The sequence below is a fragment of the Schistocerca serialis genome, chromosome 1 (assembly GCF_023864345.2).
Source record: "Schistocerca serialis cubense isolate TAMUIC-IGC-003099 chromosome 1, iqSchSeri2.2, whole genome shotgun sequence".
Classification (NCBI taxonomy): domain Eukaryota; kingdom Metazoa; phylum Arthropoda; class Insecta; order Orthoptera; family Acrididae; genus Schistocerca; species Schistocerca serialis.
Window position 1 is genome coordinate 893,234,782 of NC_064638.1, and position 144,179 is coordinate 893,378,960.

A 144,179-nucleotide genomic window follows, 5' to 3' on the forward strand; every position below is an offset into this window, starting at 1 on the left:
CACCTTTCTTGACAATAGCGCACCACATGTTCCGGTCGTCTGCAGTGGAAACATACTGGTTGGTTATCCTGGGTACCCCAGATGTCTGTCTTCCTTGGTGCCCAAACAGGTTCCTCATGTGTCATTGTAAATATGTTACTTCACCTGGGTCTTGGCTTTTTCAATATTTTAAAGGGAAATGAAGGATAAGAGATTGGGTTCAATGTCTTTTCCATTTCCTCCCTTATAGCCTCTTGAAGCGTCTTGGGTTCTTGCTCATCGTGCAATCTAAGTGCCTTCTGAGCTTCCTCTCTCACTATCTGATGAAGAACACTTGTGAAATCAGTTCCTTCCTCCATCACAGACATAGATACAATGTTTGGAAGCCGTTCAAACTTCTTGCACGTAATTCATTTTTGATGCATTGTCTTGATATACTGGCACCATTTTATGAAGTCATCTGCTGTCAAAACCTCCTTCAGGAGTAGGGCTTGATACATGTCCTCAGCAATACCCTTCAAGAGATGTGCAACCCTATCCTCCTCCTTCATTCTAGGTTCCACTATTTTACACAGCTTCAAGACATCTTGAATGCAGGATGCTGTAGTTTCTCCTGGATGCTGTGCCCTGCACTTTAATTTATCTTCAGCCTTGCACTTCTGTTGTTGTGTGTCACCGAAATACTTGAGCAGTTCCACCTGGAGTACTTCCAGCTTGTGAACTTCTCCTCATTCTTCTCATACCATTGCTTGGCAGTGCCCTGCAAGTAGAAAAATACGTTAGCCAAACACACGGTGTCATCCCATTTGTTAAATTTGCTATATGCTCATATTCCTTGAGCCAATTGTTTGGATCTTGGCTGTCATCACCAGAGAACCTGGAAGAATGTCTCATGTGGTGGCACACAGTTGCTGTCATTGCACTGTCCTCTTCTTCTTCTGTCTTCAATAGATTGCAATCTGTTGAATATGGCCCGAACTTGGGTTCCTCACCACGTAAACGGCGGCTCTGCCATGGCCTGATAGGAGCCACCGTGTCGTCGATAATGTGCGCTATCACAAGATCCAATACCCAGCGTCTCCACCAGAATAATGTCATGTAGAAGAAGGTGTAATTAGATGCATTACAAACACTAACTTCTCTTAACGAAGGTTTATTCAGCACTTGCATATACAAGATCACAGAGCAAAATGCCTCCGGCCAGAACACGCACGGTATACATACAGTTACAGAAGATTCCAGTACAATGATTCTTGACATTTGTGGATACTTCTAGAATGTACTTGAACCGAATAAAGAAATTAAAATTTTACAGTTCAGGTGAGTTCTGAAGCCATGACCCTCCATGCAACAGTCTAGTATCGTAACCACTACACCACGGTGACTGTGCTACTCAACTTCTTCTGCGACAATATTTAATAATCAGTAAGCTGAAACTGCAGTGGCATGGTCATATTTTGGATTAATATTCATAATTAAGTTGGAAGAATATGGACATTCCAAAGCATACTAATGTCCACTCATCCATCCCTAATGATAAAAAAAAAATTTACGAAGATGTTATTACTGCAGCTGTGGCATTATCTAATATGCATTGTTTAAGAAAGATAATGAATTTTTGAAATTTCACAATAGTACTTCAGTTCAGCCCAATTAAGCAAGCCTTGTAACATTTAGTACAGAACTGAAAGCAAAGGTAAACATTAAAAGCATGGACCAAAAGTTCACAAAATTTTAACATTAATATAATTTTATATGATGTTAACTTTAGTTACACAGTATTGCATGGAACTGAATATTTATTGTATGCTAAGACATTAGTCTGTTGCTTCAAAGGCAGTCTTACGTAGTGTTACAGGCTGTAAATTGATTAAACATGTGTGGGATGAACAACAATCTAAATATCAGACAATCAGTCTGCTGAAAATGAAAAAGGGAAAAGAAAAAAACACAATAATATTGTGCATTCTATAGATCACTTTCCCTGCACTGGGAAGATTTATTGCGACAAGGATATAGCACTGTTTAGTATAGGGATTTCTTTATAAAGGTACAGCACGATGATCCGTCCGTGCAGTACATTTCTCCCTTCACAACTGCAAACATTTGCAATTTGGGCTGTTGTTCTTGGTTTTCTTTAACTTGTTTTCGCCTCCTTAAATATTTTCTCCATTCTTATTGTTTGTGCTTCAGTATCATTCTGCTCTTAGTTCTGATACCAAATACATGTATCAATTTTCTTTTCTAACCTGTTGAATATTTTTACCATTTGCTTCTCATACCTAGCAATAGCAAATCATTTTCCACATTTTGTATGACAATTTTAACCCTTCAATTGGCAGATTAAGTTCTATTGTCATTTTTATAATTTAATTTATTTCATCTCCTTTAATTCAGCATCCTTAACCTTGCTGTCATTATTTTCTTTCCTCTGTGTTTTCCTGCCTTAGCATTTGGCGTGTGGTTATATTTCCCACACTTTCATCCATTGTGCTTTCAGCCACAAATATCTCTGGCTTGAATTTCTTATTCATTAATTTATCCAAAATATAACACAATTTTGAACAGCATTGTGGTATGTATTATTGAGTACCATGGTTATAATAGAGGGAAACATTCCACGTAGGAAAAATATATCTAAAAACAAAGATGATGTGACTTACCAAATGAAAGTGCTGGCAGGTCGACAGACACACAAATGAACACAAACATACACACAAAATTCAAGCTTTCGCAACAAACTGTTGCCTCATCAGGAAAGAGGGAAGGAGAGGGAAAGACGGAAGGATGTGGGTTTTAAGGGAGAGGGTAAGGATTCATTACAATCCCGGGAGCGAAAGACTTACCTTAGGGGGCAAAAAGGACGGGTATACACTCGCACACACACACATATCCATCCACGTGGATGGATATGTGTCTGTGTGCGAGTGTATACCCGTCCTTTTTTACGTGGATGGATATGTGTGTGTGTGCGAGTGTATACCCGTCCTTTTTTCCCCCTAAGGTAAGTCTTTCCGGGTGGATGGATATGTGTGTGTGTGCGAGTGTATACCCGTTCTTTTTTCCCCCTAAGGTAAGTCTTTCCGGGTGGATGGATATGTGTGTGTGTGCGAGTGTATACCCGTCCTTTTTTCCCCCTAAAGTAAGTCTTTCCGCTCCCGGGATTGGAATGACTCCTTACCCTCTCCCTTAAAACCCATATCCTTCCGTCTTTCCCTCTCCTTCCCTCTTTCCTGATGAGGCAACAGTTTGTTGCGAAAGCTTGAATTTTGTGTGTATGTTTGTGTTCGTTTGTGTGTCTGTCGACCTGCCAGCACTTTCATTTGGTAAGTCACATCATCTTTGTTTTTAGATATATTATTGAGTACCATTGTAGAGACAGTGAAATACAGCATACAGTGCTATCATCATATGAATGTGCAAGTCACTACTGCAGAACTACCTTAAAGGGTGATGAATCATGTGTTTATATCAGAGGTGGCACACATTTTAAACCTAGAGAAGATTTAATCACAAGTAGTGTAATTAAAATTTTTGAATTTGCAGCAGTTGAAATTGCAGAGCTAGACATCCATAAGAAGTTAATAATTCTATGCATGTTCACTCACCTTGTGGTAATATGGTCACTTTGTTCAACAAATGAACTAAATCCCTGAAAAAGAGCCCCAGTCCTCCCCCCCCCCCCCCCCCCACTCCACCACCCATCCCCAAATAATGTAATAATATATGTAGGCATGAATATTTAACACAAAGGTTGAGGATGAAATATGTGATAACTTCCTAACAATGGAAAGTACAGGCTGGAATATCAACAACATTATGAAAAGGATAGTCACTACTCACCATAGAGATGACACACTGAGTTGCAGACAGGCACAATGAAGGGACTGTTACATATTAGCTTACAGCCAAAGCCTTTATAAGAAACGAGAAACACGCACATTCACACAAGCAAGCACACCTCATACACATATGATTGCTGCCTCTGGCTACTCCAGCAAGGCTGCAACAGAAACACATAGAACACAAGCAACCGTCTGGAGGGGGAGGGATAGCAGGGAGCCGGTGGGAGAAGAGGAACTGACACTGCCTCATGAAGCATGCAGGGACTAGAGGTGGCAGGAAAGGACTGACAGTTGCAGCATCAGGAGGCTGTGGGTGGGGGCGAAGAGGGGGAGAAACAGGGTGTAGAAAGGAGAGGAGCAGAGAAGGGGAAAATACTGGTGGATGCACGAGCAGAGAGCAGCACACAATGACGGCGAGGCATATGAATTGTGAGGAGGTGACAGGATGGGGAAGGGGGCCGGAAGCAGTTTGGTATAGGGTGTGGGACCTAGGTTATGGAGGATCCAACAGCCTGGGTTGTGCATCAGCCATTAAAATCAAGTATATTATGTACAGATGCCTGTTGTGGCACAGGATGGTCTACTTTGCTCTTGATCACAGTTTGGTAGTGGCCATTCCTTCTCATAGGTGGCTGGTTGGTAGTCATACCAATATGAAAAGCTGAACAATGATTGCAGCAGAGCTGACAGATAACATGACTGCTTTCACAGATGGCCCTGCCTGTGATGTGGTAGGGTAAGACAGTGACAGTACTGGAATAGGAAGTGCAGGGTTGGTGGATTTGGCAGGTCTTGCACCTGAGTCTTCCACACGGCAAGAGGCTAGAATTGAGAGTGCATAGGGACAAATTAGGATGTTGTGGAGGTTGGGTGGGTGACACGTCACCAGTTTAGGAGGGGTGGGAAGAATGTTGGGTAGGATGTCCTAATTTCAGTGCATGGTGTCTGATAATCAAAGTGCTGACAAAGGATGTGGTTCAGTGATTCAAGTCTGGGGTGATACTGAGTGATGAAGCAGGCACTCCTTTGAAGCTGGTTCTTGTGGGTGGTGGGAGGGTGGGAGGATTGGGGGTGTGTGGAGATATGGCTTGGGCAAACTGTTTGCAGACTTGGTCTAGGGAATAGTGTCTGTAGGTGCCTGCTTGTGTGAATGTGCATGCATTTCTCTTTTCTAAAGAAGGAATTGGCCGAAAGTTAACATGTAACAGTCTTTTTATTGTGCCTGTCTGTAACTCAATGTGTCATCTTTATGGTGAGTAGAAGTCTGTCCTTTTCATAATATTGGTAGTGACTACCTAGCCATTTTGAGCACCTCTGTCAGTGCACAAATGTAAACATTGATCCTAGAGCATAAAAAAGTTCATTATCAGTTTTTTATGAAATTATTTAATTGGATAGATAAAAAAGTCTCACCAAGTGTGTGTTCTTCTGTTGCTTGATGAGTAGATTTTTTTGTCTATTCAGTTAAATAATTTTATCATTACCAGTTTTGGATCATGTATTACAGATTTTGACAGGGAAAGTTGTAAAACATATATAAGAGATCTAGGCCTTTGTAATCTTTACTGTCAGATAATAAACCTAAAGACAGGCTTGCTGAAACCCCCCAAAATGGCTGGCCTACAAAGTTATCTAGTCAGAACATAAAAGTACATGCTTTTTTTAGGGCACTGCCAAATCAAACTTGGGCTGAAGTATATGTGGAAAACAATGTAGACACTGAGTTCTCTAAATTCTGTACATTATTTAAATTAATTTTTGAGGAGACATTTCCAGAAGTAGGTATTTTAACAACAGTAGCTAAGGAAGAAATATGGATAATTGCGGGTATCAAACAGCCCTTCCAGACGCTCAAATTTATCAGTTCTTTACTAAAGCAATGCACTAATCCACAGTTCCTAGGTTCATGGGCACCAACAGAAATATTTCCAAGTGGCGTAAGATTCTAAAATTGCCATCTTTTTACATAACTGATTTGAATAGGTTGGGAAGCATGTCCTGCCCTAAGAACTACTATAGAGAGAATGTGTACAAAACTTATTTCATCTGTAATGGTTGGTTGTTACCCAGTTAGTAGCTTTAAGGCAGATTACACTCATGCCCAAATGATCAGCATATTTCACCAGCATATGCAAAACAGACCTTTTATGTTATTAATATGAACGTGAATGCCACATTTTTGAAACAACATCCATAAATTCTCATATGGTTACATTCACAATACCAAATAAATTGAAAATATTCACAAAAAGTTATGATTGAGAAAATACTGTAGATTATCAACAAAAATAGCCAATAACTACTGCCACATTAATGTTCCTCAAAGTGGGGAAACAGAATAAATAAAAAAAAAACCTTGTTCAACTCTGATGAACTGTCTCCAAACACCATTTTATACCTGGTCATGTTAATGGATGTGTTGCATTACTTTTGTGTTTTGTATTTTCCAATGTTGACTGTAATAACCAAAGTTGAAAGAAAAGAGTGTGTGAGCTACATGCTTAGCATTGACTGAGTGAAGTGTAAGTCAGGGCTCTATGTGACTGGATGAATGCCGGAAATCTCCCAAAACTGACCTCAAACTAGACTGCAGAATCCATAGTTCTGTGAGTGCATGTGCTGCTGTGCTGCACACCATGGAGTTTGAGAAGGCCTCAGTTCCAGGAGGGAGCAAATTTTTGACATTTCACATTTCACTTGAACTGTGAGACAACTGAAAAAAACTCAAATATATAGTGATTGCTAAAGTCACAGTATTTCCTGTTGCACTCAGCACTGTAAAACAGCAGTCCACTAGAGCTGCAGGCAATGATTGCTAGAAATTTGTGACAATCCTGTTATGCAGATTTGCTGTTATCCGTATTTCAGGAGGGGGCTAGAGCCTCTTCTTGCCCCCGCCCGTTCCCCCCCCCCCTCCCCCACTTCCCCCTTTGTGGATACCTATGCCTAAATTACTATCACAGATATAAAAAAAATATACAGGAGGGCATTGCTTGTGCTTACACAGATTTTTCTGGCGTAATAAATGTTGATACTCTTCACTGGCATGCAGCCAGATTTCATCATCCTGGCAACACAATATTTAAATCGTTCAACTGGCCGTCATCTTCAGGTGAGAATGCAAGTGCACAATCATGGCGGAACTGAGGTAATATCAGATACAGCGGGTTCTTTATAGCCCAAGAACAGGCCACTGCACAAGCATGAGAAGTGAAAGGCTCCCCTCTGTTAAGTGAAGAGCTGCAGCACTGCTGACAGTAGAAACTAACAAAAATGATGAATCACAAATTAATATGCACGCAGTCAGAAATCAAACCATTGTTGTTCTATATCTGATTACCTGATAAAATAGGACTCCACACCTTGCTTAAGGAAAAACCTTTATATCTCTTAATAATGTCATTGGATAACTGTATTTTGATGGACTCCTTAAGTACACAATCCTAGTAATGGGAAGAATGGTGAGATCCAGTTGCATGCTCATGAAGAACATCAACAGGGCACTGCCTGCTGCAGAAAAGGATTCAGTCACAAAATATAATAAAATAAAAGCCGAAGAAAATAAAAGACAAGTACTGTGGGGCATCATAAGACAAGAACTGGAAAAGGCAGAAAGAAGTATAATAACATACAAATCAACAAGGAGGAAAGAATAATAGAAAATCCTCAGGAACTGGCAGACTTTTTAAATGACTATTTCCCTGGTATTGCAGAGAAGTTGCAGCAAAATCTTCCTAAAACTCATGTTGCACCCACAATGACACACAACAAGCACAGTGATGATGTTTCCCATAAAACTACCAGAAGCCAGAAAGGCAACACAGAAATGAAAAAATAAGTAGTCAGCAGACATAGGGGAGGTTTCATTCTCTGTCCCGTATGCACACAAGACAGCAAACAACTCTCATTAGCATACTTTATAATTGACTCATTTAGTTAAGGTACATATTGTTCCAGAGTATCCAAAGCATGCACAAGTTGTGCTCTTACTGAAGAAAAGTAATGCAATGAGTTTTGAAAACTACAAGCCAGTTTTGTTGCTGTCTGCATTCTCAAGAATAACTGAATCAATCAAAAAAAGTAGACTAATGAGTTACATGAATAAATACACCCCTCTTAATGAAACACAGTTTGGTTTCTGAAGTGGGAGAACTAAAATATTGGCTGTTACAGATTTCACGAAAGTGGTACTTGAAGCTCTTGACAAGGCTGATTGGGTTACAGGCATATTCGGCATATTGTCCAAGGCTTTTGATGCTGTTGACTATAAAATACTACTGTACTAAACAAGCTACAAGCACCAAGTCAAAGAGGAATAGTAAACAAGTGGTTCCAATCATACCTGAAAAACAGGATGCAAAAGGTAGAGATAGTTCACACACCTACTGATGATAAATTTTAGGTAAAGCAACTGTCAGCCAAAAAACATATAAACATAAGAGTTCCTCGGGGTAGTGTCTTGGGTACAATTCTGTTCGTAATAATGAATCAATGATGTTCCATACGGTACAATACATGGAGAAAAAGTTCTCTTCACTGATGACATCAACATCATAGTCACTGATAAAAGATGGGAACTCCTTTTGGAGGAAGTAAATGAAATGCTAAGAGATGTTTACTATTGGACAGTATGCAATAACTGAACGCTTATATAAAGGAAACAAACAGCATGCTCTTCAGCATAAAGATGGAAAACAACTCTGTCACATTAAGCACATATGATGTATTGATTGTGTAACAAACACAAAGTTTTTTGGTATGAATATTGTTTGTCAATTAACATGAAATGAACACAAAAAGAATGTTATCAGCAAGCTTGCTCTTTGGCTTTTATCATCAGTTTGTAACAGTCAATACCTCGTAGTGACATACTGTTCCCAAATACACTCAATTCATGACTATAGGATTCTTTTCTGGAGATTGAAGGCATAAAACATGGACTCAGTTTTTAAACTGCAGAAAAAGCATCATAAGAATAATAACTAGAAGTAGGAGTCAGGCTCATTGTAAAGAACTGTTTAAAAAAGTGAGGACATCTATCAATCTGTTGTGCGTATCATGGAAAAAATTACTAAGAACTTTATTAATAGTTCTATACAAAATCCTGGAAAAAGAGTTAGTTTGGACTTACATTTACCAAGGAAAAACCAATAAGAAACTTAAGACATAATTTTCTACCACAGAAGAAAAGTGTATACTATGCTGTGCAATGAAATGAAACAGATTAAAAAATATATCTATTTAAATTGACAGCTACAACATTCTTCACGTGTAATGCATACTAGACAATTAAAGATTAGAGGACTAAGAATAATGGTTAATATTGAAAGGGGATAGCTACAGCACCCCATTAAATTACAATATATGATCACAATTTAATGCTTTTACGAGTAAAGCTTGTGCTAAAATCTAAAGTGCATAATAATAATATCTTGTCATCTCCTGAGTTCGACACCTCACTCATGGGAAAATGCTGACTCAGTTTTTAAGGTGGACTGAGGGGAGAACTTGATGATGTGCATGGGGCACAGTTGCATGTTTATGAACCTGGAGTCAGTTTTCCGAAAGGACTGGAGTTAGTGCAAGGGGAATCATAGTATTTTCACGGATCAGCAGCCAGCAGTAGATAGATATCTTTAATGTTTGCAGTGATGAAGAGCAAAACTCTGCTTTATATTTTAAGTTATGTGGAGCAAATTGTGTGTAAATCAAAGAAAATTGAACAATAGGGACCAGTCAAATGAGGCAATGCGGTTGTTAACACATTGACTTCATATTCAGGAAGAAGTAGTTTGCTCTGTCCAGCCATCCTGATTTAGGTTTTCCTAAATCATTTCAGGCAAATGCCGGGATGGTTCGTTCATAAAAGCCACAGCCAGTCACCTGCCCTATACTTATAAAAGTTTACTGCTGACTTGTACATTCTCTCTCTCTCTCTCTCTCTCTCTCTCTCTCTCTCTCTCTCTCTCTCTTTCTCTCTCTCTGTGTGTGTGTGTGTGTGTGTGTGTGTGTGTGTGTGTGTGTGTGTGTGTTGAGCTAGTTATTTTCATTGTATTACCATGACAAATCCTATATCATGTATGCCTTCACTGTTTTGCATAAATAATCTCACACCAAAACTGTGCACTGTGGACTAAACAAAGCTTGCAGGCTGGTTGCAGAGTATTTAAAACCTAACTGTAGTATATGCAGGGCTGGGCTCCTGCATATTAAGCCACAACAATCCCAGATATACTTTTCTGGCCAGGTATGGCCCCTGCCTTACCTCACAAGAGTCAGAACTGTTTACTGCCAAGCCTCCTGTAGCAGCCACATTGCTTGGGGATACAAGCCACACTAATACGTGATGTGCAGGTCATGGTAAACAGTACTGCAGTCACAGCTACCTATTTGTGTCTGCACAGTCACATGTCTACTTGACACTACCCCTGTATTCCTCCACTGGCGTGTACTCTCATTGCTGCTTAGCCTCTCGATGGCCAGTTCAGCTCTGGGCTCCAGACTGATCTCAAGCTGCCCTCAATGCTACACTTCAGACCACAATGCCTGCACTGCTGCTGTCCATCAAACAGTGCCTCCTTACACCTATCAGAGCTGCTGGATGCCTGTCATCTGCTCAACAAGATAATGTTTTGCCTCACCAGGACTATCTATCCATCAACCACTCTGGAATTCCACACTTCACTGTACCTGTTCCTTGACTGCCCATCAGTTCACAGCCTTGTGGGACCATGTTGCAACATACCCACAGTATCTCACTGTTTATTGCCACTACTGATTGTGGATTTTGTTGTAGTGGGTAATTGCTAAGCATAATCACAAAGGGAGATTTTAGTTGCACTCATATGTAGACTTTCATCCTCTAAAACTGTACACATTTATTTCATGGCTAATAAACAAACATGCATTATTCCAACATGTGCATATCAATCACTACCTTGGTACACCACTTTGCCAAGGATATGTCAACTGGCCATGAGGGTATTGGTTTTGTGCTACAGTGCTCATCCCTTGTCCACCATAGACTTCAGTGCCAGTGAGGATATTGGCTTTATGATGTGTATGACACTCACAGTTTGTGTAGATTCTCAGATTTGCCCACTCCAGTGCCTGCTCATGGTTTACTGTCTGCTGCACCAGCTCCTGGTCTCATCCATCACCATGCCAAACCTCCACCACACCAAGCCAGGTGCTGACATGCCATGTCACATTCCACCCAGACAATGCTACTGTGGCCGACCTCCTTCCCGAGGCTGGCAGCACCTGGCAGGACAAGGAGGATGAGGCTGCTTCTTTGTGTGTCTTTGTTCATTTTTTCTGGAGCAAGACTTTTTTTCTTTTTCCACTGTTTGATTTTGCTTGTGTGTTCATTTGTCCTTAAGGGGCAGCATAATCGTGTTACTGAATTGAATCAGTCTGTCTTTCAGTCCTATTACAGAGTGAATGTCTCCAACAGGACTGTTCATCTTTTACGACAGTACGAGTGTCCACATGTGTAGTGGATATGGATTGTCCAGTTCTTGGATTGAGTACCCGTGTTCAGTTGTTTGGCTGTCTTGATTCTGGTAGATAGTCGTTTGCAATTCATGTTCACATTTATCAGCAGACCTAAGTTCTTGGCAATGCTATCTCTACTGTGGAGTTCTGGGGGAGGGGGGGGGCAGGTCCATTCATGTGTTGTTCCAATGTGCATTCTCTTGCTTGCTGTTGCTGGTCTGAAAATTCCTCAAGCTCATGTATTTGTTCAGTCTGTAGTTCCCTTATAGTGTGTTCTGTCACTGGAGCTATTGTTGCCTCCAGCCCTCCAATTCAGGCCTTCAGTAATTTATCTTTACCTCCAGCCCTTCCAGTCAGGCGTCGGACAATTTAGGACCTACTGCAGAGTATCATTCGGCTCCCTCACATTCTCCAGTTTTTCTTTTGCAGCATTAGGAGGTGGTATGCAGCAGTTTTATGTGTGGAAAGCTGAGCCTCCTGCCATCAAGCTTGTTTGACATGTTGTCATGCCACGTGGCACTCCACTCTTGTTCACAGAATTCAACGCCAGACATCCCTCTGGCATTGATCCAGACCCTGCCCAAGACATCATTGGACTCCATCTCATTCATCGTCAGCCACACAGGCATCTGTCTGGCCATTGCCAGCAGTCACAGCCCACCTACTATCTGCTCTCTTGCGCCAGCCCTTCAGTCATTGTTGGCCCTGTTGCAGCTAGCCCTCTTGATGCTGTTCCCAGCCATTGTCACTTCTGTCACCAAAGTCACAGCTGCCTTTGTGGCCATCCGTGCAGTCTCCTCTACAGTCATCACCAGTCCCTATTACAGTTGGACCTCTTCATGCCATTTCTGGCAGTCACCACCACTGCTACCTCCTCCCTGGCCATACCAGTGTCATGTCAGCCATCCCCACTGGCGCCTCAGATCCCGTCATTTATTCTTCTGAGGCTGGATTGTGCCTTCTTTGACACTTCACCACCAATCCTGCATACACCATGCCTTTTTGCCACCTACAGTGGCTAGTTGCCTTCTGCTGCATGGACATGTTGTATTTCTTTCCTTGGGATCAATTTTTTTGTATTAATTGACTGACTGTCATGTTGTTTCGTTCCAGTCAGTTCTGGTGGGTGCTCAGGACTTTCTCCCCTGGGTGCTATGTTTCTCTGAGATGGTTGTGCACTCTCCATTAAGAGGGCAGGAGTGCAGTACACACAAAGCTGGGCCCCTGCGTATTCGGCCACCATACTCACTGTTATGCTTCACGGGCCATATATGGCCCCTGTTTTGCCTTGGGAGGTCGTTTGTCAACAAAAGAGTTGCTGAGCTATTTACCACCTAGTATCCTGCATCTGGGGACACAAACAGTGCCAATATATGACGTGCAGGCTGTGGTACACAGTGCTGCAGTGGCAGGCACCTATTCTCATCTGTACGAATATTTGTCCACGTGAAACTGCAACTGTATTCCTCCACTGATGGGTACTAAGGTCGCTGCTCAGCTCCTCAATAGCCAGTTCAGCTGCAGACCGATTGCCAGCGGCCTGTAGCCTTTGCTTTAATCACAATGCATGCCACTGCTGCTACTTATCATAGAGCACCTCCTCATGCCTTCGCCGGAATCACAGTCGCTGGACGCCTACAGAGGCTCCAGAAGGCCCTGCTTTGCCTTTGCCTGGATCACTGCCACCGTCCATCGCCACTCTGGAAGGTTCCACTTCACGGAACTTGCACCTTGAGTGCCCACGAGCTCACAGCCTTATTGTAGGACCGTGTTGCTACACACCCACAGCATCTCCCTGTTCATCGCCAGAACCAACAATCGTGGACTTCATCATAGTGGGCACTAACTATGCATCGTCACAAAAGACCATTTTGGATAAATGTTGTCTATATTTTGTTTGATGATATTTTGGAGTTTTCCATTAAATATGTATACACTGTTTACTCTTAAGGCAGGCTTCTGAAACAGGCAAATAAAAATAGTGAGAGGATCTCTGGATAAATAAATAGATGGACTATCTATAAGTATACAATAGCCAACGAAAACACAACAGGTTACCTGTAAATTGCTTTGGCACATCAACTTGACCTAATCATTAGTTCTGTGTTAGCTTGCACTTAAAAAGTTCACATCCTATCAGGGAATGGGTGAACGACTATCCAGTAAACTTTTGTCGATTGTAGTTGGCAACAACCTCAAGCTACAAAACAGCGTAAGAATACTCAGCTCAATTTGTCACTTATCACAAGCTATATTGCATCTAATGCTGTATGAATGACACTTCCAGATCTTTCTGTGCATTATGACCTTAAGCTACAAGCAAGCACAAGCACAAGCTACAAGCAAGTATCTATGTTTTAATGGTGTATTGTACTATACTCTTAACCACAGTCCATAATGTTGGCTTTTTCCGCCTTTGAATAAGCCAATGTCCTTCCTTGGCCTCGACGGTTCAAATCCCTGTCCGAATATAAAAATTTATGTACCCGTCATTTTCCTAACTCGGTCAAAGCAAATGGCATGATGGTTCATTGAAAGGACACGGACGATTTTCCTCCCCCTTCTTTCCTAATCTGAGCTTGTGCTCTGTCTCTGATGACCTCGTTCTCGACAATATGTTAAAACTAAAGTCGTCCATCCTCATTACTCGCTGATTCACCCATCAACTTTGAATGGTTTTGTGTTACGTGTCCACGTCTCCCTGCCACAAGTCAAAACTGTAATATAGGTCTGCAGCTCGTGGTCGTGCGGTAGCGTTCTCGCTTCCCACGCCCGGGTTCCCGGGTTTGATTCCCGGCGGGGTCAGGGATTTTCTCTGCCTCGAGATGACTGGGTGTTGTGTGATGTCCTTAGGTTAGTTAGGTTTAAGTAGTTCTAAGTTCTAGGGGACTGATGACCATAGATGTTAAGTCCCATAGTGCTCAGAGCCATTTGAACCATTTTTCTGTAATATAGACTGGCGGTAAACTTTCCATTTCCGAAACATTCGGAAAGTTAAGTTTGAAAACCCGATGTACCACAGTCATTTTTATTCTTATTTTTTCTTTCCTTGTCGTTCATCCAGCGTGCTATTCATCTCCCTTAGATGAAAATCCCTCATTTCATTATGTTACTTCATTGTTTACGAACATATGATTGCTCTGCTCATATGGGGGGGTGATGTACAACTTGCGTACTCTTCGCATTTACGGAAACTCCTTCACCCTCATTTATAATCAGTCTTTTGACAAGAAAAACTTCGCCTCGTAGTCCTAGACCATTATTTTGTACATATTTGCACGTGCTGCTGTAATGTTCCCCCTCTGAACATTAGCAGTCGTAAAAGCAGGAAACAAATTGTTAATATTTCTACGAAACAACAAAAAATACTAGACGTACGTGAACGTCAAATTACTACACGTTTGTCTGTTAGCTCTCGATGTAACTCCACATTGACCACAGAGTTAACTTTGACATATCACAGTGGATCATCTTTCATTTCAAGTCCTTAGAATTGTGGGTGTGTTGCGGATTATCTTTGCAAACTTTTATTTGCTCATGTTTATAAATAGCAAGAGAAAGTTTACATTGATGTAGAGGCGTCAGCAAAGAGCGTCGCGTCTGTTGAACGTTACGCACAGTGAGATGGTAGCATCGGTTGAAATAATTTTTATAATGGAATTAATTATTTGTTAATGACATCACGACATCGTCACGCATTGAAAGTGAACAGCTATATTACCGTGAGGGCGCACTATTTATTTCCGAAAGAGACATGGGCTCGACGTTTGCAAAATTGTTGAGAGACAATTGCCGCCCCGACATTTTAGCAGATAATGTACGGCAGCTTGTTGGAAAGAAAAGAAAACGAAGCGAAGAACCCGAACCTGAATTGAACGACCGAATGCGGGCGCCCAAAAAGTAAGTTTCAATAACTCAGCACGAATCGTATATGCGACGGAGTTTATTTCGTAATTCTTCCCATTTACTTAAAATTCAACTTTCTTCTTACCAGTATAATACCGTTGTGTGAGTTGTAAATACTTATATATGTATCTTAATTTTTCCTTGATTTTTCTTTTGCATCTGGAACCAGAAGCCAATCGGTAATGACAACTGTCATCTCTTACACCCTCCCCCCCCCCCCTCCCCCGCCACGGTCACGATGTGGAAAATTATTGTATAGTTTTCCGATAAAGGCTCGCAGCAGTGCGTCACCTGGGGGATGTTATGAGACAATACAAAGTAACATAGCAAAAACAGAGCAGTTATATTAATGATGGATTTAGAAAACTTAATGGTTAGGAACGTACTTGGAGGTGATTCAACAGTTTTATGAGTGTGATAGCAGACTTTTCAACATTGGACGGTAACTTTAACTATGTTTAAGCTTTAAATCGGCTGCAACTGAGTTAACAAGATTTCTCCATATTCTGTAATGTTTCTGTGTATATTAGCACTGTTCCTTACCGAAAGGCGGCCAGTTTAAATGTAAGAGAAGAAATCCACCAGATCCACAATGTATCTTGTGTTCAGACTTTCGTTACGAACAGGGTGCAGTTTCTCTGCTAACTTTGCAACATAATGCCGAAAAATGCCACCTACCCAATATTTTTGAGAGTAGACTGTTGGAATATTGCGAATTTTCCTCAGATTGGAACCACTATCCCAGTTTCATTGAATGTTTATGTAGTATAGTTTATTTTTGTACTTAGATTATATTTCGCAGTGATATACCAAAATTGCGTACAAATTTATGTTTGATGCAAAAAATTAAGTAACAATAGGCCAAGGGAAGTGACTGATTCCAGAGGATAAACCCAACAGCAACTGTCGATACCACATTATAAAACCCCAAAACATTCACCACAATTATTGCCATCCACAAAAAAAAACACCACCAAGAGAAACCAAATTGGAATCTTGACCTATATAGGTCAGCAGTAACTCGCGATACCAAACCACCCGTAGCTACAACCACACATTGGAATCAAACACTTCCCTTGACCTATATAGGTCAACAGCAACTCACAATACCAAATCACCAATAACAACAACCAAACAACTCACTCTAGGTGCGACACTACAATCTCTCTCTCTCTCTCTCTCTCTCTCTCTCTCTCTCTCTCACACACACACACACACACACACACACACACACACACACACACACAGATATATATATAAACAAAAACACACCCACCAACAAAGAAAAACCACAACCCACCCTGCCCTCCCCTCAAAATCAAAAACCCGTAAACAAAAAAAAATCTCAATCACACACTACAAATCAACAAAAACTGCAACAAATGATATCCTCCACAACAAAATCATAAAACAACCACCACCACCCACCCACCTACCTCCAAAAAGCCTTCCCAACAACTAACCCCCCCCCTAGCTGCAGCCACGCATACCCCCTCCACCCCACATGACACCTCCCTAACCAACAACCTTCGGGCTATACATTGTACTAACTGCCCTTAAAAAACCCTAAAAATACCATAGCTCTCAGGGACACTCTTCCGCCAACAGTACTCATCTAAATGAGACTGAAGTTTAGAAGAGCACCTCATCCCCCTCCCAATAACTTACTTAATGGCCCCCCAAAACCTCTCTATGATATTCGTACAGGCCCCGGTCTCATAATTTTTAAACTCTAACACTATGATTAACTACTGAATCATTGTACTCCCGCACACCCAACCCCCTATAAGATGAAAATGCGTCTGAAACTATGGTACTCCCCTCTGCTATGAAATCCTCAATTAATCCCACTAATTCCCTTTTCGTCTACCCTTCCAAAACCATAATTACACATTCTGAAACCCCCCACCCCCCCTCCGACACAACAGCCACCCACACCCATACACCAACCAAAGATTTACCCCTCCCATACTACTTCCTCCCAAACTGCAACTCGTCAACCTCCACCACTACCCCAGGCCCACCCAACTTACCCCTGTACTTAATATACTCTGGACACACTTCACAACAAAATGAAAACCAATTCAGCACAGTCCTCTCACTCACACCAGTCTCGTGCACAGAAACTGTGAGAAGATCTATAACAAAAATGATAAGTCATTAACACAATTTCTCGCATGCCCAACTTAGGTTTCTCGAACCAGGAACCTTGCCTTATGGAGTGCCATCGGTTATCCCTACGGCACCTCCACATATAGCCGTCCCTGGTCCGAGACGCCAGAACTTTCATGAATTGCATTTCCTCCCAACAGACAGCACTTCACCCCTTCGGGCAACAGCCCAAAAAGCTGAAGAAACTTGATGAAGGACAATGCACTGTCCCCCATCTGCGTACACAAATGCATACTGTTCAGTGTGTCATTCATATCCATACCTAACAAAGGCATAAACAAAGTAATTTGGAAAAATTCACACACAACGAACAGCAAACAACACTACAATAACTTACACAACAAAAATCTAAATCGTTAACTCACTGAAAACTATTCCTGTAAACGCACAGTCAACAGCAAAACCAAATGTGTCGAGGACTGATACGCAACTGAACCCAATACACCACATAACACGCAACCCATAAACACGCCACCAGAGAGCACCAATGACCACATCAAGGCTATCAGTAGGTCTGATGGAATGCCATCTGCTCCTGAGGCCTTGTTTTGACTTAGGGCTTTTACTGGTGTGTCAAATTCTGCTCCCAGAATCATGTTTCCCATCTTATCTTCAACTAAGTCCTATTCCATTTCTACAATGGTGCGTGCAAGTTCGTCTCCCTTGTATAGACCCTCTATATACCATTTAACTTATACAAAACCTCAGGCTCCTTCAATTTATCCAGGCCCCATACCCTAAATTTCCAACCTTTTTTGCAATTTCTTCAGTATTATTCGGCAGGTCATAACCAATAAACTATGGTCAGAGTCCACAGGCTCCTAGAAACATCTTAAAGTTTAAAATCTGGTTCTGAAATCTCTGTCTTAAAAATATATGATAAATTACCTCTATTTGAATTTGTATTTTTAACCCTTTATTCACCTCATCAGAAGTCCTATTTCTCATGAACCAAACTTCATTAATTCCCAGTATATCTAACTTCAACTTATCTATTTCCCTTTTCAAATTTTCTAACCTACCTCCCCGGTTAAGGGATATAAGGTTCTGCTCTGATCCCTAGGATGGCGGTTCTGGTTCTCCTGATGATGACATCCTCTTTTATTTTTATATTTATATAAACTAAAAAACATTTTTTAAACTGTATTTGCACTAATACACAGAATTAGAAACACGATTTTCCACTTCTTCTGTATTTTCGGCACGATGCCGGACTTTTCTTTTCTCTCTCTTCAGGAAGTTGGTTTCCACTTGATGAAGAAGTGTTTTGCACTGTTTCCAACTTTGAATTTACCTTTTTTCTTAGAATTTGCCTTTGCTTTATACCAACATCCACAGATAAGATGTTCCTTCAGTTTTCGTTTGAAAGTGCGCAGTCCATTTATGCCCATTGGCAGTCAGTTATAAATCAAGCTTCCTGCATTTCCGGGGTTCCTATCTGTTACTTTCAGCCCTCTGCTGCAGATATAAGTTTCTCTAGCTCTTGTGTTGTCAAGAAAACCTCTGTTTAGACGTGGTGTTCCATTTACCGTTAAAAGAAGTCTTTACAGGTGTTTGTACCATTTACGGTTAAAAGAAGTACTGTCTCATATATGCGCATAATTGGTACAGTTTGTTTTTCAGATTCTGTAAATTGATTTTGCATGATTCCAATGGTGTTAGTTTTGCTATGAATCTGTGGTTTTCTTTTCAAGTACTAAAGTTCTCTGAATATATGTATATATCTGTTGCTCCTCTCCATATTAGTATAGCCTCATTCCCAAAACCCACTTCTTCTAGGCCTTTGTCTGCACTGCTCAGTATAAAATCATCTTAAGCTGTAATTTCTGTTTGTTTGAAATTTTGTATGTAGGGCCTATATATTTTGGAATAGATTATTTACTTGAAAGTACCTGACTCACTACACACTAGTAAAACTGCGTTGTTGGCGTACGTCACTAGTTTCTCATTTATATACAAAATGAAGAGTAGAAGTCTTATTACTTAACCCTGTGCTACTTTGTATTTCACTTCCAGAAAATCAAAATAAACATTTTTCTCTGTGTTTCTGGATTTATGTTTTATTGTAGTGCACTCTGTTTTCAGTGAAGGTTTCTATAATATCTGCAGCTTTTCATATAATGCCATAGCAGTGCAGTTTCTCTGAAAGGATTCTGTGACAGACACAGTCAAAAGAGTTGGAAACTTCCAAGTACACAGAGATACTGTCTTCATATCATCCAGCACCTCAACTGTGCATGTTACGAACTTTGCCACTGCATTTTTTTGTAGATCTTTCCTTTGCGGACCCATCTTGTGCTTCAAGGAAGATATGTTGCCTCTATATGAACTTTACCATTCTATCTTTAATCACTGTTTGTACTATTTAAGTTACGGCTCTATAATTTCTGTATCTCGTTTACACCTGCTTCAAACACTGGCACTACCTTATGGCTTTCCTTTATCAGTGACTTTAATTAGTGGCACTACCTTCCTAATTTTTATGCTTTTTGGAAAAACTACTTTGATATTTAGCACAGCATTTTCCCATATTTGCTGATATGCCATCCAGACCCTTTGTATTTTTATGTTTTAGTGCTCTAATTGTTTTTGAAACTTCCAATTAATCTGTAAGGAACAGTTATATACTCTTCAGTAACCTCTTTGCTGCTTTCTATGCTTTTTAATACTGCTATGTTTTGTTTTAAAAGTTGTTGATTGAAACTATTACACACTTGTTGTGGATCTGTCAATTCTTTCCACCCCCTTGTCAATGTTGTGTTTGTATCTTTTCTGTTTTCCTTTATATAGGTCCAAAATGTTTTACAGGTGTTAGAGGAAGTTTGTATTATAAGTTTTTGATGACTAACTTATACTTCTGTTGTCATTCTATGGTGTGCTTTCTTCTTGTTCCTGTAAGCTTTCAGGTCACTTCTTGTTTTTTTAACTTCTATGATGATCCATTTCTTGTTTGGCTTGCCGCTAATGGTTCTGCATACTTTAGTACAAGCTACATTTATGTGACATCCTTAATATATCACAGAAGGTTTCCCAGCTATTTTCTACACTGCTTTCTTTATAAACATGATCTCATTTTTCTGCTGTTATAAGATTACCAATTTTAGTTTATTTAAATTCAGCCACTATGCTATCCTAGTCTTTTATACTGTCTTGCAGTTGAGTTATTTGTCCAAAATGGTCTGCAACAACAGTATATACAACCTGAATTGTATGTCTGTCAGAAGGTATATTTGAAAGATATGCTCTCATAATGTGCAAGGTGTTTCTATCCATTGTGTCTGATTTTTTTACATGACACTGGAGATAGAGTATATAACCTATTTTCCCATCATCCAAGAAAGTGAAAAGATGCTGTGTCAAATTAATGACAGTCTTGGCATCTGGATCCATATAATTTATAAAATACCTTTTCAGTGGAAGATCACCTATATCAGTCAATTCATATAGTTTCTGACCACTTAACAGAATACAAATGGCATGTTAAAAATCAAGCTTTGGAAAAATCCAGCTCAAAAAGTTATGTTAAATGAAGTAGACATCTTGTCTCATGCATCGACTTACTAAGACCCTGTCGTCAAAGAGACTGTAGAAATTGGAATTTGCAGTAGCAATGTTAACTGGAACAGTGGCTATAATCTTAGTCATCCATGGAAAAGGGCTCGTGATGTTGAGGGACTATAGAGAAGTGGTGGTACTGCTAGTGTCCCCCAATCGCCAACATTGGCATAATTTATGGCAGTGTGATGTCACAAAGATGTGGGTCAACCAATCACATTCTGTTTACTCATTACTAAAAGGCCATCACAGAAGCAATTAAAACAATTAGTTGTCCTACTGAAGGTAATAAAGGTAATTGTTGGAACCAAGAGTTTTTATTTTAGTTTGACATAGAAAGAGGAATGGAATGGCACATTTCATACATATTAGTTATATTCCATTAATGACATTCGATTATGATCGCAACCTACTCCCCATGTGATAAAATCTTGCTTCACAGTGTCACTAATTCAGTTATGAGACTCTTGTAACTGGCTTTTAATGTAAGCCGTTTTTTATAAAAAGACTCAAGTTTTAATAAAGAAGTTGACTGCCAGCTAGAGCACTAGGACGTTTAAGGAACCAAAATGTGCATTTTTGTTGTTAGTTCAAAGACACTGAAGTAAAACAAAAGAGGAAGTGTAGTTCCTGACAACTGTGACAGTACTCCCATTTATTACATCATGGAAAGTTTTCTTTTTTGTCTCCTGCTCCATGACCCGTCGAGAGCTGCTCTGACTTTCATTACCAACTATAGCAGCCTTGACTATCAATTGAATTAATGGTAACATCTTTTACATTTCCAGGAAAAAGCTAATGTGTACCCCAAAATACATTCACAAGACCTTGTTCACTGAGGGAAAGGGGAGTGATGTGACTGTGAATGCATTGGACAAACAGTGGAAACTGCACAAAATATATCTTTCTCAAGTAAGTATATCATGACCTCGTGTTGTTTATAGTTTTTCGACACCTGCCAATAAATTAAATCAAAGAGTACCTTGACCCAAGGTTTAAATTCAAGTATGCTTTTAGGTAATTACTTACTCTGTTAAAAACTGTTGTGTGCAGAAGAATCTATTTCTTACACTCTAATGGGCTAAAGACAATAGCAACACAGAAACAGAAAATTCATATCAGATGCTATAACTGTACAGCGTAGCCACAGCTTTTGGTCAGTACTGAGCTCACAAATGAGATGCTAAGTCTGAAATCCATGAAAACTTCCTGGGAAACTTAAAACTCTTGTGAATGCAATTAAAAAAGAAATGTTTGTCATCAAATGTGGTTTTCCTTAAAAAGATAGTAGAACACCTACTCATCAGTATCCGTTATGTGTATAAGTGGACATGTAAAAGGCCAAAATTGTGTAAGCTTGAATTTTTTACTTGACGAAGAGCATGCGAAGTAAACCGTGGACAAGCGAGACAAATGGGGGGGGGAGTAGGGATTTATACTTAGTCTTAGGAAGGACTAGTAAGGTTCCTGTTGCTTGAGGCAGATTGTCAACATGGGGACTGGCCGCCTAGCCTTGCCTATTCACCCTGTGAATGGGCAAGTGGCCACTCCTTCGGCAGGGTCTGAGCAGGCTCATTGGGGCAAGGGATTTACTAGTTATCAGGAGCTCCAGTATTAGGTGTGTTATGAAGTCCCTTAGGAAAATAGCATCTAGTGCTGGAAAGAACGCCAGTGTTTGCTTGATACATCTGACAGGGACCTCAACCAAGATGTAGAGGAGGTCTCGCATGTGGCTATCGAGGGTGCAGGATGCAGTCATTTGCAAATTGTGTCTCTTTTCTGCAACAAGATGCCTGTCTCTTGGGTTGTGAGGCCATTGTCCATTCATACGAGTGGCTGGTGGAAGTGGTGAAGACTGCTGGCCCTGCCTATATGGTGCAAGCAGAGCTTGCAAATTATTTGCAGAATCCAGTTCTGAGTGGAGCAGAAAAGAGAATATTTAGTAGTGGTATGAGGTATCTGTTGAGAGGCCAGACAAACGCGTGGTTCCTGAAGAGGGGCAGCAGCCTTTTCAGTAGTTGCAAGGGCAACAGTCTGGATGATTGACTGATCTGGCCTTGTAACAATAGTCAAAACGGCCTTGCTGTGCTGGTACTGCGAACGGCTGAAAGCAAGTGGAAACTACAGCCGTAATTTTTCCCGAGGGCATGCAGCTTTACTGTATGATTAAATGATGATGGCGTCCTCTTGGGTAAAATATTCCGGAGGTAAAATAGTCCCCCATTCGGATATCCGGGCGGGGACTACTCAGCAGGATGTCGTTATCAGGAGAAAGAAAACTGGCGTTCTACGGATCGGAGCGTGGAATGTCAGATCCCTTAATTGGGCATGTAAGTTAGAAAATTTAAAAAGGGAAATGGATAGGTTGAAATTAGATATAGTGGGAATTAGTGAAGTTCGGTGGCAGGAGGAACAAGACTTCTGCTCAGGTGACTACAGGGTTATAAACACAAAATCAAATAGGGGTAATGCAGGAGTAGGTTTAATAATGAATAGGAAAATAGGAATGCGGGTAAGCTACTACAAACAGCATAGTGAACGCATTATTGTGGCCAAGATAGATACGAACTCCACACCTACTACAGTAGTACAAGTTTATATGCCAACTAGCTCTGCAGATGACGAAGAAATTGAAGAAATGTATGATGAAATAAAAGAAATTATTGAGGTAGTGAAGGGAGACGAAAATTTAATAGTCATGGGTGACTGGAATTCGAGTGTAGGAAAAGGGAGAGAAGGAAACATAGTCGGTGAATATGGATTGGGGCTAAGAAATGAAAGAGGAAGCCGCCTGGTAGAATTTTGCACAGAGCACAACATAATCATAGCTAACACTTGGTTTAAGAATCATGAAAGAAGGTTGTATACATGGAAGAACCCTGGAGATACTAAAAGGTATCAGATAGATTATATAATGGTAAGACAGAGATTTAGGAACCAGGTTTTAAATTGTAAGACATTTCCAGGGGCAGATGTGGACTCTGACCGCAATCTATTGATTATGACCTGTGGATTAAAACTGAAGAAACTGCAAAAAGGTGGGAATTTAAGGAGATGGGACCTGGATAAACTGAAAGAACCAGAGGTTGTACAGAGTTTCAGGGAGAGCATAAGGGAGCAATTGACAGGAATGGGGGAAAGAAATACAGTAGAAGAATGGGTAGCTCTGAGGGATGAAGTAGTGAAGGCAGCAGAGGGTCAAGTAGGTAAAAAGACGAGGGCTAATAGAAATCCTTGGGTAACAGAAGAAATATTGAATTTAATTGATGAAAGGAGAAAATATAAAAATGCAGTAAATGAAGCAGGCAAAAAGGAATACAAACTTCTCAAAAATGAGATCGACAGGAAGTGCAAAATGGCTAAGCAGGGACGGTTAGAGGACAAATGTAAGGATGTAGAGGCTTATCTCACTAGGGGTAAGATAGATACTGCCTGCAGGAAAATTAAAGAGACCTTTGGAGATAAGAGAACGACTTGTATGAATATCAAGAGCTCAGAAGGAAACCCAGTTCTAAGCAAAGAAGGGAAAGCAGAAAGGTGGAAGGAGTATATAGAGGGTCTATACAAGGGCGATGTGCTTGAGGACAATATTATGGAAATGGAAGAGGATGTAGATGAAGATGAAATGGGAGATACGATACTGCGTGAAGAGTTTGACAGAGCACTGAAAGACCTGAGTCGAAACAAGGCCCCTGGAGTAGACAACATTCCATTGGAACTACTGACGGCCTTGGGAGAGCCAGTCCTGACAAAACTCTACCATCTGGTGAGCAAGATGTATGAAACAGGCGAAATACCCTCAGACTTCAAGAAGAATATAATAATTCCAATCCCAAAGAAAGCAGGTGTTGACAGATGTGAAAATTACCGAACTATCTGTTTAATAAGTCACAGCTGCAAAATACTAACACAAATTCTTTACAGACGAATGGAAAAACTAGTAGAAGCCAACCTCGGGGAAGATCAGTTTGGATTCCGTAGAAACACTGGAACACGTGATGCAATACTGACCTTACGACTTATCTTAGAAGAAAGATTAAGAAAAGGCAAACCTACGTTTCTAGTATTTGTAGACTTAGAGAAAGCTTTTGACAATGTTGACTGGAATACTCTTTTTCAAATTCTGAAGGTGGCAGGGGTAAAATACGGGGAGCGAAAGGCTATTTACAATTTGTACAGAAACCAGATGGCAGTTATAATAGTCGAGGGACATGAAAGGGAAGCAGTGGTTGGGAAGGGAGTAAGACAGGGTTGTAGCCTCCCCCGATGTTGTTCAATCTGTATATTGAGCAAGCAGTAAAGGAAACAAAAGAAAAATTCGGAGTAGGTATTAAAATCCATGGAGAAGAAATAAAAACTTTGAGGTTCGCCGATGACATTATAATTCTGTCAGAGACAGCAAAGGACTTGGAAGAGCAGTTGAATGGAATGGACAGTGTCTTGAAAGGAGGATATAAGATGAACATCAACAAAAGTCGGGTGATGCTGAGGGAATTAGATTAGGATTGAGAGACACTTAAAGTAGTAAAGGAGTTTTGCTATTTGGGGAGCAAAATAACTGACAATGGTCGAAGTAGAGAGGATATAAAATGTAGACTGGCAATGGCAAGAAAAGCGTTTCTGAAGAAGAGAAATTTGTTAACATCGAGTATAGATTTAAGTGTCAGGAAGTCATTTCTGAAAGTATTTGTATGGAGTGTAGCCATGTATGGAAGTGAAACATGGACGATAAATAGTTTGGACAAGAAGAGAATAGAAGCATTCGAAATGTGGTGCTACAGAAGAATGCTGAAGATTAGATGGGTAGATCACATAACTAATGAGGAAGTATTGAACAGGATTGGGGAGAAGAGAAGTTAGTGGCACAACTTGACCAGAAGACGGGATCGGTTGGTAGGACATGTTCTGAGGCATCAAGGGATCACCAATTTAGTATTGGAGGGCAGCGTGGAGGGTAAAAATCATAGAGGGAGACCAAGAGATGAATACACTAAGCAGATTCAGAAGGATGTAGATTGCAGTAGGTACTGGGAGATGAAGCAGCTTGCACAGGATAGAGTAGCATGGAGAGCTGCATCAAACCAGTCTCAGGACTGAAGACCACAACAACAACATCATGAGGTATCCTCCATCATACACCATCCTGTGTCTTGCATAGCATATTTAGCAGAATTTAATTGGATAGATAAGAATTCTATTCACCATGTGGCGGGAGAACACATGCATAAAAGAAGGTTGTAATTAAGCAAGCTTTTGGAGCCAGTGGCTCCTTCTGGCAGAAGGGTTGAAGGGGAAGGAAGAAGGGTGAAGGAGGATGACTGGAGAGGTCTAGGAAATGGGGTAGATTTTGGGAAAGTCACCCAGAATGGCGAGTCAGGGGAGGCTTACTGCCCGGGACAAGAAGGAAAGACTGATTGTTGGGGACTGGATAAGATGGGATTTGAAGACCTGAGAGGTTATAGGTGGAAGACAGTGTAATATGCAAGACAGAGATGACTGCCTCAACATCATGCATGAGTTAATAAGAGTGAAAAGCTGCGTGCATGATATGTAACAGAGGTGGGAGGTGCTGGTTAAAATTAAACGCCTAAGACAATGAAAGATATAGAAAATGAAAACGGAGTGAAGGAAAGAGTAGTTACTGTGAAGAAATGCGGAGATGCAAGAAATAACATAAATTAAGACCAGGTGGGTGGCAAGAACCAAGCACATGTTGTAGCGCTAGTTCCATCTGCAGAGTTGTGAGAAACTGGTGACTGGGGGAAGAATCCAGATGGCGTGTGTGGTGAACCTGGCGCCGAGGTCACGAATGTCATGTTGTGGTGCATGTTCTGCAACGGGATATTGCATGTTGCCAGTATACACCCTCTGCCTTTACCTATTCACCGTAATTGATAATTTGACAGTAGTCATGCCAATGTAAAAGGCTGAACAGTGTTTTCACGACAGTTGGTACATGACATGTTTCACAGGTGGCTCTTCCTTTGATAGTATATGTTTTGCCAGGTACAGGGCTGCTATAGGTAGTGGTAGGAGGGTGCACATGGCAGGTCTTGCAGTGGGGCAGTTACAGGGGTTCTCATTTCAGGGCACGATTTTAGGAAGTCATGGCCATGTCGAATTAACTGATTAATACATTCCAGACCAGGTTAATACTGAGTGACTAGTGGTGTGCTCCAAAGTTGTTTTTTGGAGGGATCAGCAGTACCAGGATTGGATGTGATGGTCGGGGAAGTCTGCTTTTGAATGAGGTTGGTGGGGTAATTCTTACCAACAGCTTCAACTTTGAGGGGCAGACATACCCTTATATCAGGGGTATGACCATGGGAGCCAGGATGGTTCCTTCCTATGCCAACTTTTTCATGGGTCGCTTGGAGGGTCTTTCGTGGGATCCATAAGTCTTCAGCCCCTGGTTTGGTTTAGGTACATTGATGACCCATGGTGAGGCCAACTTTTTAAAACTCCTGTCATCTCTGAATACCTTCTCCCAATTAAGTTTCACATGGTCCTATTCTGAATCCCATGCCACTTTCCTCGATGTTGATCTCATCCTCACTAAAGGCCAGCTACACACTTCTGTCCACATTAAACCTACCAACAAACAACAGTACTTACATTTTGACAGTTGCCTTGGCATTTGAGACAAACGTATTTGTTTGGTTGCAGACCCTTTGCAGTATTACACCACCTTCTCAACTCAGCCTTCACTGTGCATACTTACCCCACCAGGTTACTTCAAAAGCAGATTTACTGGGCCATCACATCCAATCCTGGTACTGTTGATCCCTCCAAAAACCAACTTCAGAGCACACCACTAGTCACTCAGTATTATCCTGGTCTGGAATGTGTTAATCAGCTACTTCGACATGGCCATGACTTCCTAAAATCGTGCCCTGGTGAGATTTTGCCACACTACCCCAAGAATAGCTTTTCATTGCCCTCCCAATCTCCATAATATTCTTGTCAGACCCTATATGCTTTCTGCACCCATCTCCCTGCCTTATGGCTCCTACCCCTGTAATCATTCCCGCTGCAAGTCTTGCCCTACCACCACCTATAACAGCCATGTAACTGGCAAAATGTATAGTATCAAAGGGAGAGCCACCTGTGAAATGACACGACATGTACCAGCTGTTTTGTAAACACTGTTCAGCCTTTTACGTCGGCATGACTACCACCAAATTATCAATTGGGGTGAATAGGTAAAGGCAGGGGGTGTACACTGGCAACATGCAATATCCTGTTGCAGAGCATGCTCTACAACATGACATTAGTGGCCTTGGCTCCATGTTCACCATACATGCCATCTGGATTCGTCCCCCAGACCCCAGTTTCTCACAACTCTGCAAGTTGCTACAACGTGTGCTTGGTTCTTGCCATCTGCCTGGCCTGTGTCTCAGCATTTCTTCATAGTAACTACTCTTTTCTTCACTCTGTTTTCATTTTCTACATCTTTCATTGTCTTACCCATCTGTTTTTAACGGCCCCTCCCATCTCTATTACATATAATGCACATAGCTTTACACTCTTATTAACTCATGGCCGTGATCTCTGTCTTCATATTACACTGTCTTCCACCTATAAGCTCTCAGGTCTTCAAATTCCATCTATGCAGTCCCCAACAATCAGTCTTTCCTTCTCATCCCGTGCATTAAGCCCCCTCTGACCAGCAGTTCAAGATGAGTTTCCTGAAATCTACCCTTTTTCCTAGACCTCTCCAGTCCTTTTACTTCACCCTCCTTCCTTCCCCATCAACCCCTCTGCCTGAAGAAGGAGCCACTGGCTTTGAAAGCTTGCCCAATTCCAACCTTCTTTTATGTGTGTGTTCTGCTGCAGCTTGGAGAGTAGATTTGTTATCTATCCAATTAAATTATTTTGTTAAAAACAGAGTATACATGTAGGTGTAATACACCTTGTTGACATAGAGATTACTAGAATTACAGCTCACTCTGAGTGGACAACTAAAGTGCAGAAAGTTGAATTTGTCAGTTTCAAAGTAACCAACCTATTATTCACCTTAAGTGATTAAGGGAAACCATTAGAGAGTCCTGATAGGGATTTAATCCTCCTCTTCCTCCTCCTCTTCCTCTTCCTCTTCTTGCTCCCCCTGCTACCCCCATTCACATTTGCCTCCCAACTATGAGTTCTGTGTTTTAACCATAGCACATCCTTTTTTGGCAATTGCCTTTTGTAACAGCTTTGAGTGAAGAAAAATACAGAGCACAATTATTTTACTACCCATTCAGTAAGTCAGCCAAAAGAGCCAAGCAACTTGTGTTGGGAATATAGGCAGGGAAAGTAAAAACTAAACAGAAGCATAAAATGAAAGGAAAGGAGGAAGGGGTTAATTCTAGCTAAATAATGTCATTTGATAGGGGACAGATGGTAGCAGCAGATTTGATGCCTCAATTTGAATTCCAGTGTGCATTACTTCACTGAAGTGGGCTTGTATTCTGGGGACTTCGCAGTTTTTTTAGGTTTGATGGTCTAGGGAAACTACAGAAGGGTGCAAGGCTAACACAGAACAAGGGTAGACCTAACAACAATCAGTGTTGTAGTTGTACATTGTTGTAACTGTATAACTGTCTTGGGGAAGAACCAGAGTTCCAAGTGTTAAAAGAAAGCACTGAAGCTCAAATTGTTATAGGTGCTGTAAGGTGGCTAATGCCAGAGATAAGTTCATCTGAAATTTTTACAAAAGGCCTTACAGTGTTCAGAAAGCACACATTCTATACAGTTGGTAGTGGGAGTGTTTATTGCTGTTGGAATTAGTTTACTTAAATGTAGTAAAACTGAAGTAGATGGTTCCTATGTGTTAGTATGAGTAGAGGTTATACTTCATAACCGGAATAAATTATTAGTTGGTTCCTTTTACCCTCCCCCCACTCATATGATACAGTTGCTGAACACTGAACAGTTCAAAGAAAATTTGAGTCTCATCACAAATAGGTACCCCACTAATACAATTATAGCTGGTGGTGACTTCAGTCTATCCTCGATATGTTGACAAAAATACATGTTTTAAGTCCATGGTAGGCATAAAATGTTATCCAAAATCATAATGAATGCTTTCTCAGAAAATCATTTTATACAATTAGTTGAGGGGCCCACTTGAAGTGTAAATGGTTGCAAAAACATGCTTGACCTCTTAGCAACAAATGATCCCGAACAGATGGGAGCATCATGACGGATATAGGGATTAGTGACCACAAGGCTGTTGTAGCAAAACTGAATACCATAATATCCAAATCCACCAAAAATTACACAAAACAGATCTACTAAAAAAAAGAAAGGCCCTTCTAAGAGATGTCTCCACACCTTCAAATCTGTGTAAGCATAGACCAGTTGTGGTTTAAATTCAAAGAAATAGTATTGATGACAATTGAGAGAGAGATATATGGAATACATTAATAAGAGGTGCTAATGGTCTCTTATGGCACACAAAACAGGTCAGAACACTGTTGCAGAAGCAATGAAAGAAGTATGCCAAATTTTAAAGAATGAAAAATCTCAAGATTGGTGAAGTTTTACTGAAGCTTGAAACTTAGCATGAACTTCAATGTGAGTTGCGTTTAACAGTTTCCATAATGAAACTCTTTCTTAGACACTGGCAGAAAATCTGACGGGGTTCTGGTAGTATGGAGAGTACACCAGTGCCAACACGTAATCAATACCATCACTGTAGGATAGCAATGGTAATGTCACTGATGACAGTGTCACTAAGCAGAGTTACTAAACAAGGTTTTCCAAAATTCATTCACTAAAGAAGGCGAAGCAATATTCCAAAAGTCGGATCAAGAACAACTGCTAACATGAGCAACTTGGAAGTAGATATCATTGGTGTAGCACAACAGGCTAAATCATTTAATGAAGGCAAGCCCTCCAGTCCAGAAAGTACACCAGTCAGGGTCTTTTCATAACATGCTGAAATACTAGTTCCATACCTATCAATATGTACAAACTGCTCTTCCTTCCCCTTCAACCCTTCTGCCTGAAGGAGGAGCCACTGGCTCCGAAAGCTTGCCTAATTGCAAGGCTGGAAAGCTGCACAGATCACACCAGTACCGTAGAAAGGAAATAGGAGTAATCCACTGAATTACAGAGCCATATCACTAATGTCTGTGTGCAGTAGGATTTTGGAACATATACTGTGTTTGAACCTTATGAATTACCTCAAAGATAATGATTTATTGACAGATATCCAATGGAGATTCAGAAAATATCATTCTTGCCAAACACAACTACTCTTTATTTACTTGAAGTAATGAGTGCCATCAACATGGGATTTCAGATTGATTCCATACTACTAAATTTCCAGTTGTGCAACTGGATTCATAATTTTGTGTCAGAAAGGTCACAGTTCGTAGTAACTGACAGAAAGTCATCGAGTAAAATAAAATTGATATCTGGTGTTCCTCAAGGAAGTGTTATAGGCCCTCTGCTGTTCCTGATCTACATAAATGATCTAGGAGATAGTCTGAGCAGCCCTCTTAGATTGTTTACAGATGATACTGTCATTTACTGTCACATAAAGTCTCAAATGTTCAAAGTCATTTATACAAGATATCTGTGTGGTGTGAAAGGTGGCAATTGACTCTAAATAATGAAAAGTGTTAAGTTAGCCATATAAGTACTAAAAGGAATCTGCTAAATTTTGGTTACACGATAAATCACACATATCTAAAGGCCTTGAATTCAACTAAATTCTTAGGGATTGCAATTATGAATAACTTAAATTGGAATGATCACATAGATAATGTTGTGAGAAAGGCGGGCCAAAGAATACATTTTATTGGCAGAACACTTAGAAGGTGTGGCAGGTCTATTAAAGAGACTTCTTTCTCTATGCTTGACCATCCTTTTCTAGAGTATTACTATATAGTGTGGGAGTCACATCAGATAAGGAGGACATAGAAAAAGTTCAGAGATGGGCTGCTCATTGTGTATTGTCATGAAACAGGGAAGAGGGTGCCATGGATATGATAGTTGAATTTGGGTGGCAGCCATTGAAGCAGAGGCAGACAGGATCTTGTCATGCAAGTCCAGTCACAAATTTTCTGCTCTGAGTGTGAAAATATATTGTTGTCACCCATCTACATAGGAAGAATTGATCATTGTAATAAAATAAGGGAAATTGGAGCTCACACAGAAAGATTTAAGTGTTTGTTTTTTCTGCACACTTTTTGAGAGTGGAACTGTACAGTAATAGTGTGAAGGTAGTTTGATGAGCCCCTGCCAGGCATGTAATTGTGAATTGCAGAGTAGTGATGCAGATGATGGTGAATGCCTACTCCTTGTATGGATATATACCTGCAAAGTGCTCTTCAGGAAGTGAGTTTGATCAGATGGTAATTTCATTGTATCCATGGTGGGTCGTGTGAACTCCACGGCCATTAATGATAGTTGGTGAATAAAGTAACCGGCCACAAATATTTTTAAAATGTTTTATTTCATTGGCATAATTAATTTTGTGCTACCATGCTCATTTTCAGATTGCTAATACTTCCATTTACATTGATGTTTTGGTCAGCAGCACTCCGTCTGATCATACAGTATGTTCCAGTGGATGGCAATTTGTTTTATTATGGTCCTTATTGCTTTCCAGGGTGATGTATAAGCAGTTGCACTGCAAACAACACACATGGTGTAAATAAGTAACAGTGCCACATTTCATAATATTCTTAATGTTTGTGTGAGCTTTGCAGATGTGCTTTCCAATTAAAACTGGCTATGGCTTTGAAATGAGGCATTTTAAAAGTCTTTGTGACTGGTTGCATTATTCACCAACAAATGGTAATTATTGAATGTCTGATTACATTTACCAGTTTAGCCTCTGGGTATAATTTACAGGTGTCCATGGCTATTGTCAGCTTGAATAAAGTCTTTTAGGGCCAGAAGCCATATCATAATGTAAAATGAAATACATTAAGAATTGGCATCATGAGAGTCATTCAGAGATTCTTTATAGCACTGAAATTGCTTGTTAAGGAAGTTGGGGTCATCTTTTTTCTATAATTCTCCAATTTTATTGTCATATGGCAGCCAAAGTCACAGTTTTAAATGGTGAGGTTTTTTATATAAAGAATGCTTATACTGGAAGTCTTTTCATGATAATAAGCCACTGACTTATTGTTGCATGCTGAACTTCCGCATGCATAGTACAGCTAGTAAATTTCCATATAGCTGTTCCTTCCTCCTCCTGGCTGGTGATATTTTAGAATTAATTTGAAAAGCCTGTTCTTTACTTTTTTATGGTATAATGCTGTCATACTAAAACTGCGATCAAGTCCAAACCCTAAAGCAGAGTCAAAAAGCATGTTTATTATGGACATCAGCCTACTGTCAGATCAGAATTGAACTTCTGGATGGAATGTGCTGTTATTTACACAGAGATTGAATATTCCAGAATATAGAACAGTAGCAAAACTGACAATGCTTCCCAACTACTAAATATGTATGGGAATTGTATATTCATCCTAACCTCCTGCATCCTAAAAGCATCCAAAAATTGATGCAGAATGGTTCTTGATCACTGTTATTGTCCCTTGGTCAGGTGAGATCCTGTTGGCAGTTCCATAGTAGCTCCTTCCCCAGTGTTGGCTTAATGGTGGCAGAGAATGATTTTTCATCGATGACACTAAACTGTGTTTTCCGGACAGGTTCTGCTCTCGCATACCTTTAGGACCAGTCATGTCTGCTTGTTACAGTTAGTGATCCAAAACTCTCCTTGATCACTTAACAATGCTGATGGTCACCTCTGGTATGTAGATTTCTTTTGTGAACCTGAGTAGCTTTCATTTGATGAAAGCTTCGCAGTGTAACATTGCTTCTCGGATGTCAACTGGAGCATGTCTTGTTGATGAAGACGCGATAACAGTTTCTTCAATGGCAAACAACTGCCTAGAGCAGTCTCTGTTAAGCAAACTTGCTGAAATAGCTTCATTAGCCTGGAGCACTGATCTTCCACAGTCTATGGCTGCTTGTGACTTCTTTCACCCAACACTTTTCTGTTGTATTTCTTCCATGCGCTGGCAGCTCTTCATGATTTCCTTGGTTGTTGTGAGAGTCTTGGCCAGAAGAGCTTGGTACATCTCTTCTCCGCTCTTTTCCTCAAGTGTGATATTTTATCAGTGTCTGTCATGTTTGGACTCACAATCTGACATAGGGTCAAAACCTTCTGTGGGTAACACTGCATCCTTTCCCATGATGGGCTCTGTTCTTCAGTTGTTCTTCTGTGAAGTAGAGTTGCTGTTAGTCGTCACCAAATGGCGTCTTCAGTTTGGCTGGAATTTGTCCTATATATTGAGCTTCTCTTTGTTGTTCGTGAACCACTTCTGGACTGTGCCAGCCAATGAAAAGTACACATTTGCCAAAAACATCAAGTAATCCCAACTATTGAATTTGATGACTCAGTTGAATCCTTTGTCATTTCACTTTGTCCTGATCATTGTATCCTGAAAACATTAATGGATGCCTGATATGCAGCTGAATTTTTTGCTGTGTTGGAATGCACTGGTTTCCTGAATATACGAACTTTGGGAATGCTGTGCTGCTTGTGTTCCTGTTTCTGTTTATCTAGGCGATGGGTTTTACATTGTAATTGGAGCCCCAGTGAGATAGATATACTGACGTACCTGGCACCTCAAAGTAGTGTCGTGTCGAAACCACATTCAACTCCAAATCCGAATGCAAGGTCTTCAGTCAAGCACAACACTTGGTATTGAAAGCACTTCTACTACAAATGCCAGTGTACAATCAGAAGTTACGTGAACTCCTGCATGGAGAGTGCTGCTGTTTACATACACAAATGGAGATTATTCAGAATTACAGACATTAGAAGCATAAGAAATTTAGAGAACCTTCACTTCACATGTAATGCAGAGAGAAAGAGAAGAGTTAAAAAAATCATTTGACGATGCTGTAGTAAAAGGCTCAAAACTACCACGAGTAGTTCCAAAATTTTCAGGACTGGTGCTGCCATCTGGAAAGTAGTAGTAGTAGTAGATCTTTGCACAGCTAGGTGGCGAGAGCTGCATATCTGATGAGTCAGTGTGCGGAGTGACATTCAGTTGGGAGGACATGTTGCGTGTCCACAGTGATTCCCATCATACTATGTGTTTGGTGTATGGCGATTTTACAATGGCTCCACGAACAGATCAGTGCGTGTGTATCAAATTCGTCAGACCGCATCTGATGATCCAACCTTCATGTCACGGGTTATCACCGGCGACAAGAGCTGGATTTACGGTTTTGACCCATAGACAAAGCAACAATCGCCCCAGTGGAAGAGCCCGGGTTCTCCAAGACCTGAAAAAGCGAGATGGATGAAGAGCAAAGTGAAGAGCATGTTCATCGTTTTCTTTGATACCAGGGGAATTGTGCACAAAGAATTTGTCCCACCCAACCAAACAGTGAATTCCGCGTACTACTGTGACGTTTTGCGACGGCTCCATGAAAACGTGCAGTGACAATGGCCCAAACCTTGGCATCAAGGGAACTGGCTGCTGCATCATGACAATGCGTCCTGTCACACATCCTTGCTCACCAGGACATTTTGGGCAAAAAAACAACATGGCAGCTGTACCCCACCCGCCGTACTTGCCAGATTTGGCACATTGTGTCTTCGCACTGTTCCCAAAACCAAAACTCAAGTTGGAAGGCAATTGGTTCAACACTCTAGAGAGGGTTCAAGAAGCATCGCTGGCGGTGATAAACACCCTCAAAGAACAGGACTTCCAGAAAACTTTTGACCAGTGGCAGAAGCGCTGGGACCGGTGTGTACGTGTGGATGGGAACTACCTCAAGGGTGATGGTGACCATTAGTCCAAAGGTAAGGTTTTCAACAGATGGCAGCACCAGTCCCGAAAATTTTGGATAGCACCTCGTAGTATTCTTAATCACTCCTTATGTTCAAAATTAAAGATTTGTTATTTAGATACATTGTCATGTCCAAGATGACATTGCTACCACCTTGTAGCTGAAGGGCTGGTGATTTGTCTGTGATGAAGCAGGTTGATCCATTTTATTCATTTCAACTGAATGTATGTGATATCTACTTTAGAGCAATAATAATGTGACTGAGGATATGTTTTCAAGTATCCAGCCAAGTCGATGATTCCATTTGTACACAAAAAATGGAATGATCCAACTAGGTTCGAAATCCAAAATTATACTGTTTGTTGGCTTTGCTGAGGAAAATTAAAAGTTAAAACAGTCTTGATCGCAATCTTGTTAAAATATTTTTTTTATTGGAGTCCAGGTTACCTTATCAACAAGGTTGAGGTTACAGATATGAAAGTAGCTAGGATGATTGCAGGTACTAGTAGATGGGAACAATGGCAGGAGGGTGTCCACAATGAGGAAATCAAAGAAAAACTGGGAATGAACTCTATAGATGTAGCAGTCAGGGCGAACAGGCTTAGATGGTGGGGTCATGTTACACGCATGGGAGAAGCAAGGTTACCCAAGAGGCTCATGGGTTCAACAGTAGAGGGTAGGAGGAGTCGGGGCAGACCAAGGAGAAGGTACCTGGATTCAGTTAAGAATGGTTTTGAAGTAATAGGTTTAACATCAGAAGAGGCACCAATGTTAGCACTGAATAGGGGATCGTGGAGGAATTTTATAAGGGGGCTATGCTCCAGACTGAATGCTGAAAGGCATAATCAGTCTTAGATGATGATGATGATGATGGAGTGAGTGACTGGTTTCGACTCTATGAAAGAGTCCTCTTCAGACTCTGTAAATATATATTGCCAGGCACCAAAGATTGTCGTTGCCCCAGCATTTATGTGGATAATCAAGGGTTACCATGGAATTGGCATCCTGTTCCACTGTGGATGTTAGTGGTGCTGAAAAAGATTGTACTAGGGGGAGATACGTCGTATGTTACGGTTATGTGATGCCATAGAAATACGGTTAATTTTGCTCTCTTATGATGTCAGTGCCATGGAAAATAGCTGTCCTATGGCAGAATCACACCGACATTTCTGTAATAACAGTGTTACTAAAGTGCATCGATAGTTGCTGTGGAAACAGCGTCCTAGCCCGGTTAGGCAGGCATCAGATGATCAGAGATTATTGTGTAGTGCGAAAGATATCTCGAGGGTTGACAATTCGAACATGAAAACAGTATTTGTGTAGATATGTCAGAGGTTGCAAGGGAAAAGCGTCTCGGTAACTATGTTGGAGTGTGCCATTTTTTTGATTGAGGAATAAACTGGAACAAAAGTAAATGTGATTTATGGTTTGCTACTATAATTAATGATTCGTGTTATGAATGCTTAACTTGTCACACATTATTTCTCTTGGTTTGTTAAATTTTAATGCTTGTTACTGTGTGATTTATTTCCCTGAAAAATTAGGTTTTTGTTATCTTAACAAACATTTAATCATTTCTTCTTCAATGCAAAACTTATTTATAAGAATCAGATATATAATAAGGCTAAATAAAATGTGCTATAATTACAGCTTGGTGTTAATGAAGCAATAGTTATCTGCTCTGTAGATAATACATTAATGTCATGTTATTCTGGATTGATTACCATTAATGAAATGCAACAGCCATCAGTGGCATCTTGACTGAGTTGTTTTTCCAAATGTACACCAAATAGAGTGTAATGCCACACTCTGCATGGTACAGTGTGTTCATGCCTACACCTGCATATTGTGTGCGTGCGGGAGGGTGTGCGCAAGCGCAAGAGAAATAAAAATGATCTTGAGGAGTATATAGTAACAGAAATAATTAGTGTAATATTGGGATGTGGTAGAAACACAGTGCATAGTGTAGAGACAGAGACACACAGAGAGAGAGAGAGAGAGAGAGAGAGAGAGAGAGAATCAAGATCACCTCCCAGGTGCAGAAATGGTTGTTGTGTTCCAGAACTTGTTCCATAATAGTGTCTTGTGTGCCCTTAATATAGTATCTCGTGTGTCCTTAAAATAGCCTCTATTAGTTTTCATTGCTGTGCGGAGTGGTCATGCAGTTAGAGGTGCCATGTCATTAATTGCGCGGCCCCTCCCTCCATAGGTTCGAGTCCTCCCTCAGGCATGGGTGTGTGTGCTGTCTTTAGCGTAAGTTAGTTTAAGTTGTGTGTAAGTCTAGGAACTGATGACCTTTCCAGTTTGGTCCCTTACAAATTCACACACATTTGAACATTTGATTTAGTTTTCATTCGTCCCCACCGCCAACTTGATGAGTGCCATGCTGATGTGGAAAGGACAGGGGCTGCATTAGCCAATATGTCATCACTCATGTCTCATATGACTCTTTCGTGGGATGGTTAGTTAGTATTGATAGTAGGACGGTGGTTAGGAGTGGAGTGTGGGTAATAGTATGGTGCATGGTACCTTGTACCCTGCATGACTTCTCTATTTAGTCTTTGAGTAATCTAATTTACTTCATCACTTCTTTCTTAGATCCAAGAGCTAGCTTGTTAGATGTCTTTCATATATGCCTCTGTCTGATTGTTGTTTTCCTTTTGCAAACCATTTTTTGTATAGAAATAAGTGCTTTACAGAACTCAGTGTTTGCCTCATTCTTAAGTTCATAAATCGCTATCGAATCAGGATTAAAAGCCTCTTTTTAAATTAATGATGTTTGTGGACTTTCTGTTTTCGTCAATTTTTATTAAAGTCTTCGTTGGACTGACTGCTTGGGGTTAGCATTATTTGCTTTCCAGCAGTTTGGGATTGTGTGTTTTCAAACTGTAATAAACAGAATGAGATTAAAAGAAACATAACTAAAAGCCCTGTCACATTACTCACAATCAATCAGTAAGAAAACTGAGACCAGTTTGAGATAGCTTAGTAGAAGTAACACCATGTTGCAGCTTATCTCCTCTTGCTAATTGTCTTTTCTGTAAATTTGAAACCTTCTACGTGTACTTTTTTAAACTAAATTTTAGAAGTCAGTTAAATAAACACAAGGAAAAACTTTCAGGAATTTTTATGTTGGTGTCATTAATTTGAGGGGTTTGCACTCCTCAGAACGAGCTTCAATCCTAACACACATAGTTGTGCATGTATGACTGCAGATTCTATAGATTTTCACCTACTGATGGTGGCATTTGATTAGATCATATCAAATCTTGCCTTTTTGTGTAGGAGCTGCGGCTGGTCTGTAGGAATCAGTGGTGGTGCAGGTAAGTCCGCACCTTTTTAAGGCTGTAGTCAGTTAAAATAAAATATCTTTGGACAGTCTGGTAACTGAGTGTATACATTTGCTTCTAAACTGAGCCATAAATTAGAGAAGACTTATCTGAGTATGGAGTGCTAGTTTTTAGTTTTTCTGTACTTTAATTGACATTTCTGAAGTAAAAGGCCACGTGTACTGGCTTACAGGTAAGCATCTTTAGTGTTTTAATTACTGTGGTCTCATTCCTTCACTACTTTAACTGTATTAGTTGTGGAACACATCTCCAACCATTTTATGGCATTAATCAGGTTGTTCCATTGCCTAGAAATCAATATTGTTTAGCTGCTGACTTTACTCAAACTGTAACTATTTCCTAAATGTATGTTGGCTGTGAATTGTCATAAAATGAAGCTATGCACAGAAAAAAAAAATCCTGAGTTAATGTTGGTTCCTGAAGAGGGGCAGCAGCCTTTTCAGTAGTTGCAGGGGCAACAGTCTCGATGATTGACTGATCTGGCCTTGTAACATTAACCAAAACGACCTTGCTGTGCTGGCACTGTGAACGGCTGAAAGCAAGGGGAAACTACAGCTGTATTTTTCCCGAGGGAATGCAGCTTCTTTGCTGTATGATTAAATGATGATGGCGTCCTCTTGGGTAAAATATTCCGCAGGTAAAATAGTCCCCCATTCGGATATCCGGGCGGGGACTGCTTAAGAGGACGTCGTTATCAGGAGAAAGAAAACTGGAGTTCTGCGGATCGGAGCGTGGAATGTCAGATCCCTTCATCGGGCAGGTAGGTTAGAAAATTTAAAAAGGGGAAATGGATAGGTTAAAGTTAGATATAGTAGGAATTAGTGAAGTTCGGTGGCAGGAGGAACAAGACTTTTGGTCAGGTGAATACAGGGTTATAAATACAAAATCAAATATGGGTAATGCAGGAGTAGGTTTAATAATGAATAAAAAAGTAGGAGTGCGGGTAAGCTACTACAAACAGCATAGTGAATGCATTATTGTGGCCAAGATAGACACAAAGCCCATGCCTACTACAGTAGTACATGTTTATATGCCAACTAGCTCTGCAGATGATGAAGAAATTGATGAAATGTATGATGAGATAAAAGAAATTATTCAGGTAGTGAAGGGAGACGAAAATTTAATAGTCATGGGTGACTGGAATTTGAGAGTAGGAAAAGGGAGAGAAGGAAACATAGTAGGTGAACATGGATTGGGGGGAAGAAAAGGAGGAGGAAGCCGTCTGGTAGAATTTTGCACAGAGCATAAGTTAATCATAGCTAACACTTGGTTCAAGAATCATAAAAGAAGGTTGTATACTTGGAAGAATCCTGGAGATACTAAAAGGTATCAGATAGATTATATAATGGTAAGACAGAGATTTAGGAACCAGGTTTTAAGTTGTAAGACATTTCCAGGGGCAGATGTGGACTCTGACCACAATCTATTGGTTATGAGCTGTAGATTAAAACTGAAGAAACTACAAAAGGGTGATAATTTAAGGAGATGGGACCTGGATAAACTGACTAAACCAGAGGTTGTACAGAGTTTCAGGGAGAGCATAAGGGAACAATTGATAGGAATGGGGGAAAGAAATACAATAGAAGATGAATGGGTAGCTCTGAGGGATGAAGTAGTGAAGGCAGCAGAGGATCAACTAGGTAAAAAGACGAGGGCTAATAGAAATCCTTGGGTAACAGAAGAAATATTGAATTTAATTGATGAAAGGAGAAATTATAAAAATGCAGTAAATGAGGCAGGCAAAAAGGAATACAAACGTCTCAAAAATGAGATCGACAGGAAGTGCAAAATGGCTAAGCAGGGATGGCTAGAGGACAAATGTAGGGATGTAGAGGCTTATCTCACTAGGGGTAAGATAGATACTGCCTACAGGAAAATTAGAGAGACCTTTGGAGAGAAGAGAACTACTTGTATGAGCATCAAGAGCTCAGATGGAAACCCAGTTCTAAGCAAAGAAGGGAAGGCAGAAAGGTGGAAGGAGTATATAGAGGGTTTATACAAGGGTGATGTACTTGAGGACAATGTTATGGAAATGGAAGAGGATGTAGATGAAGATGAAAAGGGAGATATGATACTGCGTAAAGAGTTTGACACAGCACTGAAAGACCTGAGTAGACAACATTTCATTAGAACTACTGACAGCCTTGGGAGAGCCAGTCCTGACAAAACTCTACCATCTGGTGAGCAAGATGTATGAGACAGGCGAAATACCCTCAGACTTCAAGAAGAATATAATAATTCCAATCCCAAAGAAAGCAGGTGTTGACAGATGTGAAAATTACCGAACTATCTGTTTAATAAGTCACAGCTGCAAAATACTAACACGAGTTCTTTACAGACGAATGGAAAAACTGGTAGAAGCAGACCTAGGGGAAGATCAGTTTGGATTCCGTAGAAATGTTGGAACACGTGAGGCAATACTAACCTTACGACTTATCTTAGAAGAAAGATTAAGAAAAGGCAAACCTACATTTCTAGCATTTGTAGACTTAGAGAAAGCTTTTGACAATGTTAACTGGAATACTCTCTTTCAAATTCTGAAGGTGGCAGGGGTAAAATACAGGGAGCGAAAGGCTATTTACAATTTGTACAGAAACCAGATGGCAGTTATAATAGTCGAGGGGCATGAAAGGGAAGCAGTGGTTGGGAAGGGAGTGAGACAGGGTTGTAGCCTCTCCCCGATGTTATTCAATCTGTATATTGAGCAAGCAGTAAAGGAAACAAAAGAAAAATTCGGAGTAGGTATAAAAATTCATGGAGAAGAAATAAAAACTTTGAAGTTCGGCGATGACATTGTAATTCTGTCAGAGACAGCAAAGGACTATAAGATGAAAATCAACAAAAGCAAAACGAGGATAATGGAATGTAGTCGAATTAAATCGGTTGATGCTGAGGGAATTAGATTAGGAAATGAGACACTTAAAGTAGTAAAGGAGTTTTGCTATTTGGGGAGCAAAATAACTGATAATGGTCGAAGTAGAGAGGATATAAAATGTAGACTGGCAATGGCAAGGAAAGCGTTTCTGAAGAAGAGAAATTTGTTAACATCGAGTATAGATTTAAGTGTCAGGAAGTCGTTTCTGAAAGCATTTGTATGGAGTGTAGCCATGTATGGAAGTGAAACATGGCCGATAAATAGGTTGGACAAGAAGAGAATAGAAGCTTTCGAAATGTGGTGCTAGAGAAGAGTGCTGAAGATTAGATGGGTAGATCACATAACTAATGAGGAGGTACTGAATAGAATTGGGGAGAAGAGGAGTTTGTGGCACAACTTGACAAAAAGAAGGGATCGGTTGGTAGGACATTTTCTGAGGCATCAAGGGATCACAAATTTAGCATTGGAGGGCAGCGTGGAGGGTAAAAATCATAGAGGGAGACCAAGAGATGAATACACTAAGCAGATTCAGAAGGATGTAGGTTGCAGTAGGTACTGGGAGATGAAGCAGCTTGCACAGGATAGAGTAGCATGGAGAGCTGCGTCAAACCAGTCTCAGGACTGAAGACCACAACAACAACAACAACAACAACAACAATGTTTTATATGTTGTACCCAATGAGTTTATGAACAAGAAGGAAATATTGTATATACTACAAACTTTATGTAGGTGTTAAGATAAAATCGTGTTTGTAGAATTCATTTTGAGAAACAATGATGCAACACTACTGTGTACGCATGAATATTAATGTGTTCAAAATCATTGCAGGGTGATATTTGGATATTGAAAGCAGGTCAAAGATCATTTGAAATAAAATGGTCAATTTTTGATCTTTCAGTGTTCTTTGTGCTGTGCCAATGGTCTTGTTCATTGCAAAAATCCTTTTGGAGTTTCATTGGGGCTTAAGAGACCATTGAAGCCTCATACATTGACTTGAATCTTCGCAGACAAGTAGTAGGCCATACCAGACCAGTTTCATTTGGAAACCTTTATCTTAATGTTTCATTCACATAAATATTTGAGGACGCATGGGTGCATGAAGTATAGACAACTGAACATTTATTTAAGTAATTCATGTTCAGAACATTTATGTAAGTAATACGTGTTCAGTGGTCTATATTTCATGCATCATGGAGGTAGGTTTACAGTGAGCTAGAAAACACCTGAGCAGTAAAATTGATTGTGTTTGCAAATGAGTCTCCATTTTCTCTAGAAAATGCTTCTTGATGTGAACCAATTGTGTGAAAATTAAAGACATATTATTATCTATCTAATGTTGTTTGTAAGGATGGAAGAGGTGCCAAAGTGATCATTGGGATGTGTTCTGTTTTGAAGAAAGCACAGAGATCTGTGTGCTCCCGGATGAAGTCATGATGGTTTGGAAATATAGGGGTGATATTTAAGATCATTGTCGTAAGAGATTCTTGTATGACTAATGAGTATAACTCATTCTCAGTCAGAGAAAGGGGAGTGCGTATAGTAGCATAGTACACGAATACTAGTGAAAGAACGGAATCAGTGCTCCCACCTGACTGCTATGGTCCACATCTACATAAAAATATAAAAAGTTCTGGGAAAATAAGTACCAAATTATTAGAAGACCAAATTAATTGTTTAAATCCTCTAAAACAGATAACTGCATTATTGTGGCACCTGTATTAGTGTTTGGAGCAATAATCTTCAATATTAAACCTGCAATATGTAATTTTACTGTCTGTCTTTGTATGTGTTTTGTTCAATGTTACTTATTGAAGAGCTCATCAAAGCAATATGTACCTGTAACATTCTTTACATTGTAGGTACACAGTATCCTGTAGACACTTATTACATGGTTCCCCATGGTTTGTTTTTAAATTCATAATGTGTTCCTGTTTGTTGTGTGCAAATTGTTTTTATTAAGTAATAGTTAAAAGCATACAGCATGGTTTCATAACACCAGATAAAATTATTTTGTATTAGACTTAAATTGCTTCCGATTGTCTAGAGGTCAAAATCCAGCATCTGATGAAAGCTTAGAAACGTCACTACCATATGTCTGGTAAATAATTTAGGAGTAAAGGAGACCACACGGGAATTATAGTTTGGCAGGTGGATTGGGGTGATCGGTTGTACTGAATAGAGTGGGCAGAGGGAAAAAGGAGCAGTGAGTGGGAGGAGGGGTTGGGTAGAGGTAGCTAGTGGCTCCGATGAAGGTAGCTGGTTTGCAGGATAGGAATGCGGCAGTGAGAGGCTGCAGATGTATGGAATAGAAATGCAGTCAGTGCAATGGCACTGGATGAGGTGAGTTGCGTGGTGCACAGTGATGGTGACACAAAGGCGTTGGTAGGAAAGGGGTGAAGGGACAGAAGAGGGGAAGGCTATTTGATAGAGTGTGTGGGTGCAGTGGCTTACTGGAGATTGAGGCCAGGAGGATTATAGGAGTGAAGGATGTGTTGCAATGATAACTCCCGTCTGTGTAGTTCAGAAAACCGGTTATACAAAGACCAAATTTTTCCATTTAGAGGAAATTATCAGTAATGTCCAGCTGAAAGACTGGATAAGTACTGTGGCTTTCCATAAACCTAACTTGGGGATATACAGTATGTGCCCAATTGGATATATTATGCATTTGTTGCACTTATAGACCTTATTTCCAAACCACTTTAGTTGTGGTCCAATAGAACTCTTCTATGGGACAGTACTTAAGGGACTGTAAAATATTGATTCTGATATTTAATGGCTCCCTCATTTTTTGTTATTTTTATTAGTTTTTACGAGCATGTCCAAACTGTATTATAGATTTGAAACATTTATTCATGTAATTTCTAGTGTTACAATTTATTCCTTCACTGTGGCTGTTTCTTTCCAAGCTAGTGAAATACTGACGTTTTGTTTTGTTGTATCTGTCAAGATATCAGACACATTGAACTTCCTTAATCTGGAACCAGTTATTTGAAATGTAGTATAAAGGGTTGTTGCTTCATGAAAATGTGGACAAACGGTTCTCTGCTGGAGATAGGTGGAGGAGCTGATGATGTAACCAGACAATTTGTTGTTGAAACTCTTTATTAACTATCGTAATTGAATGTAGATCTGGAGTAGGCAGACAGTAGACAGCAGACAGCAATGAGCCAGGTAGTAGCCGTGTCTCGGCAGGTGAGCGTAGCAGGATTATCTGCATGATGAATGCAGAGCTGCAGGCTGGAGAGTGGTGGCAGGCAGCAGGCAGCACTTTTGACTGTGTGGAACTTACAGCTTAGCCTATACCATTAGGTGGTAGCAGGTGCTGGTGGCCCAGGCTCAGGCAGCCAGACAGCAGTCACTGTTCCATGGCCTGGAGTTGGCAAACGTTGCTGCATCATAAATATGGCGATGACTGCCACGGGCTGTACAGCGTAGCAGGGCCCAACTGTGCTGATGACGACATGCTGGATCTGGGGTTTAAATACCGCAGCCGTACTGAGTTTGCAGAAGAGTCATGTTTCTGTATCATCTGGAAACTTGTGGAACAGTGGACTGTGACCATAGTCTTGACTATTGTTGATGGGGGAGCCAGTCAAACTGCTGGAGCTTTCTGAAGGCTGTTCCACTCCCACATCATTGGCACGCTCGTGCAGCTGTGTGGAAGTGTCAGCGTCTGCCGGATTGCAGTATAGGCAGGGTTCTGAGCTGCTTGAGCTTTAGGCCATTACATTTGCTCCCTCCAGAGGTTAATCCGGTCCACAAGATTATTGCTTAAGACTCTGTCTGTGACAGAGACCCTGATTTTTCACTGTTTCTATACTTCACGTTCAGCTGCAGGAAGTCAGAGTGAAACACTTTTCTACAAATTTTCTCCTTTGCATGTCCTCCTTGCCTTTTCATATTACATTATGTACACTGTCTCACTCCTAAATAGAGTGTAGATACTGAGATGTTGCATTGTGTACTATTTAACAACCACCCTTCCCCTTCCAGTTCTGTTCGCTACGCATCGCTGAAATTACCGTGTTCGTAGCAGATGTAGATGATGACAACCACTTGTGGTACTGAGAATAGCCAGTGTGGCCCTATCTTTTGGAAGAATGTGGTATCTGTTGTAATACACTCCCTAGTGCACTTGGTTTTGTAGGCTTCTCAGAGCGAAACTCTGTGTCCTCACATGACTCGGGAACTGTGTGTATTTGATTTTTGGAACAGATAGCGACTTGCCCATTTCTGTACTGCAGTAATTCTGTGTTGCAGAGTAGGACTTCCTCAAATCCCTCATCTTAAATTACTGAATTGACCTAGAAAACATATATTTTTAAATAAACTTCAACCTTAAAGTTTAATGCCAAAGTGTGTCTCACATACTCACACATGATCATTCCCATTTACTGTCAACATACTTCGTGATAAAAGTCCGCACAAGCACTACCACATTCTTAAAAAGCAACAAATGTACTGTGTCCTGCAGCATCTCTGTTTTCCTTCTAGACTAAATCAGGTATGCTAATGTTTCACTAACATTGCAAATACAATTTCACCTTAACATTCTTTTAACCTGTTATCTAAACAAGACTGCTTCACTTGATTATCTCTCATAAAAGCAACACAAACATGGATATAACCTTACTGTATGCTCAAAGATATCCTTAACAGCTAATAAGAAAACCCAAAAATTAGCTTGCAAAGCCATCTCGTGGTCTTCAGGCATATGGACGCATTGGAACAATAGTAGATGTATCCTACTTTGCTCGCCTAGCTGTACCTTTCTTCTCTAGTTTTCTCCAATCACCTCCCTTCCCTTTTTAGAAGGGGCTGCTAGTAATGTAGGTAGTGCTTCATGTTCACTCTGAAATGGACAAATTCTTCCTACATGCACAACTGTGCTTTGGATTGGAAATTATCTTGAAAACCTGGTAAGGTCCTTGATTATGAGAAAACCTGGTAAGGTCCTTGATAATGCATGTAAGGGTTAGATAACATTACCCACTGCCCGACGTGATACTGAGACAGTGTTGCCTTTTTGTAGTGGGTGCCTTGTCTTTCTAGAGCCTTTGTATTCATCTTTGTAACCTGACACCAGATATGTTTTAACTTTTAGCAAAGCCTCAAATGGAAGGTCTATCTCCTCCTGGGGTAGGCGACATAATGTGAAAGGGAAGGTTTTTTTTTTGTTTAAAGCAACTTCGTAGGAAGATAGGCCCATGTTTTCATGGATTTTTGTGTCGTTCAAGGCCATAACGAATGCTAGGAGGCTGTCCCAATTATGATGGCTACTATTTATACTATTTACATAATGACTTGTCTTTTCTGTACTGTCTTGTTAACTGTTTCAGTTCTGTTGTTCACTTGTGGACGCAGTGCACTAATTCGTACCCTCTTTATGCGTAATTGTCAGAATAATTGCATCAATAACTTAGGCATAAAGTTAGTGGCTTGGTCAATTTTTGTAGTCTCTGGTGTGCTGAATTTTGACAACCATTGATTAAGTATAGTGCATGCCACCATCTCTGCTGTTGATTTGGCCAGCAAATAGGAAACACCATGACAGATATTGGTATTAATGAGCACAAGATTGATGTAGTGAGATAAACTACCATAACACCCAAACCAGAAGGCTTTTGATACTATTCCTCACAAGCGACTTCTAAGCAAATTGCATGTTTGTGGAGTGCCATCTTAATTGGGCGATTGGATATGTGGTTTCTGGTCAGACAGGTCACAGTTTGAGGTAATTGATGGAAACTCATTGAGTAAAACAGAAGTGAAATCAGATGTTCCCCAAGGAAGTGTTACAGGCCCTCTGCTGTTCCTTATCTGCATAATGGTTTAGATGACAATTTGAGCAGCCCTCTTAGATTTTTTGCAGATGGTGTTGTTATTTATATCTTGTAAAGTCATGAGATGATCAAAACCAGTTGCAAAATGATTTAGACAAGATATCTGTAGTGTGTGAAAAGTGGCAGTTGTGGCTCAAAATAATGAAAAGTGTGAAATTATCCATATTAATACTAAAAGGAATCTGCTAAATTTTGGTTACACAATAAATCACATAAATCTAGAAGCTATGAACTCAACTAAATACTCAGGGATTACAATTACAAATAAATTAAATTGGAATGTTGACAAAGATAATGTTGTTGGGAAAGCAAACTAAAGACTTTGATTTATTTGCAGAACGCTTAGAAAATCCAACAGGTGTACTAAAGCGACTGTTTACACTACACTTGCCTGCCCTGTTCTTGAGTATTGCTGTGTGGTGTGGGATCCACATCAGAAAGGCTTGACAGAGGATATAGAAAAACTACAAAAAGGGGCAGCTCATTTTGTATTATTACAAAATGGGGAGAATGTGCCAGGGAAATGACATGCAAATTTGGGTGGCAATCATTAAAACAAAGGCATTTTTTGTTGTGGAAGAATCTTCTCATGAAATTTTGATCACCGGCTTTCTTGTCAGAGTGTGAAAATATGTTGTTGGTGCCCACCAACATAGGGAGAAATGATCATCATAAAAAAAGAGAAATCAGAGCTTGTGCAGAAAGATTTGAGTGTTAATTTTTTTCTGTGCACTGTTTGAGAGTGGAACACTAGAGAAATAACTTGAAGCTGATTGAATGAACTCTCACTGGGCACTTAACCGTGAATTGCAGAGTAATCGTGTAGATGTAGATGTATAGTTTTCATGTACAAATAATGTGAGAAATGATCAATTATAGTTAAGACATGCTGGTGTTTGTGCAAGGGGGCCGTAGACGTCCAGTCCCCGAGCTCTTTGAATGCAAGAAATGTAGTTCTTTATGTAACACTCTACATCTTGTTTCCTTTTTGCCTACCAGAAATTTTCCACAATTCAGCACTCTGTGGGCTGTTTCCAATATGTCGTGCTAATATGGAATGGTGAGCCTGCCTCAATACATCACTTTGCCAGCTTGCAGACATGACTGTGTTGACCTTAGTGAGTCTGCTTGTAAAGAACACTGTCATCAGAGCTGAATTGTGCTTGCCTCACAAACTGCTGTCAGGACTGGATCAGTGGCCTCACTGTATTACTCATCCAAATTTACTCCAACACATTCTATGACTCGTACTTTGCAACTCAGTCCATGTGCAATCCCTTGAGATTTTCCTGGTTGACGTACAACCTCAGTATCAAATTTGATCAGCCATAAAGCCCAGCGGGTCAAGCAGATAGTTGGATCTCTTAGGCCCAAAAGCCATTTTAGCACTGGTGATCTGTTATGACCTTATACCACCACTCATCCAGATAAGTATAGAAATAAGTGTTGGTAAAGATTAGCGTGATCATTTCTTTTCAGTAGTTTAATAGTTCTCTGCTATATTGTGCTTTATAGAAGTGTATATTATTTGGTATTCTTTGCAATCCATCTTTTGACTTGAAACACAGCCTAGAGCATGGCTGCTTGAGTCATACAACAATATACACTGTTTTTGATAGTCAGGAAAAGCAAATTTTGGAATGCATCTTCTATAAAAATTATCAACCCTGAGATGTAACTGTAACTTTTTTACTGTGCTTGGTGTCGGGAAATCCTTTATGGCTTGTACCTGTCTTGTCTCAGTTTGTAAACCATCTTGCTCCTTAATATGGCCTAAAGAGTTGATGTCCCGTAATAGAAAGTGGCACTTTTCTAAACTTCGGGTCAGTTGTTCCGCATAGAACAGTATATCACTTGTACCTTGATATCTTTGGAGAAAACAGTGATATCGTCCAGGTAGACTATGCATTGGTTTGGTTTCAGCCCCCACAGCAGCCCGTCTAACAAGTGTTGGAAAGCTACCAGTGCGTTTTTCAAACCATATGGCATTCGGCGATACTGCTACTAACTAAATGGAACTGAAAGCACTGTTTGAGGTTGATCTTTTGTGCTACTTCTAATAGTTCCCACTTCATAAATCAGTGGTGGTAAAATAACGCAATGCCCCAGAGTGTCTAAGGTCTCCGTAATGTTCAGCACGCCATATGCATCAGTTGTGTCTGCTAGTTCAAATACCTACAATCGTAGCAGAATAAGCAATCTTACCATCTGAAGTGACCAGGTATTGGTGCTTTCTTCTCAATTCCATCCTGGAGCTCCTCCGTCGTTTGTAGATGATGGGAAACTGATACTTCTTTTTACAGATGACTTGTTCTAGTGCGAAATGTGTGCTGCAGTAGGTGGCAATGATGCAGATGGATTAAATAATTCCATGTATTCCTCCAATAATCTCTCCCTGTCCAATTCATCATGTCCATATGGAAGCGACACCTTTCTCGTTAGTATGGTTAAATTGACTGGCTGTCCTGGAGTGTTGTGTATTATACACTGAAATCCCTGTTCAGTTCATCTTCCTCCAACATATTTCAGGTGAGACGGCTGATGATCTCTTCAGTGAAGATACACACAAGGCTCGAACTCTTACAAGGATCAGTGAAATATCATGAGTCACAAGGATAATTGGCAAGGGGCACTAAAGAGAAAGTATTAATCAGATCAGCTCCTATGCTCATCCATAACAGTCTTCCTGCACCTTTTGGTATTGTATCCAATGAGTCAAATCTAAGAGACTGTATGCAGTTTAGTTGGCTTACCTGGCGTATCAGGTGTTTCTTGTGACAGTTCAGTTCTTTCAGCAGTAACATCCAGCTCCACTATGCACTGTTGGATATAGACTTTGGAATGATGTTTAACTATGAAAACTAACCAAAGAATGACACCTAGCTTATGCCTGTGCTAGGGAGAACTTCCACACACACCTGGAAGTCTGTCCTCCCAACTCGGAAACCCATCAAGCCGAACCAGTTCAGTGAACACTTATTACCATCGACACCACTTTGTCTGCAGTGTAGTAGGTTCAGATTCATGGCACCAAATACAGTCTGGCTATCCATGGATAACTGTGATCCTGTATCCAACAACAAATGATACAGTCAGTTCTTTACATTGCCAGATAGACAAACATCTGATTTTGCACAGAGATGTCCTGTGGTCACACTTACTGGAAGTGCTGTGCGCTGGTCACACTGCCCTGTCCTTTTTAACAGAGGTGTGAGTGTGTTACCTTGATTCCATTTTCCAAGTGACTGTGGACATTTTTGAATGGAGTGTCCCACCTGTTTGCACTTTTGACATTGTGGCTTCTACAAAACATCTGAATGCGGCCCAGAAAGCCACGTCTATAACATATGACCTCTGTATTAAAAAACTACTCACTGCTCCCTCAACATAGATGCTCAGTTAATTTTAGACAAAGTTGCTGCACCTGCTGCTCCTTTGTACAAGGTTTTTGAAAGTTAGGTGCACAGTTTTCACAACATCTCAGACAGTAGATGGCATAGAAATGTATGAAGCACCTGTTGTTCTGCTTTCTGTAGAATAGCCTTATTGGTATGATCGTCATCTGTCGATTCATATGTTTTAATGTTGACTTTTTCTGATATAGTCTCCAAAGCTCTCTATCAATTCTCCTTGTTTTTGCACTGTACCATTAAATTCTTCACAATAATGAATGGAAATATTCTTTCTTCTGTGACACTCTTTGAACCCTTCCTGAAAGTTCGCAAAAGACTGAACATCCCTCAACTTCTCATTGGACATTACGTTTGTTGTAGTACCTCCTAGAAATTTTAAATCAACCAAACTTAACCAACTACTCCTCCAATGCCCTCACCTCTTGGCTGTATATAAACTATCAAAAAATACAAAAACATCATCTCCAGACTTAACCAAAAATGGAGCTACCAATGAAGCAATATGTGCATCAAGAATTGGTGGAGACATGCTAGAAGTTGACCATTCCCTTCTTTCACCCTTTAAATGATCTTTTTCCTTAAGCAAAGTCTTATTATTACCTCAAACTTTTAGGTACCTCAACAAGCAAATAATGAGTCACCTCTTGTGCTGCTACTTTCTCACCAATAGACATTTTTGCTTACCACTACTACCATTACAGTTGTACAACAAACCCAGACTGAAAAGGAATGAAAGGAAAGGAAAAAAATACAACCTGACATGAGGAAAAAAAACCTTAGCCAGCACTTGTTGTTACCACTGCTGGCTGCATCCTCTTCGATTCTGCCCTCCGTTGGTCTATCATTACACCTTCCGACAGTTGTTCTGACACAAAGTTAATGGGGTGTTGTTTTGGGAAGGTGTGGGCAAGCATTTCTTTGCTGGAGGTGTGGGTAAATAGGCTGCCAAACTGTTGTCAAAACTCTTTATTAACGGTCATACACGGTTATAGATCAGTACATCTGCAATAGGCAGTCAGTAAATGGTGGGGAGTGACGAGCCAAGTGGTAGCCAGGGCTAAGCAGGTGAGCCTAATGGAACTACCAACATGATGGAACACAGAACTGCCAGCTGGAGAGCAGCAGTGACCAGTGGCCAGCACTGGGCTGTCCAGAATGCACAGTTCAGTCAGGATCATGGAGGCAACTGCAGCAGGTAGTGGCAGCCCTGGGCCCAGTCAGTCAGGTGGCAGTCACTGCGTCATGGCCTGGAGATGGCAAACATAGTTGTGTCATGAAACTTCCTGGCAGATTAAAACTGTGTGCCCGACCGAGACTCGAACTCGGGACCTTTGCCTTTCGCGGGCAAGTGCTCTAGAGCACTTGCCCGCGAAAGGCAAAGGTCCCGAGTTCGAGTCTCGGTCGGGCACACAGTTTTAATCTGCCAGGAAGTTTCATATCAGCGCACACTCCGCTGCAGAGTGAAAATCTCATTCTGGAAACATCCCCCAGGCTGTGGCTAAGCCATGTCTCCGCTATATCCTTTCTTTCAGGAGTGCTAGTTCTGCAAGGTTCGCAGGAGAGCTTCTGTAAAGTTTGGAAGGTAGGAGACGAGATACTGGCAGAAGTAAAGCTGTGAGTACCGGGCGTGAGTCGTGCTTCGGTAGCTCAGATGGTAGAGCACTTGCCCGCGAAAGGCAAAGGTCCCGAGTTCGAGTCTCGGTCGGGCACACAGTTTTAATCTGCCAGGAAGTTTCATATCAGCGCACACTCCGCTGCAGAGTGAAAATCTCATTCTGGAAACATCCCCCAGGCTGTGGCTAAGCCATGTCTCCGCTATATCCTTTCTTTCAGGAGTGCTAGTTCTGCAAGGTTCGCAGGAGAGCTTCTGTAAAGTTTGGAAGGTAGGAGACGAGATACTGGCAGAAGTAAAGCTGTGAGTACCGGGCGTGAGTCGTGCTTCGGTAGCTCAGATGGTAGAGCACTTGCCCGCGAAAGGCAAAGGTCCCGAGTTCGAGTCTCGGTCGGGCACACAGTTTTAATCTGCCAGGAAGTTTCATATCAGCGCACACTCCGCTGCAGAGTGAAAATCTCATTCTGGATAGTTGTGTCATAATTATGGCAATGACTGGCATAGGCTGCACATTGTAGTAGGACCCAGATGTGTTGATGACAATGGGCTGGCTATAGGGTTTAAAATTCTGTAGCCCAGAGCTGTGTTTACAGACATGACATGTTCCTGTCTCACCTGGAAACCGCTGAATTAGAGGACAATGGCCAGAACCCGGATGCTCTTAATGTGCCACTCAGTTAAACTGCTGAAGTTTGCTGAAGACTGTTTCACTTCCAGATCATTGGCGCGCAGGTATGACAGTATGGAAGTTTCAGTGTCTGTTGAATTGCAGTATTGGCATGGCCGTTGTCCTTGGTGGACAGTCTGTGTCTGTGACCTGATTATGGTTCTGGGCTGCTTTCCACACTGCTAGAGCTTTAGGCCACTACAGTAGTATCTTAGTATCTCGTCTCTGGAAAATATTATGTATAGAGTTTTCTCTAAACACAAAGTCTCTCTTTGCAATTGCAACTTCGTCCTGATTTGAAACAAATTATGTATATATTAAATTAAATGTCTGTGGTGATGTAAAAATTTGTCTGACTCAGCTATGCAAAACAGCACTCTTGCTTTTTGCCTGAGTTTTAAAACCTTCTCAGGTTTTCGCTTCTGAGGAACTACATTGGAATACTTTAATGTAAAATGTTGATGTTTACCATTTTTCACTCTGTGATGTGTGGATGTGATTATCTGAGGAATTTGAAAGCATAAAATATTTGACAAAATTGTAAATTGTTTGTGTTTGATGAATTATTCCATGCTTTTGACTTTTAACAGACAGATTGCATAGAATATTTCCTTTTCTATAACATCCCAACGTAAATATCAGTGCTTGCTAACAGAAATGAAAGTCGCTACATACTTAAATTTGTACGTTGAGCGCAAAAATCCACAATTTGAATGATAACTGCTTTAACATATGAAGCACATGTAATGTTGTCATAGACAGAGAAATTGATGCAAAGAGTAACTAATTGTCTTCAGTGTAGTTTTTAAATTGTTATTTTTTAGGAAGAACATTATTATTTTATTGTTGTTGCTATTATTAAGTAATATTAATCTGTATGTATTGTTGTGGCAAAGGAACTTATGTGTCATTATGCCCTCTGCGTGTAATAAAAAAATTGGACTACAGTCAGCAAAACTTGGAGTGCCACTAATGTGAAGGTTGTGTCACCACATGGGCACATCAGTCATGCACTGAACATGAGAGACAGCAATCACAATTGGAACAGTTATATTAAATATAATAGCATTGATGGTCTGTTCCATTGGCTCTTGGTAGAATATTTTATACACTATAAATGAAACAAACAAAACACTTGTGTAATATTCTACAGTGTCATGAAGAGAAGTATCTTTGTACCAGACGATGACGTAGCAGCTGAAAACTGGTTCATGTAACATATAATAAATATTGTAAAATATTGTGCCACTGTTGTGTTCATTTCATTCATAATTAAGTATAAAACATCATTAATAAAATTTATTTGTGTGCTTTGTAGTTAATTTCTAGTAACATCTGATTAACATTTTAGCTGTTGTTGCTCAGGTGGAAGTCTGGTGCAGTTATTTGTCTCACTACAAAAGCTCTTGTTATGTCAGTGACTTTTGTGTATACGTTCATAATTTTTAAATCAGTTTTCCAGACAACATAACAAATTTCCAAAATTTGTTTGATTTTTATATGCACTCTTTCAGTTACCAAGGCTCATTGTGTGAGAGGATTCCTGGAATCTTCAACCCCCCTAAACATTTAAAACATAGTCTTATGAAAATGAAGTTCATTCATTTTCTAGCATTTATATGTTTATTTTTATTTATTTATTGTAATATGTATCCCGTAGATCCATTTTTGCATGGATATGGAACAAGTCAAAACATTTAAGTCATTATTACACTTGTTTCCACCAGGACAATAAACAAAGATAGTACACAAATTGAAAATAATAATAATAATAATAAAGTAACACAATCAGTAAGTTCTAATTACACTCACAAACAGAGGTTAAGATACAGTTTTCACATTTTATCTAAACAATTTTTTTACGGAGTAAATGTGAACAACTTGTTGACTTACAGATTACCAATTAATCTAATTAAAGCAACAAGATATGTTGAATCAGGAATACACAATAATACATGATAAATAACCTTAGCTATCTCTGCTGTAGAATTCTTCTAGAGAATAGAAACTTTTTTCAAGCAAGAACTCCTGTCTCTTACTTTTAAATAGTACATTATTACCTCATAGACACTTAATATTATTTGAAAGTGCATTGAAGATTTTTGTACCTGTGTATGTCACATTTCCTTCTTGTGTTCCAATGATGGTATTTTCATTCTTTCCATACTGAGAAGGATTGTGAAGCATGAATGCCATGATTGAAAAGTGAAATTGTGAAGTAGTGGTTAGTATTCCTATTTGCTTAAAAAGGTTGCGACATGAGGTTGATGGAGGCACTCCACACAAAACTTGGACAACGTTTTTCAGACTGGTAAAGACTTTTTTTGACAGTGGTGAATTGCCCCAGAAGATAATTCCACAACACGCAAGTGAATGGAAGTAACCAGAGTAAGCAGATTTTAAGACATTGATGTCTCCAATTTTGGCGATTGTCTGGATATCAAATGTTGCTGAACTAAGCCTTTGTAGGGTTTGGTGGATGTGTTCCCAGTTTAGCCTGTTATCTATATTTTAGTGTTGTTCATGCCTGAGGTACCAAATGTGTAACATAGCATGTATAGCCATTTTTGCTAATACTACCAGGTATGCTTTCCACTAAGTGTCACTACGAGTGACGTCATGTCTTCACTCTTCTTGTCACAAAATTCTGAGCAGCAGCACAACCATGAATATGGAGTCCTTTCACTTCTTGATGAATCATACTGTCCTGACCAGGTTTCTGGTCTATGACAGAAGTAGTCTACAGAAGCTGACAAAAATGTGTGGTGCTTGTTTCAAATAGAGGGCTTTACTTTTCAGCAGTCCCTATCAGTTCATTTTTAGGGCATATTGAAACAGTGTTTGGTGTTTGTGCCATTTAACCTTTCAGTTTCACAATAACATAACTGTAACGTAGTGGACTTGAGTATATGTAACTCGTAAGGTACTCAAACGTTTGGGCTGCTACAGTCATGCACTTTCTGATCATATTCGTGCCTGTAATGGCACAGGGTCCCTGCATTTGTGTATCCACAGATACATGGTGTAGTGTTGGCATGACATTGCATACATTCAGTGGAGGGGAGACATTTGGTCCCATAGTGTTTGGCAGCACCATTAATTTGGTCATAATTATGAAAAAGCAGCAATGTTACCTCCACATACACACACTGTAACATTTCAGTTCTGACTTTTCTGCATAAGCTTCTGTATAATATTCTTATCTTAAGAAACTGTGTATTAACTATAATCCAAACATTGGAATCAAATTCATAGTGGGTGCAGCAGGCTTGCTTACAGTTATTATTTTGTTAATAGTTACTCATTGATGAAAACTTGTGTGAGATTGTACATATCTAGTAAAAGAAAAATGTGGGATACGGGTGCAGCAAAATAAGCACTCTCACATAATGCTGGAATAGTAATCCATGTTGGATAATTATGAGATGTTTTGCTAATGAAGTACCTCAGACAATGCCCCCATGTAATTCACTAAATTATATTTTTTTGCAGTAACTGTTATTACAGTGTTGTGAAATAGTTATTGGGAGCACAGTAGGTAGAATCCTCACTTGTGCTGCCGTTTTCTCCATGTACTTCTGTAAAATTTTGACATGCTAAGTGAATTACCTACATTACACATGATGAGATAATCCAAACACCATTTTGAGGATAGACTTCAAGCTGATGTGATATAAGCTCACCAAACAAAATATTAGTCACCCCATTAAAAGGGTAGTTTAGGGACCTAACAATTTTATGGTCATGAAAATAAAAGAAATTTATATTACCCTTTTTTTCTGTGTTTTCATGATGAGTACGCTGTGGTTATTCCCATTTTCCAAAATGACAACATCCACATTCATAGGGCTGCACACACATTGTCCTGGTTTGAAGAACACTCGGGCACCCCGTCGCAACTCGACTATCCCTCTAAATAATCCAATCTTAATGCCATAGGAAATGTCGGAGACCATTTGGGACAGCAGGTAAAACATAGCAGTCAAGATCCCCTCAGTTTGGTATCTCTATGCAGTGTAATCATCAATGAGTGGCTTCAGGTGGATACGACACAGCTGAAGGAACTTATGCACTCTTACTTGCTGAACAGATTCCATTATAAAGATCAGAGGCAGTGTTGCACAGTATTAATTGATGTCCTCTGGGGGTCGCTAATTTTTTATCTAGTGTGTGTATATTGTTTGCTGCTAAAGAAAAGTAGAAAATAGCTATTTCTTTCAAGATGTCTCAAATTTCTCATTTGTCTTTGGGGTTTTTCTATTTATTGTTGAAGGGTGAGTGCCAATTTGTCTCAAAATATACTCCAATTTTCAGTGACATTTATAGTGTTACTGCCTCAGCACATATTTAACCTGATAGGCAACAGTGTTTGTTACTGGTTCACTATATTTCCTTAATAGACATAATAGTGGTATTGTTACTCAGTATTACTGTAGACTTTTGTTTCATAGTAATTTTCATTTCAACAAGTGGTCTCATAGCTGCTGCTGCATATATACAGCATTTCTCACTATTAATGTTACCATTCTCAAAGCTGAGCTTATCTTCACCGTAGACTTCAAAATCACCATCATTTAACTTGGTCACAAAATTTTTTTTATGTAGTTTCTGATTAAAAATATATTTTTTTTCAGAGTCCATACTTTGCAAGTATGTTTTCGGGGGCATGGAGAGAAGCTGATGAAGATACTGTGAACATAAAAATTGTTGATCCAAAAATAACAGTCAGTGGTTTGTATTATCTCCTTTTTCCATGAAAAATGAGATCTTCTAACCTTATGTGTCATCCAAATAGAACACAGTTCTACTACTCTTGATCTTCAGCTTTACAGACGGTATTTGGATCTTTGTATATGGATGAAACTACTTTGGAGCCTTCTGACATTGTTTCCGTAGTAGCGGCAGCAACACTTTTCCAGTTAGAGGGCATTATTGAGAAGTGTGGTGAAGTTATGCTGGAAACCATGTGTGCTCAGGTAAGACAATGAGGTTTTTTCTTAATTTATTTGTTTCACATGACAAAGTACATTATGTTGCAGTATTATTTGTAGAGAAATTTAATTTAAATGTGATATAACTAGTTCTCTGATTTTTATACAGTTTTGTTTAATGGCACACTATGTTTTTATTGTAATTATAAAACCTTTTCATCTCTGTCTATACTAAAGCTGGCATTGAAATAGTTTATTAAAGGAGGAATCATATTTTTTATTCACTTCTTATTTAACATATATGCTCTGTATGTATCTTTCCTTCTTGGAAATTCTGTCAAGAACAGTCAATTTTTGACAGAATAATTTAATTGGATAGATAAAAAAGTCTACTTATCAAGCAGCGGCAGAACACATACATAAAAGTAGGTTGTAATTAGGCAAGCTTTCCAAGTCATTGGCTCCTCCTTCAGGCAGAAGGGTTGAAGGGGAAGGAAGAGGGATGAAGGAAAAGGACTGGAGAGATATAGGAATAGGTGTACATTTTGGGAAAGTCGCGCAGAACCATGGGTCAGAGGAGACTTACGACATGGGGTGAGAAGGAAACACTGATTGTTGGGGACTACATCAGACAAGATTTGAAAACCTGAGCGCATAAAGGTGGAAGACAGTATAATATGTGGGACAGAGATTACTGCTTAAACATCATGCATGAGTTAGTAGGACTCAAAAGCTATGTGCATTGTACATAACAGAGGTGGGAGGGGGCAGTGAAAAATAGACAGGTAAAAACAATGAAAAATGTAGTAAACTAAAACGGACTGAAGAAAGGAGTAGTTACTGTGAAGAAATGCTGAGACGCAAGAAATTAACATAAATTAAGACCAGGTGGGTGGTGAAACCAAGGACATGTTGTAGTGCTAGTTCTAACCTATGGAGTCCTGAGAAACTGGTGTCTAGGGGAAGAATCTAGATGGCGCATGTGGTGAAACAGGCACTGAGATCATGATTGTCATGTTGTAGAGCATGCTTTGCAACAAGATATACGTGTTGTCAGTATACAGCTGCCTATGCCCATTCACCCTAATTGATAATTTGGTGGCAGTCATGCCAATGTAAAAGGCTGAACAGTGTGTAAGTAACATCCGGTACATGACATGGGTCATTTCAGAGTTGTTGCTTTGATAGTATATGTTTTGCCAGTTATAGGGTTGGTATAGTTGGTAGTAGGAGGGCAGGTCTTACAGTGGGGCTGGTGATAGGGGTAGAAGCCATAGGGTAGAGAAATGGGTGCAGAAGGAGTATAGGATCTGACAAGGATGTTGCAGAGATTGGGAGGGCAATAAAAAACTATTCTAGATGTGCTGGGCAAAATGTCAGACAGAATAGGCCTCAAAGGGTATGATTTTAGGAGGTCATAGCTTTGTCAGAGTAGCTGATTAATACATTCAAGACCAGAATAATATCGAGTGACAAGAGTTGAGCACCTAAGTTGTTTTTTGGAGGGATCAGCAGTACATTGATTGGATAGGATGTGTTGGGAAATCTGTTTTTGAACTAGACTGGTGGAGTAATTACATCCAGTGAAGGCTGGGGTGAGAATGGTGGTGTATTGCTGTAAAGAATGTACATCTGAACAAATACATTTGTGTTGAATGTATGGGAGGGAACATCTTAATGGAAAGGATAGCATCTGTTGAATGTAGGTACTGTTGTTTGTTAGTAGGTATAAAGTGAATGGAACAGCTGACCCATGGTGAGGATGAGGTCAACAGCAAGGAAGGTTGTATGGGTTTCAGAATAGGACCATGTGAAATTTAATTGGGAGAATGTATTTTGAGAATCTAAAAACTGCCATTACGACATGTCTTTAGTTCTCACCATCACCTGGCCTTAATTTACATTAACTTCTTCAGACTCAGTATTTCTTCTCAGTAACTACTCTTTCCTTCACCTTGTTTAAATTTTCAACAATATTCATTTTCTGACCTGTCTATTTTTCACCCCCCCCCCCTCCCACCTGTATTACATACTATGCATTTAGCTTTTAACTTTAAGTAACACATGCTAGCTGTTTCAGCAGTAATCTCTGTCTTGTATATTACCCTGGCCCCCAACTTTTAGCTCTGAAATTTTCAAATCTCGTCTGGTGCAGACCCCAACAATAAGTCTTTCCTTCTCGTCCTGTCCGGTAAGTCTCCCCTGGCCTGGGGTTCTGGGCATCTTTTCCAAACTCTTCCCATTTCTTAAACCTTATCAGTTCTTTTCCTTCACTCCTCTTCTTTCCCCTTCAATGCTTCTGACAAAGGAGGGGCCAGTGGCTCCTAAAGCTTGCAAGTTTACATATCTTTTATGTGTGTTGTTCTCTCACCACTTTGTGAGTAGATTTCATTTCTGTCCAATTACATTATATGTAAATGTTCTGGATGAAGTCACAATTTATGATTCTTTCATACAACATTTTTTCCTTGTTGGATAAGCTTTTTGCTATCGCTGAACAATCATATCAATCTGCTTCTTATAGATTCAGTACCTGAATCAGTGAAGACTATTTGACTTAGTAGTAATTAAATCAGTGTTATTGTCAGAGCTTCCTCTTTTGGTCAACTATTGAACAGAATGCACAGGAAGAATATAGTAGAAAATCATGTTTATAGAATTGAAATTATATTTGCTTTTGATAATTTTGAGAATGAAGATCTTTGATACCTTAAGTTACACTTACACTCCTTCCCACTGCTCATTTGTATTAAATGTCTATTCAGTTTGCAAAGTTATGTTTGTATAGCTGAAAGGGCTAATTCATTTCTCATCACATAGGTGACTCTCTCAAAAATATTTAGCAGTCATCTATAGAGTTTTAAAGCCATATGAAGCTCAGCATTGTGTATTTACTCAATAAACTCTCTTTCAGGTGTCTTTTCTCCTCCCTCTCCTTTCTGCCTATTCCTTTTATCATTTATTTCCCCACACCCATGGTCTTTCACCACTTTCTCCATCTCTCCCAATTCAGTTCTCCTTCCCAAACCATCTTCGTACAGTATCTCTCTCACTGTTACAGATCACTTCTTCTGTAGCATCTTTCCACTCTGTTTTGACTTCCTTGTCATCCATGGCCCCTTCCCTTTTCCCCCCTCTCCTCTCCTCTTCTCTCCTGTCCTTTCTTCTCCTCTCTGTCATTAATCTCCTCCATCACCTATATCTCTCCCATTACTTTCTCTGCCTCTCCTTGATCACTCTATTCTCCCTGCCACTTAAGAAAATGAGCTTACAAGGTAAGGGTAAAATGTTCTGATTAACTTGTATAGCAGAGAGAAATGATGAAAGAGGGAGGAAATGGTGTTAAGAGACAGAGAAAATGAATTTGATAGACCGTAGATAAAGTAGAAAAACAGGCAATAAGGTATAAATAATAGTTAATTTGACTTTGTATTAGCAGTTTTTAAATTTAGAATTTCATCTATGTGTGCTCAATATTTTAGTAGTTAATGTGTTCATTTATCTTGTATATTGGCAGACTTACAGTTTTGTTATCTTTTAGACGGCTGTTGTTTACTATGAGGCTGCTTGTGAGTATGGCCTCAATGTAGTGAAGGAGAATGCATTTAAATTCATCCTAATTAGCCTCCTGTCACGTCTCAATGAGTTCCCTGATCAGATAAAGGCAATCAGGTAATACTCTCTTCATCAAACATTTTGTTATTCCTTAGTTTAGGATGCTATGTAAATGAAAGTGCTATGTGGCACTCATTATCCAGCTGTTACCTGCAACTGATGCAGAAACACTTTATTTCGTCTTACTCAAAAGCCTTGAAAAGTATTAAGTGTTGAGTCAAACCAAACATAACTAATATCTTTAAAGTTCAATGCTGCATGTCAGAAATAAAACTATATTATTTTGACACATTCTAGCTCATACACTCTCATGCAAAATGCCTCAAAAGAATTTTTTAAATATTATTTTAAGATGGACTGTTCATGTAACTCTTTGAATGTCCAGTGTAAACCAAAACAAAAACAAAATAACTTTCTTTGCTTAGAAAAAAAATATTATCTTGATCTATGCCAGATGTTCTTCGAAACTAATTGTTCTACAATCATAAACTTGAAAGATGTTTATTTTGTGAAATCATGTATATTGCTGATGTTAATTTTGTCCAGTGTTCTTTTTGGTATATTATCAGTTCATTGCCTGTTTTTGGCACAATAGTGTAAATGATCATCAAGAGGTACTTTCTGACATACTGACTCTCCCAAGGAACTGCTCCTCACTTTATAAGTGATAATTACTTTCTCTTCATCATTCTTTGATCCTGGCACCATTCTTCCATTCTTAAATGCTGTTAGTCCATCTAAGGTGCCGCGCAGTTAATCCTCTGCCATGGATGGTACCTGGTGTCCAGGTGGACTGTCAGAATTTGGTACTTCTACTTAGGGGCTTATGTGAGGTTGCTGCCACCTTTTCATTGTTTTTAAGTCGGAGTATTTTCCTTGCTATGCTTCTAATGTGTGTTCGTGTGTGTGTGTGTGTGTGTGTGTGTGTGTGTGTGTGTGTGTGTGTGTTTTCATGAAGTTCAGAACACTTCAGTTAAACCAGAAGTACTTCGAAATAAACAATGTTACGGCGTCATTACCAGAATAGTAGAAAAGCAAAATGAAGGGGTACAAATAAAGAGAGAAGCAGCTCTCTGGATGATTCATTATGCTGAGGAGCAGGTGATGGAGATGCTGAGTTTTGTTATCAAGATTTTTTTTTTCCTAAGAAAACTAGACAAACCATCAGCATTCTTAAGAAGAAATCATGTAAATGTATATTTTTGTTAACGTATCTGTGGTGTTTTTCTTGGGAATCACTTGAAATCAGTTTTATTAATTGTGACGCATCCAGCAGTCATAGGGTATATCACAAAACAAAGTAAATATTTTATAAATTTTCACTATGCAGCAGAGCATATAATGTTGTTGCAGTTCTTTAAGACTGTTTGCCATACTGTCTTGAATTGTGTCCCTTGCCTTTGAAAAACTCTGCATTTGAGTACCAATATATCACACAGTTTTAATATATCAGGGACTTTGAAGGGAAATATTCTAATTCAGTGCTAAAAAATAGAGTTTGAGCAGAAAGAAAGAATGAAAAGAACACCCTAACACTCACTTTAGAATCTGTTGATATAATGAATGGCAGTATGGAAAGTATATCATGAACTTGAAGAAAAAAAAAGGGCAGGTGAATGCAAACGAAGCTCAAGTTATAGGATTCTAATGATTTCTTCTACATGTGTCAGAAGGTTAAGAAAAAAGATAAGCAAAAGGAAAGCAGGGGGAGGAGGGATGGGCAAAAATACAGGGTTTAATGTCCTGTTGATGATGAAGTTGGTAGAGATGAAGCATATGCACAAGTAGGTCAAAGATGACGAAGGAAAGTGACCAGTTGCTTTACAGAGGCATCATCTTGGTGTTCACCGTAATCATTGTGGGGGAAACCATGCAAAATCTAAATCAAGCTGCTTAGAGGGATGCGAACCACTCCTGAATATCAATCTCTTGCATTAAACACTGTGACACAGCACTTGGTTGGATCAAAGAAAGGTAATGTGAAAGATACGGATGAAAATAGTATTTAGTTTGGAAAAAAGGAGGAAATCATCAAGAGATGATGGGTAAACTGGCAGTTACAAGAAGAAAGAGGTTATGATGGAAGATGGAATAATTTGTACATGTTTTATATGGTCAGGGACAGTATTTACTAGAGAACGAGTACTCATCTACAGCTGATGGAACACTCATCTTGGAAGATGGAATTCAAATAACTTGAAAACATGAGACATGCTTTTATTTGGCTCACATGTTGCAGGTTATCTTAAATAATTAAGTGACATTGTGCTGTGTGTTACAGGTAATATTTCTCTCTCTTCTGTCACTGATGTTTGCTGAAAATTTTATGGTGACAGTTCCAGTGCAAAGTGTTTGCAAATGAGCAAGTAATGTATGATTTCAGTATCAGTTCTCCATAACATAACACTGAGTAACTCTTATTATATGGGTTGATGTATCATTAAAAAAACACACAAATTTTCCAGACATTCCTGATGGAGCCACGATTGTGTGTATCTATAGAGATGGTATTCTTTGGACTTATGTATGCCTATATACCAATGCAACAAGTGATGTGACAATTCCTCAAGGTGACAATGCTTAACAGCACCAAAAAAAAAAAAAAAAAAAAAAATACTTAAAACTGACCAAGACCAGCGATCTTGAAAATATTATTTACTGCCTGTGACATAATGAGTACCCTTTCAGTGGCCGGTGTCTTACCAGGCTGTCCAGTAGATACGTGATTACGGATGTAAAATTATAATGTATATGATATCAAAATTCTCAGCCACACATTGATCTCACAATTTAATTTCAATAAATTATAGTATTTGGGCAATGTTGAGAGAAGAAGGAAATAGAAGTTTTGTTCAGAATTAGGAAGAAGGCTTCTCTGTGGTTTACCGTGTACAAGTATGAGATGCGGATTTCGGACACCAGATGTTACACCAATGCAGTTTGTGCTCTAAAGATTTGATGCTGTGCCATTTTGTTGTGTCATCAACAAGTGACAGATGTGCACGAGTGATAAATAAGTGTAATAAATAAAAATGATAAATAAATGTGTGCTTAGTGTTGTTGTTGTTGTTGTTGTTGTTGAGCATGTCAAAATTTATACCAAACAAAGAGCATTTACGGACAGCATTAGTTTTTTGTTTTCATTTGACGAAAACTTGTGTGATTGTACATATCTAGTAAAAGAAAAATGTGGGATACGGGTGCAGCAAAATAAGCACTCTCACATAATGCTGGAATAGTAATCCATGTGGAATTGGAAGCACCATTGAATGAAGATGATTTGAAAACATAAAAACAACTCTCCGAGCAATTGGGCGTTAATCAACAAGCTCGTTTGCAATCAGCTATGAGAGATGGGAAAGATCCAGAAGACTGGTAGCTGGTTATCATACGACTTGAATGACAGGCAAATGGAAAAGCACATAAGAGATTTTGCTCTCTCAGTACAAATGGAAGTCATTTTTGCATCATATAGTTACAGGGGGGTGAAAAGTGGATTTATTTTGAGATTTCCAAGTGCAAAAAATCATGGATAGACCCAGGCACACCATCCAATCGACCACAAGACCAAATCACTTTGGCAGAAAGATGATGCTTCTTTATTTGGTGGGACCAGAGGGGGGTGGTCTATTATGACCTGCTAATACCTAGGGAAATGGTTAATACTAAAGGTTACCAACAACAATTGACCGACTTAAACCATTCACTACTTGGAAAAAGGCCACAATACTGAAAGAGGCAACACGAAGTTATTTTTCTTCATGACAGTGTTCCTTAACGTACGGCAAGACCAGTGTGCGACACATTGGAAGCACTCGGTTGGGAATTTCTACCCCGTGTGGCTTACTCACCAGATTTGGAACCTTCTGATTACCAAGTGTTTGCATCAATGGGTCAAGCACTTGCTGACCAGCACTTTGGTTCGTACGGAGATGTGAAAAAATGGTCCAATGAATGGTTCGCAGCAAAAGAGGAAAATTTTTACTGCCATGGTATTCATAAATTGCCTGAAATATGGGAAAAACGTATAACAAATGCTGGAGCACTCTGTGAATGAAGCAGTATTTATCATTCTTCTGAATTTAACATGGAGGGGTTTTTTTTTTTTTTTTTTAAGGACAAAAAAAAATCCCCAATTTATATTTGTACACCTGGTAGTGACACAAGAGTGCAAGAACTATGTGCTTTGTCATAATTGCTTTCAACAGAATCCCACCACTGCCCCTATTCCCTCCCTGTACAGCTGTTTGTTCAGGTAATGGCCAAGTTACATTGTGTGCATTCTGCAACATGTACCTCGGTAGTCCATGTTTAGAGCAACCAACAGCATTGTTCCTGCTAGCTATGTATTTCTCTGCCAACTGAAACATGTGTCACTAGAATCATAGTTGTAACCATCTAACAATAATAGCTATGTAGGATAAGATAGATTACTATTTACTATAAGGAAGGTACGTTAAGTTGCAGACAGGCGCAGTTAAGAGACACTTACATAAAGCTTTCAGCCACAGCCTTCATCAGTAAAAGAGAAACACACACGAGTAAAAGGGAAACACATACCATTCATACACACAAGCAAGCACAACTCGTGCACACATGACCGCCAACCCCGGCAGCTCAGGTCGGAATGTCCAAGTTGCCGGAGCTGGTGATCATGCTTACTTGTGTGTAGGAATGGCGTGTGTTTCTCTTTTGCTGATGAAGACTGTGGCTGAAAGCTTTGTGTAAGTGTCTTTTAATTGTGACTGTCTGCAACTTAACGCGTCTTCTTTACGGTAAGTAGCAACCTATCTTTTCCTACATTGTTGATATTCCTACCTGGAGTTTCCATTGTTTAACAGTAACAACTTGCAGATAAAAACTATGTAGTGGACCAGGACTTGAACCTGAAACTTTTTTCCATTCATGGGCAAGTGCTATACTGATTGAGCTATCCAAGCATGACTCTCAACCCATCCAGAAAGCTTTCGTTTCACTATTACTTCTCTTCTGCATTTCAAACTTTACAGTTCTCTCGCATGCATTCCTGGACTAGTACTCCTGGAAGGAATGATATTGTGGATGGTGTGTAACTGCAACACTGAGGATAAAGGAATGTTGTCCCAAAAACAAAATAAACAGAAGATTAATTGTCTATTGGTAGCATTAGTGGTAGCTGTAAACAAAGTTCTTGTAATTTGGTGGGTGTAACTCAGCATCTTTAGAATAATGATTAATGTCATCAACTTACCTTGCACTTGAGGCTTTGCTGCAGATAATGTTTCCTGGAAATTTCTTAAGTGAAAATGTGCCGGAGAAGTGCGTGGTTCTCAATAATCATGTAAAGACATTTGTTTCAGCTGTACTACTTATTATGTCACAAAGCAGTCATCAGAATCTTCCCTCATACTGCTCACCTCTACTCCTCCTCTTACATTCTTTGTATACCTTTTACAACAATCAATGCGTCGTTACATACAGCAAACTCGCCAATAACAAGTACAAAAGTTATCAGCGGTTACAAAAAGTAACATCATTCAATAATTACAAACAAAATGCATAGACTGTGATACAAAGTCAACCACACTTCTCCTGTTTTTGAGGAAATATTGTGGAAATGCTTTAAATAAGCAATGGTGACTATATTTTTGTTAATTACATAGAAGCTTCTCCATCTCAAATCTTCCTAACATGTCTCTGGTTTCTTATACAGTACATTACTTTTTGATGTGAATAGAATTTCAATACATATTACAGTAATCCTAGTGGTCACTTTGTTTACATGGTCAGTAAAATTTTGTTTTATGAGTTTCAGTAATAACTAAGTGATTAAGTGTTGTTATGATTACCAATTGCATAACAAGCTGATGGTATGTTAATCAGAGCTGTTACAGGTTTCAGACATTGTAAAAACAGTATTTTTGGTGTCTCTTTCATTATTTGATTGTTCGTAACTGAATGGTTCTAATTGTAACAAAACAAATTGTTACACATTTTCCTAGCCGTGAATGGATGCAATATTGACGAATACCTTGACATGACTGTATTCAAAATTACATTACAGTGTTCAGAAGGTAAAATTACCTACATGGATCCTACCTAATGATAGAGGGTGGGGCAAATAATAGTGGCCCAGACAACAGAATTCCATGGTACAAAGAAACACAGCAGAGGAAAGGGAATACAGTACTAACCTTACTATAGCAGCTGTTGAAAGTGACCTCCATTCATCTTCTGACACTTTTGGGCCCTGGTCAGCAAGTTGCTGAAGGGGGATTGAAGCTGGACTGTTGGATCTGATGCAATCTCATCCAAAATGTTCTGCTGCAGTTCTTGGGGACTATGAGGACTGTTGTGATACATTTTAGATTTGAGGGTTCCCCACATGAAATAACTGCATACTGACTGACGTGGGTAGTCAGCTAGGGTTGTCACCAGACTGACCTCTGCACTTCTCCTCTCACACTGACACAGCCCTCGCTACACTCAGTACTGGTGTGGATCACGTGGCAGGTGTACACATGGTGTGCAAGTCATGGGGCATAGTTATAAGCATACATTCACATCAAATCATATCCACTCATCTGGGCCACTTTCATTTGACCCACCCTGTATAACAGATAATTAAGCAACCTGAATTGACTTTAGTGTCAGGTGAAAGATAAGCTAAAGTAATTCTTGTAAATGGATATATATATCTATATGTTACAGTCAAAACCTGTTTTTAGTTAGAACACGTACTTACTAGTTAAAACTAGTTTTTACTGAGCCACTTCATCAAAACGCATTTTGCCCAGTTAAAACTAGTTTTAACTGGCTTTCGCTTTTGACCAGCAGTAAATTGTAGTTGTAACTAAGGCTATCAGTATCAACTAGTTTCAACTAGTAGGAACATGTTCTAACTAAACTAGACAGAACTAGTTTTCACTAAATTTATTTAGGGGCAAATATTAAAATTAAGAGTAACACTACATCTAAGTCATTAATATTAACTACAGCAATACAAAAATAACTATACACTGAAAAAACATTTTAAGGAACATTACAGAGTCATATTAACAGTATTAGTTACGAAAGCAGAAACAAAATAATCATACAGTAAAAAGTATATTAATTACTCATACATATGACAAAAGTTGCTACAGTCTTAATAAAAGAGAATGTACCAAAAAAATTTATCAATTAAATTTTAATTATTTGTTATTGCAAGGCAAACTGTCATGACATTTTGAGTTACAAAGGTTTCCTTTTTTCCTACAAAAGCACCTTTTTGAAGTACATGCCTTCTTACACACACAGCAAACAAATCCTTATCCTGATCCTAAGGCTGCCATCTTGGCAGCAGTTCTTAATGATACCTTTGTCTCTGACACGCCGTCCAGCAACATGAAGTTCTCTTTGGACACACCGAATTCGGATCTGGACGAGAACTTTTAATTAGCTTGTTTGAAACGTGATTAGGTACTTAATACATATTCTAAAATATATTATAGTGTAAGTATTAAGACTTAAAATATTAATTAATTACTTGAATAGTTAGCAACATTTTCAGAGCATTAAATCAATGAAGTAATGAATATGTCTGAAATTTGCCCTTAATTATTGAAATCAATTCAGAAACACATAGCTGCAATACAATTTGTCAAGTATCCCAATAACATTGGGGAGATCTGCTTTTGCTCTGTCAATAACAGGAGTCCGTATAATTATGTTGTCACTGATTTCTACAGTGGCTTGTATAATACCAGAATGATATGCCCAATTTTTCATAAACTGTACAAAGCGAAGACCGTTTGACCAGTTGGTGGTAATGTTGTCTTGCATCCATGAAGCCAGTATTTTTTCAGCGTCTTGGTTGGCGCATTCAACAGAACCTTGGCTTTGGCTGTGCCTCGGTTTTCCGTGAACCAGTTTACACTCAGGCCAAAAAACAGCCAGCTCATTTATGACAGAATTAACAAATTCTCTGTCGTTGTCAGAGTGTAAAATACAAGGAGCATCAAATGTCAAAAATATATCTGCTAAATGATGTGCCAATTGCTCTGCCCTCTTGCTTTGCAGTTCACGACACAAAACAAATTTTGTCAAGTGGTCCTGATACACCATTATATACTTAAATCCACGATCTTCTTGAGTTTGCATGTCGATCAGATCAACTTGGCAATGACTGTTCATTTCTGAATGAAGTATAGGTTTCGAAACACGCTCCCTTTTCTTAATATTGCTTTTGCCCTGACAAGTTTCACATATAGACGGATAAATGTTTATTGTCTCACTGTTATGTTTGCATATTTTCTTGAAGTTTCGACCTTTAATCTGCCTCGACCTCCTTGACTGACGGCCTGATGAGCTGCTTCAATAATGTCGAAAATTTCTTTGACACATAAGTAGTACTTCACAGGCTCTTTTCTTGTCACTAACTTTCTGGTCCCACAAATGTTAATAACCTTGAATCTATTTAACCTTTTGTACTGCTTCTGTATCTTTTTCTCAGCTGATTGTGCTTCTTCAATTTCGTCCACTAATTTATCATAAGATTATTTTGTCATAACATTGTAGTGGTTTTCTCGTTTGTCGTGCTCTTCAATCTGTAACATCCTTCTCACAAATTCTTCCTTCCGTCGCCTTCCTTGATTTAGACCTGCCATAATAAATACGTACAAGCTGATCTGCACATGCTTAATGCCTCTACCATGTTGTTTGTTGTGGCGAAAAGTGCCCAGTGGCGGGCTATTGTCAACCGCTGCAGCGCTGCTCAGGCGGGGGATTTTGGCGCCTAGAACTCTTCCCGCGTGTGTACGAGGGGCGTTTGAAAAGCCCATGCGAAGTTTGAGAGATGGCACCATCGGCGCTTATCGAGGTCATGTTTAGTTAGTAGCATCTTTGGAAAGAACTCACACCAAGTTTCAGCCGTATTGGTCTATTTCTGTGTGTTTGGCATTCGTGGGAATCAGAGAAGTCAAGTAATTGTCAAAAAAAGGACGAAAAAGAGATTTGAGTGGTGATTAAACATTACTTTATGAAAGGCAAAATGCCTCCGGAGACTAAAGAGAAGCTTGAAAAACATTACGGTGACTCTGCACCTTCGATTAGAACAGTTTATAAGTGGTTTCAAAATTTTTGGAGAGGCCATACGGGTAAAAGTGATGCTGAACGTTCTGGACACCCTGTGGAGGTTAACACTCCAGAAATTATTGATGACATCCGTGATATGGTGATGGATGACAGAAGATTTAAGGTGCGTGAGATTGCTAGTGCTGTGGGCATCTCGAATGAATGGGTACATAATATTTTGCATAAAAATTTGTACATTAGAAAGCTATCCGCAAGATGGGTTCTCGAATTACTCATGCTTGACCAAAAACGGAATCATGTGAAGTGTTGCAAGAATGGTTTGCAGCTGTTCAGGAAGAATCCGCATGACTTTAAGCGTTGTTCTGTCACTGTGGATGGAACATGGATACACTACTATACTCTTGAGACCAAACAATATTCTAAACAATGGGTTACCAAGGGAGAATCTGCACCAAAAAAGGCGAAGACCATTCCTACTGCTGGAAAGGTTATGGCGACTGTCTTTTGGGATGCATCAGCTATCTGGAAAAGGGTAAAACTAGGTGTATATTATTCATCATTATTGAACTGTTTGTAAACTGAGCTGCAAGAAAAACTGATTTTTATTTTTGCACGAACTCTTCCAATGCCCCTCATAATTCTTTCCGCACCTCTAGCACTTATTGTAGCGGCACGTATTTGACACGCGTATGTGCGATTGTTGTGGGGGCAAGTGATTATCTAACTGAATACCTAACATTTCAAAGGTTTTCACAGTAGTAAAACTGTTGCAGAATTAAAAATTAATTATTATTAATTTTTATATAATGAGGAACACAGTTTCTTGAAGAATATTTATTAGAAATGACTCTTTGTATGGTATAGCTCAAAGCATGGTATTGCATACAATTCAACATCCCACTCTTTACAATACATACGCATTTCTCTTCTTACGTTTTTCCCATTGTAATCCAGTTTGCAGCACTCGTCATTTTCGCGTCGGCGCCTTCTTATTTTCACTATCTGGAATGTGTTTGGATGTATGATCAGTATTCCAATAAATATTGAATTACACAATACAAAAATGCTGTTTTTTATTTTTTATTTAAATCAACACGTAGTTGCTCTTAATTTTAATATTTGCCCCTAAATAAATTTAGTGAAAACTAGTTCTGTCTAGTTTAGTTAGAATGTGTTCTTACTGGTTGATATTGATAGCCTTAGTTACAACTAGAATTTACTGCTGGTCAAAAGCGAAAGTCAGTTAAAACTAGTTTTAACTAGGCAAAACGCGTTTTGACCAAGTGTCTCAGTAAAAACTAGTTTTAACTAGCAAGAACATGTTCTAACTAAAAATGGGTTTTGACTGTAACATATACATTTACATTATGTTATCAGTATTTGATTATTTTCGTTGTTAAAGTAATTCTTAGAATCATATGAAGAATAAGCTGTTACGTTTCATGGAAAAATGCTCCAGGCTTATCGACAGCCTGGTACATTGTTCCCAGAATGCATTTTCACTCTGCAATGTAGTGTGAACCAGTTTGAAACTCCCTGGCAGATTAAAACTGTTTGCCAGACCAGGACCCAAACCTGGGAAGTTTGCTGTAAGGGTCTGTCACCAATCATGTTAGTATAGCTCAGTTGGTAGTGCACTAGCTTGTGAAAGCCAGGTTTGAATATGGGTGCAGCACACAGTTTTAATCTTTTTAGGAAGAAAAAATTGTGATTTCTCAACTGGTCACGTCCTGCACCAGACTTCAGCCCCATTGAAAAAATTCGGGCAAAGAAGAAATGTACCATATGAGAAAACTGGCCTGACCCTGTGCCAAGAAGCTATAATGACCTTTGTAATGTGGTTCTTGCTGCCTGGGAGGAGGTGGCAAAAAATGAAATATTTATTTTTCACCTCGTAGAATGGTTCCCTTGGAGAGTGCAGAAAGTCAGTGAAGTGGAGGGAGGGCCTTCGGTGTGGGCATTAAGTAGTGAAGAAACTATATGCTGCGCCCTTTTGAGGGTCAAAAAATTGTTATTAAGAACCATGAAACCATGAACTATTCATTGCGTTAATTTCATGTTTCTGTAGAGGTCAAGCCAGCCAGGCCATGTCACCGACCATCTCAAGTTTGGATGAAACTTGGCTTATTTGATTTCCCTGTGGAGTTAAGTAACAGTGCCAGATTTTAGCATTTTGTCTCTCACTTTCATTTTATGACACTTTGGCATTTGGAAGTTTTGTTGTATTTATCATTGTAATGACACAAGATAGTTGCTAACATTTTGAAAATAAATTAACAATTTTTTGTTTATTTTACAATCTGTGTGGAATTGAATAGTTAAATACTCATTGTGGTGCCAAGGGTGGTGGCTTGCGTTGCCTGGGGCTTAAGTTGGCTTTTAGTATAAGGATTGTAAAAGTAATTATCTCATACTTTTAAGTAAAACCATAAAGACAGGAAAAATCTATACTTAAATTTTTGTATTTTTATTTTGTAAAAACAAGGTCCACCATAATGTCAAATATTAAGTATTTTTGCAAAATAATCATCAAGGCATGAATTATTAATTAAGAAAATCAAATTAATCAGTTTTTGTTTTTTGTTCCTTTTTTCTTTTTTTGTAACAGACATTATTATTTTTATATTTCTTGACATCCTAAAATAAACCACTGAAATTTCAAAGGTTCTGGATAAAATGCTTTTGACTTAACTGAAATTTTAAGTGACTAAACTTGCGGAAGGAAAAAAGAAAAGTTAATTAAACATTTTTAAACATGACTACTACATACAGAAGACGTGATTTACAACAGTAACTTTTTTTTTTTTTTTAATAGAATGCAAACACTCCTCTGAAAAGTGGCAAGCTTTTTCAGTTGATGTTTTATGTTATGAAGTACATGAGTAATGAGAACTGGAAAAATATCATTTGGATTGGGCCAATGGAGGGATGGTGAAGCTCTTGAAGGATGCTGAAATTGTACGATAACACCATGCTCTTTTCTATTATATTCAATGAGTATTCCAAAGGATCACATATGGTAATATTTACAAGCTACAAATCTTGATGGGATATGGACTTGCTGGTTGGTAAGATAAAGAACAGTTTACGCCGAGGTACAATGTTCAGTTGTTGACCATCGCAGCATTGTAGAACTGGTCTTGGGAAAAAATTCAAAATAGTTTCTAAGATATGGCAAGCACAAAATCATTTTCAGTGAAAGGGTTTCTCAGTGGAATCGAGCATGAAAAGAGGACCAAAACCAAAATCTGAAATAACTGATTTAGTTATAATTTTTAGCAAAGTGATGAACAGTCTAGAGATTTACCAGCAATAAAAGATGTTGGAAGTACAGAGAAAAGGCAGTGTAAAAGTAAATGATTAATATTGGGCAGTATACTTTAAATTTATTCAAATTTTTAATGCAAAAATCTAGCAATTGCTGTAGGCTTTTTCTACATTGAGTTCTCTTTACCCCAAATTGTGTGTTTTAGAAGGTAATAATGGTACCCTCTCACTCTTCATCATTCACCAGACCATAATTTTACTAATGAACACAATGCCATTTGAAAAATGCTACAAACATTCCACAAAAATTGTAGAATATGAAAACCTGATCTCTACATGTATGGTATACTGTAACAAATGTGCGTCGAAAGAAACACTGCCTTGTTCCCTTGGAGAAAGGGAGGGGGCACCACACAAATGGTCACATGTACTGTAAACATTGTTGATTTTGTTGAGGATATTTCATCTGAATTTGTAAAACTTGCTCAGTTTTCTTACATTGCCCAGTTTCAATCAAAATATTACTCTTAAAGAATCATCTGAAGTAAATGCTGCCACAGTATCAATGAACATTAGTAAAAATTACTCTGTTTACTATCTAGGATGACACCCATTGATACTTTTGGATGTCTGGATTTTTCACTAAACATCCTATGACTCTTGCACTATACATCCTGTTATAGCTACTATAAAAAATTATAAAAATGAAAGGTTAGTGTCTTTATGCTATATCAGATAACATGGAACTTGATGCCTGTATTGTCCGCAAAACTCAAGAAACTGTGACGGAATTCATCAAAGAAAGACATTAAAGTGCTAAAAACAATCCACTATCCTAGTGATGGCTTTGCAGGTCAATAAAAAATAAATTTGACTTTATAAACATATATCTTCATCAAAGTGCCAATGGCCTTGCCACAGTGGTAACACCGGTTCCTGTCAGATCAATGAAGTTAAGTACTGTCAGGTTGGGCTAGCATTTGGATGGGTGACGATGTGGTCTGCAAGTGCTGTTGGCAAGCGGGGTGCACTCAGCCTTTGTGAGGCAAACTGAAGAGCTACTTGATTGAGAAGTACCAGCTCTGGTGTCATAAACTGACATACACCCGGGAGAGTGGTGGTTTGGATGGAGTTTAGTTCATCAAAGGGATTTGAATATTGGTGCTGAGTGATCTTTCTTCACAGTTATTTGCTGAAAAACTGACTGTGTAGACTGTTTGTGTTAGGAGTTTTAATAAATTAAAATTTCAGTTATATCAAAAGCATATTATTCAGGGCCCATGAAATTTAAATGTTTTTTTTTAGATACTCAATTAAAAAATTAAAAAAAATATCATTTGTAAAAAATAATAAACAAAAAACCCATTAATTTGATTTTTTTCTAGTGATTGCCCATTCCCTTAGGATTTATTTGGGAAAATGTATTACGGATTATCCCTTTTCCTTTATGTGATGTTCGATGTAATAGTGAACCATGTTTTTTCATAAAATAAAATTCAGAAATGTAGGTATAAATTTATTTCTTCTTTTGATGGTTTTACTTAAAGGTTCTGTGACATGGTGAAGACATTCCATGTACAAGTAAATGATGTATTGCGCACATCCTTGGTGCTAGATGTAGCCTTGTGTGGAATGTCAAACAGCGGAAAATCCAGGATGGAATGTAACAATATTATGAAAAGGAAAGTTGCCACTCACCATATTGCGGAGGTGGAGAGTTGCAGATAGGCACAACAAAAAGACTTGTTACAAATAAAGCTTTTGACCCGTAAGGCCTTCATCAAAAATAGACTACACAACCCCCCCCCCCCCCTCCACACACACACACACACCCACACACACACAACACACACGTGTGCGTGCGTGCCCATGGCTTTTTTTTTTTTTTTTTATGAAGACCTTACAGGCCTAAAGTTTTATTTTATGACAAGTCTTTTTGTTGTGCCTATGCATGACTCAGCTGTATTATGAGTGTCAACATTCCTTGCGTGGAATGTGTTACATGACCGGCAGCTTCGTCCTTTCTGTCCACATGGCATCACTAGCACCTAAAGATTTTTCCAAGTGCATGGAGTTCGCACAGTGGTTTTTACAACAGACTGCCCTGCACCCTTTATTTCTGGCTGAGGTCATGTACACCATTGGGGCTCTGTTTATTTGTGAATACTGCTTCAACATCCATAGTTCGCTTGTTTGGGCACATTTGGGTTGATAAGGTACATTACCTCGTGCTCATTAACAGCAATTCGGTGTTAATGTGTGGGCTGGCGTTCTTGGTGATAACTTGATTGGACCATATATTCTTCCATTCTGCTTCAACAGATGGAAATATCACATGTTCGTGGAATACATTTTGCCAGAACTGATGAAGGATGTACCTTTGAATGTTAGACAAGGGATGTACTTCCAGCATTATGGGGCGCCAGCCTGTTTTCGATTTACTGTAAGGAATCATCTGAGAGCCACCTTTGGGAATAGATGGATTGGCCGAGGTGGCCTGTGGCTTGGCCACCCAAGTCACCTAACCTCATGTGTCAGAGTTTCTTTCTCTGGGGACATATGAAGCTGCTGGTGTATGAAACAGTTGTGGAAACAGGAGAATACCTCATCACTACAATTGCAATCACTACTGGTACCATTGCAGACATGCCAGGAATCTTTGAATTGACAGTCAATGGTCTGATGATGCACTGCATACATAAATGTCAGTGGCCATGCATTCAAGCACTTACTGTGAATGTCACTGCTGTAATTAGCACAGTAAACAGTCTTCTGGGTAAATCATCGCTAGCATCAGAAATTGCCATAAGGGCCCACACATACCATAACTAAATACAGGACAAATCAAAAACGATTTTACAACTTTGGAATGATGTAGAAATTTATTGAGATAACTTACAGAATCAGTAAATGTTCAATTTGTAGAAACTACCTCAAGTTTGCTTGACGCAGTACATCAGCACCCCATTCCACCACCAGGAATGCCATAGTAGAGCACAGTTAAAATGACTACATTCGTTGGTACAGAGTGTGCTCGCTATGTCTCTTGGTTTCATGAAACAAACTCTGCAACAACTGTTCAGCATAAATTTCGCACTGAATACACTAGAGGATCTCCAAGCAGGCCTACAATTTACTCTTGCCACAAGAATTTTGTTGAAATGGGATGTTCACTGCAACAGGAGTGAGCTTTGCCCACAGTTCACAAAAGTCAATGCAACATGTGTCTTGTGAAACTGACATTTCTCAAAAGACCATTTGGTGAGTGCTGCGTAGTTGTTTACACTTGAAAGCATGCGATTTACTATAGCACAGTACATTAGTGAAGCAGATACGGTTGCTCTTGGGAAATTGTGTGCGCAAATGTTGCATTGGTAGAGGACAATGAGACAATTCCTGAACATAATAATCTTCAGTGACAAATCAACGTTTCTTATCGGTAGCATCGTGAACACCCACAACTGCAGAACATAGGGCAGCGAAAATCCTCATGCGATGCTGGAACATCTTCATGACAGGCCCAAAGTTAAAGTGTTTTGTGCTTGTAGCAAATTGAAAGTGTATGGCTCTTTCCCCTTCATGGAGAAAACTGTCACTGGTATTATGTATCTGCATACACTTGAAAACAGTTTAATCCCAGAGATTGATGGAGATGACAGTGGTGGGATGGTTTACTAACAGTAAGATGGTGCACCACCTCATTTCCACATGGAAGTTTGAAGTTTCCTTGATAATTGCTTCCCAAGTCAGTGGATTGGCCATGAAGGAGCAGTCGCATAGCCACCTTGCACCCTCAATTTGACACCAGTGGATTTCCTTCTCTGGGGTTTCATTAAAGACTCTGTGTATGTTCCTTCCCAACCAAATAATTTAACCAAACTGAAAAATCAAATCTATGCTGCTGTTGCACTAGTTACGCCTGATTTGCTGCAATAATCGTGGGAAGAAATTTATTACCAGTAGGATGTTCGCCACATCACAAATGGTAGTCACATTGAACTAAAATGACACTTGATATTTTTATGTGAAATGTGAGGTTACTTGCTACAAAATGACACATTTGCTGATTTTCTAAGTTATCTCAATAAATTTTGATATCTTTCCAAAGTTGTAAAGTCCTTTTTGACTCACCCTGTATAGTTGTTTTGATGTTCTCTACCTCATGTATTAATTTGAATGAATAGTTTTGGAACACCTTGTGTAACTTCCACTGATGGTAGGACTCATGACTGGCCACAGGAACTTTAAGAAACAACTACACACTATGGGTACAAAGGAAGAAGGCCCTAAGTGTAGACGTGTGTTGAGGAGGATGAAACCACACAACATTTAGTCTCCCAATGGAAAGCCTTGGGGGGCAAAAGATACAGAATATTTTGGTTGTTAAAGCCTGAAGAAATTATGTCGTAATAAGTAATGAATAAATGGTTCCTTCTATTCCTCAAAGATATTGTTGGCTTTACTAGAATAACAGAAAATGAATCGCACAATAACTCAGTTTCAGTGTGGGCAACACTGTGTTAAGAACTCTGTTGTTTTTGTCTTCCTGCTTAAATAAAATAAAATAAAATAAAATCATATCAATCAATGTAACTTCTATATTTCACATTGTTTAGATCAGAGATAAATTATCATTTTTTTTATTTTACAAATATTAGCAAGTGCCATAAAATGGAAGCGGAGAGGGATAAGATGCTAAAATTTGATCTCTCCCTAGCAAGAACAAAAATGTAGAGCTTCATCCAAATCTGAGACGTTAGGTGAGAAAATGCTTTTTTACTGGTTGGCTGAACTGAGAATAACCTATGTATTGAACAAATTAATGCAGCAAAACAAAAAAATTACTGTTGGAAGTAGGATTCAGTCTGAATATTGCTGTCATGCAGTTGCTTATCAGCTTGTTGACTGTGTCACCAAACTATGAAGTCGCTGTACTAAGTCCCTCGATATTCAGGTATTTCTTAGTTTTGTTCCTCCTTCACTTCACCTCATGTTTTCAAATACTATTTTGTTGCGTGAAATCATCGGACTGACACAGAGCAGATTTTTTTGTGCAGTTTTAGACAGTGCAGTACAGTATTTTTATGAGGAATGACTCCCTTAATTACACTCACAGCTACAAGCGTTCATTACTTTTATGAACAGTTCTGTGTAGTCTGTAATGTGCTTTACTCTTTTATAATGTTACAAGCTATTCAAATTATAGCCATCGTCATGTTCTTTGCATCAACTGTACATTTTCTGAGTGGTTGCAGACATGAACAGAAGTTGACATAAACAGTTGTTCTGGAACCAGGTGTTGTTTTACCTGAGATTTTAAATAAGAAATGATCAAAGAAACTAGGTGTACTACAGGATTAAGCAAAAGACAGAGACACACAGCTATATTGGATGAGGGACAAATCAACAATAATTTATTCAGGTATTTCCAGAATGAGATTTTCACTCTGCAGCGGAGTGTGCGCTGATATGAAACTTCCTGGCAGATTAAAACTGTGTGCCCGACCGAGACTCGAACTCGGGACCTTTGCCTTTAGAGGTTTTATTCAGGTATTAGTTTATATTAAGGAATTGTATTTTTTAAACACTTTTGTTTGGAACAATACCTCAGAACATTGATTATAGAAATGGAACTGTATAAAGCTGGAATTATCGATAAAATATAGACTGTTATAAACACTGAAAGTCATTTTATGAAAGGAAAATACAGCTCTCCAGATGGAAGAGTGGTATCAGTAGATTATAATAAAGGAGATTATAGTAAAAAATAAGCATTTTAACTATGCATAGCAAGGAAAATGGCTAGAGGACAAATGTACGGATGTAGCGGCTTGTCTCACTAGGGGTAAGATAGATACTGCCTACAGGAAAATTAAAGAGACCTTTGGAGAGAAGAGAACCACTTGTATGAATATCAAGAGCTCAGATGGCAACCCAGTTCTAACCAAAGAAGGGAAGGCAGAAAGGTGGAAGGAGTATATAGAGGGTTTATACAAGGGCGATGTACTTGAGGACAATATTATGGAAATGGAAGAGGATGTAGATGAAGATGAAATGGGAGATAAGATACTGCGTGAAGAGTTTGACAGAGCACTGAAAGACCTGAGTTGAAACAAGGCCCCGGGAGTAGACAACATTCCATTAGAACTACTGATGGCCTTGGGAGAGCCAGTCATGACAAAACTCTACCATCTGGTGAGCAAGATGTATGAGACAGGCGAAATACCCACAGACTTCAAGAGGAATATAATAATTCCAATCCCAAAGAAAGCAGGTGTTGACAGATGTGAAAATTACCGAACTATCAGTTTAATAAGTCACAGCTGCAAAATACTAACGCGAATTCTTTACAGACGAATGGAAAAACTGGTAGAAGCGGACCTCGGGGAAGATCAGTTTGGATTCCGTAGAAATGTTGGAACACGTGAGGCAATACTAACCTTACGACTTATCTTAGAAGAAAGATTAAGAAAAGGCAAACCTACGTTTCTAGCATTTGTAGATTTAGAGAAAGCTTTTGACAACGTTAACTGGAATACTCTCTTTCAAATTCTGAAGGTGGCAGGGGTAAAATACAGGGAGCGAAAGGCTATTTACAATTTGTACAGAAACCAGATGGCAGTTATAAGAGTCGAGGGGCATGAAAGGGAAGCAGTGGTTGGGAAAGGAGTGAGACAGGGTTGTAGCCTCTCCCCGATGTTATTCAATCTGTATGTTGAGCAAGCAGTAAAGGAAACAAAAGAAAAATTCGGAGTAGTTATTAAAATTCATGGAGAAGAAGTAAAAACTTTGAGGTTCACCGATGACATTGTAATTCTGTCAGAGACACCAAAGGACTTGGAAGAGCAGTTGAACGGAATGGACAGTGTCTTGAAAGGAGGATATAAGATGAACATCAACAAAAGCAAAACGAGGATAATGGAATGTAGTCAAATTAAATCGGGTGAAGCTGAGGGGATTAGATTAGGAAATGAGACACTTAAAGTCGTAAAGGAGTTTTGCTATTTAGGGAGTAAAATAACTGATGATGGTCGAAGTAGAGAGGATATAAAATGTAGACTGGCAGTGGCAAGGAAATCGTTTCTGAAGAAGAGAAATTTGTTAACATCGAGTATAGATTTAAGTGTCAGGAAGTCGTTTCTGAAAGTATTTGTATGGAGTGTAGCCATGTATGGAAGTGAAACATGGACGATAACCAGTTTGGACAAGAAGAGAATAGAAGATTTCGAAATGTGGTGCTACAGAAGAATGCTGAAGATAAGGTGGGTAGATCACGTAACTAATGAGGAGGTATTGAATAGGATTGGGGAGAAGAGAAATTTGTGGCACAACTTGACTAGAAGAAGGGATTGGTTGGTAGGACATGTTTTGAGGCATTAAGGGATCACAAATTTAGCATTGGAGGGCAGCGTGGAGGGTAAAAATCGTAGAGGGAGACTAAGAGATCAATACACTAAGCAGATTCAGAAGGATGTAGGTTGCAGTAGGTACTGGGAGATAAAGAAGCTTGCACAGGATAGAGTAGCATGGAGAGCTGCGTCAAACCAGTCTCAGGACTGAAGACCACAGCAACAACAAGCAAGGAAAATCAGCTTTAGCTATCAGATGAAGACTAGAGATATAACAAACATGACAGTATACCAAAAATAATGAATATTTTGATCTTATGAGCCTCGCAGTTCTTCCCCCACACCTAACATCTTGTCACAGACCCTCCTAATCGTTGGAACCAATATGATGCTAACAGCGAGTGGGAACCACTGTCTACTGTTTATTTATGCAACTGTAAAATGTGTGACAATTAACGACCCCACCAAGTGTGGTGTAATATGGTTTCTGAATGCAAAAATACTTACAGACAGATAACTTAAGTTTATGAAAATGTGATGAAAGAAGCTTAAGTTTAAATAAAGTGCATCATTTTTAATGGTGGAGGAGTGAATATTCATGATGCAGATCAATCAGGTTGATCTTCAGTTGTGACTGACAATCTCAAATCAAATGTTGAGGAAGTTATTCAACAAGTTAAATGTTTCACTGTTGATGGAGTGAGTTTGTGCTTTACTGAATTTCATGATCAGTTCTTTTTCAAATTGTTAGTAATGATTTAGTCTATAGAAAAGTTTGGGCTGGATTGGGCTCCTCAACTTTTAACAGGTGAACACAAAAAATTTTGAATGGAAGCTGCACTGTATTGTGTTATTCAATACAACAAGGATGGTGAGGGGCTACATTGTTACTGGTGATGTGATGCGAAGTGAGTTTTGCATAAAAGTACAGAAACAAAGTGCCATTCAATGGAAAGTACCCATTTGTGATATCCCCCTGCCCTCCCACAGATAAAATGACAGTGTCTACTGTCAGGCCGTTCAGACAACAAGCCTTATTCAAAACAAATGGTGAGGATTGTTGTCCAGCAGTGTTGTGCTTCTTCATGATAACACTTAACTATTTGAACACATTTATTCTTTCTTTCCAGCAACATTTCCGCAGTATCCTTGGAACTGAAAGCCTTCACAGAAAGTGACAAAACAAGCTGGGATATTTTTACTTCCCCTCTTGTTTTGCCATCTGCCTCCTTAAAATTAATTTTAACTAATTACCATTAACATATGTGAGTATGATGTGCATTTTCATAAAAGAGAAAGGTTGGCCCTCAGTTTTAAAGAATATAACACTAGATCTAATTTTGTGCTTAGTTTTATCTAGGTAATTGATTTTCTAATTTATTTCGACTATTCCTAGTTGATACTTTTGTTATAGAGTGAAATCAGTAATTGTTTCATAACTTAAATTCTATTGGCGACTTATAAACAAATACAAATTCTGTATTAATTATAACAACTAATAGTATTCTCAAAGTATCTGACTACACAAAACATGTTAGCGAAGCCACCCTCTAATTAATTCTAAAGTAATTACCAGTTTTGTCAAAAGTATTATTTCTTTAATTATATCTATTAATTTCATCATTCATACAAATAATTCGGCCTAACCTTTGTAGTAGAAGAAACTGTTAAAAAGACGCAATTTTTCGATGTATTCAGTTAATTCAGTGAGTTAAGTTTTAATTCTGATTTCTGTAAATTAAACATAAAACAATGTGTAGTTTCAGTGCCTATTATTGTGATAATATTAAGGGCCCGATTTTTGGTCCCGACAATCAGTTCATGGCCGAGTTTCAGACATGGAACCTGTATTGGTTAGATCAACAACAATGCATCAACTTGTTGTTGTTGTTGTTGTTGTGGTCTTCAGTCCTGAGATTGGTTTGATGCAGCTCTCCATGCTACTCTATCCTGCGCAAGCTTCTTCATCTCCCAGTACGTACTGCAGCCTACGTCCCTCTGAATCTGCTTAGTGTATTCATCTCTTGGTCTCCCTCTATGATTTTTACCCTCCATACTTCCCTCCAATACTAAATTGGTGATCCCTTGATGCCTCAAACATGTCCTACCAACCGATCCCTTCTTCTAGTCAAGTTGTGCCTCAAATTCCTCTTCTCCCCAATCCTATTCATTACCTCCTCATTAGTTATGTGATCTACCCATCTAATCTTCAGCATTCTTCTGTAGCACCACATTTCGAAAGCTTCTATTCTCTTCTTGTCCAAACTAGTTATCGTCCATGTTTCACTTCCATACATGGCTACACTCCATACATATACTTTCAGAAACGACTTCCTGACACTTAAATCTATACTCGATGTTAACAGATTTCTCTTCTTCAGAAACGCTTTCCTTGCCATTGCCAGTCTACATTTTATATCCTCTCTACTTCGACCATCATCAGTTATTTTGCTCCCTAAATAGCAAAACTCCTTTACGACTTTAAGTGTCTCATTTCTTAATCTAACTCCCTCAGCATCACCCGACTTAATTCGACTACATTCCATTATCCTCGTTTTGCTTTTGTTGATGTTCATCTTATACCCTCCTTTCAAGACACTGTCTATTCCGTTCAACTGCTCTTCGAAGTCCTTTGGTGTCTCTGACAGAATTACAATGTCATTGGCGAACCTCAAAGTTTTTATTTCTTCTCCATGGATTTTAATACCTACTCCGAATTTCTCTTTTGTTTCCTTTACTGCTTGCTCAATATACCGATTGAAGAACATCGGGGAGAGGCTACAACCCTGTCTCACTCCCTTCCCAACCACTGCTTCCCTTTTGTGTCCCTCGACTCTTATAACTGCCATCTGGTTTCTGTACAAATTGTAAATAGCCTTTCGCTCCGTGTATTTTACCCCTGCCACCTTCAGAATTTGAAAGAGAGTATTCTAGTCAACATTGTCAAAAGCTTTCTCTAAGTGTACAATGCATCAACTTAGCTGTGAAATAAGTGTTACACCAATTGGCTGTGTGTTAAAGCAATGACAGTGTCTTTTCAATTTATTTGAAAGACTGTGAAATGCGTGGTTAGGTTTTTACTGCTCGTAGATGTTCAGCAGTAAACTATTGTAGCAGTATGTTGATGTTTGCCTGCAACCTGTTAATGAGTCTTATCGAAAGTTGAATTATATTATTGGGGGGGGGGGGGGGGGGGGGGGTTGTGAACAGTGAAAGTAAAGAACTGTGAAACGCATCTGTGCAACTGTCGGCTACATCATTTAAAGTTGTCATTGTTATACTTCCACCCCCCACCCCCCCCCCCCCTTTTTCAGCCATTATAGCAATGCAGTACGTCGGACCGAGGACAATCAACGAGATAATAAAGCAGGCAAATGTCACAGGTTTCCAGTAAAACTGGCCACCCTCCAGAATTTTAAGTCTGGCTATATGCATGACTTGGCAACATTGTAGAATGCGGAAATGTCTGGTGGAAGCGTTGCCTTGTACTTGAGCTGTTAGAGTGCGGACTTTTGATCAGTGGTAAACATCAGGGAATGTCGACACTGAGTCATGAGTTCAAGACCACAAACTCCCCAGTTTTTTAAAACTGCTTTTCAGGTGTGTGCAAAGGTTCCATGTCTGACGGAACCTCGGAGATAATTCATTTCACTTTCTAACCCACCAGTAATAGCAAAAACTTCTGGGTCAGTTCCACAAAACAGCTACTGGCTGTGTCAAGGACAGAACAGTACATGTTTGAGTATTTTCTCACCCTGCCATGGTCACCAGTTGCAGGCAACGAGCCACACACCACCCGTTGCTTCATGTCAAGTGCCATCCAACCACTTGACATGGTACAGCACTATGACTGTATTTATCAGTTGTCATTTTCTTGTTTGAAGTTCTAATATTTGTCTTGCAGTTATATGTTGGGTTTTGCATGCTTGAAACTTATGAACTTTGTGTAAATTTTGTAAAATAGAGTTGCCAGTGGAAAAAAAGCATAGAATTTGTATCATATTGTTCACTATGGGTGTCACAGAGAGGTGAAGGAAGTGGTGCCAGCTCGAATCATCTGTATTGTGTGTGAGGCAAGTGCTTTCGGGCAAAACCCATCAGAAAAGGATTTCCTTGTTTCAAGAAAGATTGTTCTGGCGTTAATGATTTTTAGCATTCAGGAAGCTTTGATAACTAATGTATGTGATGAACTGGGACAATCACATGACATTTGCATTCAAAAAGACAAGGTTCAAAAGTCAGGTTTAGGAGTACTGCATGCTCTAATTCAAATCAAAAAATACTAAACACATGTATATTTCTGCATACTTTCTTGAATGTCATCAATTCTCTCATTGAGCATTCCATACAATAATATTACTGATGACAAATTATAATGTGTTTATGTTAAATTCTTAAGAGGAAATTAATGGCAGAGTCCTAAGATATGTACTTGAACAAAGGACCGTGTCAACATCTTATTTTTCATCTGATGGCTTAAGAAGTGTGTTGTGCTGTACATACTTCTCCATAGGGGTGTGTGCATTATAGCTGGTATTAGTTGCCAACAACTGAGATACCTTTCAGTCACAGTGTAAAAAAAGTAACTGACAAAACTGCATCACATGTTGCCACTATGAGATAACGCACTCTGCTGATGCTGCCAACCAAAATATCCACAAATAGTTAACTGTTTGGGAAGTAATCCCTCATGCATTTATTCTTCTGATCGTATGCCTTGAATCACATTGAGAAAAAATTGCAAGAATGAATTTCTGAGCAATTTTGAAAAGAAGAATCCAAAGGCAAACTCAGCTTCATCTGCTGGAAAGATACAGCTGTTGTTTTCTTGATTGTACTAACCTTCTTTGTCATTGATTGGTTGATGATTTTTAACTTTTACAATTGCTGTTAAAAGTTTGTTTTTTCCTTGTTTCAGTGAAGAACTGATGACAAAACTTGTAAGAAGTGTAGATCTTTTTGTGATATCATCAGAACTTTCTCTGTATCTTTTCCTGAGGAAGTGGTTGTACCTGCGGTTGAACATTCCACCTGATCCAAATGTGCCAGATGGAGTATCTCAGCCTTGCCATTATTTTCAAAATATAAGAAAAGGTGAGAAATTCTTATATTTTTGATGCTTTCATACAAAGGGTTAGTTGTGGTTGCATATTTTGCTTTAGGCATCTTATAAGTTACAAATAGGAAATTTTATTTTGTTTTTAAGTCAAGATTTGGTGAAAATTACCACAGAAGTCAAACTTTTCATCAGACTTGTAGGAATTAAATCTTACTTAGGTAATGCAACAGTAAAATATTCAACACCTATCCACATGTGTCCAGAGTGAAACCATCTCCATCCATACTGACATAGGTTTTGCATTTCAGATGATTGCCGGACAAAGTTGTAACTTTGCCTAATTTTGTTGTAAATTTTCTGTTGGTCCACGAAAAAGGTAAAATGTGCTAAAGGTGGTTATGAAGAAGATATTAGCTTTTCATTATTGTTCTATGATTTCATAGATATAGTTGCATTTTGAAATCAGTCCCAACTGCACACAAAAATGTAAGGTATGAAAACTTGATGTAATTCTATAACATTTGCAGTTTGCTGGCAATAGTACAGTTGCGTTGCATTTGTTAATTTAATGTAATGAGTTCACAAGCTTTAATGTAGAAGGAATTTAGAAGTAATTGTTACTGGTATTTTCAGTAAGTGTATTATATTAATGATGTCCATAACAGGAATTGGGGATATTGTAAGTCGTCAGGAACTGTGAATGTAAGGACATCAGGTAGCACAGTTATGGTCAGTGGAACCACAGTAGTTTTGTACCTTGTTACAGTTACTTTTTTGTTCTTGTAAGTTCCTTTAATAAGTTTTATGAATTTCTCTATTCTTCTTGTGCCCTTTTTTATTGCTGAAATATTTTGCCACATTGTAAGCCATGTATCCTTGACTCCTCTTTATAGATTTTCATTCCTTGACCCTGTTCTTATATTATACCCTCATCCCTTGTCTTCTAACGCTTGCCATATCATCTGGAGGAGACATCTGATACACAGAACTCCATGTCTTGTGGCTTTATTTCTATAACATGTGGTGACCATTCCTTGGAAAAGTTATGTGTGATACACACTGTATTTGACATTGTTATCACTGAAATGTCAAAAATGTTCCAAAATTTTAAAATTGTCTTACAGATCACTTTTCTTAACAGACTGTAGAAGTCTGGAAAAATGCAGAAGTTTGGGGTTGCAAGTTATGTATTGATCAAATCCAACAGTTTTGTTTAGAAGGACCTTGTGAGATATTTTCAGCTGGCCTGTATTTTGAATTCTGACTGTGTCAATAACATTTAGAAACTTAAGGAAAAAACATAAATTGAATGCCAAATTTAACAGCAGAATGAGTAACAATATGTAATTCCTCAATGAAGCACAGTATCTGTGCATTTGAATAATTATGAAGAAAAGAAGATAATAACAAATCATACACAAATTTATAGTATATTATATTGTCACAGTAAATGAATAATAAACATTTGACAAGAAATTTTGACTTGCCAACAAATGTATTTTACTACATGAAAGCAGCCATCATTAGTTGCATTCTGAAATGAGAATTTAGAATAATACTGATGAAGATGCAGATACTTGAGTAACGTATGCAGCAGCAAGAATTTCTGTGAGTGAAAGCTAGTCTGTCCATATAATCATTGTATGTATTCCAATCAGGAAATACCGTTATTGTGATTAGCTTTTTGTTTACTAAATGGGAAAGCCCTATTACCTTACCTGATGAAATTGAATATTTAAAAGATAAATGATGTACATTGTCATCCAGTACATACAACATAGAAAAATAATATTTATGTATACCCTTAACAGCAGTATAGTTTGTGGTATCCCATATTATGCAAACAGCCTTTCACAAGAGTAACAGCCACTGGTGATAGACAAGTCTTTCATGTTCAAACTTAAGCTTTTTAATTGGCAAATTTGTATACTCTGCAGAAAGTGTGATGACTGTATAGTTGAGCTTGCTGTGATTGCAACCCACTGAAATGAATGGCAAAATAGGAAAATTCTTTTCTTATTTGCGCCAGCCTTTTTGGTTTTAAATGGTTCTTACCAGTCATGTTCAACACTTCCCTCTTTTCTATCCATTTATTAAAACTTTCTTTGTGTAGAGTACAGTGCTAATATGAGATTGTCTCATGACAAGTTGCTATTGTTATTGTGTTTGCTTTCACTTTGCATCTTATACTTCAGTGAAAGTTAGTACTTTTTTTTAAAAAAAAATATTTTTGTGTGGTCACATATTTTGCGACAATGTGCCAGTGATGCAGAATAGAAAATCAATTAAGTTTGACTCATTTTTGGGTGATAAAGGACACAGGAAACAGCTCCCATAACAAAACCACTGTAGTAATCTTTACCTAGTGCAATTGTAGCTGATTGTAAGTAAAACAGAATGGTGTTAATTGCAAAATTTACTAGAAACATAATAATAATTCCATGTGGTTGAACAGGCTGGTGCAAGTCTTGCAATTGGTTGCCACTTTGGTGACTTGCGGGTTCATAACCTATCCCAGTAACCCTACCAGAGAAAGGGGATCTGCAGTTTAATGTGAACCATGTGTTGTTCCTGGCAAATTTTCACTAAATTGAAATGTAAAGACTAGGCTAAAGGCAGATTGAAATATTTGATTCCACAGCTTTTTCGTTTCCAGCAGCACATTTTCACCAATGTACCACTGGGTCAGACAGAAAGATAATTAAAGATGAAACTAAATCATTAAAAAATACCTGTATCTCGGTCTGTAGGGTACACAGTTGTGTTCTATCAAGCTACGTTAGAATTTTCTGTATCTGTCTGTGGACAGTCTCCCATAGATTGTTGCTCAGTCTGATCAAAAAAAGAATTTTTTTTTTAAAATGCAGGTGAGGTAAACTTAAAACAGAAAGGAGGCACAGAAACTGGAAGCAAGATCTCTGTAGAAGTATTTTAGTCCATTTTAGTGCATTACTATAGGCATAAATAAATGTCTGCTCCACAGTGGGCTGGACCTCAAAAACACAAACATATGTGAACACATAGCTAAGCTCTCATACAACAGATGAAGTCAGTTTGTGTGTGTGTGTGTGTGTGTGTATTTGTATTTGTTACTCTCTCAGCTCCATTGCACAAATGCTTAGCTACAATTTAATCTTGTTTATCTCTCTCTCTCTTATCTCTCTCACTCACTTAGTGCCTTTTAGTGTAAGGTGAATGGTTAGCTTTACTCCTTCCTTTGATAGACTAAAAATAATAAATGGCTAAAATAATAAAGTAAATCTGAAAGAAACACTGTATTCAGAGGAAAAAGGTGGAGAAAAATCAGGGAACTAAAAATTTAGAAGAAAAGCTTGTTCTGGGAAAGAAGATTCATCTAACATCACTGCAATAAAAACAGATATAAATTATCTGAAGAAACATTGGGGGAGGGGCTGCTAAATGAAAAGCATTCAAGATCCTGTCATTTGGGGTGGGGGAGGTGAGGAAAACAGAAGAAAAAAATTAATGTATTTCGCAGTGTATTTCAAAATTTGCAGGTAGTTTCAATAGTTCAGTCTGTGAAATAGGCTAGAAATAGCCTTGGTGTCTTGTAACCAGAAAATGAAATTTCACATTATTTACTCAATTAGCCATGTATGTGATACATATAAAATTATATATACACTTTGATGTCTCTACAATAAATGTGTTTTAATGTTTTCTTTAGTTATGAAAAATATCTTCCTTACTAGGTTTGTTACCCTTTCTGTTGACTGATGAGGGGAAGAAATATGTGGAAACATTCCAATCATTGAGGTTACAACATATTATTACTCATTATGCAGATCTTGGAATACTTGCAAATGATAATATAATTCCACAAAACTGGTTAACACCATTTTACCGCATTCAGTGGAGTAATGTCTTGCGCATCAACCAAGGACTGGATAAAGGGTGAGGCAACATTATTGCTATTGTGTAATATCTGTATTCTCTAGTATCTCATGCCCTATCAGGCATTATTACAAAATAGAAATAGTGGTTGTGTTTTGCTCATTTAAACTCTGTGGAAAAATAACAGTATGCTTCTCACATGAAAGTAATGACTTTTTCTCATGACTTCTATGAAGTAGCATAACCGGAAATGTCCAGTATTAATTAGACCATGCAAGTTGCTTATAAACCATTGCCCTATGAAGTAAAGTTCAGGAAACAAGAAAATAGAACTAAAAAGCAAAGTATTGTTCATGTGATTATTGATTTCAAATTTCCCGTCAAAATATAAATTGCCATTTCAGTCTCTCAAGATGATTTTGATAGTAATAACTATTATTATTATTATCATCATCATCATCATCATCATCATCATCATCATCATCATCATCCTCATCATAATAATCATCATCTCGAAAGATAGAAATGGCAATTTATATTTTGCATTCCCTTTGCTTCAAAGTGTTCAGAGTTTTTATGCTGATTATTGTTGCATGTGGTGAAGTCCAGGAAAAATACTTGGCTGTGTTGTTACTTATATACATGAATACTGATGCTCTTATCCTGCAGGGAACAAATGTTAATGAATAAAATTGTGAGATATTTCTTCCTGTAGCTTCCCTATATCACTGTACTCTTTCCCTGACCAAGTAATTTTGAGCAAAGAGGGCACTGAAGCTCACATATCTGTAGGTGTTTTTAGCATTATTTATCATTTTTAATGAGTTCTTATCTCATTTCACATAGTGACTCCATCTCTTGTCAACAGCGCTACCTGTGACAGACAAGACATGTGGTTTTGTACTCTGGTAAACATAATTTATTAACTATATGAGAGAAGGAAAGTTGCTACTCACCATATAGCGGAGATGCTGAGTCGCGATAGGCACAATAAAAAGATTCACACAATCATAGCTTTTGGCCATTAAGGCCTTTGTCAGCAGTAGACACACACACATGCAGGCGCGCACCACACACACACACACACACACACACACACACACACACACACATGTGCAACTTGCACACGTGTCTGCAGTCTCAGAGAGCTGAAACTACACTGTGAGCAGCAGCACCAGTGCATGATGGGAGTGGCAACTGGGTTGGGGGTAAGGAGGAGGCTGGGGCAGGGAGGGGGAGTGATAGTATGGTGGGAGTGGCGGACACTGAAGTGTTGCAGTTTAGACGGAGGGTAGGCGAGAAGGTGCGGAGGGGGCAGGGGGTAAGTAGCGGAAAGGAGAGAAATAAAAATAAAATAAATTAAAAGACTGGTGTCGTGGTGAAATGACGGCTGTGTAGTGCTGGAATGGGAACAGGGAGGGGGCTGGATGGGTGAGGACAGTGACTAACGAAGGTTGAGGCCAGGATGGTTACAAGAATGTTGGATGTATTCCCTGCAATACCCTGGATATCCATGTAAAAGTTTCACAAAAGAAGACCACAATGATACAGGTTTTCCCGGCAATAGTATTGACAGAGATCCTTAGTATTATATAAAGTATGATCTGGTAAAGATAGTGTCAGCATCAAACCATACCAAAACTGAGTTTGTATTTATTCTTGGTCATGTTAGACCAAAAAATTATAAAATAAAAATAAAAAGCCACGACTCGCTCAAGAAATAAAGGTATCTATAGGACAAAAAAGAAACTGTATCTTTCAGTCAAGAATAGCTCTAATGTCAGTACTGTAGCTCTACTCAAGAAATGCTGAAGAATGATGAGAGCCACATCAGCCAAGAAAATTAAGATCATAAGCAATACATATAATGAAGGGGGAGATTGGTAAAATTAAAGATGAAGAGGAGCAGACAACTTTAACAGTAGATGATACTTTATTAACATATATGTGTAGTGTTGCAAAACTCTTCAACAAGCACTTTACTTTGGTAACTGATAAAATGTAGTTGTCAGGTTCAGGAATACCTGAGACCAGACTTTACAAATAACTTCAGTAAAATGAAAATCCCTTTCAACACTGGAAGAATTAATGACTATCATAAAAAATATTGTGTTCATTATTATAGAGTGTTGTTCTGAATTTATTAACATTCTATATTATTTGCATGACTAATCATTTATCATTGGAACATTGCCTGTTTGCCTGAAATATACTGTAGTCAAGCCACTGTATATCAGGGACAAAGAAATACTATCAAACTGCTGTCAGGCTTCACTTGTATGAGCATCTTCCAACATGTTAGAAAAATTAAGTATTAACTTTGAGAGCTAATTAAATATTTGACTATAAATAAATATTGTTGAAATCACAGTTTGGCTTTCTAAAGAGTTATGTTATTGAGAAGGCTATTTACATATGTAGTGAGAATGCATTTTATTATGCAATAAATTAGAGATTACTGGTATATTAGATGATGTGTAAAATACTGTGCAAGTTGCAACAGCCTTGTTATGGCATCATGGGGAGTGTGCAGATGGCTCAAGTCATATCTGCCAGGGGGGGGAAGGGCAATAACAAAGATTTCTGTCCTAAGCTATCAGTTTGCATCCCAGTGGGAACTAATTGTATGAGATAATATACAAGATCCCATTTTAAGGCCTTTGTTTTTTCTCAAATATAATAATAATCTTTCAACAGTGTCAGTAACAGATGCTAAGTTTGTTTTCTCTACAAATTAAAAAAAAGTGATAAACAACAAATCAAATGTGGCTTTAGAAAGAGCTATTGATGAAATGGTTGCTTGACAGTTGACTGTCAGTAAAATAAAAATAAAGTGACCCTCAAAATATGTGTACTCCTACTCCCAATGTGGTGTAATATGTGGTAATGGTTAGGGCATAAATTTGTGCCATCACCAGACCGATTTCTGAGTTGATTATTAGTGTTAATAAATGTGCAAATTGATCATTTTATCTGCACCCACAGTTTGAGGATATCAGTTTCACTCCAAGTTGTAGGAGAGTTTTATTCAAGTTTAAGACTGTATTCATGTGTTACACAAAACTTGAAATGTGTACTGCACTCAAGGTAAGTTACATTTATATGCACTGTGAATCAGTATGAAGTGTGTAACAGGAGATTACTTTTTATTGTACTGTACATTAAGGTTTCTTCTCACGCAATACTCAGATGGTTCCATCCTGGAAGCTGGTTCTTGGAATTTTGCAAGTAGATTTTATGTGGCATACTGCATGTTTCTTATTGTGTGTCTTGTCCATAGCAGCTTGACTGTCACATCATCAGCAAGGACAGTGTCTAGTATCTCAGTCATGTAGTAGGTTGAACAGTTCCATTTGCCATGGGAATGGAAACACACTCTCTTTAGCACAGCAGCCAACTGTTTAAGATTTTCCCACCTTTCTGGTAGATACTTCCCATTAGTCAAACAGACTTGTTTGATCCATTGCCCATGTCACACGTAACACTGAATTAAAAAAATTTTGCCCATTGTAATTTGCCAGTTTGAAAGTGAGGTATTAGACTGCCAGACCAGAGCTAATATATGGTATTTTTAAAATGATCAGATAACCTCCTTTTATGACAGTGAATCCACATCCCCAGTAGGACACTTGTTCAGACTGCAAAAAACATAATACACCCATTAACAATTGGTATTAGTGATTAGCGATAGTTGTTGTGCTAGAGCAAAGGTGCTTATGTTCCCATGACTAGTGGAATTTTTTTGACCTGCCATATGACTCTGATACTAGACATTGTACTTGGTGATATGTGACAGCTGAGCAACAATAGACAAAACATGCAATATCAGTACATTTTATCATGACCAAACTGTGGGTGCCTAATGTAGGAGACATTCTGTGCTTAAGATTAGGCAGGGACTACTCTACCCATGTGCCCTAGTGCCAAGGCTGTATCTCAATTAGGGTACAACTACTACCACTAGAGCCTTAACAGTCTGTTAACAATGTGACGTCGTTGCAGTCTATCGTGAGTTGTAATAGTAGATAGATGGTCAATCTGTAACAAATCGCAGATCAGTTTTATGTTGGACAACTACAGTGAATAGTGTGCAGGAATAACACCGTCAGTAAGTCTCTGCATGATCTTTAATTCCCCTGATTTTACTGACGTAGATCATGAAATGTATCTATGAAACAGTAATAAGTTGTCTGAACTGTTTAAAAACGTATGTTCATGAAATTTTAACAGTAAATCTTTACATGATACACAGTACTTAGTGCAGTTTCTTTCACTGGACATGGATGACTGTCTGTATTATGATCCCATTGCTTACAAAATAAGCCAGTGATGAGATGCTATTGTTCTTCTCTCCAATCTGTTAGCAATCAAAGGTAGATGAGCATTGAGAACTGGTTGAACAAGGCGTTTGTAAATCCTGTTTGTTGTCTTCAGATATTATTTGCAGCATTCCTTTTGTGAAAGAACATTCATTCTTATGTCAACAACTTGTGCGATAAAGTTTTGCGTGGAAGTATTATTTGTTACTGTTTGTTCACTTCAGTTCATTTGCAGTCTTTCTGATTTCAGTCAGCATTGAAAACATTTTCTTCTTCTTTTTTTCCAGTGGCTGACAATTATAAGTCCATTGTTTCTTATCAAGCCATTTTCATTTCATGAGTTTTATGTTGTTTTCTTATCAACTCCTCCAGTGATAATAAATGTATGTTTCATCAATATCTTCCCTCTCTGAAATGTGGTTAAACTGATAAATATTAAAAATAAAAATTTAGGAAACTGTTGCTTATTCCAAAGGTTCTATCCTGAAATTGCGTTTGGAGGCCTTATACATCTTAATATACGTTGAAAACAACATTTTTGTCCACAGACCAGAGGAGATGAACAACCAAGAATTTTGGGGAAGCTGCATGCGTCTTGGTCGCGTTGTGCCAGAGCCTAACAGTATGTGGCGGTGGATGGACTTCAACAATGGACTAGATCTTGTGTGGTCGTGTGATGCCTTGTCTGTTAAAGTTAAAAGGTCACACGAGACAGACAGTACATTTCTGTTGAGCCAGGCACCGAGGCGGCACTTCATGGTTAGGTTAGTACACAGGCTATGAATGTATGAGTATACTTCTAGATTTTACTCATATAATGTTGATTTGGAAACAATTTGCAGATATTGTGCTAATATCAGTTGTCACATGATAGACACACACACACTCCCAGAAGATTGTCATTCTTGTGCACTGTGAAGCAAATTAAGACTTCAGAGTACAGTTTTGGGGTAATTCACCTTCATATATAAATTTCCGCCTGCAGCTCGAGGTTTCGCGGTCGCGTTCTCGTTTCCCGAGCACGGGGTCCCGGGTTCGATTCACGGCGGGGTCAGGGATTTTCACCTGCCTCGAGAAGACTGGGTGTTTGTGTTGTCCTCTTCATTTCATAATCATTCTTGAAAGTGGCGAGATTGGACTGAGCAAAGGTTGGGAATTTGTACGGGCGCTGATAACCGCACAGTTGAGCGCCCCACAAACCAATCATCATCATCATCATCGTCATCATCATCATCACCATAACCATATATAAATTTCCTTCCTCTTTTTTGTAACAATATTGCATGAAATCAATACATAGTCATGATAGAATAGATTTATTGTTTTTGTACATGGCTTTTGCAAGTGACTTCATGTTATTTAACCAACTATCTTTTGCCTAACTGTTTTACACATCTTTGAAGGTCTCAAAAAGAATAATTGTGTTACTCATATATTATTTTAGCAATTGCATCATGTCATAACATGTAGATATGTAGTGGCCATTTCCTTGTTATTAAATTGTGTGTTACTGTTTTCTTCAGTTGAAGGTTTGGTTAGATTTTACTATCTCTTATAAAGAATTTGGCTGGTGACATATTTTTACCAGGCTACTATGGTTCATGGTGATCCACTCTTTCTTAAGCACGGAAAGGAAGGGTAACAAGGTCATATTCATATGGAATAGCCAAAAATTGGTTGATACTTGCTTCTAGGAAACTGTGTATAAAGTATATAGCTTTAATGATATGATAACTGTCTGGGAATATATTTTGTGCACTGTGAATTAAAATCAGACATGTAATATGTAGCCATTTTCCCACAGAATTCTTGGCTACACCTGGATATTATTTAACAACAGAACATTAAATAATGAAACTAAATAATTAATTATACAATGTGTAATACAGAAAAACAAGATTTACTGTACTGGGCACCAAATTGGAAACATTTGGAGCAGGAATGACAACATTATGGAATGCTAATTATGAGGTGCAACCAACAGTGCACGAAATATAGAAATAAAAAAAAAGGCACAAAATTTGGGGAGCGGGGGTGTCTCTTTGCTTAGTAAGTATTTATTTATTGGATATGGTAAGAGTGCAGTCAGAATGTTAAAGTAGTATTTATAAAGAGCACCCTTCATTTAAATCATGAGAATGGGAGTAGGCATACAAATGTAAAATACATTATCAACGTTTGTAGAATGATCTTGACTTTTCAAAAACAGCTAAAAGAGCAGTGAAGCTCTTTGTTAGAGTTTTGACCACCTGACATAATATGATGCAAATTGTTTCCATTTAGATATCAATGAGAGCAATACATAAAAATCTGATTAATGAATATGAAATTAAAGTGTGCATATGACAATGAGTTGAAGGGCTCTTAGATTCTGGAGTTCCTTTATCCATGGCGATAGGAGATACAACAAGAAAAAAAAAATACAAGAGATTTTTACTGTCTTCATTTTCCCATCTCTTTCATCTGGACCACTGCTGTCAAAGGCTATGTTTCTTTCTGTATAATGATCCCAAAACAGCACTATATGCTACCACATATACACCAACTGCACATTTACTAACCAGAGATGCTTCATACCTTGCTTGCTGTCATCATGTTTCAACCTTTTATATTTCTTGTTCTCTCCTCCAAGCCTGTTAGTTTATTTGAACATTTTTCTTTTATAAGAAAAAACAATAAGAATTAATTTGTTTCCTTTTTATAGTTGAAATGTATTATTAGTCTTTAAATTATTTGCACTAGTTTTCTTCTTATACTTAATCTTATTTTCACATATTTTGCTCCCTCCACCTTCCACACACTCAGGTCACAAACTGCTGCTTCCTATCAGACATATTTTAGCAAGTAGTATACGGTTTACATCACCACCTAAAAACAGATATCCTTCTGCCTCAGAGTACTACGGTTCACAAAGACCATTGCTGCAGCCAGAAACGCCTCAGACCTAGTCTTGCCAATGTATTTTAGTTACCACATACCCAGAAATGACCAAAATCTAAATTTTTCATGACCAAAGACAGTGGTTTGTACCCAGACAGTTATATAGGGATCTACATTGTAATGTGGATTCTGAACTAAGGTGTAAACTGGCATTTTTCATGCATACAAAGAATTCACAGAGTTTAAAGCAGAAAAAAAGATATGTAAATAAAACCATCCATTTGACAGTCAACCTATGGATATGTACAAATAGTCTAATAATTTTCCACTTAGCCACAGAGTCGACAGAACTCAAACAGATATTCAACAATGCATGTAACCCGTCGACTCCATGAATAATTGGAAATTTTTGTTCCATCCGTAGTGACCTACTGTTAAGCAGCCACCAAAATTCAAGAAAGTTGCATTTGTCAGATGCCTAGGTTTCTTTACCCATCTTTTGCTGTGTATACATTCACTCCAGAAACTAAAACCATTTCAAAATCTACACAGAACATTCTTTCACTCATATTGTGCACTACCCAACTCCGGAAGTCAGAATAAATAATGGCACTGGAATAAAATGAGACAGAAGATGTTGAGATTCTAGGAATGAGAATAGTATGTATTCGCCTTTAATCTGTATCATAAAAATGTCATCAGTGAAGTGTAAATATGTAAAACTGCAACCAGTCACTTGTTTGAAATAGTTGTTTATTCGTTCCATGAATCAGTTTTCGAACGTTTTCAGACTCGTCTTCAGATGGTTCTCCAGAAGTTACATAGCTATTTAGCTGTTTCAGTCATAATGCTGGCTGCTGGCTCTGTAACAAAAAGATGGAATATGCTTTAATGCATCACCATGAGCATTGTTTATCTGTTGATTTGGATCCAGAATTTAGTTTTGTACTTACTGTGCCAGTGTGGGTGGCTTTTGTTGTTCATATACAAATGTCTGCTTTCATTTTGATGGCTTGTTGGTAACACATCACTCACTTTTAAACAATGTGTGTGCATACACACAGTGATAATGAAACTTTGCCAACATCCAGCATGTGCTAGGACAACTGTTTACTGGTTACAAAGATCTTGACACAAAGATTTGACATAGGTCTACTTTGCTCAGAGATATTATTTGTTTTTGTTAGCATGAAGATAAGTTTGGGTTCTGGAGAAATGCAGTAACATGTGAAGCAGTACTGAACTTACAAGTTGTATTAGATGACTGGATGAAGAAAGAACAAACCTACATTCATAGCTTTTGTAGATTTGGAGAAAGCTTTTGATAATGTTGTCTGAAACTTTTGAAGGTAGCAGGGATAAAATACAGAAAGTAAAAGTTTATTTACATACTTGTATGGAAACCGGATGGCAGTTATAAGAATTGAGGGACATGAAAGGCAAACAGTAGTTGAGAAGGGGGCAAGGAGTGTTTGAGAAGGGAGTGGGACAGGGTTGTAGCCTATCCCCAATGTTATTCAATCTGTACATTGAGAAAGTGTGAAAGGAAACTGAGCAAACATTTGGAAAGGAAATTAAAGTCAAGGGAGAAGGCCAAGGTTTGATGACTATATTGTAGTTCTGTCAGAGAACAGCCAAGAACTTGGAAGAGTAGTGGAATGCAATGGATCACATCGTAAAAAGAGATTTTAAGAGGAACATCAACAAAAGTAAAACAGAGGTGTGATATTGTGTAGTCAGATTAAATCAGGTGGATCTGAGGGAATTTGATTATGAAATGACACACTAAAAGCCTTTCAATGGACTACGGAAAGAGTATGAGTGTGAAAAATGTATACTATCAAATTAATTGATAAACACATATGAAAAATCCAGTAAATAAAAAGTTAAATTTAAAAAAATGTTATATAGGCTTACTAGGTACCATACTCAAAGATACAAAGAAAAATGTTAACCTTGAAAATGACACCAGAAATGTTTGAAGCTATTTATAATGCACTGAAGGAGGAATATGTGAAGGCAAATAAATTTAATACATACTGGAGTCATGGAACACTTTTATTTCCACAGAAGTTGTAGATTTTCTCCATTATATTCTCGGTGGTAAATCCTGGCTGTACTTCATGGCTAATAGCATCCACAATTTTTTTATAGCTCTAACTTTTATTCTGTTTTGGTATTCGGGATGTTGTAAGGTACACAGTGCTTCATCTGCCTTGAATATTTCTATCAATTTCGATATATATGCGACGCACCATTTAAATTTGGGAGTCATATTGATAAACATTGTGTGTCAGACAGCTGCAGCAATGCTAGCACTCCAAGCGGTTGATTTCTCCATGCAAGTAAGCATAAGATGAACACTTCCTTTGATCAAATCTAAGGCAAGGCGCTAGATTTGATCAAAGAAAATTTAACCAATGCCTAACTTTGACAAAGTTCTTACTACACTATCAAATTTTACTATAGTCTAATATTGGCCTTACCAATCGACTTCCCAGCAACCCACTCTGAAACACTGCATCATAACTTGTGCGCAATGAGGATATTTCACAAAAAAAAAAGGGAAAGTGTAAGTGAGGAAAACATATAAGTGAAAAATGTATAAATGGAGTTTTACTGTATTGCTGCTTTGGTGGAAGCAAAGAGGATGTAACATGCAGAATGCAGACCATCAATATCAAGAAAAGCATTTCTGAAAAAGAGGAATTTGTTAACATCTAATATAAATTTAAGCATTAGGGTCTTTTCTTAAGGTATTAGTCTGGAGTGTAGCCCTTGTACAGAATTGAAATGTGGATGATAAGCAGTTCAGACAAGAAGAGAATAGAAGCCTTAGAAATTTAGTGCTATAGAAGAATGCTGAAGATTAGATTGGTTGATTGAGTAACTAATGAGGAGGTACTAAATCAAATTGGAGAAAAAAATGGCAAAACTTAACTAAAAGAAGGGATTGGGAAACACCCTGAGACTTAAAAAAAAATTGCTAATAGTGGGATGAGTGAGGGGGGGATTGTAGAGGAAGATGTAGGAGTGAGTGCAGTAAGCATGTTCAAATTTATGTAGATTTCAGTAGTTATTCAGAGATGAAGAGGCTTGCACAGTATAGAACAGCGTGGAGAATGGCATGAAATGTCTTCAGGCTGAAGAAGAAGACAACAACAACAACAACCACCAACAACCACCACCAACAACAAACATGAATAATTCTTCTACATGGTTCGTAAACACATTAACACAACATGGTGCTTCGTGAATGTTCAGATACGTGTTCTGAAGATGTCCAAAGATCTAGTCTTAGGACGACAGTAGTTTGTCATATTTATGAGGCAAGAGGAAGTAAATTCTGGATCAGAAGAGCACTAATAAAAATATTGTTTCATGGCAGCAAGGCCTTGGGACTGGGAATTTGATGACATGATCTGAGAGAAGTAGAGAGTGTGGAGGTTATGGATCAGGAGCAATTGAAAGTTTGTGAAGTTGGCCCCAGCTGTGTGTCAGAGAACTAGACAGAACAAATTGGCTGGAAAATGATGACAAGCACTACCAGTTCCAACTGGTGATGAGTCTTGAGCTCTCCTTTATTCAGTCAAAACAAAACAGTTTTCTGTTGAATGGGAACATATTAATTACAAAGCAAAGAGGAAATTAAAGTTGATGAAATCTCAGAAGAGAACACTAATTCTGGTGAATGATTTATTACACAAGAGACCACTATGAATTCTACAATCTACATATCATTAGCAAAATTGTGTCATGCTGTTCATAGTAAATGTCATAATATTGATTGGCAACACCATGGTGTGTTGTGTGCACCATGACCAAATAGTGGACAGAATTGGAAGGAAAATCAGCATTGGCTGTATTTTGTTGTTTTATGGTCAGCAAAATCGATTTTCGGTCACTTAGTGACCATCCTCAGTGCTAGAAGTTAAAAATTTCACATAACGATCAGAGAGTATAAAACCGAAAATCACAACTACACCTGCGTATGAACATAACAGTTGGTAGGAACATATCTGTCATATACAATTAAAATTGGTAGGCACTGGTTTTTTAAAAAACCAACTTGCAAAACATAAGACCGATCAATAATAAGTTGTCAGAGTGCAAGATAAGTAAAAGAGAAAAAGAAAAGAAAAAAGAATAATGTATGAATAACAACCAACTTGGTTTTTTAAAAAAACAATATGCCAGTGTATTTTAGATGTTTCCTTTCCTCTTTGTCTGCTATGTTTTTTACGTACATTTTAAATTTGAATTATTTCATGAGTCACAAATGCACAAGAGGTATTTTGTGTTAAAATCTTGCAAAACCAGTAATATTAAGTCTTCACGTGACGCATGTCACATAGGGAGCGTTCCAAGCCCTGTCACACCAAAGTCTGCTGTACAGATGCATGTAAACAGCGGCCTCAGTTTATGTAATCGCTCTAAGCTTGTGGTTATAGCTTCATACCAGTGCCTACCAATTTTAATTGTATATGAGAGGTATGTTTCTACCAACTGTTGTGTTCATACGCAGGTTTAGTTTTGATTTTCGGTTTTATACTCTCTGATCATTATGTGAAATTTTTAACTTTTAGCACTGAGGATGGTCACTAAGTGACCGAAAATCAATTTTGCTGACAATAAAACAACAAAATACGGCCAATGCTGATTTTCTTTCCAATTCTGTCGTAATTTTAGTGTAAAAACTATCAGATTGCTCCATGAAAATGTCATACTGCAACTTCTGTTAGTGAAAAACTGTGAAATTTGAATTGAATTTATTCCAGCATTCCTCACGCCATGTAGACTATGAATCCTTAAATTTTCAGTTCATTTTCTTCTTCTTCTTCTTCTTCTTCTTCTTCTACCTCATACATATCTTACTATTCTTCTCTAACAAGTAAAGAAGTTACAGACCTCTTGAAATATATTTGGAGAAGGTATGAGTGCATGGACAAGGACTTTCTAAGGAAAAAAGTATTCAGCAGTATATTGCAGAGTAAGCCTTGTTTCATTTCACTAAAAAATTTTTTCTACACATACTGTGCAAGCCACCACATCGTGCATTGCGGAGGGTACCTTGTACCACTGATAGTGGTTTCCTTTCCTGTTCCACTTGCAAATGGAGTGAGGAGAAGTTCATTGATGGCAGTAAAATTGTTCTGCAGTCAGCTTCGAATGCAGGTTCTGTAAATTTTCTCAATAATGTTCCACAAAAAGAACATAGTCTTCCCTCCGGGGATTCCCATTTGAGTTCATAAAGCATCACGGTAATACTTGCCTGTTAGCAAACCTAACGAATCGGGCAGCATGCCTCTGAATTGCTTTGCTGTCTTCTTTCAAACCAAGCTTGTGGGGATCCCAAACACCCAAGCAGTACTCAAGATTGGGTCACACCAGTGTTCTATGGGCAGTCACTTTTATAGATGAGCTACACTTCCTAAAATTCTTCCAATGAATCAAAGTCCACCATTTGCCTTCCCTATTACCATACTTATGTGTTAGTTCTATTTCATATAACCTTGCAACATTAGACCTAGGTACTTAACTGGAATGACTGTGTCAAACAGCACACTACTAACACTGTATGTAACCATTACATGATTGTTTTTCCTACTCATCTGCATTAACTTACATTTTTCTGTATTTAGAGCAAGCCGCCAACTATAAATTCTGTCTAAGTCACCTTGTATCCTCCTACAGTCACTCAACGATGACACCATCTTGTACACCACAGCAAAATCAGCAAACAACCTGTCCATCAGGTCATTTCTGTATATAGAGAACAAGAGTGGTCCTGTTATACTTCTTTGTGGCAGTCCTAACAACACCTTCATCTCCGATGAACACTTGCTGTCAAGGCCAACATGCTAGGTTCTACTACTTAAGAAACCGAGCGAGGTGGCGCAGTGGTTAGTATAGTGGACTCGCATTCGGGAGGACGACGGTTCAATCCCGCGTCCGGCCATCTTGATTTAGGTTTTCCGTGATTTCCCTAGATCACTTCAGGCAAATGCCAGGATGGTTCCTTTGAAAGGGCACGGCCGATTCCCTTCCCCATCCTTCCCTAATCCGAGCTTGTGCTCCGTCTCTAATGACCTCGTTGTCGATGGGACGTTAAACACTAATTTCCTCCTACTACTTAAGAAGCCACTTGAATATCTGGGAACCAAATCTACGTGCTTGGACCTTCACTAACAGGCTGGAGAGGTGCACTATGTTAAGCACTTTCTGGAATTCTAGGAATATGGACTCTGTCTGTTACCCATCGTCCATGATTTACAGGATATAACGTAAGGAAAGGGAAACTGAGTTTCGTACAAGTGATGCTTTCTAAATCCATGCTTATTTGTGAACAGAAGCTTTTCTGTCTCAAGGAAATTTATTATGTTTGAATTCAGAATATGTTTAAGGATTGTGCAACTAATGGATGTTGAGGATATTCGTCTGTAATTTTGCAGGTCCATTCTTTTGCTCTTCTTATATACAGGAGTCACCCGCCTTTTCTTCCAGTCACTTAAGACTTTGCTCTGGATGAGAAATTCATGATAAATACAAGCTAGGCTATGGGCCAATGCCGTAGAGTAAAACCAAATTGGGATTCCATCTGGACCTGGAAACATATTTGTTCTCAACTCTTTCAATTGCTTTTCTGCACCAGGGATGTCTCCTTAATGGGGCCTTTGTGAGAGTCAAACAATGGTATGTTTGTATTATCCTACTGTGTGAATGAGTTCTTAAACATGAAATTTAAAACTTCAGCTTTCATTTTGCGACACCACTGTGGTCAATGAGCAGCTGGATAGAAGCCTCTGACCTCTCAGTGATTTTACATAGGACCAGAATTTTCTTGGGTTTTCAGCTAGATCTTTTGCTAAGGTATGATGCTGGCAGTTGTTGTGTGCTACAATATTTTTACAAACACAAATTTCTACCAGTTTTTGCTTGTCGACATTTGCTTGTTGTTTTTGAATGAGCAGTGCAACAGTCTCTGCTTCCTCAGCATTTTTTGAATTTTGTTATTAAGCCACAGTGTGTCTTTTCCATCCTTAATTCATTTACTTGGCACATACCTCTTCAGAGCATTATTTACAATGTGTGTATGCTTTGCCCATAATTCCTCTGTGTTCATCATACTGGAACTAAATGATGTCATGTCATGTAAACAAATGCTTATCTGCTCTTTCTAGCAAAACTACTTTCGTAGCCTTCTTGATGGATTCATTAACTTTAGTAACCATCTCACTATGATGACACCATGATCACTAATCCCTCTCTCTGTCAATAAGGTCAGGCGTGTTTGTTGCTACAAGGTCTAAAATATTTTCATTGCGTGTGAGCTGTCCAATTAACTGCTCAAGACAGTTTTAGGAAAACAAAACTACTTCACGAGAGCGTCCATAGGTACCACCCACAATTACGTATGCAAACTGATGTGAACAGCTGGCTTTGGCCTTTACCGTTTAACACAGTGACCAGTGTACCACAGATTCATAATTTTGTGTTATTATGTAACAGCTTAATCTTAAAAACTTTAAAAAAGTCAAGTCAAATTTTACTATTTTATGATAAATTTAGTTTGCAAATACATGCTTGAGTTTATCTTTTAATGCAACCTTGCCTTTTCAGGGTAAGAGTTGCCCATTACGGTAACAATGGGCAGCACCCAACAATTGTCACCCAGTCATCAGGAATTAAAAATATTGCACTGTTTAAGAATGAAGAGGTAAGGTATCATTTAATACATTTACATCTTGTAGTGCACTAACAAATCCCATAGTGCTCAGAGCCAGTGCACTAACAATGGAAACTCCAGGTAGGAATGTAAACAGTGTAGAAAAAGATACATTGCATTCTTACCGTAAAGGTAACACACTTAGTTGTAGACAGGCACAATTGAAAAGACACACAAGCTTTTGGCCACAACCATCATTGGAAAAAGAGAAACAAGCACCATTCATTCACACAAGCAACCACACTTCATGCACACGTGATTGACAACTCTGGCCTCTTGGGCCAGAATGGAGTTATCACCTGGGGTGGTAGCAGCAATCTGGAGGGGGTGGGGAATGGGAAGGGGTAGCAGCTTACTGGTAGGGGAAGAGGGGAGTGCTGTGTGGCAGTGTGTGCAGAGACTAGAATGCCAACAGGCACAGTGCCAGGACATTGTGGGGCAGGGACGTGGGGGAAACAGAGCGAAAAAGGAGAGGAGCAGGGAAATATGGGCAGATGCATTGGTAGAGCGCTGCAAGCAAGGAGTGTAGGAGATGAGAATGGGAGGGAGGTGATAGGGCAGAGGGGGTGGAAACTGTTGGGTGGCAGATTTGGGACCAGTATGTTACCGTGAGTAGAGACCGGGATAGTTACGGAGTCAGAGAATGTTTTGTGATGATAACTCCCATCTGTGCAGTTCAGAAAAGCTGGTGGTAGAGGGCAGGATCCAGATGGTTTGCGTAGCGAAGCAGCCATTGAAATCAGGGATGTTATGTTTAGCTGCATGTTGTGCCACAGGATGGTCTACTTTACTCGTACCCACAGTTTGATGGTGGCTGTTCATCCCAGTGGACAGCTGGTTGGTAGTCATAGCAATATACAAAGCTGTGCAATGTTTGCAGCAGACCTGGTAAATGACATGGCTGCTTTCACAGGTGGCCTGTGACAAGACTGGAATAGAAAGTGCTGTGTTCATGTATTGGGCAGGTCTTGCACCTGGGTCTTCCACAAGGAGTTGGTATTGGGAGTGGCATAGGGATGAACTAGGATGTTATGGAGACTGGGTGGCCAACAGAACACCCTGTTAGGTGGTGTGGGAAGGGTCTCAGGTTGATGTCCCTCATTTCAGAGCATGATGATAAGTAATCAGAGCCCTGGCACTGGATGTGGTTCAGTTATTCCAGTCAAAGGTGGTATTGGGTAATGAAGGGGGCACTCCTTTGTGGCTAGTTCTTGTGGGTGGTGGGAGGATTGGGGGTGTGAGGGAAAATAGCATGGGAAATCTGTTAGTGGACTAGGTCTGTAGGATAGTGCCTGTCTGTGAAAATGTTGGTGAGACCCTCGGCATACTGGGCAAGGGAGTTCTTGTCACTACAAATACACTGTCCCCACATAGCCAGGCTATATGGAGGGACTTTTTGGTGTGAAAAGGGTGACAGCTGTCAAAATGCAGGTACTGTTGGTGGTTGGGGGGTTTAATATGGACAGAGGTGCAGATGCAGCCACCAGAGAGGAGGTGGTCAATGTTTAGGAAGGTGGCACGCTGGTGAAGGACCAGGTGAAGAGGGTGGGAGAGAAGGTGTTGAAGTAGTGGAGGAATCAGGATAGAGTATCTTGGCTGAGAGTCCACATCATGACGACATCATCAGTTAACCTGAGCTAGGCTAGAGGTTTGACGTTTTGGGAGTCTGGGAAGGTCTCCTCTAGGTGGCCCTAAACTGGTTGGCATAAGAAAGTGCCATGTAGGTGCCCACAGCTGTAGCATGGATTTGTTTGTGTACCTTCCCTTCGAAGTAGTAGTAGTTGTGGGTTAGAATAAAGTTTGTAAAGTTTATGAGGAATGAGGTGTGGAGTCTGAAGGATATTGGGAAAGTTAGTGTTCAATAGTGGCAAGACCATGGACGTGAAGGATGTTGGCGTACAGGGAGGTGGTGTCAACAGTGACGAGTAGGGATCCAGGAGGTAAAGGGGTGAGGATGGTGGAGAGTCCATGAAGGAAGTGCTTGGGATCTTTGTCGTGAGAGGCTAAATTATGGGCAGTTGGTTGTAGGTGTTGGTCAAATAGGGCCAAAAATCCTTCAGTTGGGCACAATAACCAGCCATAATGGAATGTTTGTGTTGGGTTTGTGGGTTTTGGGGAGCAGGTAGAAGGTGGGTGTGCGGGGTTCATAGGGGTGTAGAGGGAAATAGATTCAGGGGAGAGGTTCTGGTAAGGACCCATGGCCTTATCACTATTGGACGCTACCTTTCCCGATGTCCTTCAGCCTCGAAACCCACTACCTCATTCCTCACACACCTTTCTGACTTTATCCTAACCCACAAATACTTCTCCTTTGAAGTGAGGGTATACAAACAAATCAGTGAGATAGTCATGGGCACCCACATGGCACCCTCCTTCATCAACCTATTTATGGGCCATCCAGAGGAGACCTTCCTAGCCTCCCAAAACATCAAATCCCCAGCCTGATTCAGACTCATTGATGATACCTTCATGATCTGGACTCAGGGCCAAGACACCATACCCTTATTCTTTCACAACCTCAACACCTTCTCTTCCATCCACTTCAATTGGCACTCCTCAACCCTGTGTGCCTTGCTTCCTATACATTGACCTCCTCCTCTCTGATGGCTCCAATCCACACCTCTGTCTACATTAAACCCACCAACCATCTGCATTTTGACAGCTGTCATCCCTTTCACACTGAAAAATTCCTCCCACACAGCCTGGCTACCCGGGAATGGATCATCTGCACTGACAATTACTCCCTTGCCCAAAATGCTGAGAGTCTCTCCAAGACCTACACAGACAGGCACCATCTCCCAGACGCAGTCAAGAAACAGATTATCCACACTATTTCCCGTCACACCCTCAATCCTCCCACCACCCCCGAGAACCAGCTGCAAAGAAGTGCCCCCTTTGTTAACCAACACCACCCCCACCTGGAACAACTCAACCACATACTTTGCCAGAGCTTTGATTACCTATCATCACGCCCTAAAATGAGGGAGATCCTATCGGAGATTTTTCCCACCCCACCTAAAATGGTGTTCTGTCACTCATCCAACCTCCATAACATCCTAGTCCATCCCTATGCCAATCCCAACCAACCACTTGCCACAAGGATCATATCCCTGTGGAAGTTCCATGTGCAAGACCTGCCCAATCTATTCACTCAGCACTTCCTATTCCAGTCCTGTCACACGTTTATCGTACATCATCAAGGGCCAGGCCACCTGTGAAAGCAGCCATGTCATTTACCAGCTCTGCCACAAACATTGCACAGCTTTGTATATTGCTATGACTACCAACCAACTGTCCGCCAGGATGAACAGCCACCACCTAACTGTGGCTAAGGCAAAGTAGACCATCCTGTGGCACAACATGCATATAACATGACATCCCTGATTCACTGGGTGCTTCACTAGTCAAGCCATCTGGACCCTTCCCTCTACCACCAGCTTTTCTGAACTGCACAGATGGATATTATCCTCGCAACACATTCTCCGCCTCCTCAATCATCCCGATCTCAACCCATGGTAGCATACTGTCCCCGCACCCACCACCCAACACTAAGCTTTAATAAAGAAATACATATCATGACATATACTATAGCGTTTCTAAATGCCCATTTAAGTTAACTGCACTCCTCCTCCCCCCCTCCCCCCCCCAAAAAAATCAATGGTGATGCCTCATGCCTCTAGCCTTCTTGCTGTGACAATCTGAGGACTTGGTAGGAGGAGAAGATGGTGGCTGGCCAAATGGTGCCTACAATGTAGAGGTTGGGTGGCAGGGCCCCTGATTTAGGTGTAGGGCAGTCATCGATTGTCATAGTATCAGATGACGAGTCCCTTTTCATATTAGCCCAAATAGTGAATGGGGAGAAGAATTAGAATAGTCTCCCAGGGAGACTGTAGTTTGCCACTACACTTTCCTTTGGGCAGGTACCACAGCCGTACAAAATTTCTGAAACTACAACATGCTTGCCTGTGACTGTAATTATTGTTTATTTACCACTGCTGGCCAATTTCATCTTCTTCTTCTTCTTCGTCTTCTTCTTCTTCTCCTCCTCACCCCCCCCCCCCCCCCCCCCCACCTCCCCCTAATCATATTGTGGTGACCGGATAGCTTGGTAGCTTATCTTCTTGCGTATCTAATACCATGGCCGATAGTGGAAGATGAACAATTATTACAGCTGAAGTTTGATGTGTCACTTCATAATAATGTCATGGAGAATTCAAATGTACAATGCCCACAACTTACAGCCAACATGACTGGTGACACACAAACTGCACACAGAAAAATTAATAAGAACAAGAGTGTAATATTTATTCTGAGGTACTTTCTTTGCACTCTATGAGAAAAAAAATTGGAATAAGAATGTCAAATTTCCATAAGCACAAAACCACAAAAGATTCAAAATGCTTGTGACAAGAGAAGGAAAACAATGAAACACTGCCAGAAAAACATAACAAAAGTGAAACAATCTTTATTGTCTGGTTTCCAGCATGTGAGAAAACTGATGTACATTTACATATATTTTTACTATGTTTCAAGTGATGGAATGTTACATATTTGTGTGGAAAATAATTACCAAATGAAAGTACAATCAAATAAAGATAGAAAATTTTGAAATTCATTGTGATGCATAAACATCTGCTGTGGCTGCTTAATTGAAATTTGTCAATATCAAACTAGTATTGAGAAGCACACACATCTTCAGTGGCATCTCGATACTAGTTGGGTACTGACAAATAAAGTTCAGTTATAGGAGTGTTTATGCCTCACAATGAAATTCAAAGAATGTGTTGGGGAGGGATTACTTCCATACAAACAAAGAAAAATTATGGTTTAGCAAGTGAGAGAAAACAAAGGCATCACATGAATAGCTAATGCACATACTAACTTTTGAAATCTGAAATTTCATCATGTGGCAATAGAAAAGAAAAATTATATAAAACAATTTTCCACCTACAATTTTGTAATGTAGTATTGTTGAGAGAGTAGAAAACCATTTTGTACAAAAGTGAATCAGGTGTCAAGGGCACAGTCATCACTTTGCACTGTATATTCTGTGAAAGGTACCCTATGATAACTGTTTACGTTCATCCTCACTAACAGCTTTGATCAGGCAATAATAGGACACATGTTCATGGCAACATACCTTGGTTCTCAGCTAAGAGAAAATTCAATAAAATTAGCACCCTCCATACAGTTTTCACCACCACCACCATCATCAGGATTGAAATTATTGACTGATGTGATTATCACAGTATGTCTTTTTATGTATGAAGCAGCAGCTTTCTGGGTGGGAGCCTAAATCATACACGGGTGGGAACGCAAATAGGTCTGTCCAGCTATAGGGCACACAGGCTCATCTTTTTACATTTTATTTTGTGCTCATCCTCTGGACAGTGTTTCACAATGGTGAAACTGCAAAGATGGCCATGGTGGTACATAGTCTGGAGATTGGACACTAAATAAAATTTGGAAAGGCTCATACATCAGCTTATCAGGGTTGATACTATAAAAGAGGCACTGGAGATTCAGAGTAGTGGTAAAGAGGGTAGTGGTAACATCACATTCCATGATGATAACTGGATCTATGACAGGGCACACTGCTGCACGCAGCCTGACTCACATTTCTGTGCATGGATAATCCTTTGCCTATAAAAAGATGACATGGTGCTAGTCCCAATAATCAGTGAGTCATTTTAATGACAGTTGTTGAAAGCTAGATTATTTTATTTGATATGAAGTGACTTGCACATCAAGAGGATATTTTCCATTTTTGGAATGTCACAGGGATATGAACCATATGGCAAGCAGGTGGAATGAGGTGGTTTTGCAGTGTGAGATATCATAAGAGTGTGAACCATGTGGCAAGGAGTTGGGATGGGGATGGTCTAAGTTCTGGTCAAGATGTTGAATTGCTATTTGGGGTGCTAATGGAAGAGTTCTATGTGGGATGAGTCTTTCTTGGGAAAATAACTCCAGAAAATCATAGTCTTTGCAGATTATTTTGTTGTTGTGCATTCTATAATAATTGTAGATATAGTGGAAACAACTGCAATGCAGCAAAGTGTATTTTATTGATGGTACATACTGCATTCTGTGCCTGCATGTCATGGCATGTTGATTGTCAGAATGTCTGTCAACAGCTTTAGCCCTTTCCTCTACAATGATGACCGGAGCACGACATAGTGAATTTTATTTTCCACTCTGATGTCAAGCCTCATTTGACATGAAGTTTAGTATTGTGTTGCTTTTGTACATATATTTGAATGAAAGTGCACTTTTTGTTATAATATGTATCCTAATTGTTGGTCAGTGGCCTCACTGTCGGAGATTTTACATTTTACCTGATTCCTGATATTCATGGTACACTCGTGAAATGGTCATAGGCGAAAATTCCCACTTTATCGCTACCTCGGAGATGCTGTGTCCTATCACTCATGCACCGATTATAACACCACATTCCAACTCATTTAAATCTTGATAACCTGCCATTCTAGGAGCAGTAAGCGATCCAACAACTGTGCCAGACACTTTGCATCCTGCCTATTTACATATCTCTATATTTGAATATGCATGCCTGTAGCAGTTTCTTTGGCACTTCAGTGTATTTTCCATACAATTTGACAACATCATTTTTGCATCTGTGATTGGCTGATTTGTCTTCATTTGTTGCCGGCAATGGTTGGTGTGGTGTGGTGTGCTGTGCCCGTGCCTGTACCAGCTCTGTGCTGTGCTGTGTGCTTTCTGCCTGAATTCCAACAAAGCCTGGTATTGTTGCCCCTGTCCTGTGTTGTGTGCCAATGTGGCATATGACAGACCATTAGAACAGTCTCCGAGAGCCATAAGGACCATTGACAAGGCACCTAAGTGAAACAGCTAAGTGTATTAGATGCTTTAAGGTACAGCTGGGAATGTCAAAGGAGGTGAACTTGGTTTTGGACAGGAGTGTGTCACGAACACCACCTTTGTTTGGTTGGAATCCAGGCAGAGAGCACACATGTGAGCACCCACAGCACCTGCAGAGATGACCTGGCCAACTGATAAAATATTGTAAGCAAAAAATAGAATCATTAACCCTTCTGGAAATCCAAAAACATTCTATAAATCAGTCATGCTGAGAAATTTTCTAAAATCACAGATCTCGCATAGAATCAGTCAAATGAAAGGGAGCTCATTTATCACTGGCAATTTTTACAGGTTATAACTATGTTCCATATATAGACTCAGGTTCAGATAGTTGGCTTTTGTGATACTGCTCTGTCAATTAAGCTATTAGTACATACTTCATTTGCTGGCTTAAAGTTTCAGTCTGCCGTTAAGGCTGTTACAGTTACAGTCAGTGCAGAGTACTCTTCATCAATCTGCACGGCTAACACATTTGGGAGAAAGGACTCTTGTGAGATCAGTGTGTCCAAAAGCTATTGATAAAATTTTAAAAATCACCTCAAAAAATAGTTATGTAATTAATTTTTTATTTGCAGTCATGGTACACACTGAAATCATCACAACACAGTACTTTCCTAAATAAAATGGCACAACCCATAAACAAAGAGGAGTGTTGTGCAGTAATTTATTTATTTATTTTTTTCTTTCCTGGTAGCAGTGAAAATGTTGCAGCTTTGTCAGGCCAATCCAAATGACTTCCTTAGACGTTTGTATTGGCCTGACACATCTGCAACATTTCTGCTGCTACTGAAAATGAATTATTGCATGATACTTCAGTTTTCAGTGGGCTGTGCTATTTTGTTTTGGCTCCTCTACTGGCATGCTACTGTGCTGTGGTGCAGGGATATAACAGCAAACAAACCAAACATACAAAAAATTAATTACATAACCCTAGTTTTTGGGTTTGGTAATTAAAACTTAATGAGTGAACACTGTGCTGAAGAGTGAAAGTTTCAATGCAGAAATCAAATGTAGGCTTTTTATAAAAACTGTTCTCTCTCCTGTTGAACTTTAATGGTTCATTCAGTATGTGCTTGAGAGGATAAATCTGGATTCAGATACCAGCCTGGAGAACATATTAATCTCTTAGGCAAGTCAGTTTCAATGAACTCTTTGCTGGAAAGTCAAAATTAAAATTTCGGTGCAGAAGTCTTTTAGAAATTCCATTAAAAAATAAGAAAGCCCATAAAATAAAATAAAAAGTATTGGAGACTTCTTATGTTAACAAAATGAAGTGCCCCAAGGCTGTTTTCATCATTGTAGTACTGTATTAAACAATGTTCTATGAGAACAGTGCATGACAAAAAATTAATATACTTCATTGGCACAAATCTGTTGTGCAACACTCTTATTTGAGAAACCGTCATTGAATTGCCCATATTAATTTCGGAAGCAAATTATGTTATTCTTACTGGAATAATAGTTGAGCAAGGCATTATGACAAGTTGGAATTTTGTGTCGGAATGGGCCTCAATTTTGGAACACTGCATTCCATTCACTGTAGCTCTTCAGAGTGTGTCACGTGGATCAGCTCAAATCGTCGCCCTGTCAGAGTGCCTCTCTTGCTCTATTTATGCTAACCATGTAGGTTGCCATGCCATCATTAGGAGAAAGAAGACAACAGAGAATTAGTTAAAGGTTGTTTTACAGAATTAGTGTATTGTTATATCAAATGGCTGAACTAGTTGTGCATGATGACTCTTGAACACAAGTTAGTATGAGGGTCGTTCAGTAAATAATGCCCCACAATTTTTCTCTCATAACACATTTATTATTAAGAGTTAGAATTTGTGACAGTATCAGTTAACATTTCTTTCACATGTTTTGCTTTTCTACATCTTATCCATCATGTTTTATGGCCTTGTGCCACCATTGTGTGAGAGCATGTATTCCCTCTCTTCATTGGCCTCAAGCTGCTGCAACAGTTAAATTGAAATAGCTCTCTCCCTCTCCCTCCCCCATTCCCTCCCCCTCCCTCTCCCTCTCCCCCTCCCTCTCCCTCTCCCCCTCCCCCCCTTCTCCCTCCCCACCTTTCTTGCACATGTACTTCCAATGCTCATTGATAGCTGTAGAGAGTTGTGAGCACGCGCCAGTCTGCACTAATAATGGCATCTTCACCATATCAGGGGCAGTGGCTCTAACACTATGTCCGGAGTGTGGCTGTTTATGAAGTTCAGTTTCTGCAGTTCCCCTGTGCCTTATCTCTCTTCATTCATTGTTCAATAGCACTCCTATCGGCTGCATTATTACCATAAACTGCGCACAAACATTTATGGATGTTCACCATGGTTTCTTTTTCCACAACTAGGAATTCAATTACAGCACAGTGCTTGTAACAAGTGTCTTGATTAGATGCCATTTTTGAGGTTCACTACAGCTTTGGCAACTGTAGGAACTGTTAGAAACTCTGCACACATGCAGAAGAAACATCAGATTTAAAGCCCCTAAAATGGTTTTCCTGTATACATTAATAGCTGGAAAAGGGCAGATAGGGCATTATTTATTGAATGACCCTAGCATTCTGCCACTGTGTCATACTTATTAGAATTTATAGTCATAGCACTTCACATTATATGTTATTCATCAGTTGTGTTCAGTTTTAATCACCAACAATAAGAGTTTTCGTTTCTCCTTTCTGTTATAGGTTGTAATAATGTGCCTTAGCAAGAAACTGAACTTCCCTCTAATGGTATCAGTGAACATGATTTCTGTGAAGCCTTCACCTGTCATTCTGCCTAATACTATGGAGAACAAAAGTATACAGTGTCCAGACATGATCTCAGATGATGCAGCACTAGACCAGGACGTAGTGGAGAATTTGATGTCAGAGAGCTTAGAACATATTTATACATCTACCTGTATTACAAGCCAGGGAGATGGGATGTAATGGTACGAATATCTTTGACAAATATATAAAAGTATTTACATACAGTTTAAGCTCTCAGTGCTGCAATTGATTGCATGAAGACAGAGAAAAATGTTGTACAAGTACTGTGTTCCAGCTGTGAAACAGTTGTAGCATTTTTCTATTATTACTATTATTGTTGTTGCTTTAAGAAAATTGTAAAATAACACAAAAGCGTACTAAAATATATTTATTTATTGTAGTTCATGTGACTAAACTTCATGTACCCATTCTATTTATTTAAATCTTTTTTTTTTGTATTTCATATTTATTTGGGAACTATATAATTGTGAAGAATTGTGCTGTGTTACTATTACAGTTTCACAACTGAAGTTACCTTTTTATTATTTATTCCAATGGATAATATGATGCTAGGTTCAAAAAATGTTGTCACATTTATTTCTTTTTTTCCATTCATAGAATTGGCATTTTGGCTGTATTTATCTGTTCATATTAGAATTCCTTTGAAGGTTAAGATTATGGAATCACTATACATGTTGTGTGTCTTATGCTAGAGAGACAGGTATTGTTTGACAAGTTTAGTTCCTTAATATATCAATGCAATTACAATGTTAATTAGATTGTGTACTTATATCCCCACTGAAAGTGTTACAGAGTCTTGGAAACACACTTATCATTTGCTGTCAAATGTATATGTACATATTTACATAGTCATGGGATCATATTCATGTATTTACTCATGGAGCTTATTGGTTTTAATCCTGTTTAACATCTAGATTAAGACTGTTTAACTTAAGACATGGCATAGCATTCATATCTGGTGCTGTATAGTAGACTATGCTTTTTAATTAAATGTGCTGTTTGTTGATAGTGAAATGAATGCTATGTTAAAGGGACAATTCTAAAAATCAGATTTTGGAGAGAGTGTCTGATACAAAGAGTTTTACATCAACTTTACAGAGACTGAGTGTATATTGCCATCATTCCATGTACATGATATCACATCAAAATTGTATATCTCTATGCTTAGTGCATGCATGCTAAAATAGTGGAATAGCCATTTGAGCATATTATATGCATGACATGCACACAAAAAAACTGGGCAAGAAACTTTCATATGTTATTTATTTACTGATATTTATTTGATATTTATAGAACAAAGTGACATACCTCATTTTTTGGCAAATGTAATTATTGAATTAAATAATGTTGAGAGATTTATCATACCACAAGAACTGCCTGTGATTATTCATCTCACTGTCTTGTGATCCTCTCCTCTCTGCCCCTTTCTAATTTATGGCTGTTGGCAATTATGCTTAATCAGTGAGCACTTCATTATGCCCTTTACATTTTGAGCAAATCTATGGCAGGGCATAGCACATATTGTTAATTACATCCAGTTGTTAAAAGGAACATGTCATACATCTCTTTCCTACAGGTGTTCACATTAAATGAAGCTGCAATGGAAACTTGATGATGAATAACATATATTTCACTTCTGTGAAACTTCTAAGCATCATTTGATAGCCAAATGATTGCATGATATGTTATTTAAACTTTGTTTGCTTTAGTGTGAGTCACTGGACAATTTATTTTCTGCTTTTTTGCTAGAATTTGAATTACTTTTAGAGTGACGGGCATATTTTTGTTCTTTAATATTGCAGATATTCTCTGTGGTGCAAGCTGTTTCCATAATAATCAAATGATCTGTGATTTTTCACAAGTTGTTATTTTCTGAGGTTGTGGTCATATTTATGTTCTATATTTCTTAGACAGCTTTATATTGCATTGTAGCAAAATGCACAATACAATGTATATTTGTATAAATATTCGTATGAACACGTGTAAAAATACAAAAATCCACTTCTGTGGAATGATGAATTTTCTATTAAGTGCAAAGCTTGAGAATAACAGACCAAAGAAAACATGTGGCAGTCATATTTTATTTGTGGTACCTATGCTTTTACTGTAGTATATGTAATCTGTTTAAAGTCAAATTAACTATGTATTGCTTCGAAAAGACGAAAAAAGAAAAGGCGCACAACTCATTTATGTTTTTGTCAGATGAGGGCAGCTTATCTGCTTATGTTCAGTTGTACTATACATGAACACTTTCATACAAAAAATAGGAAAAAAATGGTTACATATTGCAAACTATTATGAGACAATGTTAAATATGTAAATCGACCTAAACCTTACACACAAGGCAGCTGAAACAAGTTACCTGACTATTACTCTTGTTTCAAAATACAGGAGTCTGATGCACAGATTGACACTTATATTTACTTGTAACTTGCTCAGATGGAATCAAATTCAGAAATTTGCATCTTTAGTTATTTTGTTTGACTGGCATATTTCTATGATGCCCAAAAAACAAAATTTACCAAGGACACAAGTACAGTAACTTGAGAAACCTTTTCTTACTACATTTGTGCATCTGTTAGCCCTGGTGCATTTGCCCTGGTGCATTTGCTTCTGTCTTAGCAATTTACTAAAAAGTTTTCTTCTTTTATCTAGACATTTTAATGATTTTCTATGTATCTGTGTTCCAAAAAAAGTAGTTATAACATCTAGTTTTAAGGAAGCTGCTGTTCGTAATTGTAATGAAGTATAACTAAAGTCATAATTTTCTGCTAAGTATAGAACAGAGATTCCTTCATCCATCTCAGGAGAGGACAGGCTAAAGGAAATGACAGTAATCAGAAATTAATGAGATAATCTGAATAAAAGGGATCAAGGAATGTGGGGAAAATCACAAATGAAAGTCTAGCAACAGATGAGACCTAGAAATTGAAGTGACGGCTGACAACTCCAAGAAGAGAAAAGTAGACTGAAATTAGAAGCATTGGTGAGCCAAAAATGGACAGCGTAGGAAACAAATGGAAACCGTGAACCTTCACCCCATTTCACAATTCTGACTCAGTAATATTGAAGTTTCATTTTGGTGGTTATTTTACTGATAGACAGTGGTTTTCTTAAGTTAGAATCTCTATTGTGTGGCTGACAGGGAAAAGAAAGAAGTGGGAACAGTTGAGGCAGTAATTTCTTTTTAGTAATCATGTTCCCTTAAGTTATTCTTAAATAACTGAAAACAGGCCAACTAAGGTCCACATCAAAAGAACTATTTATTTCCCATTTCCTGCACCCGTCTCTAAAACTCTTTTCTTCTCATAATAAGCTTGTTTTGTCTTACTCAGATCATTTGACTCCAGTTGTTTTTCTGTTTGTTTTGTGTTTCTGAAACTTTTGAATTTAATGGCTTCTAGTCTGAAGTAGTCTATGTTGAGTAAGGCCTTCTCTGCAATCTGAATTTCTTCTGATTCCCTTTTTGTTTTGCCTTTCCATCCATTTCTTTCATCCTCTGTAGAGTGTAACCGTCTTTTCCCTGATCTCATCTGTTGTTTTAGGGCAGAATGAGTATATTTCCTTATTTGTTCTCAAAACTCAATTTCCATGTTTGTTCTTGATTGCACCTAATATTTTTTGCAAGATTCCCCTTTCTTTTCTATATCTTCTAGTGTCGTATTTCATCCAAACAATAGTGACGTTTTCAAGCTGTAGAGAACTTTGGTTTTACTACTGTGTTATAATGTCTTAATTTAACCTCTTTAGAAAAACATTTTTTAATTCTAGAGGTTTCTTGCTTTCATGTATGCCCTTTTATTTTTTTCAATTCCAATTTTAATTGCTTCTTTTCATTTCTTCTGTTTATATTATCACCCAGAAATTTAAAGTTATGTTTTCTTGATATTGCTGTACTTGGTTTTTAAAATTCTTGATGAGTTACTTTCATTGGTCATGTATTCTGTCTTTTCAAAAGGCATTTGCAGACTTCCCTTTTCAGCAGTCACCTTATGAGCTCTACTCGTTCTTTTTTTTCATGTATTATTATCATTATGAGAGTGTGTGCAGTGGCCAAACAATTTATTGCTTCTCTCGGTCTACCCAGCTTTATGTAATTATTAACTTTTTGTTTTTATTCCTTTATTTTCCACTCCCTTATTAACTTTTACCATCAAAAAGTTGGATAATCATGGTGACAAATTGTCTGCTTGCCTCACTACTGATACAATTTGAAAGGTACTAGAAGTTGTTCCAAGAAATTTAACTTGTTTAAGTTTGCTTATATACTTCTGTATTTTTCTTATCTACTGCAAATTCCTTCAAGGTTTTGAATAGTAGTTGCTGTTTATCGAATCGTCAATCTTAAGATTTTGTTTTCTAAGGGCAGAAATAAAATTCGTCTCTGTAAATATTGATATTTTTGGTCCCCCTTTTTATGAAATGGGTGCAGGGCCAGTTAGAGAACATTTTTCCATACAAGCGAAGAAAGAAACAATGCTATTATAAAATTTTCTTCCAAATCTATCAGTACATTCATTTCTTCATGTTCTTCATCCTTCAACATTTTATGACAAGTTTATGTGATGTTTAATTTTGTTAATATGATATAAAGTGATTAACTATTAACATTACAGAGAGGATGGCAAGGGGGGGGGGGGGGGGGGGGGGGGGTGAGTGTGTAAAGGGGGCAGAAAAGTAGTTTGATAAGGTAAACATAGTGCAATAAGAGAAGGGATGTATTGTTGCACAACTGATTATTTGTAAAAATTAAAGTTCATTAAAATGATTTCACAGTATGTAAAACAGTATGTAAAACCAAATTAGTTAATGTAATTTACCTGACATTTGTTGCAAATCCTCATATAAACAATATGTAATGTAATGGGAAAAAATGTGGCTCACAAGACTGAATGTTCGCTACTTTTCAGAAGTATAATCAAGTGTATGGTCATGATTATTGTTTTTAACTTTCTTAAAGTATGGTACTCGGTGACTGCTGGGCAATTAATGCAACAATTGCTGTTTCGCAAACTGATGTTTCTCTCATGCTGCAGGAGCAAATCAGTTTATATTTCAATGTATTTAAGTACTAAGAAGCCCTGGATTTTACAGTTTGCATTGATACTGGTGTGTATTTTAGTCAATAGCAAATGAGAGGTGAAGCCTCCCAAATACTTAACCTTATAAGTTTATTTTAGTACCTGCAGTCAATGCACAAATTGTATAAACTTATGTAAGGATCTGTACCTGTGAAACTCAATGGTTACTATTTAAAACTAATTACATTATTTTTTCAGTTTCTGGGAAGGAATAAATAAATTTTTGTGAAAGTTTGTCTGAAATACATCTTTTCTATTTATTGTAGATACCAGCAACTGGTAAAGCAATCTGTCAGAGGTGGCTGTAGAGTTATCTAATAATTAATACTGAAATTTGTAATCCTCTGGGCAGCTGTGTAATAAATGTCTTTCAAGGACATAACATATTTATGTAACCAGCTTCGCTGCAATGAATATTTTAACTATAGACCTATTCAGCTGTACAGCCATCATCAGGTTGTCAGTAGTAGGAAATCTTATAAATTTTTGTACATTTGTGGTATTACATGTAAGTTATTTATGAATAATGTAATTTTACATATTTTATCAAGTCCATGAAATATCATTGTTCCTGTTGCTATTTGTTACTGATTATTACTGCCACATCAACGTAAAATATAATCAGCAACAAATAGACAGCAATAGAAACAATGATACTTCATGGAAGTGAGGACTTGAAAACATATCTAAAGTAATAATATTCATAAGTAACTTACACATAATACAACAAATGTATCAAAATTTATGAGATGTTCTATTACCGATAACCTGACTGTATAGCTGAAATGGCCTATAGTTCAAATAAAAATAATGTTCATTGCAGTGTAACTGATTATGTAAATATATCTAAAAACAAAGATGATGTGACTTACCAAACGAAAGCGCTGACAGGTTGATAGACACACAAACATACACACAAAATTCAAGCTTTCGCAACCAACGGTTGCTTCATCAGGAAAGAGGGAAGGAGAGGGAAAGACGAAAGGATGTGGGTTTTAAGGGAGAGGGTAAGGAGTCATTTCAATCCCGGGAGCAGAAAGACCTACCTTGGGGGGAAAAAAGGACAGGTATACACTCGCACACACACACCTGATGAAGCAACCATTGGTTGCGAAAGCTTGAGTTTTGTGTGTATGTTTGTGTTTGTTTGTGTGTCTATCAACCTGCCAGCGCTTTCGTTTGGTAAGTCACATCATCTTTGTTTTTAGATATATTTTTCCCACGTGGAATGTTTCCCTCTATTATATTCATATGATTATGTAAATATATTAAATTAATACTGAAGCACAATATGTTTTCTAACAAATATGAGATACTATAGTTTTATACATCGTGAAGCACAACTTTCATTTTAAAAACTGCTGTTTCCAAATGGTAATTTTGTTTTCACTAGAATGAGGTAACAGTCTCTTCACAACATTCTAAAAATGTACAATTTTTAAATTCTGCAAATGATTTTCAGCTGCTACTACTACCAGTAGATGTATGTTTCAGGTACTGCTGCCCATATCAATGGGGGGCAAAAGAAAAAAAAAAAGGCAATTTCTGTCATGCTGCTATAACTGTGTGGTGGAATAATCTTGAAACTTTTGTCAGTACTGTCTTTCTGATCTTTGTTTCTAATGTCTTGAAACAGAACACTGGTACCACGTGCACAATACATAAGTGAATCAAAGCTAATGCCTTGAGATTAATAAGACTCAAAATATGTCTGTTTTTTTCAAAACTATTGCTTATGCATGTTTGGGGCTGTCTCTGCAGCAACATGAACTAATAAATATGTAATGGCCATTTTTAAGAGAGTCCATCACCACAGCTATTGAGTGTAATTTTGTCAAAATGAAAAACAATCTATTTTTATTACTATATAGAATATATTTTATTTTTGTTCAAATTCAAGCCTGACTATTAAGTCTAACATAACGACCAAATACATTGAGCTCTTAAATTAAAAAGGGCTCCTTTAGAAATTATGAGAGTGTGTTTTGTGTGAATTAATTTCTGATAAATTTTAGTAAACTACCATATACCTGAGCTTTTGATTTAATATTGGTTCATGATTTGTGCAATCAGTTTCCACATATTGGCTTCCTGTTTCTTACATATTATTTTTGATTATTTCCTTATTTTCTGTACATCTGTACATACCACACAAACAATCTCTTTCACATCAAACACCTTATTTTAAAGTTGAATACCTGAAATGTCTGGTGTGTGTGCTCTTTAAGAGCTGAGATTTCGGTGCCATGGCAGAATATAATATAAGTTTGGCTTAGAAAAATTGCTGCAAATTAGAGCAGAAAATATATGTTCACAGGGACAATAGGACTCAAAGAGGAAAGTTACAGAGAAGAAAAACAAAAGTAATACAAGAGTGAAGGAAAGGTAGACACTAGATGGGAGCATAAAGAGAGAGATTGCAACCTTTTGAACATCACACATGTTGGGAGGGTGCCTTACAAGATGAACAGGCATACCATGCAGGAATTGCTATAAAACATGCAAAGAATAGATCTTCACGATTTGCTGCAATATAAATTAGAGCATTGTTATGTTTAAAAACAGATCTTAGGAATGCACTAAAGGAAAGTTACCGCACTGAACAGGTCCCTATGTTGAAGTTTTTGTGGAAACAAGTGTAATCTGGCACTGACATTTCCGAATTCAAACTGTGCTTATAAGAGATATGAAGAAGAATTTGGAACATTTACTTTTCTTGCCTTATACATCTATCAATGTCTGTAGCATCATACAGCTTCACTTTGAAAGTAGAGGTGGAGAGAGAGAGAGAGAGAGAGAGAGAGAGAGAGAGAGAGAGAGAGACCATCTTGGAATTGCATGTTTATTATTAATTGCATACTGGCATAACTGCTAGAGCATTCTATTTTTACATAAAACTGATCCAATACTTTGGATCTTCTTTTGGGAGTAGGGCAGTGGGTCATGGCAAATCAGGCACCTGAATATTACTGGAACATCAAATTTTTTAGGGCATCTTATGATGTGCTGACTCATGGTATCAATACGACACCCTTTAATAAAATTGACTGACATGCCATTTGCCAGGAGTTTGGTAGATATGGTTATAGTCTTTGTTATTGTGAGGGAGAACTGGAAAGTAATGCATAATTTTTTTTCCCCTGGTACTGCAAAGGAAAGTTGAAATTTCATGACAAAATAATTTGAAGTTTGCGCTATAGAGCGTATTTTGTTTTTGTGTGCAGCTCTAATGGGAGAAACCTGAACTATGAAACAAACATGGTGTGCATGATACTGCTATCAACTTGTAAAGAGCAGCAAAATGTAGTTAGATATTTGTGGGCTAAAAGGCATAAACTGAGTGAAATTCACAGGGACATGTGTGGCATGCATGGGGATGACTGTATGGACCATAGGAATGTCTCCAAGCGGTGTGCATTCTTCCAAAAGGGCCTTGTGAACCATAGTGATTCACCATGCTCTAGGTGGCCAGTAACAGCTACAACACAGAATATTAGAGCCATTGAGGCAGCAAATGATCAGTCTGTGCAAGTCCGAACCTTATGGCAGTAGTTCAACATTTCATGTGATGCAATGTGTGATATTGTTCATGACATGTTGAAATTTCATAAAATTAGTGCTCGATGGGTGCCTAAGAACCTAACAGACAACCACAAGAGCCAGCAAATGATGACAGGCTTGGATCACTTAATGCATTATGCTGTAGAAGGGCACGACTTTCTGAAAGGAATTATCGCTGGTGATGAGTTGTGGGCGTACCACTACATGCCCAAAAACAAACTTGCCTCTAAGGAGTGCAAACGTGCTGGTTCCCCAGTACAAAAAGATTCAAAGTGACTCAATCTGCTAGGAAAGTGCTTATGCAGGGTTCTGGGATATGCACAGTGTGTTACTGGTGGACTTGGCTGAATGAGGGGCCACTGTGAATGCTGCAGCCTACATTAAAACTTTGATTAATTTGCATCAAGTCTTTCATGACAAATGCCACAACATTAATGTTGACGATGTCATGACAATGCTCACCCCCATGTTGCTGCTCCTGTTCATGAAAAAATTAGTAAATTTGGGTGAGAAGTGCTCCAGCATCCACCATACAGTCCAGACCTTGCACTGTCTGTTTGGTCCCATGAAGAAATTCGTGGTGGCCAACACTTTGCGACAGATGCAGAAGGGAAATCAGCAGTCCGTAGGTGGCTATACTCCAACCAAACAGGTTTCTATGGACAGGGTATATTGAAACTGGTACCACGATGGGAGAAATGTGATGTAAATTCATTTGTGATTTTTGTTAATCCTTTTGGTGGTAAAATTGTTGAGCACTACTTTCTAGCTTTCCTCGTAGCTATGGCTCACGGACTGTCAATGGGTAACCACAAAATGTTATAGGTTATTTGCAGCTACCAAAGGCAAAATTTAAAATTATACGAATATAGGATTGTGTAAACTCAAACCAAATTAATCCCCGGTATGGCAGTTTATTCAGTCAACACAAAACAAAATCAAACTGCTGGTGAGTCCATCATTGTGGGCATAGAAACCAATAATTATGAAAGCAGTTGTGTGTGAGCACATCACCAATGGCTGACTAGTGAAACTGAATGGCTTTTGCTGGTTAATTAGAATGAGAAATGTTCAACACTTGAGATCAGCAAGTATACTATGTATAAAACAAAACAAAATATACCATAGTTGGCAATATAACACAGAAGATGGAGCTGATGTTTACTGCCATACACTGATGTCCAAAATTAAAGCAACAAAAGGAAATTTTGCAAAGTTGCATTTATTTTTCCACAAACGGTGTAAACAGGTGATACTACAGTATAAACGATGTAAAGAATACAGAACACAAACGACTGCAACATGCATGACAGTAGACAAAAAGTTCTTCATTTTTTCCAATTTCATGGTTTTGCACACACATTCTGAAACTGTTTAATGTGCTCAGTGTCAGACGTGATCACCTCTGGCAGCAATACAGGGATGGCAATGACAGGGCATTCTGGGGATGATGTCATCATTCTCCTGTTGAAACTGGTACCACAATGGGAGAAATGTGTTGAGAAAGTTAGTGACTATGTAGAAAAGTAGATAAAAGATGTAGATTCTTTGTTGGTTTTTTTTTTTTTAGTAAAATTGTTGAGCGCTACTTTCCATCTTCCCTCGTAGCTACGGCTGTCGCAGTCTTGGAGCTTGGAGAGTGGCTGGTGGATGCTGACATGATGCAACACATCTCCCAAGTGCACCCCAGATAGGCTCTATGAGATTCAAATTGGGAAAGCAAGCAAGCAATGCCAGGCATGCAATATCTTCCATTTCTAAGGAAACATCAACCACCCATGCTCTTTGAGGTTATCTCGTCATTGTACCAGACAGCAGTTAAACCTTGCGAATTCACCACTACAATTACATGAAGAGAGGTAGAGTGGTAAACGTAATGCCTGCACACAATGCTAGGAATCCTCCTCGATCTCAGTCTCTTTCCACGATGTTTGGGTCTCAAAAATTGTGCTTACGTTCCCTCCAGATGTGAATCCACCGAGAATCACTCTCCAGACTGGGACTCATCTGTGGAAACAACATCGGCCCACCTTTCCGTCGTCCAGGTGGATCGTGCCCTTACAGCCAAATAATGGTCTTCTCTTCTGAAGTCGCATGTGGTCAAGCCTGCCTTGGTCTTCGAGATAAAGTTTTGGTCTATATAAACCATCACCACATCCAAGAAACACAGAACAATTCACATTAACCATCGGGCCAAATCAGTTTGTGACTGCCATGCTTCCCTTCTTTCTATGGGCCTCTGTCACAGAGAATCTGTTGGGCATCTTCTCTATGCCATACTGCGCCGTCTGTGACTCTGTACACAACAACTGGGGACGTGTGGCTAACCAGCAAAAACTACCTCATTTCATAGGTGCCCTGACGTCATCGTTGCCATGGTTGTCCATTGACTGCAATGTCATCTTCTGTGCAGAACACAGTCGTACGGACAGCTGATTGACAGTTTGTATGATTTTATTGTGAATTAGACACAGGAAGGGAAAATAGCGGTTTGTTGGTTTAATTTTGAACACCTGTGTGTTGACATTAAACGGTTTCAAAATGTTAAGAAAAATGTAATGATCATGATTTTCTTTAGTCTGATGTTCGTGCAGGTCGAGAAATGAATGGGGATTACATTGTTGCCATTTCCAAGTAACAGTTGCAGCATTGCACTTGATGTAGGTGTGTATTCTGCAGCACTTTTTGTGTACATTTTGTCACTTACCACCAACGTCAGCCATGACAACTCACAACAAACGGAATAAAAATTCCCTATATAACTTGCTAGGATTCTGTTTAATGCTCACATTGGGTTCAACATTCACAGCAGAGTGCTCAGAACACTACTGAATGCTCGTTGACTGATGGAGAATGTGTGATGTAGGTGCACAGAGTGAGCCTAAACTCGACCGTGACTCCAAATATAGTTGAATTACATAGCATACTAAGTTTTTAAAAACTTATCTCCATGGGATAGGTGCACAGCCCTGTAGTGATGTAACTTGGACGAAATGTTCAGGAATGTATTTCTAAGATGAGACAATTTTTAGAGCAATACTGAGATAGCTTTTTTTTGTTTCTTTTCTCAGAAGGATGTACGTTGTAAAAAGAACTAGAGGCAGCATTAGTGTCTATGTTGTCATGATTTCCACATGCTACTGAACACAGAAGACATTGGTTTACAATATCTTGTGTTGTCTTGTTGGATCCACATTATCCACTTCTAGACTGAAAAAAAGAGGCTGGAATTTGTGCATGCATCTTTAACAGCCTGTACACATTTTGTGTAACTGTGAAGCTTTTATGGTTATAACTGCTTATTGCATTAACTGAAATGTGTGCCTGAAAGCTGCAATTCATGAGATGCGATGTTTTCCAGAAAAACATATGACACTGAAAACTGTTGTAACTTTATGCAGTGCAGTTCAAAAATGGACTATCGAAAACAAAGTTTCAAGTATCACAACCATCAATATACAGGGTGTTACAAAAAGGTACGGCCAAACTTTCAGGAAACATTCCTCACACACAAAGAAATAAAATATGTTATGTCGACATGTGTCCAGAAACGCTTATGTTCCATGTTAGAGCTCATTTTATTACTGCTCTTCAAATCACATTAATCATGGAATGGAAACACACAGCAACAGAATGTACCAGCGTGACTTCAAACACTTTGTTACAGGAAATGTTCAAAATGTCCTCTGTTAGCATCCACCCTCCATCGCATGGAATTCCTGATGCGCTGATGCAGCCCTGGAGAATGGCGTATTGTATCACAGCTGTCCACAATACGAGCACGAAGAGTCTCTACATTTGGTACCGGGGTTGCGTAGACGAGAGCTTTCAAATGCCCTCATAAATGAAAGTCAAGAGGGTTGAGGTCAGGAGAGCATGGAGGCCATGGAATTGGTCCGCCTCTACCAATCCATCGGTCACTGAATCTGTTGTTGAGAAGCGTACGAACACTTCGACTGAAATGTGCAGGAGCTCCATCGTGCATGAACCACATGTTGTGTCGTACTTGTAAAGGCACATGTTCTAGCAGCACAGGCAGAGTACCCCTTATGAAATCATGATAACATGCTCCATTGAGCATAGGTGGAAGAAACAAATGAGCTCTAACATGGAAATTAAGCGTTTCCAGACTCATGTCCACATAACATCTTTTCTTTATTTGTGTGTGAGGAATGTTTAATGTTTCCTGGAAGTTTGGCCGTACCTTTTTGTAACACCCTGTATAGTGACACCTGTAAAGCTTATCGCTAATGGTAACTTGGAAATACAGTGTATTATTTATTCAGCGCACATCGTAAAATTGATTTCAAAAGGTTGGTTAGAGGGCAAGTTAAATCTATGTATACTCAAGAGCCAAAGAAACTGGTACATCTGCCTAATATTGTGTAGGACCCCTGGGAGCATGTAGAAGTTCCGCAACATGGCATGGCATGGACTCGACTAATGTCTGAAGTAGTGCTGGAGGGAACTGGCACAGTGAATCCTGCAAGGCTGTCCATAAATCCATAAGAGTATGAGGGGGTTGATCTCTTCTGAACTGCACATTGCAAGGCATCCCAGATATGCTCAATAATGTTCATGTCTGGGGAGTCAGGTGGCTAGCAGAAGTGTTTAAACTCAGAAGTGTGTTCCTAGAGCCTCTCTGTCACAATTCTGAATGTTTGGGGTGTCACACTGTCCAACAGGAACTGCACAAGTCCATTGGAATGCACAATGGACACGAATGGATGCAGATGATTAGACAGATGCTTATGTAAGTGTCACCTGTCAGAGCTGTATCTAGATGTATCAGGGGTCCCATATCGCTCCAACTGCACACACCCCACACCATTACAGAGCCTCCACCAGCTTGAACAGTCCCCTGCTGACATGCCGGGTCCATGGATTCATGAGGTTGTCTCCATACCTGTACACATCCATCTCCTCAATACAATTTGAAATGAGGCTCGTCTGACCACACAACATGTTTCCAGTCATCATCAGTTCAGTGTCAGTGTTGACAGGCCCAGGCAAGGCATAAAGCTTTGTGCTGGGCAGTCATCAAGGACACACGAGTGGGCCTTCAGCTCAAAAAGCCCATGTCAATGATGTTTCGCTGAACGGTTCACACACTGACACTTGTTGATGGCTCAGCCTTGAAATCTGCAGCAATTTGCAGAAGGGTTGCACTTTTGTCACGTTGAATGATTCTCTTCAGTTGTCATTGGTCCTGTTCTTGCAGGATCTTTTTCTGACCACAGCGATGTCGGAGATTTTATGTTTTACCTGATTCGTGATCTTCACAGTACACTTGTGATATGGTCATATGGGAAAATCCCCACTTCATCGCAACATCAGAGATGCTGTGTCCCATCGCTCATTCACTGACTATAACACGACATTCAAACTCACTTAAATCTTGATAACTTGCTGTTGTAGAAGCAGTAACCGATCTAAAAACTGCGCCAGACACTTGTTGTCGTATATAGGCATTGCTGGCCGCAGCACTGTATTCTGCCTGTTTATGTATAATCTCTGTATTTGGGTATGCATGCCAATACCAGTTTCTTTGACGCCAAGTTGCATGGTCAACTAATGGAAAAACTATGCAAGATTGAAAGTATTATGCAAACGAAAAACAGTATAAATTAGTTCAGAAAAATGAAGCCTAGTAGAACAGTGATTTTTTTTTCATAATTTCACAGCTCACTAATGATGAATTTGCAACAAAGCCTTGAGTGTATCCAGCTGTTTGAATCAAGAACTCATCTCAAAAATATATTCCTCTACATCTACATCTATGTGATCGCTCTGCTATTCACAATAACGTGCCTGGCAGAGGGCTCAATGAACCACCTTCAAGCTGTCTCTCTGCTGTTCCCCTCTCGAACCACACGTGGGAAAAACGAGCACTTAAATTTTTCTGTGAAAGCCCTGATTTCTCTTATTTTATCGTGATGATCATTTCTACCTATGTAGGTGGGTGCTAACAGAATGATTTCGCAATTGGAGGAGAAAACTGGTGATTGAAATTTCATGATAAGATCCTGTCATAACAAAAAAGTCTTTGTTTTAATGATTGCCACTCCAATTCAGGTATCATGTCTGTGACACTAGCTCCCTTGTTTCACAATAATACAGAACGAGCTGCCCTACTTTGCACTTTTTCAATGTCATCCATCAGTCCCACCTGATGCGAATCCCACGCCACACAGCAATACTCCAGAATAGGACGGACAAGCGTGGTGTAAGCAGTCTCTTTAGTAGACCTGTTGCACCTTCTAAGTGTGCTGCCAATGAATCACAGTCTTTGGTTTGCTCTACCCACAATATTATCTGTGTGATCGTTCCAGTTTAGGTTATTTGTAATTGTAATCCCTAAGTATTTAGCTGAATTTACAGCCTTCAGATTTGTGTGACTTATCGCGTAGTTGAAATTTAGTGGATTTCTTTTAGTACTCATGTGTATAACTTCACACTTTACTTTATTCAGGGTCAACTGCCACTTTTCACACCATACAGATATCTTATCTAAATCATTTTGCAAGTCATTTTGATCATCTGATGACTTTACAAGATGGTAAATGACAGCATCATCTGTAAACAATCTAAGATGGCTACTCAGATTGTCTTGTATGTCGTTAATACAGATCAGGAACAATAGATGGCCTATAACTCTTCCTTGGGGAACACTGGATATTACTTCTGTTTTACTTGATGACTTTCCGTCTATTACTATGAACTGTGACCTTTCTGACAGGAAATCATGAATCCAGTTGCACAACTGAGGTGATACTCTGTAGGCATTCAGTTTGGTTAGAAGCAGCTTGTGAGGAACGGTGTCGAAAGCCTTCTGGAAATCTAAAAATATGGAATCAATTTGACATCCCCTGTCGATAGCACTTATTACTTCATAAGTATAAAGAGCTAGTTGTGTTTCACAAGAACAATATTTTCTGAATCTGTGCTGACTATGTGTCAGGGTACTTCATAATGTTCATATACAGTATATGTTCCAAAACCCTATTGCAAATCGCTTGTAATTCAGCGGATTACTCCTACTTCCCTTTTTGAGTATTGGTGTGACTTGAGCAATTTTCCAGTCTTTAGGTACGGATCTTTCTGTGAGCGAGTGGTTGTATATAATTGCTAAATATGGAGCTATTTTATCAGCATACTCTGAGAGGAACCTAACTGGTATACAATCTGGACCAGAGGCCTTGCCTTTATTATGTGATTTAAGCTGCTTTGTTACACCGAGGATATCTACTTCTATGTTTCTCATCTTGGCAGTTGTTCTTGGTTGGAATTCAGGAATATTTACTTTGTCTTCTTTGGTGAAGGAGTTTCGGAAAACTGTGTTTAATAACTCTGCTTTAGTGGCACTGTCATCAGTGACTTCACCGTTGTTATCGCACAGTGAAGGTATTGATTTCGTCTTGCCACTCGTGTGCTTTATGTATGACCAGAATCTCTCTGTGTTTTCTGCCAGATTTCGAGACTGAATTTCGTTGTGGAAATTATTGAAAGCATCTCGCATTAAAGTACAGGCTATATTTCGAACTTCTGTAAAACTTTGCCAATCTTGGTGATTTTGCATTCTTTTAAATTTGGCATGCTTTTTTCGTTGCTTCTGCAACAACAATCTGACCTTTTTTGTGTACCATGGGGGATCAGTACCATCACTTATTAATTAACGTGGTAGATATATCTCAACTGCTGTCGATACTATCTCTTTGAAAATATTCCACAACTTTTCTACAGTTACATGATCAGATCGGAAGGAGTGAAGACTGTCTCTTAAAAAGGCATTAAGAGCATTTTTATCAGCCTTTTTAAGTAGATATACTTTGCATTCCTTTTTGATGGTTGTAGGTGTTATGATATTCAGCCTAGCAGCAATTGCCTTGTGGTCACCAATCCCTGTATGCATCACAATACTCAGTATTTGTCCAGGATTATTTGTTGCTAAAAGATCAAGTATGCTTTCCAACCATTTACGCTTTGAGTGGGCTCGTGAACTAATTGGTCAAAATAATTTTCTGAGAAAGCATTCAGTACAATTTCGGATGACGTTTTATGCCTGTCGCCGGCTTTAAACGTATAATTTTTCCAGCATATTGAGGGTAGATTGAAGTCACCACCGACTATAATTGTATGAGCGGGGTACTTATTTGAAATGAGACTCAAGTTTTCTTTGAACTATTCAGCAACTATATCATCCTGGCGAGGTGTGGAAACAGTTGACACAGTAGTGCATAAGCAGGAGAAGGTAGAAGCCTTCCACACTGGCTGCCATGGAAGTTCTTAGTATACATGCTGCAAGGCACAGCTGAGACCAAACAAGCACAGCCCAAAAGTGTTTAAATACCTGCCCACTTGTGTTAGTATCACAGCTCGGCACTTGGGGTGCTGTCCAGAATGCTGTTCCGAGACCACAGTTTGACTCTGCATCAGAGCCGTGACCGCATTGGGCCTGCCCTGCCATGAGAAGCAGCTTGCTGGTCATCAATGTGAGTCCGTTGGTCAAGACTGTTATGTCACCTGTCGCCACCTGCTGGCCAGCATGAGGCATGGAAGATGCACTGCCACACATATGGGCACAGCCAGTTGTAGCTGTCAGAGCCTGGAGTCATCATTAGCAGAAGCAGTGCCACTGCTCAGCCTATGCCATGCTCTGTCAGCTTTGCCGGATGACATGAACACACAGGAAGCTATTTTGGAATTCCTCACTATTTGACTGGTGCTGCACACAGTGTCCCCCTTCACTAGCGTCAGAATACTGATGCCACCTTTTCAGCGCAATATCCGAACATATTGCATATGATCTGGTGATTGAAAAAATTTAACTGTTGATGTCGTCATGAAAAAGATGCTCGACTGCCATACACTGTGTTTGTAAGATAAAATTTTTTAAAAGTCAAGAGTCAGTGGATTTGTCACTTTAGAGGAAATGGAGGTCATGATTGGCTAGCACCAGTCAGATGTATGCAGCATTATTTATGTCATTCACCATCACACAGAGAATCAATGCTGATTGTGTCTTTCATATGTAATTTTTATGGGCATTTGGTTAGACAGTGCCAAGAATGGAAATGATTGATGATTAGATATAAGAGTTAGTTTACTGTATTTTGTTTGGTGTGTAATTGTTGGTGTTCCAAAATGAGTGCCAAGAAGAGATCTGGCAGATCAGAGACGCAAGGTGTATTGCAACTAGAGGCAGTTTGCTTATTATTGGAAGAGGTATGTGGTCTAGTGGAGTCGCAGTCGCTACAGCAAATTGTAGATTTATCAGCAGCAAGTTTAGTTGCTGCTTTCTCTGGTAAATCAATTGAGGATGTGCAAACAGATGTGGAGGACCTTAGGAATCTGGCAGAGTTGGGAGGGTGGCCTGTTGCCAAACTTCAGAGAGTAGCAAAAGTAAGATTAATGGGTGAAGCAAAAGCTTATTTGAATTATGCAGAGGCTGGAACAGTTGAAGAATTTAGAAAGGGGTTAGCTCAATGATATACAAAGCAGAGCAGTGCCAGGCATTTCAGGGAACTGTTGGTCATGGTAACAAAGAAGCGTGCAGAACCAGTAAAAGAATTTGTGGATAGGATAAGGAAGATCAATGATTGTACATACAAGGTAGGAAAGAATGCTATGGTGAATGACGTAATCTTGTGGGAGGCTGTGGGGTGGATACTTGCTGTATATTTAAGGGGTTGCCTTTAGACATGTTAAGCAGAGTACAAACAGGGGTTCTGATTGATCTGTGTACAGCTGTCAGATTAGCAGAAGAGTGTGAGGAAAATGGTATGTCAAGTGGATTGTAAGTTATATGGGCTGTTTTTGAACAATATAAATTGTTATAGGTGTTGGTGTGGACAGATAGAACACATGTGGAAGCAATGACACCAGTTGCAGGACAATGGAAACAGGGACAGATGTCAGCGCAGTGGTAACCGTAGTTTCAGGGGTAGGAGACTGGGAAGAAGCAGATGTCAAATGCCAAAGGGGACCCGAGGTCCACCTACGCTCATTTCCAGTAAGATTAGATGCTGTAAGTTGCATGCAGAGTTGGACTGAAAGTCATGGGAATAGATGGGAAAAATAATTGATTAATACTGTTGGAGACAGGGGTGCAAATGTCAGTTGCCAGTTGTGATTTGGTGGAACATAAGCAGTGGAACCCACCATGGTATTGATGCGTAGAGTGGGGTACAGAGATGTTACACCATTGGAATCAGTAGATACAGACTTTTGCTTTGGTACAGTTAAGTTCCAACATTTTGACACGATGGGCAGTGCGACTGAGTGAGCTTGATTTTGAGGTTGTACATAAACCTGGAAAGAAACTTGGGAATGCAAACGGTTTCAGTAGGAAAGTAGCAGCATCCCAAATGGGTGGTAATGAGTAATGAGCTTTAGGAATAGCAGACAGCACAGAAGACAGATGATGAACGCAAACAGTTGAGTAAACGATCACAGTTTTGTATACAGGATGGGTTGTTGTGCAGATAAACCAAATGAGGACCACAAGTGGTAGTGCCAGCAAAGCTGATGGATAGAGTATTACAGGAGACACATGACCTCTTGTTAGCAGGTCATGGGGGATGTACGTCTACCAATGGAAGAGTAGCGGAGGGATACTGGTGGTAGAGTCGAAGGACAGATGTGGAACAGTAAGTGCAGGGTTGCAGACAGCGTGCACAAAGGATGTAGTTGTGACAGATGAGAGTATTGTTTCAAAGGTTACCCGAAGGATTAGCGGCAATTCAATTGCTAGTGATTGATTGACAAAACACCAGCTGGGAATAAATATGTACTCATGATTATAGACAATTTTGTAAGATATGTGTAAATGGTCACAATGCCAACCAACAGGCAGTAACAGTGGTGCGAGTGCTATAAGCAATGGATACTGAAGTTTGGAGTACCTGAAATGATAGTGGTGGGTTACGAAATCAACTTTATGTCAGATTTGTGTAAGCTGTTATGTTTGAGAAAACTGAGAACGAGTCCTCTACACCCTTGTGCTAATGAAAGAACAGAATGGATGCATAGAACTATAGAAATATGCTAGGACACTATGTGGATGCACATTGTACCAATTGGGACATTTGTTTAAGGTGTGTGGCCTCTGTATTCAACTCAAAGCAGCACACAAATACAGGATTGTTATCACGCGAGGTAGTATATGATTGTAAGATGCCATCACTGTTCCACATATTAAAAGCCAAGCAGGATAAGACAGGAGATTGAGTTAAGAGTTTGCAAGGGTGTAAAGGAAATATGGAACAGGACTAATACACTTGGCACTGGAAAAGCAAGAGGAAGCAGTGAGCCATACAGCAAGGATGCCACAATATGAGGTTGGTCAATGAGTAATGTTATCAATTTCTTGTACTCCAAAGGGGAAGATGAAGAAGTGTTTTGCAAGGTATCAAGGGCCACACCAAGTTGAGGAAACTACGTGACCCGTGAACGTCAAGATTCAGTTGCTGACATGGATGAGAATAGTACATGTGGGACACTTGAAACTGTTTCGGGGGAGTGAGGAAGTTGTCCCAAGAATTTTTTTATTTTAACCTAGCCAAAGTAGAAGCAAGTACTGATGGAGCAGATGTGTACATTTCAGTTTCCTTTCCAGTTGCAAGGAAGCAGGCACAGTACCAATGTTACGTAGTCATTGCATATCCCATTAAGTGAGAGATGCTGAAAAATTTGTTGGGGTAAAGGTATAGTGGTTGCTATTGATTGCAAAAGACAAGAGCAGGCATGTGGAAATAGAAGCGGAGTTGCAAAAGTATTACAAGGGTGAGGTTACAGTTTGCCTGAATAGGGTTGTTAGAGTAGATCAGAACTCCTGTGCAGTGAAGTTACTGCTGGGTTATAAAATGGAAAACGATTCAAAGAGAGAGGTGATTATGCTGAGTTGTACTTGTAAGAGGTTGAGGCACATATACTTCACCTTTGATAAAGTGATAATAGTAGTCAGTTGTTTTGAAAGGGGAAACCCACAGCAACTAAAAGATCAGAGCTGAGTGGGAGTGGACTGATAATAAATGGGACATCTTGGGACATCTTGTGAAATAGCGGGACCTACTTTCCATATACTTACCACAATTTCAGGAATAACCCGTCTAAGCATTTTGCTGCCTTGACTGTACTGGCCAGAGAAACCCACGGAAGTGTTACCATCTGCAAATCTGACTGTAGAACCAGATTTTAGGACCTGAGGTATTTCAGTCCATAGACAAATTCATAAACGAACAGGAGGGACAAATCTCTGTGGAGATGTTAACGCATCATTTGAGTCAATACAGGGAAACTCAGTATCAGAGGGAAACAACGTTGACCATTGCTATACCAAGTGCTGCAGCAACACGTGCTCTGCTAAGTGTAGTCCTTGTTAGCACGTACAAGAAGCAAAACACTGAATTTCAGACCCACCATTGTTCAAATCCTAGTGGACTGTATTCCCAGACCCTAGGGACAGAAGGGAGTACTATAATCATAAGTTATATTAAGCTAAAAGAAACTAATGGAACCTAGGATAAGAAGTGATTAAGAAAATGTGATGGTAAAAGTAATCTTGAATAGAGAGCGGACCAGAGTCCATTGGGTCAGCCACCAGGGAACTTGTCACTTTAGTTGCATAAGGATAATTCAGTTTAAGGTGATCCGAGGGACTGGGTCTGATTAAGGATGGGTGGCAATGTAGTGCACAGACAATATTCAGCTGGAAACATGCAAAGTAGGAAGCAGACTGCAGCACCACCAGCCACAGGCGAGTGCAGATGTTACACCTTACATAATATAATACAGCCGTCACAATGGTGCAAGACAAGCTGTCCTGGCGAAGTGTGAAAACAGTTGACACAGCAGTGACTAAGTGGAAGGAGGCAGAAACCTTTCCACACTGGCAGCCATGGAAGTGTTTAGTACACATGCAGCAAGGTACAGGTAAGCCCAAACAAGTGCAGCCTAAAGGTATATAAATACCTAGCGACTTTGTAATAAAGTCACTTGTGTTAGCATGACAGCTCAGCCACCATGGGGCTGTGACACCTGAAGCACCATCCAGAATGCTGTTACAGGACCACAGTTTGAATCTGTGTCACGGCAGCATGAATCAGTGCGTCACAGCCATTATGCCAGCTGCCACTGCCTGCTGGCCACCACAAGGTATGTAAGACATGCTGCCACACAAGTGGCCACAGCCAGCTGTAACTGCAAGCAAGAACCCAGAGATGTCACTGGCAGAAGCAGTTGCATCATGCACAACAACTCGACCTATGCCACTCACTATCAGCACCCCCCCACCCCCCACCCCCCCTACACACACACACACACACACACAAGTGGGAAACACCAATAAAATAATTGGGAATTCCCGGCTGTTAGGCTGGTGCTGCACAGCACCCCCCATACTACCTGATTTCAGACCTTGTCAACATGAAACATTAAAATAACTGCTTAACTCTCAATCTCAGTGTAAATTTCAAGTTGCCAGATCAGAACACATCAGTATGAATACATATTTCAAATTCTTTTGCCTGCTTTCCCCATTGTCATCTGTGACTTATGGCAGTTCTGCCTGCTTTTAATTCTTCGTTTGATGATTGTTTGTTGTCCTCGATGTCGTCGTACTGTGTTGCTACACTGGCTGAAAAATGGGTTGCGGATTCCGACACAGACTACTGTAAATCATGTAGTTGACAGGTGCACAGTTACATTTCACAGTACTTTAATTTTCACTTTGCACACCCCCTAATAATACACAGTTATATGGCCAGTACACTAATGTTTAATTTTCGATTAGCTTCATTAAAAGTTAGCAGGCAAACTGTCCACGATCTGCTACGATAGTTTACTGTTGAACATCTACAAGCAGTAAAATCTAACCACAAAGTTCACAGTTCTTGAAGAATAATCAGGTATGTATGGAGCAGACACTGTCACTGTTTTTACACATGGCCTAATTGTTTAACTCTTATTTCACAGTTTAAGTGAAGCATTTTTGTTGTTCTAACTAGCACAGGTTATTCATCAGAAACTCGGCCGTAGACTGACTGTCTCGTGACCAAAAATTGCCATTATATATCATCACAATAATAGGTGCTGGAACTACACAGTGTTTAAAGTTAAATTTACAGAAATTACAATTAAAACTTAACTCATTCGATTAACTGAATACAATGAAACATTAGTTCTTCTTAACAGTTTCTTCTACTACAAGGGCTAGACTGAATTATTTAAATGATGAAATTAACAAATATAAGTATGCAAACAATACTTTTGACAAAACTGTTAATTACTTTGGAAATAATTAATGGCTGGTTTTGATAACATGTTTTTGAATAGAGCCAAATAGGTACTTTAAGATTACTAGCATTTTGTCTTCCAAACGTTTGTAATTAGTGCAGAATTTATATTTGTTAGTATGTCAACAATAGAATTTAAGTTATGCAACAATTACTGATTTCACCCCATAATGAAAGATACTTACTAGGAATAGTCAAAATAAATTATAAAGTCAATTACATACATAAAGCTAAACACACAATTAGATCTGGTGTTATTTACTTTAAAACTGAGGGCCAATCTTTCTCTTTTATGGTAATGCAGATTATATTCATGTATGTTAATGGTAAATAGTTCAAAGTAACGAAACTAATTTAAGGAATCAGACGGTAAAATAAGAGGGGAATTAAACTTATTCCAGCTTGCTTTGTCACACACTCTTGCTCCAGGACAGTGCAGTGCCATTTATTTATCTGACCTGGGACAATGACTCATGGAGTGTGCACAAACACTCTTGCAGGTACTGCCACTTGCATAGCTAATATGAGCATTGTCCTTCCAGACTGCTCATCACATAAAAATACATACCACATAATGCACAAGAGTTGTGCTCTCCTCTGTATAGAATTATTATGTTGTTTTATAGTTCGGCATCAGTCATCAGCAAGGTAGACTTAGGGGTAAAAATCACTCTTCGTGAATGATATGTAACACCATACACTGCCCTTGATCAAAGAGTGAAAACCTTACTATTTACATATCCTGTTAATTCCAAAAATACTGTTAGAAAGCTGATGGAGGAGGGTACACAAAACTTAATTAACGCATTCTTCCTTTGAACCCTTAGGAACCAACTCCAAAATGCTAGTGGTTCCTTATAGGTGTCTTTCTCTGAGGGAGTTACTAATAAAATCTGCACAAGAAGTGGTTGTGCCAGCATAGACATAAAATCCATGGACACTTAGATAACTAGTATCCACTGAAAATCCCTAACATTACTGGAATTCAAATTAGAATAGATACCCAGTTCATGTTGTCATGGCAGAGAAAAGTCTGTTGATACATGGAATATCTGTTCCTAGACATTGTGTTTTCCAAAACAACACTGCTCATAAACAAAGATGCTGATCATAAGGACAATTAGTTGCTGAAATCATACCTTTATAACTAAAATTGATGAAGCATAAAAATAATTTAGAAAAACACAACATACAGCAGAACTTTGATTTTACATTCTCTGATTTTAAGTTGTAGCCCCTGTGAGAAATGATGATGATGATGAGTCCCATACTTCTTTACAGAGCGTAGGGGAGCGACGCGGGAGAACCGCGCCACCTTACTAGGCAAGGTCCTAGTGGAGGTGGTTTGCCATTGCCTTCCTCCGACCTTAATGGGGATGAATGATAATGATGAAGACGACACAATAACACCCAGTCATCTCGAGGCAGGAAAAATTCCTGACCCCGCCGGGAATCGAACCCGGGACCCCGTGCTCGGGAAGCGAGAACGCTACCGCGAGACCAGGAGGGGCGGACTCCTGTGAGAAATACTTACAACAAATCACAAAAATTCTCCAATTTTATAGTTATTCCTGGTAAGGTTTACTTTGATTCTATGTTCTTATTCAACATCTCGCTTGACTTTGTCAACCTTTTAAATTCAAACTCTGAATCTCAAAAAATATGCTCAGTCAGAATCATGGAAACATCAGCCATTTCTGGCTAGTGAGCCCTTATTGGCTGGCGGCGTGTTACGTCACCCAACAGCCAGCACACCCACCACATCACAGTAACACACATAAAATGAGCTTGCCTGCTGGATGTGGTGAGAGGGGGAGTGGCCATTCAACAAGACATTTGAAATTCGTAAAGTACTGAATTATAGGCACAGAAGCTCTAAATCAAAGTTGATGTGAGAATATGAAGTGTGGAGGGCATATGAAGAGTGGTGCATAAGAAAAGATTCAAACAATAACAACAATGGTGACAAAGTTTATCATTAAACAGATCTCCCCAATAATGCTTATGGTTTAGCCACTTAGCTGCTGTGATATTTTATATTTTTCCATGCTACTTTATTTGTCGTCTACAATACAGTCTCAGAGCCTGTTGACAGAATCCAGAGGTAAAAGTCTAGAATAGGGCCAGCGGCGTACTTCGTGTTTCATGCAGGAATGTTGTCAGCACATGCTGTGAGGTATGATGGGAACAAAAGAAAGTGTGATAGCTGTTTGTGTTACACAGCCAATGAGACAGCAACAGGCAGATGACTTGTTTTGAAGTAATACATTCAGAAGAAAGGCTGAAACATTGCTGTAAATGAGGGTTGTAAATTTAATTGCTCCTTGTTTTAGTTGCACCTGTTTAAACTGTGCTATATCTGCAAACCAAGGAGTGCATTGCAAACCATGATATATTCAAAAAAGCAGCGAAATATTTCTCTGCTCTGTGTTGTTACACAATTGATCTCTGCGAGCTCACTAAGTAATCATCGAAGGAGGTAGGTGGATCAATGTTTTTAATTAAATCATGGAAGAAGATAGGTGGATCATTTTTTATTAACATATCGAACGTGCAACTCTATCATGAATAAACATTGATCCACTTACCTTAACCCACAATTTAATTTAAAAAAAAATATTGCCCCAGTTACTCCATGTGCTCATGCATATCAATTGCATGTTCATTTCTCCAGAGCATTTGATACATTTTCCTGTCTGCAATTCATCCATGAGACATGCACCACCGTCAGTTCGCATTATAGCACCCACTGCTACAGTCACAAAATATTTCTCTTGAAACACTCTACACTCTAAAAAAAAAAAAAAAAAAAACAACCAGGCCAATAGTTTCCATTTCGTCACTAGACGTACATTGCTTCTCTTCTTGCCTCTCACTGGTTAAGTCAAAGAATCAGCAGACTGAAATCACAGCAGATTTAACTGTGTTTCATATTCATTGGTATAAATAAGTACCACATGTCAAGGAAAACGTATGTGTATATATCAGGAGCATTCAAATGAAACATGGTCACTAGTGTAAAGTAACGTTAACGACTTTATTAACTCAAAAATGTAGTTATACACAGTACATATGCTCAAAAATAGTCACCAAAACTGTTGGCACATTTATCCCAGTGCGGCACTAGCTGGTCGATTCCATCCTTGAAGAAGCTAGTAGGCTGCGGTCGGATCCAGGTCTGGACACAGTCGCACTCTTCAATTTCCTTCACTTATACAGATTTTATACAATGTATTGGAAAGGATTATGACCTTTAATCATATATGCCAATGACATATGTTTTTGCGCATATTTGGGGGTTTTTAACATTTTCCTCAATTCTGCATTTTTTAAATCTGAACTGCATGAAAGCATAAAGTTGTTTTCTTCTTTCAATAATTAACACTATATTAAGATGTTTAACATTATTTTTACCTTCTCTTGAGTGATTGCAGCTATGTGAAAAATTACAATTTATTTTATTATTTATTTCAATAGCACTACTTGCAGAATATATGCAGTGGTTTTTTGTAAGAATTAACTCTTTATTTGACAGTGAGAAACATATTTTCACAAAAATCAAACAATGGAAAATCCAGGATGGAATGTAACAATACCAGAGAAGGAAAGTTGCTACTCACCATATAGCGGAGATTTAGAGTCACCATAGGCACAACAAAAAGATTCACACAATTAAAGATTTCGGCCATTAAGGCCTTTGTCAGCAGTAGACACACATACATACACACACGCACACACACACACACACACACACACATTGCGAACAGCAGCACCAGTGCATGATGGGAGTGGGGACTGGGTGGGGGTAAGGAGGAGGCTGTGGCGGGGAGGGAGAGGGATAGTATGGTGGGAGTGGCGGACAGTGAAGTGTTGCAGTTTAGACAGAAAGCAGGAGAGAAGGTGCGGAGGGGGGAGGGGGTAAGTAGCAGAAAGGAGAGAAATAAAAGAAATAAAAAGAAAGTGAAAGACTGGGTGTGGTGGTGAAATGACGGCTGTGTAGTGCTGGAATGGGAACAGGGAGGAGGCTGGATGGGTGAGGACAGTGACTAACAAAGGTTGAGGCCAGGACGGTTACGGGAACATAGGATGTATTGCAGGGAAAGTTCCCCCTCCGCAATTCAGAAAAGCTGGTGTTGGTGGGTAGGATCCATATGGCACAGGTTGTGAAGCAGTCATTGAGATGAGGGATATCATTTGGCAGCATGTTCAGCAACAGGGTGGTCCACTTGTTTTTGGGCCACAGTTTGTCGGTGGCCATTCATGCGGACAGACAGCTTGTTGGTTGTCATGCCTACATAGAATGCAGCACAGAGGTTGCAGCTTAGCTTGTAAATCGCATGACGGTTTCACAGGTAGCCCTGCCTTTGACGGGATAGGTAATGTTAGTGACCGGACTGGAGTAGGTGGTGATAGGAGGATGTATGGCACAGGTCTTGTATCTAGGTCTATTGCAGGGATATGAGCCATGAGGTAAGGGATTGGGAGCAGGGGTTGTATGAGGATGGACGAGTATATTGTGTAGATTCGGTGGACTGTGTAATACCACGGTAGAAGGGGTGGGAAGGATAGTGGGCAGTTCATTTCTCATTTTAGGGCACGACAAGAGGTAATCGAAACCTGGCTGACAATGTAATTCAGTTGCTCCAGTCCCATATGGTACTGAGTTACGAGGGGAATGCTCCTTTGTGGCCGGACTGTGGGATTTTGGGAGGTGGTGGGAGACTGGTAGAATAAGGCACAGGAAACCTGTTTTTGTACAAGGATGGGAGGATAATTACAGTCAGTGAAGGCTTCAGTGAGACCCTCAGTATATTTTGAGAGGGACTGCTCGTCACTGCAGATGCAATGACCATGGGTGGCTAGGTTGTACGGAAGGCACTTCTTGGTATGGAATGGGTGGCAGCTGTCGAAGTGGAGATATTGCTGGTGGTTAGTAGGTCTGATATGGACAGAGGTACTGATGTAGCCATGTCTGAGGTGAAGGTCAACATCTACGAAGGTGGCTTGTTGGGTTGCGTAGGACCAGGAGAAGCAAATGGGGGAGAAGTTGTTAAGGTTCTGGAGGAATGTGAATAAGGTGTCCTCGCCTTCAATCCAGATAGCAAAGATGACATCAATCAATCTGAACCAGGTGAGGGGTTTAGGATTCTGGGTTTTTAGGAAGGATTCCTCTAGATGGCCCATGAATAGGTTAGCATAGGATGGTGCCATGTGGGTGCCCATAACCATACCGTGGATTTGTTTGTAGGTAATGCCTTCAAAGGAGAAGTAATTGTGGGTGAGGATATAGTTGGTCATGGAGACTAAGAAGGTGGTTGTTGGTTTGGAATCTACAGGGCGTCTGGAAAGGTAGTATTCAATAGCAGTAAGGCAATGGGCATTAGGAATGTTAGTGTACAGGGAGGTGGCATCAATAGTGACGAGCAGGGCACCGTGTGGTAAAGGGACAGGAACTGTGGAGAGTCGGTCGAGGAAATGGTTGGTATCTTTTATATAGGAGGATAGGTTCCGAGTAATAGGTTGAAGGTGTTGGTCTACGAGAGCAGATATTCTCTCAGTGGGGGCACAGTAACCGACAACAATGGGTCGTCCTGGGTGGCTGGGTTTATAGACTTTAGGAAGGATGTAGAAGGTGGGAGTGCGGGGAGCGGTAGGGGTAAGTAGAGAGATGGACTCTGGGGAGAGGTTCTGGGATGGGCCTAAGGATTTGAGTAGTGACTGGAGATCCTGCTGGATTACTGGAATGGGATCACTGTGGCATGGTTTGTAGATGGAAGTATCTGACATCTGACGGAGTCCTTCTGCCACGTAATCCTTGTGGTTCAAAACAACGGTGGTGGAGCCTTTGTCAGCAGGTACAATTATAAGGTCGGGACCTGTGTTTAAATGGTGGACTGTGGTTCTTTCTGCAGATTTAAGGTTAGTTTGCATGTTGAGGGATTTGGGGAATGACGTTGAAGGCAAGGTTCGAGGTTAAGAAATTCTA

General features: G+C 39.1%; 1 protein-coding gene across 1 annotated transcript; it reads left to right on the forward strand.

Moving 5' to 3' along the window:
- The first annotated feature begins 14,887 nt into the window (after positions 1-14,887).
- LOC126411465 (protein germ cell-less) lies at positions 14,888-119,896 on the forward strand. Its single transcript, XM_050081365.1, has 11 exons — positions 14,888-15,221; positions 21,743-21,866; positions 58,170-58,266; positions 58,360-58,511; positions 62,008-62,138; positions 86,670-86,845; positions 90,524-90,725; positions 95,533-95,748; positions 105,485-105,581; positions 115,174-115,418; positions 117,060-119,896. The coding sequence occupies exons 1-10, from the start codon at positions 15,076-15,078 to the stop codon at positions 115,414-115,416; spliced, it is 1,584 nt and encodes a 527-aa protein (XP_049937322.1). The 5' UTR covers positions 14,888-15,075; the 3' UTR covers positions 115,417-115,418; positions 117,060-119,896.
- The last annotated feature ends 24,283 nt before the right edge of the window (positions 119,897-144,179 follow it).

Excerpts from the sequence above, each read along its gene's own strand:
- LOC126411465 (XM_050081365.1), top strand. The coding sequence starts at position 15,076 with ATGGGCTCGACGTTTGCAAAATTGTTGAGAGACAATTGCCGCCCCGAC. Across the intron at positions 21,867-58,169 it reads ACAAAATATATCTTTCTCAA|AGTCCATACTTTGCAAGTAT; the intron begins GTAAGTATATCA and ends ATTTTTTTTCAG. Across the intron at positions 86,846-90,523 it reads TTTTCAAAATATAAGAAAAG|GTTTGTTACCCTTTCTGTTG; the intron begins GTGAGAAATTCT and ends CTTCCTTACTAG.